General features: G+C 41.5%; 2 protein-coding genes across 2 annotated transcripts; one reads left to right on the forward strand and one right to left on the reverse strand.

Moving 5' to 3' along the window:
* Positions 1–1,156: 1,156 nt before the first annotated feature.
* TMEM255B (transmembrane protein 255B) lies at positions 1,157–62,372 on the reverse strand. The gene is made up of 9 exons (XM_056482436.1): positions 62,243–62,372; positions 55,335–55,477; positions 51,363–51,425; positions 36,219–36,308; positions 17,413–17,493; positions 13,533–13,618; positions 10,946–11,105; positions 4,553–4,696; positions 1,157–1,877 (listed from the first exon to the last, which is right to left on the reverse strand). Exons 1-9 carry the CDS (start codon positions 62,301–62,303, stop codon positions 1,710–1,712), a joined length of 996 nt encoding a protein of 331 aa, XP_056338411.1. The 5' UTR covers positions 62,304–62,372; the 3' UTR covers positions 1,157–1,709.
* A 28,050-nt stretch (positions 62,373–90,422) lies between these two features.
* On the forward strand, positions 90,423–96,208 carry ATP4B (ATPase H+/K+ transporting subunit beta). The gene is made up of 7 exons (XM_056482449.1): positions 90,423–90,534; positions 91,924–92,052; positions 93,183–93,296; positions 94,082–94,281; positions 95,123–95,179; positions 95,698–95,790; positions 95,950–96,208. The coding sequence occupies exons 1-7, from the start codon at positions 90,423–90,425 to the stop codon at positions 96,109–96,111; spliced, it is 867 nt and encodes a 288-aa protein (XP_056338424.1). The 3' UTR covers positions 96,112–96,208.
* Positions 96,209–104,709: the final 8,501 nt, after the last annotated feature.

Genomic DNA, 104,709 nt, shown 5'->3' on the forward strand with positions numbered 1-104,709 from the left:
TCATAGTGACTGTGATCTTCACAGCATGTATTTGCACAAGCACTAAGCATTTTGGGTGCATTAAATTAATGTTTAAAACAAAACCAATGGTCTCTTCTCTGACTTTTGTTTCTCTCAGCCACTTTCAAATAACTCACCTTGTCAGCAATACACATAAGGCCCCTGCTCACTGGCCTAAAACTTTGCATCTCAGAAAAACCTTAATTGAAAAAAGGTGGTTTTTATTGTCCATATAAATTAATGTATCTTCTTACGTGTATCAGTACTGAATCTGCTTTTTATACATAGAGGTATAACACATGAATTAACAGGTATTTTTTTGGAAGTTGCAAAGTATGCAAAAGGATAATGGCTCTTTTCTGTTTTAAGCAGTTCTGATGGTGTCACTTCCTTTCAAAGGAAACTGTCAAGTAAGCTGGTTTTGTTTATATAGTTTTTTTCAATATCTTCATAATACAGAGCAGCTGCTTAAAATGTTAGTGAGAAATACCTTCCGTTCCCTGTTTTACTCTTTGGCATTTCAGGAAATTTCTAGAGCTTCATTGCTGTCTAGACTGTAAGACCTATGGAGCAAGCAGCACCAACACCCTTCCTGCAGGAGCAAAATGCAGTGAAGGGATGCAGCATTTTGATGGGTTTTCAAGCTGGTTGTAAGTACTGTCCCAAAATAGGGCAGGTTTGTGCCAAAAGGAATCCCAACTAATGTGATGCACAGTGAGGAGGCAGGGTGCAGGCTACAGGGACATGGCTTCTTTCCTGTCAAAAGCACTGCCAGAGCTATTGTTCCTTAGCCTTTGAAGAAAATAAACAAACAAATAAATAAATCAATCAGTCCTCTTCATTCACTGTGTTTCACTCATTGTAAAATGCCTGCATCAGGTCTTGGATTAATCTAAAAATAAACAAGGGATGTTTAACCTAAAATGGTCTTGGTTGTGGTGTTCTTTTTGACAAGAAAGGAATTAATTTGGACACTAAAGTGTTGCCTAAAATACACATCTGGAAATGGTATTTTTAGTGCATTAACGTGACATTTGACTATGCAGACTAGACTGGCACAAAGTTCAGATAAAACAGTCCCAATAGAATTAGCCTTTCTATCTGAAACTTGAAAAGGGAAACTATTTGGTAGGGTACTTCTTCCTCTGCTCTTTTGTTTTCCTTTCCTTCCCAATATGCACAGCCTTAGGTATAGTATAAATATACACACTGAACTTTATTGTAAAATAATTGCCACACTTTATTAGTACAACACTTTCACCAGAAGAGTTATTAAATACTACAAGCAAACAAACTCTTGCTACCCAAAATTATTGACTCTGAGAGCTCCTGACTACCCACTCAGACAACACAGGCTAAAACCCCTCCATACTGATTGATGAAAGCAGAACACACATCTGGAGTGTTTTCTTCATTTTTCCTCTTGAAGAAAATCTATTCTGCAGTGGACTGAGAAGGGAACACCTCATGCTTACAGCAGCCAGAAAGTTCTACTACATCTGAGTCAAGGCAAACTGAGTGGTGGTGTGCCTGCCCCTACAGCTCCAGGGCTCTGCCCAGCTCACAGGGAGATGTGGTGAAAGCAGACTGGCAGGAACACACTCTGTGCTGGGCTCCTTTGGCAACTCTAGTACCTGCACAGCACAGTTTCCAGAGGTTTCTGTAAAACAAAATAAAAGCCTACCAGCTACTAAAATAAATTCTTTGTTCTATGGTGCATATGGTGGAGGCTTTTCTCCAGGCAAGCAGTAAGTTGGAGTATAGAGGGCTGGAGCATTCGGGGGAAGACCATAGCTGGAGCTGGACTGAGATGGAGGCTGAGTTTCTTCTGATAAAGAAATGTCAGTAGATGATGTTCCTGGAAAATTGCTGGCAGGCTGTATCAGACAAAGAAAAATAACTCCTTCAGTAAAGGATTACAACCCCATTGCAGTTTTGTGTTGTTTGCCATGTGTTGCATAATGAGCCCCATGATTAAATTTCTGATGCATTGCAGCACAACATTAACTTTAGTCCTAAAGCACCTGCTTAAGTGTAGCAATGATGGTGTCTAGTGAAACAAGGCAGATCCCACCTGTAACCCAAGTCATTTTTAATAGACATTGTGCAGACAGCTAGGCAATAGAGCAGAACAGGAATTTCTGCAGGAAAAGATGCTTGGCTTCCTGGGTGAGGCACAGCACCTGACTGATTAGGTTACGTGTAGCTGCTCGTTTCCAGGCATCACTGTGAAATTTAAATTACCTCAGAGGCAATTAATCTCAGCTATAATTCTTGCATAAATGCAAGGTCTTATTCCTTTGCCAAATGCAGATTCATCTTAAGAGAAAATTTTACAGGTAGGCACGTGTCTCCCTCTTTGGCTGTCAGCTATGATGGGGCTTTGGCTGAAAAAGGCACAAAAAATAAAGAGAGCTTGAGAAGTAGCCCATCTTGAGGAACAAGCAAGGTTCATTAAAACAAAAGAATGCATATAGGGAATAATATTCAGGATAAAATCCTACTACTGCTTTAAACCAAGTTTTGTCACTAATTTCAAGAGGGTGAGGATTTTACTATCTTCTCACACACCAGCATGGGCCAGTCTGTGGGCTTCAACTGAAGACTTGGGCTCAGCTCCCCTCAGCTTCAGCCTTTAAGTGAACTTAAAGTGCCTGGAATTTAAAAGCAAGATAAAGTAATCATGGATCTTTTTCAAGGGAAATGAAAAATCAGGGCAAGTGGTGTTCTCTGCTGCTAAAAAAAATTAATAGTCACAATCTAGAAGACCAGGGCCAGGGCTAGCCCCTGGACAATGGCATCTCAGAGCTGTCCAGGGCTGGCTGACCCCATGCCAAGGTGTTTGCTCCTCCATGAGGCCCCATGAGAGCAGGGGCTGCTGTCCTGGGACAAACCCTCCTGGCAAGGACCATGTTGTCCTGCATTTGTACCACATGGTGACCTAGTGAGTGAGAATGGGGACATCCCTACAGAAAGGCTCATTTATGCCCTTTAACTCTGAGGCAGTGCAGGTGTACTGACATCTGCTAGACACATCAGCTCCAAACCTGGTTGGTGTGGGTTTGGGTTGGCTTGGGGCTTTATTAATTCTGGAGTTGTTGCTTCCCTCCCCTCTCACACTGCAACCACTGCTTCCATCTGTTTGTCTGGAATTGTTTCTGCAGTGAGTTCTTCTCTAGCAGGAATAACTGGCACAACCCATAACTGCTGTTATCATCACCAGTCCCTGCCCAGTAATCAGGACCATTACTGTCACAGTAAACAAAAGAAATGCTGGTTACATCCTTTCAAAATGCATTCCTGCTATCACCCTTTCTTTTTGGCTGATTTATTTTATAGACTTTGCTTCTCTGACAAGAATTTATTCAGTGAGATACTGGATTCAGCAGAGGACCAGGAATTAATGTCATATACCTTTAGCCTGAAATAATCCACTGGTGACTCTAAAGGATAGACCAGCTCAGACAGGGTCTTCTACTCTGTGGACAGTTAAAACTTAATTTAGTTTCCCACACCTAAGTGTCCAGCCCTTCTGGGATGCCATGGGATATCCCAGATATGGGATATGTGACCAGGGGACAATGGGACCTGAACTTCTCAGAGTAGCAGCAAGGGACAGGTGGCCACTTGATCTCATTATCAGGAAGTACCAGATTCCTACATGCCACCAGCCCCTGTGTTCAGTCAGATGAATCCCAGGCCCAGACTGGGATTTAGGACTACAACCATCTGATCAGGGCTTGTGAAGGTCTGAATCCAGCAGCTTGAGGCACTTAGATGGAACATGAAGACCTCAGACTTCCAGCCACATGAATTCATCCTACAGCTCTCAAGCAATGGAGACAGATGACAGTTAAGTTTCTGGCTGCTCCTAATCATTCCTGCTTCCATCATTCATGATTTGTGCCTTTGAATAAGTTTATTATGATTTTTAAAATTCATATATTGATGCAGAAATTACTTCTTTCCAAACTGCAACATAATGAGTTCATACATACAGGGAGGTGGCTTTTATTTTTTTTCCCAGGAACAAAGTTAAATTTTCCCATTGTTTCTTACTAACCATCCCAGTGTTTCTTACTAACCTCTTCTGACAGCTGGTGGTGTCTGCCTCTGAATGTTATGAAGGGGAAGGAAGATAAATGAATACACTTATTTGAAAAAGTAGAAATCTAGGGAAATAACTGTGTTTATTTTGGAGTGCAGATAAGAACTTGGGGTAAATGCAATGGATTTCTGTTTCTCAGTGGACACAGGACTGAACAGTCACAGTGGATCCTCATGACTACTTAAATGAATCTTTTCAGCCTAATTTCATGTGTTTCTATCCCCTTCCCTCTCTGCTCTTGGCTACTTTTACCTCATCAGCAGGACAAACAGAGAAAGCCTGAGGTCTGAGAACAGACTATAAATCTAGGCACAGACTAAGTCATCCCACAGACAGACCTGGGAGCTGGGATCCAGCTAAGACCTACCTCTGCAAGGTTTGTACTGAGTAGCAGCTGACACTTTTCTGGAGGTGTTTTTGCTGAGGGTGTGTTTTGTACTGTACCTGAAGGGGTAGGGGGTAGGACGGATACGTAGAAATCGCTGCTGCAGAAGGACAGAACCCGGCGTATGTCAGGATCTGCTGGGCAGGGTTGTACAGGATCTGAGGAGGAGGAGCAGCACTGAAAGCAATTTGGGACAGAGGTACCTGTTGAGCACAGAAGACAACAATATATCAGTACAATGCTGTCTTAGGTTGCAATACAGGATGTGACCAAAAGTATCTATTCTATAATCATCTGCTGAAACCAGGTGGGACAGTGATCATTATCTCCTTGGGAGATATCCTCTGCTAATGGGCCAGCTGTTAAAAAACAGGTGGAGCAAGGTTCTTTATCTTTTCTACAACCTATCCTTCCTCCAGGAAGATCATCTGCTAATGGGCCATCAAGTCCTACTGCATGACTGACAAAATCGCATCATCCCATTTTGAGATTGCCCACCCAGGGGGAGGAGCCAAGCCTTTCCTACCTAGATAAAAAAACTGAAATTTGGAACACCAAAGCAGCCTTTTTTCCACTGGATTCCAGAGGAAAGCTGGACCTTTCCACATCATCTCTGGACCTTCAGAGGAAAGCTGCACCTTCTACAGGAGCACTGCTTCAGCTGGACCACATCTGCCACTGCAGGGGGATTAAGCCACCATTTAATGGGACTGCTACCAACACCCTGACTGATTGACAGGGTGTCAGGTTGTAGTCTGACTGTGTCAGGGTTGGGATTGTTCTTTGTAATACTGTATTTCTATTTTAATTTTCCTATTAAAGAACTGTTACTCCTATTTCCCATATCTTTGCCTGAGAGCCCCTTAATTTCAAAATTAAAAAAATTAAGGGAGAGGGTTTACAATCTCAATTTCAAAGAGAGGCTCCTGCCTTTCTTACCAGACACCTGTCCTCCAAACCAGGACAAATGTACAGAGGGCTGGAGCAGGAACTGCTCCTAACACAAGCAACAAGAGAATTTAACAACTTTCTACTTAACAACACAACACCAGCAGTACAAAAACCAAAGAGCAGAGAGAATGAGTGGAGGGTGTATCCAGAATGAATTTTCTGAGTAAAAATACATAGCTATTTTAATCTTCTTTCCTTGGAAAAAGGCTGCTGGTGCTTCCCTAGCAACAGTTACAGAAGCACTGGCAGGACTGAGACACCCTGAAGATCACAGCATACAGCTTTGGCTGCCTCTTCTTATTCATCCAGCACCAAACACCAAGTCCTTCACCATTTGCTGCAGACTCCTTCCAGTAGCAACTCCCTGATCCCCTCAAGTCTTTTTTCTCTGCTTTCCTACACAGATTTACCTAGATCTCCCCTTCAGACCAGTTGCTCCTCTTTCACAGCTCACTCTCACTTGGGAAATGGAGTTTGCTGCTGGCTCTCCAGCATCACTCTCAATGTGCTTACCCCATTCCTATTGCAAAAAAATCCTTCTCTCATGGCATTATTGGCATATCTTTTAATTACAATGCAAAATGAAGTTTGCAGGAAGAAGTAATAGCTTACATTAAACCAGCTAAAAAATCTTGGTCAGGAAAAAAGAATAAAAGCTAAATATGAAAGAGGGTTTGTGTTAAACCCCAAAACCCTGTGCTATATAACAATTTGTGAAGGATAACAGAGCAACAGAGCTTTGTGAAATATTTTCATGAGATAAATCCTGTGGTTTCTTTTATTTCCTTTGTTTTTGTTAGCAGATTTCTCCACATGAGAGCATGGAATTTTCTCTTCATTTAAATAATAAAATATGGTAGTTGCCAGACAAATGCTGAAAGCAGCAGCCAGGATTTTTTTTTTCTTTCTATTTTATCAGTGGGAGATATAAACCACTGCATCCTCTGGAGACAGTGTGAGATCTCTCTGTGATTGAGAAAGAGGTACATTAATTGTGTTTGCACGTGGAAAACATCATCTGGGTCACTGATGTACCACATAAGGTTATTGAAAAGTCTAGGCCTTAGTTTCCTGGACAAATTTGGCATTTCAGGAGCTGGCATGGAGAAAGGCTGGGATCAAAGGCAGACAGCTTATTTCATGGGAGAAAGCAAGTCTTCAAGGCACCCACTCAAAACACTCTCACCTACAAGGTACCTACCTTTCTACCTGCCCTGCTGGGTGGATATGGTGGGGAGAGATGAAAAGACACTGCCCAGGAGTAAGGAGGAGGAGCAGGTAACCTGCCTGCTTCAGACCCAAAGGTTTGGGACCAGTGCCACAGCCCCACAGTGCACCCTTCCTCCCTCAGAGGAGGGACAAAATCAGATCCCTCTGACATAAATGAGTCAAGAAACACTTGCTTTACCCACAAATGTGAAATACAGATGCCTGCTCTGCATCTGTCACCAACTTTCTGGTGTGGGTCTCTTGGGTGCTGCTGTTTGACCCCCTCTGGCTTCTTCTTTAGGAACCTCTCTCAGTGCTCTCACATTCCATCCACCCACAGAGCAAAGCTCTCTAATTGCTAAGGATGAACATCTCAACAGTCCTAGAAGACAAATTTGGGGAATCATCCATGCCACGTCTACAAATCACAGCACCTTATTACCATGCTGTCTGGTCTCAGCCCAGGGCCAGCAACAATTTGGGGTTACTGAAGCTGGTTGGATGCTTTTATCAAGTATTCCAGTAACTACTCTGTGTTAAATTACTCACCTAAAATACATGAGTAGGTTGAGACATTCTGAACTGCACCAACACCCAAGTCAAAGAGATAAGGAGCAATGAACTAGCCAGGGAGTGCCAACAGTGTCAGCTCGCTGGCCTCACACAGACCTGCCAGAGCATTTGTGTCTGACCTCCAGATAATTTTCACATCAGACTGCACCTTTGGCTGCACGAGTCTGAGACATAAACCCATGACAAGTAGCTCAGTAATTAGGGGTTAGTTTTGCTTTCATTTTTAGAGCAGGATGAAGGAAGAGGAGAGGGGATAAAGCAATGCTATTTAATCTGTCAGATTCCTCTGAGGACTGCAAGGAGACTAATTAAAAAGAAATTTAAAAGGCATCCTCTTCCCACCCCCCCATCCTCCCCTCAGGACTATTAGTAGCTCAGATTAATGCAGCCCTAAAGTCAGGGCAAGCAGATTCCTTGTCAAGGTGTGTCAGAAAAACATCCAGAAGTCATCAAATGAATACCAGGACAGGGAAGGGAATTTCTAGATTAAGTCAGTATCATGTAATTCTTTACCTGTAACTTCTGTAAGAAACAATCACAGTGTGTTATCATTTTGGGTACTTTGGCTACATCTATTGATGTAGTATCTTAATCTCCTTTTTGTTAGAGGTAACTTTAAGGTAACCACCTCCATGTGCTATGTCCCAGCATGCTGTAGATCTGAAAAGGAGGATTCCTGCTGCAAGCACTGCAGCTCCCCCAGCACCCTGCAGATCACAGAGAGCAGCCCCACGAGTGACACAGCAGCCACAGAGCTGACACCTGGGGGTCAGGAGAAAATGAAATGTTCTCACTGAGCCAGCACAGCCCTCAGGCAGGCAGCAAAGCCACAGGGAGCGTGCCAGGCTCTGCAGGGAATTTGTCACAAGAAAGAAAAGCTGAAACAACCAAAACACTTTTTTTTCTGTCCAGGAAATATGATGGGTTTAAATGAAAGGGCACTGTTTTGCAAACTCTCCCCTTTGTAGCATGGTTTGGCTGCCAGCATTCCCCAGAGATAAACATGATGTTTTTTGTGTGACTAGTCAGCCTGGCCTTGTGTTTTCTGGAAGTCAACCCCAAAGCAATGCTGTGAGGCATTTCAGGGGGCTTTGCAGTTCTCCCTGCAAAATGCCAGTGAGCATTTATGTGAGAAGGTGATATCTTAAAACAAAATAAATAGTTCTCTCACATATTTTTTTTTCCTCTTTTTATTTCAGTTCCTTGCCCCTTTTTTTTCCTCTTTTGCTTGATGTTTTCTTGGCCCTTGTCTTCCCTTAGCTTAGGTTAGAGCAAGACAGGTTAGGTGGGCTCAGGCTGGCTCTCTGCACACTTCCCACAGCTGCACTCACACCCATCTGCTAGGCAGGAGAAAACATTTAGTGGCACTAAGTTGCAGTGCTCTCCCAAAAACTTACTAGGGGTGATGGCTGCCTTCACTCCACATGCAAGCTGCTCTTCCCCTCATTTCCCACTGTGGTTGTTTGCTCCCCTTCTGCTCCTCTCACAGGGAGGGGTTGAATTAAGATGGGAAAGCTGCTTTTACTCCCTTTGGGCAGCTGAAACTCTTTAGTAGGTGCCTCCAATCTGTTATCAATTCCTTGCAGGAGTCCCCTACATAAAGGAAAGCTCAGCTGCACATTTCTTACACATGATAGCACAGTGTGCTTGTTTGGCTTAAGCTAGACAGAGGAATATTTCCAGGAAATGTTGCAACTCTTAGCAAAAGTGAATTTCAAACAATTCATATAGCCCTGCTCTAGTTTAAACATGGTTTCAAGCACTTGTAGATAGCCTGGGCATGCTTGCTAAGGAATGCTGGTGGTCAAAGCTGGGCCTGGATGGTCTCCAGTCTGACTGGGTCTTTGGCTCACTGGGTACCAGCTCTGAGCAGCCCCTCCCTGCCAGTTCTGCCCCTCCTGTCCTGATGTACATCTTAGCTATCTCTCTTGCCTTCTCTTTCCTTCTCTCTCTTTTTTTCTATTTCACCCATCTTTCTATTGAGTTTTCTCCTCTGCAGTAGTCACCAGACACACCATGGATCTCAAATGGATCTCTGTGCCACTATCACACCTCCCTCTGGTTCCTGCATTCCATCTCCATCTCCATCTGCATGCCTCTGCCCATTTAGTTCTACTGCTCTCCTGAGAGCCTAGTAAATCATGAGCCTCTTGCTTGGTCTTTAGGCATTGCTTGAGCAAACATGGCCACTGACAGGGATAACCCCAGGAACAGCAACTTCACCCTTTAACGTGTCAGTAAGTCCAGGCAAACGAGGGACTTTCCTGGAGAGCCCCTCCCACCACGGGGTCTCTTCTGAATGCTGTGGTGCACAGCAGCAAACCACGGTGGCGTGGCACAGGGAGTACTTACAAGGCTGCACTCCTCAGAGAAACAAAAGAGGATGTTGGAGTGTCCTGAGCACACAACTGTTTAAATAAAAACTTGACTGGTACTTCAGAATTCATCCCCATTTTTAGGGAAAATAACTACACAAGGCTGAGCAGTCACAGGTAGGACTTGACTTTTACACGTTAGCTATCAACTAGCATACTCAGATTCTGTGCTGACCCACAACTTCAGTGATGAATTAGAAGGAAAAAAACATGCCACTAAGTGAATTGCCAGCATTTGTTCACATGGTTGTAGTTTTTTTCTTCAATTAATGCATTTGTCCAGGCTTGACCCACTTAGCTGTGAACAGCTGGCAACAGCCTCGCCTAAAGGTATAAATCCATGAGAGAGGATGAATTGTTAAGGAACAATTACTCAAAACATTCCCCCATTTGTTGAGACACCAAGGTGCTCAGCTGAGGTGGAGGAAGTGAACTTTTGGCTAAACCTCTGATCTGATACGGCACAGAGTGAACGATGGGCTGTGAGTGAGATAGGAGCTGGATCCTGTGGAGAGGACTGTGCCCCTTGTCATGCTAAGCTGTGCTCCCTTGCACAAACCCCTGGGCTGTGGGGGTCCCCCTCCTCACCCTAGGGAAGTACAGGGATGTACTGTGGCCTCAGCATCTTTATCTTTGCTGAAGGGACATAACTGACTCAACTGCTGCTAGGATGTGTTTTCTTAGAAGGTGTCAAGGGCTCCCAAAGCATCCCATAATTCACATTATTATATCGAGCTCCCTATCTAGTGGGAAGTACCTGAGCATTCCCACCTGAACCAGAGTGAATATAGACCCAATAGATGTTGTGCTCTGGGGATTTCTCTCCACCACCAGATAGATGTGTCAGTGACCACCACTTTGACCATGGCTGTGCAGCAACCAAGCCTTGTGGGTGATGAGATCCTCACACTCCTGTCTTTTCTCTCTCTCTTTCTTTTTTTCCCCTTGTGTGTGTACTTGGATGATGAACTTCCATACTGCAATGCTTTCATGTGGTATCACTATAGATATTAACCACCAAAACAGCTCCATACCTGTTTTCCTTTGCAACCAACTTGTTCCATAATAAACCCTGGATTGTTTATTTTAAAGCAGCGACATACAGTGTTTCATTCTAATCTGCCCCAAGGGAGCTATTAACAAGAACCTGGGTTACATTCTTGGTGCCTTCTGCGGTGGCTCATAACATTCCAGACTCCCACAACACCCAGGAAACACATTTAAAGCATTTCCTTTGTACATTTATACTTCCTTGGTTTTATCTAATTTGATAATGCCAACAAGCAGAAAGCCTTCACATAAGGCAAAAAAAAAAAAAAAAAAAAAAAAGGCTGTGAGCCTTACCATGTCTTTAAATGCCCCAAGAATGGCTGCTGTGATAATCCCCAGAAACAAGCCGATGATGTTGAGGACTGTGGAGGACCACAACAGTCTGTACAGGTGAAGCACATCCTGACAGCTGCTCACACCCAGAAATTCATAGTAGCTGGAGGACTGGTCTGAACTGAAAGGGAATGCAGACAATGTCACTGCAGCAGGAATGGTTTTGCACATAATGCAGAGCACTGCAGGATCCCACTCCTTCCTGCTTGCTTTCCTCTTTGGCAAAGTACTACATCCATGCTCCCACCAAAAACTGCTCAGAAGAACTGGAGAAAGCCCTGCTGAAAAACTGGCTCTGCTAAGGCCAGCTTCAAATATAATCCAACTAATACCAATCCTAGTTTGGCTGATTGGTGGACCCTCCTTTAGTTTTTGTTCTGTGTCTCTATACAGACACATAATCTTGGTATATGAATGCTGCCCTTGTCATTTAGCTACCAGATACAGCTTGTTTAGCTTTGCTTTTTTTCCCAGCTCACCTAGAAATCTGCTGGCATCTAGAAATTGGGGACGACAAGTTGCTGAAGCATTAACTACAGGAAGGGAGATATTGCCAACTGGCTGCATTTGTTTATGGTGTCTGTGGTTCCAAATTAATGCAACAGAGTACAGTATAAAGATGTCTTTACACTCTGGATTGTACTATCCAGAAATCTTTGTTCATATTTCCACACCACACTGGTTATTGTAAATCAGGCATGTGGTGAAGTTACACCTCATTGTCTTGCCACAAGCCAGAAATATCTTACTGCAAAATTTGAAACCACGGGTTCCTGCAGTTCTTTCCAGTACCTGCCTTAATTTGAGCCCACTAATGAGCTCCTAGGGCAGCTATTTGAGTTGAAAAGATTTTTTTAAATGCCAAGCCTGTTTTTCCATTGTTAGGAAATGGACAAATTGCCATCAGACTTACAATCCTGCCCTCACATCAGCCTACTCTATGGCTGACAACAAATCCCTTTGTGGGCTTCTGCCTCTCCTACTTCTCCCTAGCCATCCTGTGAACTGGAATTGCCAAGTCTCCAGAGCAGCATGATTGCTTATTTACCCTGGATTTGCCATGGCAGTGCCATAAGGTCTTGCTGTCCACTGTAGAATGTTGACAATAGCAGAACACACCCATTTAATTAAATCACTGGAAAATGTCACAGCAGTGATCAATCCCAAGTGTTTCAAACAAACTCAATGCTTTAGAAAAATGGCACTGAGGATCTCCATCTGAAAGGGAAATATGCCTGATCTCTCCTTGTGGTTACTTTATCCTTTAAGTAACAGTTTCCATCGCTTTTTTTGACAACTTTCATCCCTTTAACACCCCTGTTCTTTTCTGTGTTGAGTTGGGCTCTTTGGTTCAGTGTTAACATGCAGGCATTAGCTGTGCACCACAGAATGAAGCATCCTCACTATATACATACTGTGTTGCAAATATGATGTACCATCTTCTGTCTGTCAGAAAAAGTACCAAAGCTGAGCATTCTCTACCTTTTTTGTTATTTCTTTTGTATACCTCCATCATGTCCAGATTTAACATTTCTTACAAAAGCAAAAGACTCTACACTGGATTTTAATCCATCTGATAGACCTTCATTCATTTTGTGTCTCCCATCTGCATAAGAAATATGGATGCATAAATCACTTCCCTCTAGTCCCAAATGTCATTTTACTTCTCTAGCTGAGATGTCATCTGGCTAAGAGCTACTTTTTCATGCAGAAGCTTTGTGTACAAGCTTGATTGTTCCCTATGCCAAAATGTTTATGCCTGGCACCACACTACCAAGTCTTACAGAGGACTGGGGTTATTCAGGGCTGCTAGCATGTGAAGAAGAGGTAGAACCAAAATAAAATAGATGTAGGAAGGAAGAAAGATGAGAAATACACAGGGGGAAAGAAGGAAAACTGACTGTGGCTGAACTGTAGAGGTTGCATGAGAGTGCATGGTAAGAGGATATACAAGGGCAGGGAGAGATAAGACAAGGGAGAATGGTTTTAAACAAAAACAGGGAAGATTTAGATATTAGGAAGAAATTCCTCACTGTGAGGTGTAAGACACTGGAACAGATTGCCCAGAGAAGTTGTGGATGTTCCATTAGTGGAAGGGTTCAAGACCAGGTTGGATGAGGCTCTGAGCAGCCTGGTCCAGTGGAGGGTGTCCCAGCCCATGGCAGGGGACTTGGATGGTCTTGAAGGTCCCTTCCAGCCCAAACCATTCTGTGACTATGACAGTGAGATGTGCAAAGCATGAGCCAAGCAGAAGGTTCAGTAAATCTAATGGGAAAAATGCATTGCCAGACCAACAGTACATCTGAACAGGGATGATCAGTTTTGATCACACAGCAAAAAGCTTATGGACATATTTAAAGAAACTGAAATAATGCCAACACTAATGAGCAACTCCTGACCTTTGTGCTGCTATCAGGACTTCAGTTGCAGAGGAACTGGATTTCTCAGCATACAAGCTCCCTGTTACTTCTGCAGGCCCTACCATTTACAAGCAAGGACAACCAACCAAGAACTTCTCAGAGACCATGGAATGCACACAGGTACTTACTTCTCACAGTTGTACAGATCACAGCAATAACACGTGTTACTCTTCACTTTCAGCTGGCACTTGCTGTTTAAGGTATGACACGTAACCTGGCAAAAAAATAGAAACATACTTTTATCCTTAATGTTTCAGTATTGTGTGAATCATCCTACAGCACTGACCACAAAAAAAACCCCCATAAAACAAAAAACAAACAACCTAGCTACTACAGCATTGTCAAGTTGTATTACCCATTGTGCAGAAAGGTCCTGAGATCCCAAAGCTCATGACTGGAAGCCAGAAGGACATCCCTGAGCTCACAGGAGTTTTAACCAGGACAACCCAGAGCTCCCAGGACCAGCCTGCAGCCAGGGCTGACAGATTTCAAGCACTTTGCTGCACTGCCTGGTGCTATTCTGCAGCCAGGAGACTCAGACCTCTACAGCTGTGACAAACTGACAGTGGGTCTGGAGAGACACACTGCAGCAAACACTGAGATGGATAAGAGAACCAGTCTGTTAGAGTGGGGAAATAGCAGGGGAGACAATCTATCTGAACAGCTTCCAGTAAATGGGAGCTCTCCCCTTTCAGTGAAACCCTCCTGAAGAAGGAAGTAATTATGAACAACAGCAAGAACAGTCTTGAAGAAATCTGCAAACAGAAGAATTCAGAAAAGATCCAAGCACTTCAGCAAATAAGTACCATTTATTGCAGGCTCTTGAATACAAAACTGAAAAGGTTTATTTATGTGAGGAGGAATTGCAGGGATGGACAGATGTTGGAACAATAAAGGCAGGCAAACGTAAGCCACTCTCCATACAGACACAAAATCATTTTAATGACTCCTTAAGTGTGGTAAGTATTAATCACTTCTATTTGGCACTAGAGACCAATTGAAATACTTTATATGTAAGGTTTTTTTTTTTTTCCCTGAGAGTTTTAGCTTATTGACTTTGAAATTGACTGGAGAGCTGTCAGGTTTTAAAAGCTAGCAGTCAGAAAATATATTCTTTCTATAACTTTTATTTGATAGGAAAAAAAATATCTGTAACCACTGAGAACTCTTTTGTTCACAAAATGTAATTAAAATATATTATTAAATGGATAAATACATGCCTGATTTTGACAAGTTTATCAGACAGCTCTGGCTTAGCCACAAATGTGTTTCTCTATGGAACAGTGTCCACAAGAGATGTTAAACCAGATGTTTCTCACTTCCTAAGCCCTGGATCTGTATATCCTTCAGTATGAAAGCTGTCACTGTTGGTGAGTCTGTACTCCTCACATCTTGCTCCCAGCAAAAAGGAAAGCCTTTAACATACACACCCAGAGGAAGCTCATCTCACAACTGGTCTCCAAATTTCCACACTTGTCCTTAGCAGGATTTGATTGAGCAGTGGAAGATGGGTGACAAAACTAATGTTACAAGGAGATTAAAATTATTCCATGGGATTGCTTTGCTGCTCAGGACAAGGCTGTACCTGTGGCTAGTGTTTCATACAAACCAGCTCTTCAATCCCAAAATGGTAGGTTAGGGAAGGACTAGGCTGCAATCTGGAAATGGAGCTCACAGTTTGATACAGACACATCCCACTTGTCACAAGGACATCTCACCCTGAGACAGGACCTTGTTTCATCACCTTGTGTCTGAACTCCTTGGAGTGTAACCTAAGGGCTTTGTAGGCCTGAAGTCTCATCCAGCTGCAGCTGTCAGCCTGAGCTGCAGGTTCCTGCAGAAGAGGAGCACGTACTGTCACTGACTGCATCAGCTTAATGAGGCAGAGACTGAACCATCCCACATGCCTACTTCTCAAAGCAGGCTGAAAACCAACCCTGGAGCACAGTGGGCTACCTCAGCCATTCTGTGGGATGCCCTATGCTTTTGCATTCAGTGGATCTTCAGACTTTGGTTTTGACCTCCTGTATGCAGTGAAAATGGCCTGGGACCTGCAGAGTTAAAATACCCTAAATAAATATAAAAAATAAAAATACCCTAAATAAAATACACAGGCATGATTGGGATAGGAGGGCTTTATAAGATGGAATGGGCTGCTAAAAAGTGGTTTGTTCTGATACATGGTTTGGGGACCACTTCTGAAAGGAAATAAAAGTAGCTTTTGCCTCTCCAAGCAATAATAAGGCCAGTATGCCTCTTTAAATGGAGAAGGCTAGAAGTACAAAACAGGGAGATCAGCATGATCTTAAACATGTTTTTGGCTGCTTCTACACTATGAGACACATATTACTGGCCAAGGAAGTTACTGTAGTTATCTATTTTTATCACTGCATTTTAAAAACATGCATAGAACAAGACACTCCTTTTTAGAGGAACAGTGAATAAACCAAAATAAACAAATTTGTGTGTGGTGTGAGCAAGGGTGGTGGAAACAGGCCATTTGTGGGTGTTCTGCATGTCAAGATCTATTATTTCATTTCAGTGACCAGACAGGCAGCTTTTTCATGTCCTGGACATTTGTGATTTATTATGGCCTCAGCACCAATTGAAATGTTCTCTCATAGTAATTGCAAGAAAATCAAAATTTTTCTGCTTTGAGCAAAGAGAGCTGAAACAGGCAGACCAAACGAGCTGGACACCACTTACAGGTGAGAGATGTCAATCAAAAGGAAACTTGCAGTCAGTAAACAATCTGCTTTTCTAGTTAAGTGTTTGCCTGACATGCAGAGCATGTCCCCTGCTCACTACCTGGCTTCCTCTGGAAAAGCAAAAGCCAAGTAAAAATGCTATAGATCTTTAACTCTGAATTAGCATACACTGACTGTAAATCAGTGAACAACCAGGCAAGAATGTTATTAGAAACTACCTACACTTCTAAAAGATATGGGGCTTGTTTTTTTTCCCAGAATAGAGGAAGGAGCTCTGGGTGGCCCAAGTTCAGACATTCCCAGAATCAGCAGAGCTGTGGAAAACTGTCTGGCCAGAAGCCTGGGGTCACCTGCAAGGAGCTGTGGTCAGTGTGACACCAACCACACACTTATTAAAGGAATCAGAAGAATTTCTCAGGCCATGTCTGAGTCTGAGTGTGCATGCACACTCTAGAAGAGGAAGAAGTAAATCTTACAGGAAAGGGTGTTGTCACACTTCAGAAGTTTGTCTGGGTTGGTCTTTACATGAGGAGATCAGTGAAATACCTTTGTCACACATTTTCTGGAATTAACAATGGGATGCCCTAGCAGCAAGATTTAAGGAGCTGCTTAACCTGGTAGTATACTTGACTAAGCTTTCTAGAACTATTAGTGGTAACATTCCCCATGCACCTTTTCCTAGCCATGGCAGGAATGGTGATGAAGAACAACTGGCTTCTTGAAAGTTGCACCACTGTTCAGCTGTTCTCCATTTTGCTTTTCTATTCACTCCCACCAATTTACCACAATAATAAAATAGGAAAAGAAACTAAATCTGGACTTCCCAGGAAGTTAGGCATTTGGATATGGGCACTTTTCTGACCAGGTTAATGTCACTGAGATAATGAAAATGCTGCATTCAAACCACTGATGTTCTTGGCCTGTGCTGGATAAATACAGAGATTTGAAGTCTTCTGGATGAGACAAATGGATTACTTTAGATATTTCCTATTCCACTTGGAGTCTACATAAGCCTTCTTAGAGGAGTTGAGACAGTTATTCTACAGCATAGATGGACTAGGAATCATTCCAGCCCCAGAGTAATGTGCTGGATACAAACCCTGATGATGACTCAAAACCTCAAAACTGACTGTAGTGATCTGCAACCATCAGAGGCTTGGACAAGCAGGGAGTCACTCGTGGGAGAAGAAGTGGGATTTCTATCTACCCATGACCTATGTGCACAGACATGCTGTCAAACATCTCCCCCACTCCTCCCCAGCACAGCAGAATGAAGACATGATAAGGCCAGTTTGTTTACCTCAGTCTGGTAGGCATCATATAGGAATCCTATTCCACTTGAATAAAACTGGCATCTTTTGTTATACAGAGGTCTGGGTTCCTGTAAAGAGAAAAACAGCCAAAAAAGTGATTGGTTTGGAGGAAGTGAAAGGCACCATGTCCCATGTCCCCATGTGGATGCTTACAGCTCTGTGGAGCTGAAGTGATGCAGTCACTTGGGTAAACAGCTCACACACCCTATGCTGGCTTTCCTTCTGGAATGGCTCTCTTCAGGTTTCCATTTTCTATCTTCACCCCACCACTAGGCTGTGTGAGTATCATCTGTTTTTCTCTAAAAGATACCACCTCTGGCATTTAACCACTTGATGTCATTTTACCACACTTAATGTCAAATAGTACTGCTCTGAGAATGGTCCAATCACTCTTTTTTTCTGGTACAGCTTCTTACCTAAGAACCAAGATGTATTTTGCAGGTTTTTTTCAAGATATGGAACTTTCTTTTTAAAGAATTTCAGCAATGTCCATGGTAAGAACAAAGTAAAATAGATAATAGTTTGAGTATTCCACTTATAACACAGACTTCAAACCCCAGAAGTAAAACAAAGAATAATGAAGAAATAAAGGCATAAAGAGAAAGCAATTTACATTGTTTGGTTTTGCCTTATTTTCCATTTATGCTATTACAAAAGATGCAATCACTGCTCATATTTCATATTTTGCTTGTAACAGTTCCCACAAACTGATATAAAGGAAGAACACAATGAAATACCCTTGGCCAGATGGAAAATGTGTTCTTCTGACCTTGGCAAACAGCCACTTTGAAGGCTGCAGGGTGCATACCTCAGTCAGTTTCAGGACTAGACTATATTTGTTTTGGGAGGATTTGACAATTTGAGTCCTCTGTGAACCAATGTCTATCCCAAAGCAGTGTTGGAATTATTTATGTTTGTGGAAAAAAAAAACCAAACAAACATCTTTTTCAACTTTCCATCACTTATCTAGTCCTGATCTGAGCCTTCAACAACGTGAAGAGCTGGGAGTATGTGTCAATATGTTGGAAGATAGGAGGGCCCTGCAGAGACCTGGAATGGTTGGATGGATGGGCAGAGTCCAGTGGGATGAAGTTTAGTAAATCCAAGTGCAGAGTCCTGCATTTTGGCCACAGTGACCCCCTGCAGTGTTACAGGCTGGGGATGGTGTGTCTGGACAGTGCCCAGGCAGAAAGGGACCTGGGGGTGCTGGTGCAGCTGAACATGAGCCAGCTGTGCCCTGGTGGCCAAGGAGGCCAATGGCCCCTGGCCTGTGTCAGTGTGGCCAGCAGGAACTGGGAGCTCATTCTGCCCCTGCACCCAGCACTGGTGAGGCCACACCCTGAGTGCTGTGTCCAGTTCTGTCCCCTCAGTCTGGGAAGGACATTGAGACCCTTGAGACATCCAGAGGATGGAGGGGCTGGAACACAAACCCTGTGAGGAAGGGCTGAGGGATCTGGGGGTGTTCAGCCCAGAGAAAAGGAGACTCAGAGGTGACCTCATCCCTCTCTACAACTCCCTGAAATGTGTTTGTAGCCAGGTGGGGTTGGTCTCTTTCTCCAGGCAGCAGCTGGCAGAACAAGAGGACACAGTCTTAAGCTGTGCCAAGGGAAATACAGGTTGGAAATTAGGAAAAAGTTTCTTACAGAAAGAGTGATAAAGTACTGGAATGGTCTGCCCCAAGGAGGTGGTGGAGTCACCATCCCTGGACGTGTTTAAAAAAGGACTGGATGTGGTACTTGGTGCTATGGTTTAGTTGAGGTATTAGGGCATGGGTTGGACTTGAGGATCTTGATGGTCTCTTCCAACCCAGTGATTCTGTGATTCTGTGATTCTGTGATTCTGTGATTCTGTGATTCTGTGATTCTGTGATTCTGTGATTGTGTTAAGCACTCAAGTACTCATTGCTCCTCAGTATATCAGTTAGAACAGATCCAAGACAGAAGACACAAACCCACTACCTGCATCCCCTCTTTCTATGCCTTTACAAACAAAGGACTATTTAAGTTGTTAGCAGAAATCTTCACTGATTAATTTTCACTGCATTTTAAACTTTAAGATCCATTTAGGAATAACTCAGATTTTGCAGAAAGATCTGCACTACTTCAGATCACAAGCAGAGTATTCTCTGCTTGCTGGATAATGAAGTGTGAACTGTATAAATCTGCTGATCCCAAATACATAATTGGTTAAAATGCAGAGCTAGGCAGGAATGCAGACAGATCAATGACTAAAGCTCCTCCATCAGCTTGTTTGCCTTTCTGATTACTCTAGCAAACTTAAGCAAGTTTGGACACCAACTCTCAAGGGTTACAGAAAGGTTAGCTTCCTGCATCCAAAAATATTTATTTGTACTACACAAGTGTAAGAAAAAATGCTTCAGTAACTCTTTTTCTCTAGAGGAAAAGCAAATACCACACGAACAGCATGCCATGTCTTGAACTAGGTCAACATTCTTCTACAGTCCTGGGAAAGAATTAGCCTTTAGCCATGACTTCCAGGGACAGATCTGGTTGGGAGGTCTAAGAGGATTGTAGTTTCTCTGCCAGAACAAGGAGCTGACAAGGAGGAGAGCTCTGCTGGACTTCACAGTTACAAACTAGGAAAGATTGCTCAGGGATGTGAAGGTCAGGGGCAGCCTTGCCATGAATGATCTGGTGGGGTTCAGAATCTGGAGAGGGTGGAGCAGGATCCCAACTCTGGACTTGAAGAAAGGAGACTTTGGCTTATTCAGTGATAAGTTTGGAATAATCCCATGGGATACAGTCCTTGGAAAGCAATGAGGTGCAGGAAAGTGGGTTGATATTCAAGGTACATCTCCTCCAAATTGATAAACAGTTCTTCCCATTAAGCAGAAGTCAAGCAAAGGCAGCATGAGGCCTGTGTGGATAAACAAGGAGCTCCAGATGTAAATCAGGCATGAAAAGGAAGTCTATGAGAAGCACAATAAAGGGGAAATCACCAGGGAGGAAAATAGAAAAATTATATGAGCATGCATGGATAGGAGTCCAGCAGGGGCTGCAAAGGGCAGGAAGGAGGGCTTCTGTTTGGTATATTAGAGCAAAAGAGAAATCAGGAAAATACGTGCACATTACTGAATAATTCAGGCAACACAACACAAAGACATGGTAAAGATCAAAGTATTCAGTGCCTTTTTTGCAGGATATGACTGGCTTGGTGCATGAGTGGAGCTTCTTGCTCACCTGCTTCTGGATCTTTATCTTCACAAATCCCTCTGTCAGTCTCTCATTCTCACAGACAAGCTGATGAAATACGGGCTAAATAAATGGAGAGTGAGGTGGACTGAAAGCTGGCAGAACTGCTGAGGTCATAGTCTTGGGAGCAGTGACATGAAGTCCAGCTGGAGGTGACTTAATAGTTGTCTGCCCCAGGGGTCAATACTAGAACAATATTGTGTAACATCTCAATTACTGAACTGGATGAGGGGTAGAGTGCACCCTCTGCTAGCTAGCAGATGATACAAAACTGGGATGAGTGGCTGAAACAGCACAGGACCATGTCATTGTTCAGAAAGACCTGGGCTGGAGTGCTGGGCTCCCCAGAAGGAGATAGACCATGGACAGGCTGGAATATCTGTCGTAAGAGAAGCAGAGCTGGGACTGTTCAGCCTAGACAAGAGAAGGTTTCCATGTACCTTATCAATATGGATCAGTACTTGATGGGGAAGTGAAGAAGATGGAGCCATATTTATCTGACAAGATGCAGTGGGCACAAACTGAAATGTGGGAAAATCCACTTAAACATAAGTAGAAACCTTTTTTATTCTATGGGTGATTAAACACTGGAACAGGTTTCCCAGAGTGGTTGTAGAGTCTCCATCCTTGGAGAAACTCAGACTGGACACTCAAAATGGGAACAGTTCTGAGCCACCTGTGCCAGCTGACACTGCTCTAAGCACAGGTAATTGGATTAGGCTCTTAAAAAATAAATTGGTCCTTTTATTGGTTTGGTCTTTGATGAAGAAGACAAGCACACTTTTCATCCAAGTGTGCTTGTGACTGGAAGCAGCACTGTTCTCTGAGGAAAGAGGTGATTGATTAATCCATACCAGCTATTATGGCTTGGTATTGCTGTGCAGCAAAAGGGTCAGAGCTGTGACTTGGCAGTGACCACAATGAATTCAGTTATTACATTTGCATGCACAGTCGTGGCAAATGAGTACCCTCCTTCATGCACCTGATTTTGAACAGCAAGCCTGCTGCATTCAGTCTGTTCTCTAAATGCATCCCTATGTGCAATCAAATAAATGAGTGATGATCAAGTGTACAAAAATAACAAAGATTAGATAACATTGGCCTTGTCCAGACACCTACAGAATATAACACCTAAAGCACACAGCTTTTAAGTAAAGGTACATTAGGGATGCCAAAAGGTTGCATTGGTAAAATCTTCCATTTTCATGCCACTGAGGTGTTGTGGTCTGTCTGTCTGCTAAGGTGTTTATATGAATAAAGCACAACACAGATATTAAAAAGTGTTTAAAAATTATCCAACAGTATGTCACTCCACATAAGCACCCACTAGACTTTATAGGAGTGTCTTTTACCTAAGGCAAGTGAGACATACTTTAAAGCTATAAAAGTATTCCTGACAGGCTTAAAATAATTCACATTGCTCACAACAGATTGTGTATGAATATAATATATATCTACCAGTCCTTGATTCTTCTTGATTCTACTGTTTATAGCAATAGTGGTTGAGACTGAGTTATTTTAAAACATTATATATGTGTGTGTATCTATATATATACTTTTCATCTACTAAGAGTAACTCTAAAGTATATGGCAACAATATTCTTTTTAACTGACTCAGTATCATTTGAACTTCCTCAACCACTATGATTGAAACAGAGCTATGCAATACCTCCCACTAAAGTGTAATATAATAAACAATGCATTCCCTTTCTCTGCTTCTTTGAGTAAGTCCCTTTAAGTGGGAATGGGCAGGTGGGAAAGTTCTGCTGGTTAAAGCTCTGCTGATACATGCAGAGGACAAAATATGTAGGCTGGTAAAAAGAGGAAGAATTCTCTATAAAAAATGCAAAGGAAAAATGGACAGGTTCTATTCAATTCTGAGCACTGGAAAGGATGATTTCTTAGCTAACTATATTTGAGTGTGTTTGTGTATACTGAGCAGGTACAGTCACCATCAAGATAAGTTTAAAAAAATTTCAGATGTCAAAAAAAAAAACCCCAAAACCTAGGACACCCAGTACTTCCCTTTAATTTCAGACAAATCAGAACTGCTCAGCCTTGAACCCTACAAGGCAAACTATAGCTTTCCCTCTTCTTGAATTTTTTATTTCAATACTTTTCTAGTATGTGTATTAAAACCTGAGAGTGACAGATGCATAAGAGGGAAGGCTTTATGCCAAGGAAGAGAAGATTTGATACAAATATAGAGAGTTTTGGTTTGGCTGATTGCTTCATTTTAAGAGCATACAATAGAAACCTCACATTCTGTTTGATGGTGGGAGCATTGCAGTATGTTTTTAAGAAAAGTACTCTTTTAACAGTATCTTTGGTGGATTTGATAAAATGTCTGTGGGGAGGTTGAAGGGCTCTTAGCTGAGGTATGGAAAGAAGTTCTCTCTATGCCAGTTTTTGTTTCCTTGGAGAACAGATATATTTTGGATAACATAGGGAAAATTCCATCTCCCTTATGTGTAAGCTCACTTTCAGAAAATGGAGATATAGCTTAAACTGTATTAACTGAAATGTATGCCATACTTTACAAAACATAGCTAATAATTTATTGAAATAATTATACAGTGAGGGCTATTTTTTTCCAATTGCAGTATTTATTTAGTCTTAGCTTCCATAGCTGCATTGAGAGAGGTGTAGATTAATCAGTGCCAGGGAATGTTCCCAGGGCTGAAACTCGAGCATCAAGCCCATTAAATTGTTAGAACTCTGCTGGTGATGGCTTTGGCCTGGGCAAACTATCACCCTTCCAAAATAATTTCTGGGCATGGTTTGTAAATTAGTATGGGCCAAGAACCATTCCCAGCAAGTATCTTGGACATTGCCATTTACATTCCAAGAGACTTTGAGAGTGAGGACGTGGGCTTCACCCTGCCAGTTGGCCTGGGGAGCAAGGAACCATCCTGGTCACATGTAAAAGATGAATATAGATAAAACTGAGGAGTCCAAAACCAGAATCATGTTTTCAGTGTCTCATTAGCGTCAAGTTTTAATTTTCTGTTTTCGGTTGTTTTCATCTACATCAAAGCTAGCAATGAATAGGAGAGGGATAGCTGCCAAGATTTTTCAAGTTTAATCCTAAAAACAAACTGAAACATCACCCTTCAATGCCAGCTCAGCTTTGTGCCAACAGCTGAGTGTTCTGGAGATTATAATTCCCTTCAAGATCACACTCTCTGTTAACTTTCTGAAAACAGGCATGGAAACATGAACAACTAGATGTTATTAGCAATTAGCTTTTATGCTCCTCTGGAGGGGTAATGGAGCACAGGTATCTGTGTGTGCCCCACACTGGCCCAGAGCACATGGCACATGGGAGCACACAAACCTGGGGGCTTTCAGAGCAAAGATAAAAGGAGCTCCTAAAAGAAGGGACAGCATGTTAGGAGCCTGGGAAAGCAGGCTGGATCACTGTCTAGGGGCCCAAACTGGAGCTGGCTGGATCCAACCCTGTACAAACAATGAGAGGAAATGCTACAGGTCTTTTGTAATTCCTGTCTCTCTCTGACCAAGGGCTGTTTCTCCATCTTTTACAACAGCTTTCCCAATGAGAAGGGTTTCTCCTGGGGAAGACTGCTGGCAAATCCTAGGGATTCACAAGATAAATTAATACAAAAATCTTTGTGCTTTCAATCATAAACAAATTAAATGTGTTCATTTAAGAAACTTTTATGAACAGTTTCCATATTGACTCTGGCCAGTTTGATATTAGAACTTTTGAGTCCAAGGCTAGTATCATCAATACTGCAGTGAGAGGGCATCAGCTTTGAAGAACAAAACATTTATACCTCAGTTTGCTGCCCAGCCTTGCAACCCCCACATAGAACTTATGACCATACCCCTCTAGAATCAGAAACAAGGTTGGATTTTTTTGAGAAGTGTTTTGGGCTTTTACTCACTGGCAGATAAACCTGCAATTCAGTTTTCAGTTTGTAATTTCTGAAGCAGAAATGGCTTTCAGAAAACAATTTATCTTGCAGAATTTCACTGTTATATGGAAAAAGAAGAAATAATACCCCCTGAAATCTCCAAGCCTGTATTTCCAATTATTGAGCCCACATCAACTGCCAGAAAACTAACTGATTAAAATAACAATTTCATAACAGCTAGTTTCCTAAAGACCTGTATCTTCTCTAGTGTTAAAAAATCTTTAACTTCCTGATAGTCCAACAGAATGCCTTATAATTCATGAGATATCAAATTTTCACCACCACCATGAGGCACAGTGGGCTTCTCTCCCCTCTCTTCAATATCTGGGACAGCCCTTATGGATTGCCAGGCATCAGCTCCTGCCCTTTGCCAGGATGTGCTCTTTCAGTCAGTGCCAGGGATTCTGAAGAGGCTGCCATTGCATCTCCATCTCTCTTATTCACAAGGAAATTGAACCCACATAAATTGGCTGTAAGCATTTGGCTGGCAGCTATCTGGAATGCTGTGGTTGCTACAAAACCTCAGGTTTAAAAACCACTGTGACCCTGAAAGGAAGTCCAGGTGCTAGAAAATAAAGCCATGGACATTATGGAAAGCTGATTGAAAGAGAGAAATTGTAAAACAGAAACAAACAAATTTTTTTTTTTTTTTTTTTTTTTTTTTTAATTTAAGGAATTTGGGAAAGTACAGTTATGGTCAGAAAACTGAATGCACTATTGGCAGTGTTAAGTTTATATTGAACTTGATAATCTTAAAGGTCTTTTCCAACCTAAATAATTCTACGCTTCTATGATAATCCCTTCCTTTTTCACCTTTTAACCTTTAACCAAGACATGAATTCTAGAATTATTAACAACTTTTATCCAATAGCCACCAAGGTCATAATCAGCTGTTGAATCCAAATGTGTCAGTTCAGTTTCACTTCATCAAGTGGCCTCCAGGCTTTTCCACATCTGCATTTCAGCTGTTTTCCTCCTCTGTGATAATAGCGATTGTTTCTACGTTTTCTGATGCTTTGCCCTTTTGCTAGCATCACCTTGACTATTGACATGGCAAGTTCTAGGCTGTCAGGGTGTGCATAGCACATGCTGGGTGGGGTTTGGAAGGGGGTGTGCTATAAAAGAAGTGAGCCATTTCTGGACTCCCACAGTCCTGTGTGAGTGCAGCAGCCCAGCCCCAAGGTCATGGCACTGCCAAGGGCTGAAGTGAACCAGATAGTCAGAAACAGAATGTTTTCCATTTTTTTAGGTTTTTTTTATTCAAAATTTATATTAAGAAACTTTAAGCCCTAAAATTGGGTTTTCAAGTGCTCTTTTTACCTAAGCTGCAGCCATGGCTAGTGTGTGTTAATTCAGTTTCTACACTTACTGCCCATTCCTTAGGAGTCAAGGGTTCCCAAATGCACAGTTGATGAAGCCCTTCAAAGAGATGCAGAGACAGAGACATGCTTCTGTCCATGCCATACTGCTACTGTAACTACAGCACATTAGTGATCCCCTGGTGCAAATAATACATTCCCAGTGTTGTTTAAGCACTTCAGGGGCAGCCACCACGGTATCTGGTTACATTCTTGGGGTGAAGTCATGCCATGAGAGCAATTCCACTGCAGACTGCAGACAGCACTTACCCTTTCCTGCACTTCTACATCTGCCTTGCATGAATTCAAGAGCTAATCTTCTTCAGAGACCCTGCCTATTTTGTCTGCTATGCTGAAACAATCCAACTTCAGCACTGAAAATAGGAAGAGCAGCTGGTGGGGCTTAAACTTTACTTTCACATACCAGATATACTTCACATTGTGCTTTCCTGGGGTTCTTTTTAGTATTTCTATTTAATCAGAAAGACTGGATCCTACAGAATCCTCTTAATACTTGGCAGTACAAATTAATTTCAGGTCTTTCAAACCAGTAAATATTCAGAATACCTGTACACTGTCATGGCTGAAAAACACACATATATGGTTCTGTCTCACTTTATATTTTCTCACTGATTTTTATTTTATGTAAATACTTTTCAGTGACAGCCTTAGCCTTATTCTTTGTTTTGGTGAGGTTAGTGCTCCTGTAGTACTGCTACAGTCCAATGAAAGCCTTCAGGTGCTGGAGCTGCCTCATTGTTGGACAATGGGAACAGACAGAATGGACTGACAGCAAATCCATGCCTGGCTCAGGAACAAGTCTGCTTTTCTTCAGTCAAGTCTTGCTAGCCAGTGTGTCTCAGGATGAGGCTATATACCTTCCCATAACACCTGTAACAGCTATGTTGTGCAATTAAAAACTCAGACTTACAACTGGCTTTTATACAAGTTTCTAATGGTGCAATTAGCTGATACTATTCAAGGCTGTAATTTTAGTTATTGCTTGATGCAGTTAGGTATTTAATTGCTTATTATAGTTGATTACTTACATTGATTACATTACTTTGATTATAGGGTTTGTTATATGAACTGATTGCTGTGTCTTGATTGTAATGATGTTGTGCCGTGTGAGTAATTAACGTTTCCACAAGAATGCAAGAACTGTTTATTCTGTTTCTTGTAATGTAACTCAAATACATGAAAAACTGCTCCATCTCCTTCCTATTGCCTTAATGCTATCAGAATATGCAAGAAATCACTGAACCACAGAATATTCTGAATTGAAAGGGACCCACAAGGATCATCAAGTCCAACTCTTAAGTGAATGGAATGATCCCACACAGGGATCAAATCCTCAACCTTGGCATTATGAGCACCATGCTTTAACCAACTGCACTGATCTCATATAAATCTCTTAGTATACCACTGTAAGAAATGCCATTTTGGAAGACATTTAGGCATCTGACATACTGAATATCCTGCTGACTGAAATATACAGGGGTTAAATTTATAAGGCTCCTTTGAATTTATTTTATAGCAAAGGGATGGAAAAGAGGCTGCACTAAATACACCTAATTGAGCAATATATCAATATATTGAATATCTACATCTACAAATAAAATACTGGAGGCGTAATTAACACTGCAGTGTTGATTTTAATTTTCAGAGCATGGCACAACATATTCCTATTACAATTTAATTAATGTAATAACAACTTTTTTCATGACATTTTTATGTACTGAGCAGAAACCAGACAGTTTGTGCCCAGCAATTTGCCATCAAAGCTCCCTATCATTCCTGTAACAGGGCAACCTCCACTGATACATATCAGCCAGGCTGACAGGCCTCATCCAAATGGGAGGAACTCCAGGATTGGCACCCAAAATGTTAGAGAGGAATATGTCCATGAGAGAAATTCAAGAGGAATGAAAAGACATGAGTTTTAGAAGTAAAATAGTCTAAACAATTAGTGAACTGGTTCATGAATGCCCAGACTGCTCAGGTACAATTTGCTTTTCCACATCTCCACTGGCTTGTTATTTTGAAGCTCACATGCATTTCAGAAGATCAGAAATGCTGAAATACCTGGTGCTCAGTGCTACAGAGGTGAAGAAGTCACTGGGTATTCTGATGGTGGGAATGTGGAGAGAACTGTGCTGAGCCATACAAGAAAATTCTAGGCAGATTTGGTAAAAGAAATTTCTTAAGTATATTACCTTCTTGGTATTTATCATAAAGGACTAAATAAATAAATTACAAGCATGAAGTTCCATAATCTAGCAGCAGTGATGCAACATTTTAATAAGCTCTTAACAGAGCTATCAATAATCATTGATCAAAACTTTGTTGAATACCTGGGAACCTACTTTTCTGGAAATTATATGCAACTGAATAATCATCCACCCACAGAGAGAGAAATTCCTACTCCATTATATGATTATTCATACTAATCATGGTTTCTTCTTAAAGGTGAAGCAAATAAAACCTAAATGCAAGGGCAAATTGCAGCATACTAAAATATTTACTTCAATAATACTTTAATTTTTACTCTAGTAGAATGTAAGAACTTCAGATCCATGTGAATAAACAATGCCTTTTCCTTTTTTTTTTTTTATCACTCCACTAGTTCCTACACTGGGCAAAGAAAGCTATATTTTTCCTTTGAGAAATGATGAAAATATTATGAAGTATTTTCAGTGAAGTCTGAAGGTGGTTACTTTCTCTCCCTCTATATGTCTATGTAGAAGCTTTGAATTTTTTTTCATAGAAAAGAAACATCTGTTGTTAGTCTAGAAACATTTCTGAGAACAGGAAACACTAAAGAAAATTATCTTCTGCTGGCAGCACATCAGAGCGGAGTAGATTATGCCTTTCAGAACAGACTGCCAGACCTTTGCCCCAGTCACCCACCTTTCTGAGGATTAAAGTGTAATTGACTTGCTTTGTATGCTTTGCAGAAATTCCATCATGGCCTGTGCTTTGTACAGCACTGAAGATGGAAGTAGACAACAGAGCTCCCCTGACCCAGGCTGCTGTTCTGCACTGCTGAACAAGTTCTGCTGTCTCTCCCACTCACCTGATTTTTGGATCTGCAGAAACCACACAGATGCAGAAGCCAATAATCTATGTACAAATGCAGAAGACTATAACCTAAAATCCCAGTGTAATTTTAAACTTGGATCAAATCCTTCTCACTTTCTCACATCTCATATTATTTCTTGCATTAATAATATTATTATTAATATCAGTAAAATGTGTAGAATTTCCCTGTCCTATTTCCTTATTTCTGGAGCTGTTTTACAAAATACTCAATGGAATCCATGCCTATCTAGGTACACTAGAAGCAAAGCTAAAAGAAAATAATTTAATTTTCAAAGCCAAAGAAATAAGAAATGCCAGATTTGCTACTACCCCAATGCACTGAAAATTCTGCCCAGTTGTACACTACATTGTGGTCTCTGCAACAGGATCATGCAATTAAATGGCAGTGGCATTTAACGATTAGCTTTCAAATATTGAAACATGTGGGTCATTCCCTTAACATTTTCCCACAGTACAGACTCCCAACTTAAAATAAAAGAGTAGTCTTCCTCCCTCCCTATTACATGTAATTTTAGTAGGATGGTTGTGCTGCATCTTCACACAACTCCTCCCTCAAAGCTGCTTTGCTGAATGACCAAAGCAATGACATTAGTGAGAGATCTCAGTTTGGGCTGTTACATCTCAGAGAGGGAAACTAATGACCAGTGCTTATGCCAGGGATCTAGGAAATTCTGGAGCAACCCTTGGTTTTGTCAGCAGTGAAAGCATTTGTCCTACACAGTGGGGCAGACGGGAAAGGAGCTTGAACCTCTATTTTCCCTTCTCATCAGCAAGTTAATTCCTCTTTGATATCCAAACACAGTGTGTGTGCTGCCTAATGGTTTGGACATTTCTGTTTGGTTGGCACAATAACAGCCCTTTTCCCTCAGGAGAACAAGTCACAGCAGGAAAGGGGAAAAAAAAAGATTTTAAAGAACTTGCAATTTGGCTAAACCTGAAAGGAATTTCAGGGAAAAAAGAAAAAAGAGAAGAGAAAAAAAAAAAAAAAAAAAAAAAAGAAAGAAAAAAAAGAAGAGGTGTGTAAACTGGGGCTTTGTCCCTGACAGTGTGAGAGGCTCTGCAAATTCAAGGGGGAATCATAAGAGGTTCTCCAAAAAACAGGGTTGCCATTATTTTTCTTACTGCAAAATACCTGGCAACCAAATTAATGCTAAGTGCTAGCTCCTCTGTCATGTCAGTATATTCAGGCTGTACGTGTAATGCTTGCCTGTCTGGAGACAGATAAATATCAGATTGCAGATTTGTGGGTACAAAAACCCTGTATCTGTGCTCTAGACCAGAAAACATTAGCAAGATGGCAGTTTTGCTGACAAGTCCCTGGAGGCATCCAATATATTCCATACATATGTACTCATATATATATTAGTATATTGAATTTTTTCATCATTGGGTTGTCTTGTGTGTTATCCAGTGTGTGAGGAATAGAGGTTTTAGTAGAAATATTATATAGTTATGGTAATGTTAAAGATTGCATTTCTGCTTTTAATTTGAAGACCATCAAACCTAGATCAGAAATCTTGATAAATGGTTTTCAAATGTTTTTAATCTATCAAATCCTAAACATTTTCCAGCAGAGAACAGGTCCTGGTACCACACAAACAGGTTTTACAAGAGGTAATAGAGTTTCTACCTGACTATAAAAATAGTTCATGGGAGCCTTTCTTGAAGACCCTGCTCTAGAATGACTCTTGAATAACAAAGGCTAAATAAGTTCATCCCAAGCCATATGCTTCAATCTCTCAACCTCTGGATATGCTTCATAAGATTACAAAAAAAGAAGCTTGGGATTAAAATATTTCAGTGATGGATAATTATCCATAACCTTGGCAAAGCTGCTTCCATAATTCATTATTGTCAAAACCTCATCTTCTCCATGGTTTGAATCTCTTTAGCATTGACTTCAACTCACTGCATTTCTTCTGTTTTTGTGTGAGAGACTAAAAGCCCTCTGCTATCAGATAACCTTTGGCTACACAGATACCTTAGAAAGGCCATGATCAATTTACCTGTCAGCCTTTTCTATGTTAAATTAAATAAATCAAACTTCTCAGTACTTTTTCTTAAAGCTACCACTTCGGATTTCAGATTTTTCTTCTCCAAACTCTTTCCAAGTCAATAAGGTCTTTGGCAAAGCCCCAAGAAACACCAGAGCTTGAATCAGTAATCTAGCTGTGGTCCCACAGGCTATTCCTGTATAGCCAAATAAAAGCCAAACTCCACAGGGTCCCACCACTTTGCTCACACCAACACAGCTTAGCATTACATGTCTAGCTCAGATCTGGTTTCAAAATAGCTTGTGGGGGTGGTCTGACACTCTTCTGTAATGTCAGTGCCTTCTCTTCTACTAGATTTCCTTCTGATTTCTGTTGTGGAGCTTTTGACTTACGTACTTCTGATTAATTTACCTTTCACAGGACTGGGCACTCCCAAGCTGTAATGTGCTTCACAGGGAAAATATATCAGACTAATGGGAACAAAAATGATAGTACAACATGCTCCAAGCTTTTCAAGCCCTCCAAGAAAATTCTTTTTCAAAATATTTGCCCTTTGATTTAAAGTATAGTCAACTGCATTTGGATGGGTGAATGGGGTTGTCTTGCAGTACAAATGAGAAATCTTGGCAGATGGGCTTAAGCTGGTTGCAAAATCCTCCTTCACTCCAACCCTTAACTATGTTCATAAAAAATAATTAATCCCACCCTGTAAATGGCTGGTAGTCTAGGAATGCAATCTGTGCTTCCCATCTCAGTGTCAGGTGAAGGTCTAATTCTAGAATTAATACAGTGGGAGAATTGACCATTGGCATCAAAATGAACTGGTTGCAAACTTAAGCAGTCTGCAATTAAGAAGTTTGCCAATTAAACTATTTTACCCCAGTGGACCATCAGCATAAAAATCACTACTGAGCTAGTGCTAGTTTTCAGTTATAAATGTTTAGTACTCACCCTAATAACAAAAAGAAAAATACAACTGCAAAGCCTTTAAAAGAATCACAGCATAGTTTGGGTTGGAAGAGACCTTTAAAACACATCTAATAGCAATGAACATCTTCAGCTAGACCAGGCTGGTCAGAGTCCTGCCCAACCTGATCTTGAATGTTTCCAGGGATGGGGCACCTACCACCTCTCTGGGCAATCTGTTTCAGTGTTTTACTACCCTTGTAAAAAATTTCTTCCTTATATCTAATCTAAATCGACCTTCTTTTGGTTTGAAACCATGACCCCTTGTCTTATCACAACAGGCCCTGCTACAAATTTTGTCTCTATCTTTCTCATAGGCCCCTTTAGGTAGAGGATGGCCCCAGTCCCATTTCCATGGAGCCTTCTCCTCCCCAGGCTAAACAACCCCAGCAATCTCAGCCTGCCTTCATAGGAATGCTGCTCCATGTCTCTCATCATCTCTGTGGCCCTCCTCTGGGATCCCTCCAAGGGATCCAGGTTCTTTCTCTGCTGATGAGGACTCCAGAGCTGGATGCAGCACCCCAGTGGGGTCCCACCAGAGCAGAGCAGAGGGGCAGATCACCTCCCCTGACCTACTGGACAAGCTGCCTTTGATGCTTTTTATGGTACATGCTATGCCATGCTATTATATTAATGAGTCATGCAGGATGGAAATGGAATTAAAAGTAATTAGGTGTAATTTTGTCTCATGTGGCAACATGGAGAACATAAAATGCATTTAGTGTTGCACTCCAGAGAATCCACCTAACTTAATTCCAGTGAGAAATAATTCTTTGAGTTGTGTTTTCTACCACCAGTTGTCAAGGTAACAACTTTGTTAGACATGGAACACAACTATTTGTTTTTTTCTTCAATGGGAAAGCCAGCAGGCTTGCTTAGAACATTTTCAAATGGCTTTTTAGGGCATCTGGCCTGTAGTGTTGCATCTCACAATGGATAAGCAACTCTGCCTTCCACTGCACCCAGCTTTTCCTTCACAGAATCACAGAATCAACTCAGTTGGAAAAGGCAATTTCCTCACTTCATACCTGGATTTCTTGCTGTTGGCTATTTTAGGTTCTTCCTGGGGGACAACAAAGCTAAAGATCATGTGGAATGGTCAAGGCTTGCAGTCATGAATAGGAGACCATAGCTACTGCAGAGAATGTGTGCCTGGGGTGGGACAGGGCATCTCCCTGTGTGGTGGGAGGAGGATGTTGAATGATCTCCAACAGAACAATTGGACTATTCTCATCTGCTAAAAAACAAATGTCTCAAGCAAACACAAATGCACAAATTCCTTTAATCACCGTATTTTACCAAAATAACATCACTGCACTTTAATTTCAGCTTTTATTTATTTCACTTGATTCTCATTTGGTTGTTGCTTCTTTTTTAAGGTGAATTATATCTGCATTATATTTTAAATAAGCTACAGTTATTTTAAATCAAGCTACATTTTCTTCAGTGTTTTTAATTTTATAAATGGTGCGATACAGAGCCTTCTATAAAGCAAAGTAAGTCTTAAATAATTTAAGTATCTCTTTTCTGAAAAACATCCATTTCCTGGAAGAATTTTTGCCAATTTCATGCCTTCTTGGGAAGGAAATAAAACAGAGGAAAGTATTTTATCATTCTATTCACAGTTTCATAAGAAGGAGAAAATGTGCAACAATAATTGTCTCCATTTCACTGCAGGCACATACTAAGAAAAATCTGTAATTATGTGATTTATCCTCTTCACATCCTTCCCAGCTCAAATGAAGCTAAAAACAAAATGAAAAAGGGGACACATTTCTTATTCCAAATAGATGTGAAAGATGTTGTATTTGTAGTCAGTCTGCAGACAGCTACCATTTCTCACAAAAAGTTTATGGCTTTAGTGTAGACTAGGCACCTGCTCTGACATGGCAGGAATTTGTCCTTTCCCTGACTGAAGGACAGTTTAGTCCAACTCTTCAGCAGTTAGACCCCAAAGGCAGTGGACAAAATGGAAACAGCACAACCCAGGTCTGAAAAAGGCTGGTACTGCCTGGAGGGAGCAGAGTGAACGTGGTGTTGCTGCTCTTCCTGGAGGAAATGAGCTGTGATGAAAAGAGGACATAACACAGAGCAGTGACACACAGTCTGCATGGCACATGCTCTTTTGATAAGCACCACCATTTCTGTAAATTAAATTGGGAGCACACTCACACTATCATCCCTACAGACTTTCCCAGGTGTGTTAGTCAGAGAAAATTGGTAAGGTACACCTTTACTTCAGCTGATCCTGCCAAGTGTGATCATGCAGATATGCAAATTAGTTTCCCAACAAATGGTTCTAGTTAGTACTTCTTTGCCCTGTAATAGGTGAAGGAGACAGCAAGACACAGATGTGACAAACAGAACTAAGCCCAAATGTGAGCACCTGGTCATGGGTTTCCATGGAGCCTGCCATGCTGTGACTGAAGCAGGATCATGTTATTGGGCTGTACACCTCCAGCACTCCAGGGAGTGGCTGGATGGTGATCTGCCCCTTCCAGTCTCCAGCTCTGCACAGGGATGCAGTCATATCCAGCCACTGACTTAACCAGATATAGAACTGCACACCACATTGTGAGATGCTTTTTCTTGGGTGACTTTGTGCCCTGATGTTCTTCTACTGAAAACACCTAGAAGGGTGTGAGGAGTGATGCCTGTGTCTGTGCTTGAGACTGTCACACTGCCCCCTGGCTCAGCACCTCACCTCAGGGAAGCTGTGTCCACCCTCAGCACTGGGGGCTGTGGCTGCACTGATGCACTGCAGTTACAGGGTGCAAGTCTGTACAAGTGCCATCTGAACACTTCCTAATCATCACATTAAAGCAGCACAGACATAAGTCAGGTTCCTGGGAAATTACAGAATCACAGAATCATCAAGGCTGGAAGAGACTTTCAGGATCATCCAGTCCAACCATCAACCCTAAATCACCTCTACACCATATCCCTAAGTGACACATTCAGATGTCTCCTGAACACTTCCAGAAATGGTGAACTTTCTCCAATGCTTAGCCACTCTCTCAGTATCCCATCTGAACCTCCCCTGGCTCAGCTTTAGGCCACTTCTTCTCACACTTTCAACTGGGACACAGCAGAAGAGACTGACCTTCACTGCACTATCACCTCCTTTCAGATAAATAACCTCTGCTTGTCCAGACTAAACAACCCCAGTTCCCTCAGCTGCTCAGGACAGATACAAAAATTCAGTAAGTGACAGTGGTTTTCCAGGTCACAACCACTGAATTTTCTGGAGTAAGGAATCTAAATAGGAATTTGCTCTCCTCCTCTTTCAAGCAGCTTCCATGGAAAGGCTCTCTGGGCCTATGTTAGTCAGAGGCAGGCAAACCAGCTGTCATCCAGACCAACTACAAGGTAAATCCAAGAAAAAGCAGGCCACTTTGGCATCCTGCAGGGTCTGCACAGCACAAAACATGACTACAACCCAGAGCATTTATCCATGCTCACATTACACACTTCAGTTCTTTATACCAATAGATGTCTTGTCTTGTGAAATGAACACAAGGCTCTGAAACCCACATTTGGTTTAAAGCCCTCTTCAGTAACAGTAAAATATCCAAGTGATCTAAAGCCTAATTATTCTGAGGTATTTGCTAACAGAAATTCAAGCAGGGTCTCACTGATGCCAGTGGAGTTATGCAGCCCCTCAATGAACATAAGCAGAAAGATGAGCAGGTCGATGGCATTTCACAGCACAGAGAGGCTCATATACCATCACACTTGCTGGATTATTTAGCATACTACATCTGACCTCTAATGTCTGCTAGCATATATGACTACTTACTCCCTGATGATTTTGGAAATCAAAGCTCAGTTAAAAGCCAGGGTTTAGATTGGGGTTTTTTTAGGTATTCTATCACAAAAGATAGAACAGCAAAGAATACATTTCTAACATATAAACTAGCATATTCAAATCCCATTACATCTTCTGGTGCTCACACTGGGTGCATTCCAAATCCTTACCATGCCTACAAAGCCTTTCTGGAAACAAAGGTGGTGGTGGTTGAAATGTCTCCATTTTCTATGCAGATACACATTTTAGCATGCCTTTCATGACATCATTTTATATGACCTCTCTATTTGGAATCTCCACCAAGAACTATCAAAAACCCTAATATACAGCTAAACATAAACCAAAAGAAAATATGGAAAATATGGAAATGCCATAAATGATCAAAACTGAAAGATGACAAAATCCCTGTACTTACTATGTGTCGTGCTGCGAACACTCCATCAACTATTGCACAACAGAAGGCTGCCACAACACCAAAGCTGATAAACACAATGGAGGCCACCAGCTGAGAAGAGAAAAACAGACTGAGCAATCTTTTCAGTATAATTCTTTAAGTAAAACAATTACACTAGTTTTTCTAGCATTCATCAGTTAAGAATGTGGAACCTTTTTGTTATTTGCTAGTCATTAAGTGCTCCTTTACAACATGCATTCCTGAAATGCTCAGGTACAGATTACCAAAATTATATCCATACAGTTCACATATCCTTTTGCTTATACAAAATCTGCTTTAGATGTACATTTTCACAAATTTGTAAGGCATCACTAACTCACTTGAAAAATGGACTCTAGCTTGTGTTAGGTTAAGAACAGTACAATGTCAATAGTGCTTCCAGGGGTTGCAGCACTGGTGATTTTCTAAAAAATATTTATATTGGGCAAGTAAGAAACTACAACCATATAAACCCACAGCTTTAATGCATAGGTCAAAGGAATATCATCCACTTGGATGTAAGAGCTCTTAGAGAACTGGCAAAAAGGACAACTCACAAGCAGAAGAACCCCAATGCTTTCTGACACACTCCTTTAATCTCCCCTTAGCTCATGTCTCATGCAATCAGAAGTGAGTCAGCACTGCCATAGGGACTGCTGTGGAATTGGAATCCTCAGCATGGGGATAAAATGCGGCTGAGGCTGATGGTACTGGCTGATCTGGGAACCTGCTGCCTTCCCCCTGCAGCCAGCTCCATCTTGTGAAACCCTAGGAAAACACTGTTGGCTGCATCACCCTTCAACCTCTACTATCCTGTGGCTCTCCAGTGTGGAAAGTCATGTCTCATGTCTCATGGATCTGGCTGTCTAAAGATCTTGGCATGCAATTCATCTGGTTGAGAAGGCTGTGGACTCCTATCACTGTGCTGCCCTGTGGCAGCTGTATGCACTACAGATCCTGATCTCTCTATTTGAAAAAGCAGCAGCGTTTAAAAGTTCTGATTAATTCATTATTGTCTGATAACTCTATCTTGTTTTTCAAGTCATAGTGATCAATCAAATAATTAGTGGACTAAGCCAGGTGTTTCCAAATTGCCTGAACTCAAGATGAATCTACTGGAAGCTGACCTCAAGGTGGCTTTTCATTTCACACATGAACAATTTATTGATGATCTACAATCCCCAAACCAACATTTTCCTCTCATTGAGATAGGTTAAATCACCTAATGAGTGTGCTGGCCTTTCAGTTTCACCTATAGCCTTAGGAGACCACATTTAAAGGTGCAGTAAATCACAGTACAGAGAGGAACTATGGAATTTGCTTTGCACTCCTCAGTCATGTTGGAGATCACCTGTCCTTCCAAGGAGCTGTGTGCAGGTCAAGGTTTACAGCCAGAGCCTGCTGCTCTTATCCATGACTACTAGCAACTACTTCAGTGAGCAGACCCTTTAGAATAATTCACTGACTGAAGTAATATTTATCATGGTGCCAAAGTGGCAGAACATGACAGTGAGAACTCTTCATGACTTAAATTGCCTTATATATATTTGAACGACAAGAAAAAAGTAGTAATACAAGAGCACCACTAAAAAAGATCCTTAAAATAAAGTTACAGATTTATATGTTCTCTCAAACCTCTCATTGCTTATTAAGAATGTGAGAAACATGAAAAACCAAGTACAAAATTTATTACTTCTGAAAATTGCCAAGACAACCAAATGAAGAGGTGTCATAAATTCAAAAGCTAATTTTCCCAAGTAGCAGGTAGAGTTCACAAGCCTAGGACTGTCTAGAAGGAGAAGCAATGCAGTTTATTTAAAGATAGAGAATATTTGCTGATAGGTAAACAAGAAAGAGCACTTAAAAAAATACTGATCCATCACATCATCTTGTCTCTATTTTCAACATCATTATGTGTCATCAGGAAAATTATTCATTATTTATAGCAATACATTTGAACAGTTATTCAATAAACAGTTTTGCTCTTGCTATGCCATTGGTGTGCAGCCAGGCTTCTCTACAGCTGTTGCCATCAGAACATGTTTTCTCCTGGTTCTTGTATAGAATAAAGAATTTGGTTATTTACAAGGGAGCCATAAAACCAGGTATTAAACACTGAAAACTGTACTGTGTGGGCCTAACAATCAAACTCAACCCCTTAACAGAGGGGTTTTAGCAAACAGGAGAGAAGGAATCAGAATTACCCTGATGGATGTAAGTTGAGAGCCATTGTCACTCAATATTTTTTGCTCTAGAAAGTTAAGTGTTCACAAAAAGGTATGTAAATGTTATGCCACAGGTTTGTAAAGTCCTTTTTTATTCCCACACAGGTTCAAGTATTTAGAAAAGAAATGCAAGAAATGCACGGGGCAGTTTGTTGTAGGCTGCCCCTAACATTATAATTCTGTGGGCCTTTTTACTGGCTTGATTTCCCCATGTCCACAAGGTCATAATTATAGGCTTAAATAAATCTGCTAAAATAAATAAATAAATAATAAAATACATACATTATATTAAATAAATAAATAAATATTAAATAAATCAATAAATAAATTGCACTTTTTCAATGGGGATGATGATGATGTAAGAGTAGAAGTTTACAAAAAACTCTTATCACAAGTCCAAAACAGAGACTGATTTTCTACCCTGGTGGAACCAGGGAGCTGGAACAACCAATCTCAGCCAGAAGCTGCGTCTGTTACCATGGTACCTCAGTGGGTCTATAGATTAATAGCCCACAAAATTAAGACAATTAAACTCATTGCATTGCATTGTGTTTAAAATGCTGCTGTCAACTAAGCACTGCCTGTCTTGTGAAATTGGCCTGTATATAAGTACTTTAATTGTGAGTTAATTTTCTCTAATTTGGAATGCCCTCTCTTGTGTGGCCCCTTCTCACACAACAGCCATTTCTTCCCCCTGCCCTTGGGACAGGTGTTTTGCTGCTGTGATGAAAATGAAGCATAGGCAAGACTCCTACAGTTTTCACAACTGAGCTAATTAGGAGGTTTCTCACTACACCAGGTAATATGCTCCACAATTTATGGCCTGACAGCATATGCTTTCCATAGGCTGGTTCTTAAATAATGGCCTGGCTGTAATTGAGGCTCTGCTGGAGGGTTGTCACACCACAGGAGATGGAATTACATCATGTTTTTTATTCATTAATGCCAACTCCACTCACAGCTGTGCACTGGTTACAATGACAGGAATTCATGATGGTGAAAGACTTTCATGACTGCCCAAACCATGCATTCCAGTTCCTAAAGGAACCCTACAAAAAACTGGAGAGGGACTTTTCATAAGGGCATGTAGTGAGAGGACAAGGGGGAATTACTTCAAATTAGAAGAGGGAAAATTTAGGTTAGTTCTTAGGAAGAAATTCGTTACTATGAAGGTGGTGAGGGACTGGAACAGGTTGTCCAGAGAACCTGTGGTTGTCACATCCCTGAAACTGTCCAAGGCCAGGTTGGATGGGGTTTGAGCAGCCTGGCCTAGCTGAAGGTATCCCTGTCCATGACAGGGGGGATGGAACTGGGTGATCTTCTCTTTAAGGTCCTTCTCAATCTAATCCATCCTGTGATTCCATGATTCTGTGTTGTCAGGTGTTTAGGTTAAGCCCCATCCTTAGATCAAATTACCAAGTTAGAAAACTATGGCCTTTTCACAGTATAATCACTGTTGAATTCAGCAAGGCCAGTCATATGTGGTTCATATTATCAGCAAAACCAAAGATCTTTGATTCAGATTTCCTTCCCCTTCTCTGTTGTTAATAGCACCTCAGGGCATTGACCTGAGCCTGTGTGATTGCTCACTGCCAACTCAAAGGATATCTTTTTCTCTAATCCTTAGTTTGGTTCCCTGCTGTCCAGCCCCTTCCCCTGCTCTCTGTCCCAAAGGGCTGCATCCCTTCATCCCAGCTCCTCTGCTGACCCAAACACACAGGAAGCCAGTGGAATTCACTCCATAGGCAGAAACTATCTATTCCCTCAAATAAGTTAAATCAGAAGGCTGCAGAGAGAGATGAGATTTGCACTAGATTCAGTGCAAATGAGAAGGTGACACCATGTAGCCATGGCAGAAGGGAAGGAGGCAGAAGTGCTGACAGCAACTAATAGATTGTTTCACCTGTTCCACGTAATTTACAGTCCTAGGGATTATCAAAGTAAAAGCTAGGTTTTAGAGTAATGAATAAATCATAAGGACTGGGGTGATTTTGTTGTTTGTGGTCAAGGAGACTTTTGTTTTACTGCCTGTGAAGAAGTCTGCTGTTTCCCAGTATCATGTCAGGGATAATTAGGAAAAACAGCAACATGAAAAGGCCAGTTGGTGTAACAGAGGCAGGATAGAAGTCCCATGAGAAATTTAAGCAACCTTACATGCATAAAAAGGTCGAATTAATTAGATAAACAAAGGGGAAAGAATACAGAAACCACATGAGAGGTATAAATTATTATGCCAAAGAGAAAAAACAAGATCAAAATCCACTTTCAAAATCAATGTAGCATTTTCATTTGGAAAATTTATCTTTTTTCCTTGCCCCACATCCTGAAGGGCAAAATTGTGAAAGGCAGGATTTACAACATCTTTTGTTACACCTTAGGTACTCACAATTAATTTTTATCAAATGTAGGCATCAGTAAATTGCTTTCTCTTTTTGTCCTCCAGAGGTATTGCTGCTCAACTTTTGTAGTTAATTCATCATTTAGGCTGCACACAACAGCAAGGGTGCTGCAGAAGTATCCAAGGATGGGAAATCTGCAACAGGGTAACTCAGTGGTCCTGGCTCTCCCCCAGCCCAAGAAGGTTTATGCAGCACAGTTGAGTAAGAAAAGAAAGGGAGCACAGGTTCTGAGTCTGCTTACTCCAGCTCCTAAAGGCACACACAGACAGATCTTTAGGACAGACACTACTTCTTTACTGATCAGATGAACAGATTCCTGGACCTGCTGGGAATTTTCCTTGTGCCATTTGCTGTGGAGATGGGGGAATTCAGCATCTGACCATCCTGACTGTCTTAGGCTTCAATACAAGATGTAACCAAAAGTATGTATTCTATTACCATCTGTTGATACCAGGTGGAGCAGGGATCCTCATCTCCGTGGGAGATATCCTCTGCTAATGGGCCAGCTGTTAAACCAGATGGGACAATCATCTTTATCTTTTCCTCAACCCATCCTTCCTCCACAAAAATATCGTCTGCTAATGGCCCATTGAGTCCCAGTGTATGACTGATGAAATTACATCATCCCATTGGAAGATGCTCTAGCCAGGGGGAGGAACCAAGCCTTTCCTACCTAAATAAAAACTGAGATTTGGAACACCAAAGCAGCCTTTTCCGCTGGATTCCAGAGGAAAGCTGGACCTTTCCACATCATCCCTGGACCTTCAGAGGAAAACTGCACCTTCTACAGGAGCACTGCTCCAGCTGAACCACATCTGCCACTGCAGGGGGATGCAGCCACCATTTAATGGGACTGCTACCAACACCCTGACTGACAGGGTGTCAGGCTGTGTTCTGACTGTCAGTGTTTTGGGATTGTTCTTTGTAATACTGTATTTCTATTTTAATTTTCCTGGTAAAAAACTGTTATTCCTATTCCCATATCTTTGCCTGAGAGCTCCTTAATCTCAAAATTATAACTATTTAGAGGGAGGAGACTTACATTTTCCCTCTCAAAGAGAGGCTCCTGCCTTAGCAGACATCTGTCTTTCAAACCAAGACACTGGCACATGCCCAGGGCTGTGATGGCTGTGCTGAGCCCCAGGGCAGCAGGACTCACACTCTTGCTCTCTCTTTGCTTGCTATTTCCCTTTAGGGCATGAAAGCCCAGAGTTCAAAACTGTCCCTACAAAAGTAGCATGGAAACGTTTTGCCTTAACATTGTACTGCCCAAATAAAACCTTATATGCTGACTCTCACAGTTTCCTGGTCTAGGTCTCTCTGTTGTTTTCACCCTCTAGAAACGTTGCCTTGAGCATTAATCCTTAGCTCATATCAAGGCACTTGCTTCACTTTTTCTGTAATTCGTATTGTCTTTTGTTTCTAACTTGAAAAAACACAGGAAGATACAGTTTCTGTGAAATATGTTATGTGAAATAAAGACAAATTTTCCTCAATTTTTATCTTCATGCAATGGAAGATTGGTGGTTATTAAATCAATAGCCATTATAAAACATGAAACAAAATTACTGGGAAAGGTTACCTGATTAATACATTCTTTCTTCTCTCATAATCTAATACCAGCGACAAAACCAGACTTAGAATAGCTAGGAAATTATTTCAAATTGTTTTACAAGCAAATCTTTACTAGAATGACCAATCTACAGAATAAAAAACCTGTATCAAGCAATTTCTGTGCACTTAAGACTTTGAAACTGGAGTCACCATTACATTGCAATCAGAGAATGAATATGATATATGTGTAAATGAACACATATTAAATTCAAGATAATTCATTCACTGATTAGTAAAATGCTTGTCTTGATTCAGTTAAAAATGCCGCCAGTGATGCAGCACTATCAAGTCTCCTGAGATTTTGGTAGAATCTGAGACTTCACTGTAGTCCAACAGATATTATTAAAATGATTTTTTTAAAAAATGAGATTGAACTGTACTTGGTTTACATTTTCTAAGACAAAAACCAGAAGGAAACAAAAAAAAGGTATTTTTTTTTCCTTGTGTAGGGTTGGCTTTATTAACAATGCTCTTTTAAGCCTCCACAACATCTAAGAACCCCAGATCATCCCAGTAACCATTGCTGCAGTCACTGATTTCCTTCCAGCAGCAGCATATCACAGCTTTACTGAGCTTATTCAAACAGCTCTGCTGTATTTTGTCCCAAGTCTGAAATCATCCAAGCACTCTTCAAGGAGGTGCAGTGCATGTGCACCTGTGTTTTCACTCCTTCTGGAGAGATGTTGTTTTTTTTAAATAAATGCTCTACTTTTCTTCCATCCATTAAATTAGGTGCTGAGTGTATGATCAACCCCCTTCCCTCTGGTTCAGACTCTTACTATCAAGTAGGGCAGCACTGGGGCTTCTCAGGGCAGCTCAGTCTAGTGTGCTTTTCCAGATAGTGCCACCCTCTGGCCACCTTTACCCAGAAAAGAGAAAAAAAATCATCTGGATCTCACAGCTGGAGAAATGCTAATGGTTTTAGAACCTGCTTAATCAAGTCTTTGTCCAATAGGCACTTCAAACCGGTAAGAATTCCACTTTGCAAACACCAACAAAAACACTTACATAAGAACAGTTAAAAATTATGACACATTTAAGGATATCAAATTCAGTCTAGAAGAAAAAGCTAAACACAGCATAGAAGGAAAGGGAACAAAAATGAAATGAATTACGATTCACTGATCAACAGTGCTGACTGTTAGGAATTCATCATGTATTTCCTTTCATGGATGCTCTTTTATTGCTTAAGCTGGAACAAGGTAATTTCATCACTTAAACAGCTGTTCAGAGAAGTATGAGAACAATAAACCCAAAAATGCACATAACATACCATGTGCCATAAAAATTTATGCTTCCTGGTAAAAAATGGTGGAATTTACACAGACAAAGACTGTGCTGACTGTTTTAGCAGCAAGAACTGTTTTTACATCAAAGTCTGTATTTTCACAAATTCTCTTTCCCTATACAGTGACTGTGTTGGTTTCTCAAGAACACACACACACACACTCCTTATAGAAATGCATAAATTACAAGTTTTCATCTAGTGAAATTCTACCTGCAGAGTTTGGAAGATTGTATCTGTCCATCAGGGATGTTCAGCTATTTAATTTGAGTTAATTCTTCAACAAGAGGTTCAGGAACTGCCTGTCTTTTTCATAGGGCACACCCACCTCACCTTCTTCACCTTGCACACACCAGAACTTTTATCAGATTCCTTCCTAAGTGTTTCTATCCTGGGCTCTTGCTTGCTAGGAAGAGTAATTGATATCTTTATTGTTCCACAAACACATTTCATGGATCTTAAGGTTTACTTTTATTTTCAACTGTGTGACAGAAAGACTTTCATTACATAAACAGCACAAGAAAACAAACTGGCAGTAAAAAGTGTCCTATTATGCATTTAATCTCATGTGCTGCTCCCAAGCAAGATCTGAAAGGAACCACATCCCAAAAGACTGCCACTTAATAAGACAGAGAACTTAAACTGACTTTGTGGCTTGAGTCTCTGGCTCAAAAGAATGGTGACTGCAGCCTTTAATGACTGCAATATTGAAAATAAGCTCTGGTGGCAGAGACATATTTTCATTCATATAGACATGCATCTTCTTTATGTTTCTAAAGAATTTAAGCTTCCAGAAGCAAACTAAAGTAACTCTGGTTGCCAAGGGAGCTCTCCAAATAGAAACCAAAGAATCTCTTTCAAAATTTCTCCTCTTTGTAACCAATATCCCATTTCTTTCTTCCAGTGAGGTGAGAAACCTGAGGTGGGCAAGACCTGGGACTGGTACAACCAGAGGACCAGCACAGGGCTGTGTGGGAGGGAGGGAACAGTGCTAGGCTGCAGGTGGAGGTACTTGGTGGCACCTCTCTAGCTATGTCAGACAGACACAGCCCTGATGATGGAGCCCAAAGATTGCTACAGACCTGACTGTGCTTCCCACCACAGCTTTACCAGCTGAAACAATCTGGCACACACATCTGAGAAGAGTGGAAAAGGCATTTTACACAATAAAGACATACTGTCAGTGGCAAAGACTTCTTTGTCATCATTATAGGTATTTGCCAGGTCATGACAGCTGTAAATACATGCATGCACATGTGTGAGCATATATTACAGGTTATGTATTATATGGTTATGATGTCATATGTAATATAATATCTCATTTTTATAATATAATATTTACATATAAATAAATATTTGTATGTCTAGCTGATGAAACTGTGCTGGTAAAATCTGAAAGCTTACACCTATAGACATATAATATCCATAAGGAACAAAATCAGGGAAGAGCTGAAACATCTCCCACACTTCCTTTGGTAATTCACATAGTGAAAGCGTCTATTTTTGTCTTTGAGTCCTTGAACTTCAAAATTCTCAAACACTGTTGGGTAATTTATGCTATCTTAAAGCATTTAACTCACTGACAACACTAGGAGGATGGTTTCACACCATAGTGAGTTGATATAACAGATTATTCCTAGCAGAAGAGACAAGTCTTGTTCCCTCCTTCCACAGATTCCTCTCTACCCTTACCCATGCAGCCCCACCAGTTAAATTCTGCTATGTTGGATGCTCACTTGGCTGGGAACCTTTTTACTCACTTAACCAGTGGAGAGTATTTTTAGCCAGGGCTAAAAGGGAAGAGGAGCAGAAGGAGTCAGCAAGATAGAGGAGGGAAGAGAAAAGAGCTCTTTGTGTCATTGAGTATTTACATTTATCATAAATTGGAAATCCTCACATTAAGAGCACAAAGTCAAAGAACTGCATAAAGAAATTAAAAGTATTTTACTTAGTCTTTATTCATGGAATATATAACACTAATAACAGCAAAATGTCTCTCATAGTATTATACTATTATAAACATCTTTTCCACTTATTTACATTTTACTTGCCCACAGAACTTTCTTCTTTTAATTTTACTTGTCTTAATTTTGGATGGTGCTTTCATATCCACCAATATACCACCTATCCTCCTTCTCACAGGTGAAATAACCTGGTCTTCAAAACATCTCCAGTTATTCATCTCACTTCTACTCCTGTTTTTATGGAATGTTCTCCTGCACTACCAGGAATAACACAGATTTCCCAGACCTACCATGGATAGACCACATTCCAAATCCCTTCCAAGAAGGGGTAAAAAGGGGTCTCAAAGCTGATTCCTGCAAAATAAGGCAGATTATACCTGAGACTACACCATGCTTATGGGTTATCTGTACATGGGCTGCTCTGCTCTCAACTCAAAACCAGACAGAATTATAATATGATATCTTTTGTAATATCCTCAATATTATAGAAGAGAAATATGATTGTCACTTACCACAGATTTCTCTTACCACACTTTAGCTAACTGAAACTGCAGAATCTAGTTTAAACAATCCTTCAAGGTCTCTTCCAGAAGCTAAGGAGAGAACAAGATGCCTCTGAAGAGCACCTCATTATAGTCTTGAAGAGCTAGTCATGAGAGCAGGAAGACATTCTCAAAGAATAAGCTGCTTGAACTTAACAGCTAATAAGATGCTGTCATATTTTGAAAAAATGCAGGTAGATAAAGGGGAGCCACTTGAGCTCATCCAAGTGTCAGTGTCAACCTATTCTGATAATCTTTATATAAATCTTGTCTGTTTCTGAAATGTGCAGTTAGATCACAGCACAAAGCCTAGCACACATTTATGCCTGAAAAGGTATTAGGTCTTTTCAGTTTCAATCATTTCAAAGGTGCTAAACAAGAGAAGGATGATTACTAATTTCTTCCATTATTAACGTTTTTGCCTCAGCATTAATTGTTTTTCTCTGAACTGTATGAAATATAAGCATACAGAAAATCAACACTGAAAGAAAGAAGTGTTGTTAACTTTGTCAGAAACTTGAGTTTAGGAGAGAAATAATACCTTGCTAATTACAAAGATTGCCTTTACATTTTCTGCATTTCCCCTGCAACAGTAAAGGCTTCTTCCATTTATTTGCACAGGAACATCAAAGATAGTCTCAGGGGATCTACAGAATTTCAGGGGTCTTTCTTTATTAAAACAAGCTGCTTTAATTAGCCTAATATGTGATATGAAATCAATCAGTAATTAGTATCTTTGATCAAAGTCTGCACTAAAGCTAATTTCTTCCAGAATGTTTGATTTGCAGACAGAAAATGAAACAGAATGTGTTTGAACAGAGAAAATTAGGTGTATATATAGGAGTATTTTTTGGAGGGTGTTTATATTAATAACCATCACCTTTACATAAAATGCCCAGTGGGCATTTTCAGATGGACTAATTTACAAGACATATTGGTATTGAAAAAAGGGAGACAGGTTTGGCTCTTCTGAAAGCTGGCTCACACATGTAACTGCTTCAAAAAATCCTTTATATCTGAAACAGATATAAAGTCTGGTATCAAGAAAATAATCAGAGATGATATTAAAATACTACCTCACACAATGTCAGTGCAGGACAGGGATGTTTGCATTGTCAGGGAAGTTTATCAACTGAAAACAGAAAAGAAAATCATTCCTTTGTTTCTCCAACTTCAGTTATAGGTCTTTTCAACACTTCATTTGAAATCTAACTCTTGTTGACAGAGGTTGGGCAGCAAGCATATTAAGGGACCTAAACTTTGTATCCCTTGAGAAGCCTGAATAAATAGCTTTGCCTTTTCTGTCTGTGTGCAGAGCCCCATATTTGTACCTTCCTCAAGTTTTCAAATTCTGCTTTGTTGTAAGCATTGCCTCCATCTCTCTGAAGAAGTCAAGGACCAGGCTGAGCACTAGGTTTATATCTGAGTATATCCTAGACACGCCAGTGAGAAAATTAAATGTTTTTAGCATGAAGAAAACATGAGGAAGACTCAGCAGTGGATGATTTTGGGTGTCAGATGTGCTGCACACAACTGCTTCCATCCCAAGTACCAAGGTTTGTGCTTACTCACCATCTCATGAGGGGTCACTCCTGCTCCAGTGACCCCTCCCCATCCTCCCTGTGTCCTTTTTTTCTGCTGTGCCTTCTCCCATGCCTTCCTGCCAGCTCTCTGCCGTCCCTGTAGCTCCCACAGCCCTAGTGAGGGCTCTTGCAGGCAGCACTGTGATACTGCAAACATTCAAAATCCAGGCAGCTATTCTGCTGCCCTTGCAAGCAACACAGCTTCAGGGTGCTCCTTTTCAGCCTTGCAAACAGTGTGGCTTGGTGAGGCTGGCATTGGAGAGAGGTGTGAGTGCAAACTGTGAGCCACGGCTCGTTTATCCACTGGGTTAGCTAAAACTACATGCACGGTGTCATGTTGACATGGCACACTTAGGGAGGATTCATTCCTGGCTGCAAGCTCGAGACACCTGCACATATTTTCTGAGGAGAAGCCTGGTGCAGCACTCCCTCAGCACTCCTCACTGCTCTCAGCTCAAGTGTGCTGCACACCCAGCCTTCCCCACTCCTGCATGTAATTCCAGCATCTCATTTCCTAACTGCAAACACTTTGTACTGTATGGGAGGAGATGGCAAGCAAGCAAACAAGTGAGAAGGCTTCATGTCTTACAGTCAAATCCATTTGGTTTGAGCAGTATCATATTTTTCACCCATCTGGGTGGGCTGTATGTGCCTTTGGAATGAAACAACACCAGCTATGCACTGCTCCTCAATCCATGACTGCTCTGCAGAGTGCAAGAGAGGCAAAAAGGCACAGTGACACATTATGCCTGAAATGCCTTCTGTTTGCCAGTTAGAAACATCCCAAATCAGTGCAAATCTTTAGTCAAAGGGAAATTTTGTTCTGCTGGTGCCAAGCTTTGCGTATCAGAGCCAAGCACAAATGGTAAGAGCTGAAGTGAAATCATGCTGCTCAATGAGGCAGAGCCTGCTTCTTCAAGCAGCAGTTCCTTTGAATTAAGGGTTATACCTTGGTCAGCACATTGAACTCCCACTGCAGGCTCTGGGATGCCAAGAAGGAGGTCAAAGAAGTGCAGCATTATTAATGTCATGTTTTAAGAACAAACCATTGTCCACTCTGCCTAACTGTGCTTTTGTTCTTTCTCAAACTCCACACTCATCAATTACTGAGTGCTGGGGTTTTGCTGTACTGGTTCTGCTAATCACTATATATTTTCTATTGCATTTAGCATTTCATCAACCATGAAAGAACCTGGACTCAAAATTGATGGGTCACAGTGAAATAGAACTTCAAGACAAAAAGAGAAATAGATTTAAGTAGAATGGTCAATGTGAAATAGACTTTTTTCCCCTAGTGCAATCGAATTTTCATTCATTTTCAATTTAAATAACAAATAAAAAATGAAGTATTGAGTCATTACAGGGGCCAGATAATTGTCAGAGCTATATTGGGTTAAATTTAAATTATACAGCATAAACTGCTCAAAGTTAGTCTAGTTAAAATAGAAGCAACTGAGTAAGCAATTTCTTTTCCTTTCCACTCCCTTTTGTCCTGCTGCAATGCTTATAAATTTTAGGTACAGGAATATAATATTTATGCTACAAGTCTCTGCCTATATAAGTCTTTACAATCTTGTTGATTGCTACAAATTTGTTAAAACTGCCCTAAACCCTTCCAATCAAATATACTCAGTTATGTCCCAGGGAATAACTACCACCTTCCATTGTAAACCCTTTCAATCTCATTTCCACAACTTTTAAAACCATCAGCTCAGTCTCAGCAAAGACAGTGTTAAAAGACCCACTGTGGATGGTTCTTAAGGCAAGAAGCATAATTAAACTTTCTAGTTATTCTCTTAGTTTTCTCCCCAGAAACCCAATCTTCCATCAGCCAAATCATCTGTAATTGTTAAAGGCAGAAAGCAGTTTTCCTTGTTCCATGCTGGGAAATGCAAGCAGGCACTAATCCCAAGTAAACTGGACACTTGTATCTCCGGTTCTTGTGTAAATGACACAACATGTCAAGGAATACATACTTTAACTGCTGCTTACTCACCCTATGGTTTTTTCAGATATTTTAGTTTTGCTATGGACAGAAGCATAGAAAACCTTGAGGCAGATTAGAAGAAAAGTGAAAAATCAAACAACTCTAAATGTTACACCTGTTAGTAAAGTAGCATGAATGCTGTGGAAGATAAAGCTATTTTCATCTGCCCAGCACTGAGCCTGCAGCTTGGAACCTGCTGTTCATCCTGGTCTCTGATGCAGAAATCAGGAGCAATAGTTCTTAATTAGGCTGTGTTGTTAGTAGCAAAATTAATGACACCTGACCTACTGCAGATTTTTCTCTCACGGGTCATGTCCCATTTGGATTCTCTATTTTTAAATAGTGGCAAGATGACATTGCAGCCTTTACCACTATGGGGGAACTAAGCTGTAATTCTCTCCTCTACCCACCTGTGAATTTTCATGAAACTTGATGGAATTGCACACTAATTCCTCCAATACCTCCCTCCTGAATTTGCCTGAAATTGGTCTACATATTCAAAAAATGGAATAGAGAACAGAAAAACACAGAGACATATATGACAGCTTTATAAATCTTTGTGAAACCCAGCAAGAAACAGAAGTTAAAAGCAAGGGAATTCTTGCAAATACACTACTGACACTTAGAGACATTGCAAAAAAAAAAAAAGAGTGATACTACAGAGCAGCGATATTATGACTGCTTGTTAGTGAAGTAGCTACTTGTTAGTAAAATGCAAGCTAAATTCATCAGTTCCTCCTCTGAGCTTCACACCATTCTTGATTTATACCAGTAAAAGCTCTGCATTATGAAATGAATCATATTTCATGATGTTTGGCTATAATCAGTCTACTGTGAAGTGCCCATTGGACATGCTGTTATTCAACCAAAACTGTTACTTTTTGCAAAGAGAGGAAGGAAATTGTTGAGAATTTCTACAAATTCCTTCCTCCTTCTTACTCCTTCCTTTACCCAGATGCCCCAACGACTTTCTATGACTTTCTCACATAAATAGAAGCAAAGGTTTTGGGAAGCCAAGCTAAATCTACAAACAAATCACACAGTATCTCAGATCCTGTCTGACATAGCCAGGCAATCTCAACAGCAAGAGCTCTGGATTTTTTCCTTCTGTTTTACATATATAGTTTCAGGAAAGTGTTCCTGATTTAAACTTCTCTGAGATCATCTGCTAGGGTGGAGCTAATCATGTAGCTTGTTGCTGCCCAAACTTCTAATTTGCTCTGCTCCCATCCTTTTCCCAGTTACATGGTCCTGGCCAAGCTTAAGTGATTCTGCCCTCAGTCAACTCAACTCACTAAACCAGCAGGAAAGTAAATTCAGTAAAACAAGGTAAGCTGCTTTTGTTTTGCCTTGTACAAAGGAACTTACTGGCTCATTCAAGCTTCTCTAAAACTTCTCAGAAGTGGTGAAACAAATGACTAACATTTTGAGGCAGATGAAGCAGTTTTAAAACAACAGTTTTAAGAAATCTCTGCTTTTCATATTTAATACAGTCTGATAAAAAAAATTAAAAAGGCTGTTACTTACTATTTGTCTTCTGTTTTCCACCAGGTAGATGCCAACAATCCCTAGGAAAGATCCAAAGCCAAGCTAAGGCAAAGAACAAAACCAACAGAAATGCATGAGGTCAGCTTATCTGGACAACACACCAACACATACAGTGATATCTGAGCTAATGGGCTAAATGGGGCAGGTCAAGGGAAAATGTGGAAGTTACTGTTGGACATAAATCATATAATGTAATGGGAAATGGCCAGGACTGCAGCTCTTTGGTTGTTCAGTGCAAAAAAAATGTGATAAACTTAAGTCTGTATAGACATATCTATAACCTGACTACAGTTACCACTGTCATGTATAGTTTTGCACACTGCAAAGCAAAAACTAAGTAAAGTAGGGGAAAAAAACACTCACATTCAGTCCACATCATAATTTTTGAAAATTGAAAAGCTTTAGGCAATTGCAGACAGTTTTTTCTCAAAACATTGATGTGTTCCCCAAAGTTCAAACACTTAGAGTTAAGCTTGTTTGATTTTAATGATTAGACACTATCACACAACCCAGAGGGAGAGGGGAGGGACACTGAAGTAAGCTGGCCTTAATGTTCCAGTGTTGCTACAACATTGGGATGGTAGGAAAAGCCTCCTCCTTATGATGAGCCCATGAAGGTTTGGAGCAGTAGAAACTCCTTGGATCCACAGTTCCAGCCCCTCTCTGTAATGAGGCCTCTGAACTGAGCTCAGAGCCTCTCCTCCAAGCACAAGTTAAGTTTTTAAGGACTCCATGTCCCAGCCAAGGGCTTAAGCATTGCCCGTAAATTCCTCGCTGTTCCGCGCAGCTGCTCAGGGCAGAAAGCAAATCCCTGCAGGCACTTCACTCGCTCAGCATCACAGGAGGAATCCGTCACCCGCCCTCAACAAAGCCACTGCAGGGAGAGGAGATTTGCTCTTGAGTGCTTTGGGAAAATTTATGTGAAAGGGAGGCACAAGGACTAAAAGCAAAGACTTGGAAAGAGCGGGCAAGTGCACCCATGCTGAGAGCTAAATAGTAGAGATACTTGGAACTGTGAGCAAGGACACTCTGTTCAGGGGACAGCAACTTTGTAAATTAAGATAACTACATCAAAATGACATCTGGTTCCAAGCCCCATTTTTCATTCCAACAGGAACAATCCATAAAGCCTCATTTATGGCTGATGCAGGGAACACAAAATGAGTAATATCCATGTGAATAATAAGAATGACCACACACAGAACAATAACAATTAAATCAGAAGGAGCAGAACCATAGAGATCATGATGAAAGCTACAGCATTACTGAGATTGTTTTAGGGTTGTATGAGCTAGTTTTTTGTCTCTTTAGACAACAGCCTATTTGGGAGCTCTGGGAGTCCAGGTCAGTGCGGTGCTGGGGACTCTGCTGAAAGAGTATAAAAATAGCAAACAAAAATAATACTTTAAGTAGTCACAGAGAAGGGACATTAAATATTTAAGTATAAACAATATTAAAAGGAAATTAGGCTGAAGCACTTCCAACTCTGTCTTTACAGACCATTCTAAAAACACAGTCCAAACAGATGCTCAAGCAGTAATCTACTAAATGCAGACACCTTCTAAAGCATAACACTATATTAACTCTTCTACACAAAGAAATATTTTATATTCAATTACTCCAGATGCATAAGTTCAGGCAATACCTAGCACTATAAAGATGTATTTAGAAAAAAGATTTTTTCAAAACAAATTACAAATGACCACATACACAGGGAAATTAAAGCACTTAACTCTTCTTGAAGCCAGTGGGAACTGGCAGAAGCCAAAGTGTATTGCAGATCTAACCCTAAAGACTGTTCTGTAAATACTTCTAGAAACAAGTAAATCTATGCCAGTGGATAGTGTTATTCATCTTCATAGGTGTCTTCAAGGCAGGGTTAATTCTGCATGGTTTCTAAGACCAAAACTGCTTACTTAAGGTCAGTGGAGGTTTCATCTCATCTACCAGGTGTGAAATTAATTAATTTTACTACTGAACTCTATGAGAATGAGACCTTATTTTTAATTGAAATTAACGCTGTCTGCCCTCACATTCTTGCTTTTCTCTGAGCACAGCAGATAAATATGTAGTGACAAATTCACCTCCCTGGTTTAGGTACCTAGGAGTCTGGGATCAGGGCTGTGCTGGTTTTCTAAGCTCCCTCTACTGCCAGCAGAGAAGAGAAGCAGCTTTTGAGGGCTGTTCAGTACACTAGGAAAGAGGTGATGGTGAGAGGGGGGGGATTCTGCCTCTCTACTCTGCTCTGTGAGACCCCACCAGAGTGCTGCCTTCAGTGGGGTGCTCAGCGTTGCAAGGACATGGACATGCTGCAGTGAGTTGAGAGCAGGGCCACAAAGATCAGAGGGCTGGAGCACCTCTCCTTTGAGGGCATTTTATGAAAATTATTTGGCTCCAATAATATTTTGAAAGGGAAGATTATTAATAAAAAGTTTTGTTTTCAAAGTATTCTAATAAATTCTTGCTTTTCTAGGTGGTTATTAATGAAAACAAGACTTTCAAAAAATATTTTAGCAGGTGATATTCTTCAGATGAGTGAGCAGACCTGTTATTCCTACAAGAAACTAAATGCTGAAATACTTGTTTTGTGCACATGGGTTTATTACTTGTTACACTTGTTAAAACCAGCAGTTTAAAAATGAACTTCTTTCTAGGGATGAATGCAGATAATGTGGTCTTACAAAAGATTTTATGTCAAATTTTGGAAGAAGAAGAGACCTTTATCAGTATTAATCTATCTATTTCAGGTTAATGAAAGGGAAAATCATTCTTTAAGGTCTTATTCTTAGAACTGCTTTTTGTTCTATTTTTAAAACACTACTCCTCATGGATCATTATCCTAAAATTATCTTTCTGAAAGTCCTGTTCTCAACATAAGACTAAGATGTAAGAGGAACTTTAGGAGGAACAGTTCTAACTCACAAATTATTAATGGTGTATGCACAGTATTAGAAGATGCATATCCCTCTTCACTGGGCATTTCATTCCATAGAGAGCAAGAAATGATGGTACCTTACAACACACTTTGGCAGTAGTGGAGCCACACACCTAAGCAGTGTCTAACTAAACATGTGAATTTCTTTCTTCACCTTGCAGCCCCCACCTCCCCTTGGCTGACTCAGCCCTTCTCTATTTGCTGCCCATACTCCTCTTATTTAAAACTCAGCCCAGGTATTTTTTTTTTAAATTTTTTTTTTTTCACTTCAGGTGTTTACACACTTTGGGATATAACCAATCCCTTCTCCTGAGATCAAAAAGGGCCTGGGGGATGAACCAGCACAGGGCTGGCAGGGTTACTCCTCCCCAGAGGTCACAGAGGCACCACAGGGCAGAGCAGGCAGAGCTCAAATCTTGGGCCCACTGCAGGAATGCTTTTAAGGCAAGAACAAGACTAAGATTTTGGAAACAGCATCTTGTATGAGACAACTGACAGCAAGTCTGCACAAAAGGATATTAGGGAGAAGCCTCCAACTGCAGGGCTTTCCCTGCCATGGACACAGCAGAATTCCTGGCACACAGACACAAGAGCAGAGTGGCTCTTCCTTCCATCAAAGCAGTAAACTTCTAAAAGGTTGTTCAAATCTACCCCATGGCTCCTGTCCAGTCACACAGACACCCACCTCTAATGGAGATCAGCAAGAGTCCAGCACAGGTTTGCACAGTTCCCTGAGCCCAGCACTGTGCAGAGCAACCTCGACCTCCTTCTGCCCCCTAACAGCCTCCCCTTTGGGGCACTTCAGAAAAACAACTTCCCTCCTGCTTTACAACACATAGAACTAGATCAAAACAAAGCAGCATCTCTCTGCTGTGAAACTGTGCATCTCTCTCCTGTGAGACACAAGACTAATGGTCTTTTTTTTCTGTTTTTTCAATCTATCAGAGCTTCCCATTTACAGCAAATAATAATTTATTTGGATGTACCAAATATTCTAAAATGGGTTTTTTACTTACAACAATGCCTGGGTAGTAGCCTCCCACAGTAACATTTTCTGTTCGTGTGGTAGCTGCCAGACCTATGGTCAGGATGAAAACAGACACCACCAGCAGTGCCACTGTGAACCAAAGTGAAGTCTTCTTCCTTTTTGCAAACTGTCCTGTAGAGAGCGGAGGGGGAGAGGGAAAAAAACAAAACAAAACAAAACAAAACAAAACAAACAAAAAAAACAAAAAAAAACCAGGTTTTCATTGCAATCATGGCAGAACAAATACAAAATGATGAAAGATTTTCTTCTGCTAATCATTTCTGTAGATAACCCTCTGTTGTTCTCCCACTAAGGAAAATTGCTGCCAACAACAGAAGGAATTAAAACCTGCAGGGTTAGCTAGAGTATAGCTTAATGCACACACAGTGGGTACAGGCATGAGATGAGTTTTTATTAAATTGAACTGTAAGGCACTGACAATGATAATTATGCCTTGTCTTCAGTAACATAATTGTTGTTCACATTGGTAAGTGAGATCCTGCAGGCCTTAAATTCTTACCTGTGTGAAGTGCCAATTTGACTCTATCTGGCCTGAACATAAAAATGAATATTTTTCACAAGATTAGCAGGCACTCTGCATGCTATCATGAAAATGAATGTGCTCTTCATATTTACTGGGGCGAGAAATCTGTATCCTTGAAGCAAAGCTGTAATAGAGTTTATCAGGTAATGATACATGAGACTTTTCCAGCAGTGACTGCTCAGTGAAAGCCTTTCAGTCTTACTGGGATTTGGACCCAGATACCCAAAGGGAAAACCAGCACACTCACCTCCAGCTTGCAGCCTGCTCCAAGGCCCTTAACCTTGTTATCCAGTGGCAGATCTGAGCTGTAGCCAGAGGTTACCCACACCAGGGCCCCAGCCCACAGCACAGACTCGTGTAAGACTGATTTTAAAAAGCCATTAAAACATGACTCTAACAAACAAAAGACACCCAAGTGCATCAAGCTGTGGTCCCCATTTCTGGTGTTCTCACTTTGAAAGGCAAGGCAGTGTGCAGGGTCACCCTGTAGCACTGGGTACCACAGACTGCCCTGGGAGGGATGGAGCTCCTGAGAAAGCACAGCTGGCCACAGCAGGGCCAGGCTCTCCCTCTGTGCCCCAGGAACTGCCTGGGTGCCCATCCCCAGGAGAAGGCAGAGACTGGGATGCTGCACTGAAGGCTGGAGGCAGCAGGGAGGAGGAGGTGAGAGGGGAAGGCAGATGTGGGTCAGGCTCTGTGGGCACTGCTGGAAGCAAAAGCAGGGGAAATGCAGGAAAGACAAAACACAAGCAGAAGCTGTTTGCAATGAGTCACTTGAGTTTTGTGGCCATTTTAAAGTCATGTAACTCAGTTAAATGTTTATAGTTCAAAAGCCAGACTAGATTAGTGATATTTGCAAATCCAGTCAAATAATTTCAATCAGTAATAAAATGAATTTATAGTAACAAGCTGTGTTTGCTGACATTTATTTAATAGAACAACCAGTCAAAATTATTTCAGTCTTTTAGTATGAAGTAGAAGCAACTTTTCTAAAGACAAATACCATCTATTGAGCTTACACAAGTCTCTTTCACCTGCATGTACAAAGCCTTCCTGCTAAAGATAAAGAAATAATTCCTAAGACTCAGCAAACACCTCTTCTCCAGCCTGTGTCTCTGCTGCCTTCCTCTGGGAACTCCCTATTAATCCATGGAGGGTCACTGGGCACATGGAAGCAGAGAGGTTCCTTGTTAGCAACCAGTTTTTCACCAAGTGTGTGGAGTTGAAGACAGTTCTTTCAGTGAAGCCAGTTCACTTGGCCAAGAGGGAAAGCTAGATTTCAGATGTGCAGCTCCACAAATCAGCTCTCATTCCAACAAAATAAAATCCAATAAAATCCAATAAAATTCAATAAAATTCAATAAAATTCAATAAAATTCAATAAAATTCAATAGATCTGCCAGATTGTAAATAATATGTGATGTCCTTACCATACCTTATCATCTTTGAAAAGTCATGGAGATTAAGGAATCCCCAAAACTGAAGAAAGGCAATTGCTCCATCTGTTTTTAATAAAAAAGTCAAAATTAAAATTCAGGGAATTATAAACCAACCTCACTCTGGTTCCTAGGATGCCGGGACCAAAAAGGTGGAGTAACTCCTCTTTTAAAACATTTCTGGGCACAGAAGGAAAAAGTGATTGGTGAAAGGATGGATTTACCAGAGCCAAGTCATGTCTGACCAGCCCAGGTGCTGGCTATGGCAAAAAGATTGGACTTGAGGAGCATTGGATGTCTTTTGCCTTAATTCTAGCAAGGTTTTTAACATGATGGCAAGTCCTGAGCAAAGGAAGGAACAATGCATTGCAATGGTACAGGTAAGGGACTGCCTCTGCTGGGAAGGACATGGGGTATTGATAGATGCTGAGCTGATCACGAGCAGTGTGCCCCAGCAACTGGGCTGTACTAACAGGAGCATCATTAGCAGATCAGAGAAGCAACTACATCTGTATATCCAGCACTTTTTAGACCACACAATATTACCCTCAGTTTTGGGCCCTCAGTATAGGGAAATACATAAATTAACTGCAGTGAATTCAACAGAGGACTGCAAAGAAGGTCAGGGGCTGGTACTCTGTATGAGAAGAGGCTGAGGGAACAGGGCTTGCTCAGCCTGGAGATGAGATGACTTTTGGCAGGGCTAGTTGAAGTCTTCCAATTCCTTTCAGTGGTTGTCAAGAGAACAGACTCAGGCTTTTCATAATGGTGCACAGCAGGAGGAAAAGACAGCAGACAAACTGAAATACAAAAAAGTGTTTCAGACTGGGCATAAAAAGGAAAAAAAAAATCAACATTAGGCCAGTCAAACATTGGAACAGGTTGCCCAAAGAACTTGTACCCTCTCCAACTTTGGAGGTTTTCAAGATTCAAGCAGAAAAAGAACCAAGCAACCTGGCCTGACCTCAAAGTTAACCCAGCTCTGAGCAGGAGCTTGGAATTGCAACTGAGGTACCTTCCTACCTGAATTCTTCTATGGTTTTATGACAGTCAAGACAGCTGGACTAAAAGTGGGTTGGGTTTGTGTGCTCATATCCACTGATATGAAACTGCAGCTGCAGTGCAGACATACTCTAAAGGGACAAAGGAACACAGACATCCCTAAAGCCAGTGGGAGCATGATCCTCAGCCAAGAGTTCCTGAAACCACTGGAAAGTGCCTGAGGAGCCAAGCCTCCACATCCTCCTCAGAGCAGCACCTGTAGTGGCAAAGGTTGGTGAGACTGGATGGAGATGAACTATGGGTCCAACCCACCCTCGTGAGCTCTGATTATGAATAATGAAAGACATGAGCTTGATTGCCCTGAGCTTGCTGGAAAATGTCTCAGGAAAAGCATGCTCTTATTTGTAATTGGAGTTAATCTGATGTAGATTGAGTGAAACATAATAGAAAAATATGTCATTATTTGTAGAGACATTTTTTGGTATGAACTACATTTTGGCATTGAAATTTACACATGCCAGAAGAAATTTATGAATGCAATACCCTTCCACCCTCATTTTTATTGATCTTTTACCACTTGCATCTCAAAATAGAGGCAAATATCCAATTGTGTCTCCTCTTTTTCATGGCCCAGTTTGGAAACTCTGATAAATAACCATGTTATTTATGAATATGAACTCCACCCTTAGGAGAGATGACTTATGTGCAGAGCACAGAAAGGCCCTTTCTGGAGAAGAGGCTGACACATGCAAGGACTTATTCTCAAAGACTTCCACATGCTCAGACAAGATGGGTAGGAATCAGGCCTAAATTGTTTTTTATCATGGCTGCTTGGCTTTCCTTAGTCACAACAATAAAAATCTTTGCTGTATCAAATTATGTGTAATTACATGCATATAAGTCACCAGCTTACTGGGAGGCCTATGTAACATTTGCAAAGAAGCTAAATATCTTCAGAAGTTACAGCTGCACTATTAGCTTCCTTTTGCAATTTTACTCATGGTGGGTCCCAAGAACTTTCAAGCCTTTGTTTACTGCTGTTTGTAGCAGTTGCCATGCAGTTTATTTGGATCTGGTTTTAATGTACCTGCCAGCCAAAACCCCATGCCAGCCTCAGAATCCCTGTCTCCAGCTCAGGCAGTGTGCCTGGCCCAGCCTTCTCCCCTGACATTGTGGCAAGGCTTGCACTGAAGGCTGCCTGGCCACAGACAAGAATAGCAGTTAAATTAAGAGCAGAGGAAACATTGCAGTCAATATTTGTAGCCTGAATTTTCTTCCAACATTAATGTTCCTGGAGTGCAGGAAACAGTTAATGGAGGCTATTCACTTTCCAATTTTTTAGTACTGAAGTAACTCTCAGAATAATTTTGGCATTTATTACCTTCAACTTCTTTAATAATGATTTGGTATGAATGTTATTAAACTCCTAGTCTGGACCTTAATGCAATTTATTATAACTTAAAATTCTTATATTTAGCATACCAAAAACCAAGCTTGTAGGAAGAAACCTTGTCATATTCTTATTAGCATTAGCTTGAGGCTAGGGTCAATAGAGGGTGTGAATATGTTATTAACATCTATTGGCAATATTCTTCAGCAGTTTTGGCCAGTGAAGTATTGACTGAGTCTCGGGCACTGAGTTTTTTGCAGTATTAATTGTATTACAATGCTCTGTTTGTAATGGATGGGGGTTAAATTAAATTTGTAGGAAGACTATGGAAAAATGAATGGTTTTCTGGGAGGGTATGTATGAGATTGCAAAGTGGTGGGTCTAGTGATGAATAGTAGGGACTGGATTTGAACAAAGCAGAGTTTAAAAGGAGACTTAACTAATTAATGATGCAACATGTCCATGGCACAGAATGTGTCCAGGGGCCAAGGGAGAGAAAGAATAGAATGAAACAGCATCTCTCCACCTTGGAAAACCTCCATACAATCTGCAACTGAACTGAAAAACGTCTGCATTTAGACCAAAGGAACTATACTTTGCTAACTTCACTACTTCTTTTAAAATCTATCTTCAGACATCATAAAGTTAAAAAGTGTGGCACAATTTTTGATGAGGAAAAAAGTTGCTGTAGGATGTAGCAGTTAGCTGGGATACAATCACATTTGCAGAATATTAGCACTACATAATTCCATACCTTCTTCTTTGATCTACTTATGGTTATCAAAATGGAAACACTCCTTTCAAATAATGCCCCAGCCTGATGTTTATTAGCATCTTACTATGAGAAAAAGAAGGAAACTTTTGTAACAGGAAAGAAAATAGTGCATTTTTATTATGTAATGGATACCACTACAAATTGTGACGTGTTTCAGAGAGTGCCATTAAGCACACAGAATAAGGTAATTTAAGTGGAAATTCACCATAGACAAACTTAGTATCAAAGATAACCACTGTTTTGCTGTTACTGAGAAAATTTTTAGGAGATTTTTGGAGATAGATATTTAATTACTGCAATGCTCACTTCTGTACAATCTCTCAACTACAGTTTTATGTATTTTAAAAACTGTTTCATGCCAGTGAAATTGAATTAATCCTACATTGCCTCCCAAAATTAAATGTGACGGATTGAGATGCTTAAAAGAGATACTCACACCTGCTGTTGGTGATTACTTTCCCTTTTCTGATTAAATGCTTGACTTGTCCAGAGTGCTGAACTAATTAAACCAGATGCAACAGCGTACGTTTCAAGCCACAAGACTGCAGCTTTTATCAGGCCTATCTCTTACCCTTATTATTAATTTGTGGAGTAAGATTCTATGAGTGTGCTATATATTCAAGACCATGGGAAACAGTTTACAATTTAACTACAAAATATCCATGCTGAACAAAATGAAAAAGTAAACCCACAAGCCCTGATATACTATGCAGTATGGCTATAGTAAGCGATCCCATGCAGTATCACCATGACCTCATTGTTTTGGCAGCAATTGTTTCACCAATAAATAATTTAATGAGCAGCTAATCGCTAGTTTAAAGCTGGCATACAGATCCTTCTTTTTCTGATGACTACCTGAAAATGTTTTTAAGTTAGAACACATCTTTCACGTCCACATTTTCAACACCAACATAATTTTCCTTCCAAGTTTAAGACAAAAATGAAGATCTTATACATTTTTCACCCAGCTGTTAGGATCCTTGAGTGCATAGCAAAGTCTCTGCTCATCCTTTCAAACGCGACACAGAGTAATTCCCAGCAGTAAGTTCTGTATTTTCTAACTTCAACAAATTTCGCTGGAATAAGGAAATACTTGACCTGTCTTTTGCCTATGTGCATTTCGGGATGCACGGTGTAAATACAAGCCATTCGACTGGGAGAAGCAGGAGGAAGGACACTGACCCGACACCTGCCGCAGCGCGCCCGCACCTGCGGGCCCCCGGCCCGCTCCACGCCGCGCTCTTCCATTTAACAATTGCCTATCCGCGTCCCGTACCGAGCTACTCCTCCGGCCGTCAAACCTCCGGCACAGGCATTCACCAAGCGCAGCTGAGAGCTCGGAAGAAGAACCGGCGTTTTTGAACGCCTCGGCGAGCGAGGGGATGGATGAGCGGCAGCGATCGCGGGCTCAGCCCCGCAGAGTGGCGGCGCGGGGGGCTCAGCGGGGCACGGTCCCCGAGCTCAGCCTGGGCACTATTCCCGGACTCAGCCTGGGCACAGCCCCTGGGCTAAGCCTGGGCACAGCCCTTGGGCTCAGCCGGACACAGTCCCTGGGCTCAGCCCGAGCACGGTCCCCGAGCACAGTCCGGGCACGGTCCCCGAGCACAGCCCGGGCACGGTCCCCGAGCACAGCCCCCGGACAGAACCCCCGCCCCGCCGGCTGCAGCCCGTCCAGCCCGCCCGTGCAGCCCCGGCTCTCCCCGCCGCAGCCCGGGGCTCTCGCACTCGGCGGGGCAGGTGCCGGGCTCACCTGTGGCGTCCAGCACGGCCAGCGGGCCCGACACGGCGGGGCCGGGCGGCGGGGCCATCATCTCGCACTCGGCTCGGCTCCGCTCCGCTCGGTGCCGGCGCTGCCCGGCCCGGCGGGTCCGCTCCGGTTCCGCCCCGGGGCGCGGCGGGGCCGGGGCGGGGCGAGCGGCGCTGCCCGGGGCGGGCGGACCGGCCCCGCTCCCGGTGCGGTCCTGCTGCTCTCGGGGATGCCCGGAACACGGATTGCCTTGTGCACCCGACAGCTGCTTGTCTCCTTACGTGTCCGATCCGTGTCTCAGCCTTGGCGTCACTTCTGGATTTCTTCTTGGCCAGTTTGACACCTGGTGGAGATCAGAATTGGCCCAAACTTTTCTTTCAGCTTTCTTCTTCCCTTAAACATATATATATATATATATATATATATATAACCAAAATATGAATTAAATTACAAAAGCTGGCTTCTCAGAAACACAGGTTAAGGCAGGTGTAGGCTAAGATAGGAAATGTTAATAGTCAGGAGATGCTGCAGGGCTGTTCTTTTTCTTACATGGTGCCTATCAATTTCTCAAATTCACTGTCTCGGTTTTTATTCCTGTGCAAATTCTGACTCTTGTCCTGCTGCTTCCCAGGAACTGCCAGCTGTTGCTTCTAGTGCTGCTGACTGCAGAGTTGTGTGACTTCTGCCTGTGACAGTCTGGCAGCAACTGACAAGAAATTGCCAAAGGCACTGTGCTGTTTTGGTGTCTGCTGTTCCTTTTGCCTGGCTGCCCTATAACAGAGAACTTTTTTTTTTTTTTTTTTTTTTTTTTGTGAAAAAAATTGTTTTCACAAATTGTGAAAAATGTTTTCGATAGGCTGCCAAGTGCTTTGCTTATGTTGTGTTCTCCCACTTGCAAAAAGCACAACTCTACTTAACATTCTTGTTTTTCTTCTGTTCCATCCTCTAAATGTATATGTATATATGTATGTAAGTTCTTCAGTCTTTGGCAGATTTCCCCAGGAAATGGTTAGATGGAAAGAGACAACTTTCTCAGGTACCACCCCTGTATTCTATGAAGATAAGTAAGCCAGCAGCTGAGGCCAAACACAAATCCACTTTTTTCTCTTTGCATCCTCTAACATGAAGAGGTAGAAGAAAGGATAAAAATAGGGTAGAGATAGTATTTGTACTATTAATTACTATTTTAATAGAAATTAATTAAGTAATAGACTGAGAAAACAGAGATGGTGATGGTACAAATAAGAAATTTGTTTGAAAGTGACAGTGGATAAGATACAAATGCCCCAAAATCTGGTAAAGACTTTCGGGTTTGGGAATGGCTATGAATAGAAGTTTTCATCAACAGTAAATAACAGCAAGGTTGGGGAAGATTTCAATTCCCTGAACAGCTGCAAGACAAAGACCATACACAGCATGGATTATTTGGTCTGATGGGCAATAAACCTTTTATATACCAGCAGTTACTGATCAGACTCAACAGCATAAAGGGAAGTTGTTCTATAATTCTTTTCAGTAAAATACAAGGATATTATAAATCCTTTAAAAATAATTTGATTATAGAAAAATAACCTTTGATGAATGACTAACACTATTTACTGCAAATTTCTTGAGAACCAAGAATAGATCTACAACAATATCCTGCAGTCCTAGATATCAGAGGGCAAACATTAAGAAGCTATGACAAATTGTTGGTGAGGCTGCAGGACCTAGAATTTGAGTGTGGAAGAATCATGGACTTACTTTAAATCCAAAATGGAAACTCCTGTATAGCACTTACATCCCATAAAAGAGGTTGGAATAGATCAAGAATAATTGTGGAGCTAGTGGATAGTTAACTACCTGAAAATGAATGAACCTACAAGAAATGGGAGAAGTACAGTTTGCTGAGTTGGAAACTGCAGGGTCAGAGAAAAAGAATGGATAAAAATCTAGCTGAACCAGATGTTGTAAAGAAAAGGATAACAAATAACAAAGAATTCTTCAACTGCATAAATAGAAGTGATTCAAAGAAGCAAGATATGTGGTGGCTAAATGCCAGGGATGAGATGAAGGCTGTTCAAAGTATTGAATAAATATATTGCCTCAGTTTTCAGTGAAAAGGAAAAATTAAGGTGAGGGTATTTACAGAGAGAAAGTAAGCAAGACAATATAAAAGATGATACTAGCAGATGTGAAGGGGAAGCATAAGTTAGGCTGTTTCTTGTGACAGGTCCTGGAAAATTTGTCAAGTCTTGAGCAACACTTTTGATAAATCAGTGAAGTTGGGGTTGAAGAACTGTTATTGGAGACTGTTGGAGAACAGGAAACCTGTCTTATAAAAAGCCAAGCAACTCCATGCCCTGTTAATTTGACTGAGAAAATTCTTAGAGGTAAGTGAAAAATGGAACTTACATACTATCAGTGGGAGCTTTTACTGTGATTTTGGAGTCCCACCACTCCAGTGAAATTGAGGAAGGATCTATGTATCACTACTTGATACCAATGAGAATACTGCTCAACATTGTGTTCTGGATGCATTATGTAATCACTGTTAATTAATTCAATCCATTGTGTGATAGTACTTATTTTTATATTTATGTTGCTAAATGTCTCCAAAGCCCAAAATTTGTGGGTTTTTTCACCCTTTTGATGTGTAACTTGGATCTGAATTTTCTTAATTAGTATTCCTAAGATCTTGGTTTCTCAGATGCCTGCCTCATGTATCTTGTTCAAATGTCAAAATTAAACAATTTGCTAGATTTGTGCCCAAAAGGAGTTCCCACACTCCACGGTTAGGCTGGCAAAGGCTGTTAAGAGTTCTTGTAATATGTGTCTTTCTGGCAGATAATGTTTGCATTCTCACCCAAAAAGTACCATGTCAGCACTAAGCCTGAAGGCCTCCATCATGTCCTTGATTTCTTCTCCTCCTTTACTGTGGCACACTGCAGGTTTGAGGGATTTTTGCCTTTTTTTCCTATAGGTTATCACTATGGTAGTGCATTCTTTGGAACTGAGGTTGGTCACTTGTGAGATTTTGATCCTGTGTGTTCCTGACATATTTTCTTCTTTATTTTGGACACGATCAATCTGTTTGGTCTTTCTTTTCAGGTCATGTTTTCTAAGCTACCAGACATTCTCTTTGCTTTCCTCTAGCCTCTGTGTCATCACACTCTTTGTGGGCCACATCTTTCTTCAAGGGTGATGCACAATGACTGGGCAATATTCACAGAATCACAGGTTGGAAGGGACCACAGGGGGTCACCTGGTCCAACCTCCCTGTTCAAGCAGGGTCATTCTAGAACACATTGCTCAGGATCCAAACAGTTCTTGAATATCTCCAGTGTGGGTGATTCTGCAACCAAAACAATGATTTTTCAAAATAATTTTGAATTATAAGTCTGTCTAACAGCATAATCCCTCCAAAACACTCAACAGTTTCTCCCAACTTTATATTCTCTGCAAATTTACTGTACTTTATATCCAAGACCATCAGTGACCATACTGAACAATACCAGACAGTACCTCAACTCTTTACATCTTCCAGCACCATTGATAGGTATGACTCTCCAGCTACTTATTTCATATCTTCTGTACTATTGTTATTTACAGTGTTTTTCTAGAAAGAGTCTGGTACAGGCTCAGAATCAGTCACAGAGACTACTAAGTGTGAAGCAGCTTAAATGGCCCCAATGCACTTAACTTTGTCCAATACTTGGACTACTACTGTATTCCTCAAAAAGTCTGGGAACTGTCTCCTCCTCTCATTATTTGAGTGCCCAGCAGAAAGGTAAGCCAGTCATTGCTGAGGAGAAATTCAGGATGCTTAGTAAGCTGCCTTGCCCAGTCACACAGGGTCATGGCAGCAGGCAAGTAAATTCCCTTGGTTCATGTTATATAAATAGTATTTATTGGCTTGGTTATTGGTACAATCCCTTGAGAAGTGCATTATCTTAGTTCAGCTGAGCAGTATAAGGGAATAATGGAGGAAGTGAAAGGATCAACAGAACTAGCATTGAGGTTGAGATAAATGGCCACTGAATACTTGACTAAAATATGGCCGTTGAAAGACAATTTCTGGGCAATTCTCTTCAAAAATTCTGCTTCCTGGTGCTAGTCAGTATCCCAGGTGCATTCTAGCACAAGATTTAAAAGATTCTGCCTGACTTCTCTAAAAGGGACTTGAAAAAGTAAAGCTGTTTACAGCATTGTTCAGAGGCATTGGTAATAAGTGAATCACACATTCATTCGTGGTATATGTTTGTCAAAAACAGGTTTAAATTCTTTAATTGCCTTCAGTACACTTTTTAGCCACAAATTTGTGCAGTCAGTTTTTGAATTCTGTAAACTTTTAACGTTCACAAAACGCTGTGACAAGGAGCTCCATGTGTGCTGTGTGAAGACATGGGATACCCCAATGGGAGCAAGAGGCAGACTGAAAAGAGCAAGATAAAAGTCAAGTTAAATGTCAGGTATATTTAAAGTCATAGGAGAATATACCTGAGGACAGATACATGGCCCTTACAAAAACACTCCAACAAAACAATAAGCAAACAATTACTACATGATCCCAAAAGTCATTGTGTTATTTATTTGTTAATAAAGCTAGATAATGAAAACTGTGGATAATATAGTGGAGACCATTCTTGTGCTGTAGCTCATAACCGTATCAAGACAACAAATCTCTGAAAACTGAAGTAAAGAAAAGGTTTTCAGAGAAGAACCTGTTTTTGAAATGTTGTCATACTGATAGAGCCTAAGTTTATATAATCTGTATATGTACCTCTGCAATATGATTAATAAAGCATATTTGAAAGGTACCAACAATAACACATCAGAAGCATGACTGAAGAAAAAAACAACAAAAAAAGACCCTTGGTTGCTATTGTGAATAGTTACATTAATCTGTATGTGGGTAAAAATGTCTACACAGAGGTATTTATACCAGTCCAAACTGGAACAGATCATCAGTTTTTGGAATGCATAAGGAAGCTCCTCAGGTAAATGCCTCTTGAATTTCAAAACTATGCCATCACCAAAAGAATAAATCAATCTGGAAAGCAGATATAGTAATGAAATTTTTATAACAGGCATCATTTCAATTACACTTCTAAATACTTAACATAAAGCTTGATTAATTATTTTTCCTAGCTCAAAGCATCTTTAAAAATTCCTTTGACAACATAGTGAATTATATTATCCCTTCAAATTAAGTTTTTTGGAGCCCAGAAGTGAGTGAGACACCCTGCACATTTTCTCATGTCAGTTGGTGCCTTATTTAGTCCAGTGCCCTCCATCCATGTGTGCTGCAGTGACACAAAGTCCAGGACAATGTGTAGTACAGTTTCAGTGAGGGAAGAGAGCTCCTTGTGCCTCACTTGTCCCATCCAGGCAAAGTTGTGTCCTCCATATATTCTGAGCAGCTTTGCTTGGTTGAGTTTTAAGTCTCACTTACGAAGTTCTCCCTTCCCTTGACAGGCAGTTTTACAAGTTTAATGGAAAATGAGGAGAGTCAAGAGCCAAGTTCCACACTGACAACCCCTCAAGAGCTGTAATGTACAGCAACATTTGTCAAACTGATCTCCTAATTGTTTTACTGATGTACTCCTTTAACTTCAGGAACTCACTGTACTCTTCATAAACTCTGGACAATGAAATGTGGAATTAGAGCCATGTTCTGACATGCACTGCAGTTTCCTCTGAATCAAAAATGTCTTGGAAAGGAGAACAGTGAAATCTGTAGAATGTGGTAGGGTGGCTCAGCTGGGAAGAGAGAGAAGAGGCAGAGGGTGAGCAGAGACAGGTGGGTCAACCTTTGAGGCTGTTCTAGAAGAAAATCCACAAGGCATGGAGAGATATCCCAGTAATGTTGAGTGAGTCTCTTCCTCTCCAAAGATCTTTAGAGAGGAATAAGACGGCAGGCTCTTACTGCAGTCCAGTGTTCCAGTGTTTCATTTTCACAGCACTCACATCCATTGAAAAGATCATAACTGCATAACTTCTTTCACATATGAGAGAAGCAGCTTGCCAATTCTTATAATTGTGCTTGTGTTTAGGATTTAATGTAGATAAATAAACAGAAGAAATAACATAAAACCTGACTTGGGGGCTGGGCTCTCCTGCAGGACATTGTGTGATGCTGGGAGGTGAGGATTCCAGGCTACTCAACAGAATAAGGCAGTGAATGAGATGAATCACTGGAATTTAGGAGGAGACAGTACAGGACATGCAAACAGCAGTGGGTTCTGAGTGTCAGATCCAAGGCTGTTCAGCTAGAGCAGTGATGTACAGCGGCCACTGCTTTAGCTCAGCTGCACCTTCAGCCCTGTAAGGGTCACCTCTACACCATCCACTTGTGGCTGTACCCATGCTGGCTCAAAAACAGCTGAGGAACTTGGCTTTTACTTTTAAAGGGGAGGATGATTCCCTGTTGATACTTCTGTGGGAAAGAAGTTCTTCCATTAAAAGTTAAAATGTCAGCACTCTGTCTTCCCAATGCCTAGCTTGGTTCATTATGGCAGCACAAAGGAAGGGCTACAGCCTTGTTTATTTCTTCTGCTTGATTTGAAAGTACCAGAATTAATGGTGCATATGGTGACATGGGCTGCTTGTGGAGATAAAGAGGAAATGTAGGGTTGAAATTTAAAAAGGTGACAGGTTTTAAAATGCATTCTCTACCATCAGGGCTAAGACACTTTCAGCAGCAGTTCAGTCTTACATGTACTTTGTTTTGTAAAATGATATGTTATCAGTAAACAAAAAAGAGTTAAAAGTAGCTGGTGGACCATGACTTGCTGCCAGGGAGGTTTAACTGTCCAGGATATGGACTCTGGTTTGCTGCCAATGGATGTTTAGACATGCAAGAAGAAGACAAAAGATGTAGAGCCAATGCAGCCCAATGTGCTTCACAAAGGAGAAAACCATAGCAGAAAATTTTATTTGGAGTTTTTTAATAGGGTTCTCCTTCCCTGGCCCTTCCCCATCCTTTTTTTTTACAGCTCAGAGGCCCTCATATTCCAAGTGGTTAAGTGGAACATGTTACATGTCTTCCTCTATTTCCTTTTGACCTCATTGTGCAAAGTATTCTGTGAAATTACCCCATTTTGATGCTAATAATAGAAATCAACTCAGTCTAGGAAGCACTTGTCAGTTCTATGTTTCTTCTACCCCTAATTTTTTTTTTCATTTGGGTGTCAGTCACAGACACTTCTCCTGACACAGAGCTGTCACTTCAGCAGCAGAGTCCCTGTGCCCTGTGTGGTTAGACCACCAAACCAGCACAGGACAGCCCACACAAGAAACCAAGAGAAGCCTCTCTCAGCTGAGAATATCTAAGCCATGAGTAGATATTGAGACTGGATTAAAATGACCAGGAGTTAGGCTGGTATTTGCAAGGCTTGCATCCCCAGTAATAAGACCCTTTTCCTGTCCGTGCACCCCCAGAGATGGAGCCCTCAATCACCAGATGTATTTTGTGCAGAGGTGAAGAGAAGCAGGACAAAATCAAAGCTCTTCAGTCTTACTTGGTCTCCATGGAGAACTTTCTGCTACCCTGGAATAAAGCTCTGCACAGGGGAGTGGGAAGGTCAGCTCAAAATGTGACAAAATGCCTTGGCATAGGAGAAGTTTTGTGTGCAGCCACTGAAGGGAGTTCCCTTTTAGTTCTATTCCTGTTCTATTCCTCCTCAGCAAACTACAGCACTGAGTAGCAAAACAAGAGATATGAATGTATGGAAGCAGATACATAAGGGGAATAGAATGAGAGAAGGAAATCAGTCTCCCTATTATGTTTTTTCAGTGTCAGAGAAAAAAAGTCACTGAAATATGGGTGAGGAAAAAGTAGAGTGAGAGGTGAAACTGTATGGGCTGGATACACTTAAACACCTAATAACCACCTGCTAAATGGGCAAATGGAGCCCAGATTCATGCTTGCTGTCATAGACTTCACAGGAAAAAATAGACTGTATTTTGAGATGAGGTGACTGTAGTAAACAGATACTGTGATAAATGGGACATTCCTTTTGCCTCACAGACCATGTATGTGGTTTATATCTAATAGTAGATTAATTTTGTCCACTCTCATCACAGTTCATTCAAACAAGTGAGGAATAAAGTGGTAAGTAGCCATTACTTGGGTTCACCTCCAAGGTCTCTTACAGCTCCTTCCAAGATTTTGATCAAGACATCATTTCCCAGGCTGATTCCCTTAGACACTGCATCTGCTTGGTTCCAGCATAAATGCAAAAGTAACTGATGATTCACAGGTTTCTGGCCCTTTTTTTGAGCATCTACAAGACCATGATTGTTTATCTGTGAATTGAGATTTTGTCTATGTTGATGAGGAATATAAAGCTGCAATATACCTAATTGTTTTTATAAGTAATCTTCAAACATATTTTCTTTTTTTTTTTTCCTAGTGGATTTGTTGTGCAAATAATGCAAGGAACTTTTAGGAAAAGATGCTGGCTTCTTTCAGTTGAATACAACACTGAATATTTATTTATGCTAATATTTACATATCTTACTCTTTCCAAGAGCAACATGGATATTATCCAGTTTTCATAAATCACTGTCATGCCATGTCAGTAGTATGTCTTTATTATTAAGATCTGCTGTGTCTTTCCATCTTCTGTGAAACTCTGAGTTGATAAAACAGAGAATATCTCTTATTAGTTCTGTAGCATCTTGATTTCCTATATACATTTTTCAGGTCACATCTGAAAGTGTTATTTTTTAAAATTATTTTTGTTATCAATGAAGCCATTGAGATAGATACTGAAAACTCTTGATACAGCCACCTACTAGATATTTGCTTAATATCCTGCCCTACAATTCATCCCTTTGACTTCCATGGACATCTCCCCAGCAGCTCTACTGTACTGTGAGGAAAGCAGATCCCTCAAATCAAGTGGCAAATTCTTCTGACTTCAAGCTGGCCAGTGGGCTTCAGAAGGAATGTAAAATATATAAATGCCCCTTGAACACAGCTCAGTGCAGAACTGGGTCCTCTAATCTTATAAGCTTTTTATTTTCACAATCTATACAGAAAGGACTGTTTGAAGTGAAGTAATAAAGTTTTATTAGTGTGACTGGGCAAATGCCTGAGCCTCTGGTCTGTGGCCAAGGTCTGGAGGCATCCAGACAGAGCATCCAGAGCATGTACCATCTCCCAGGAGTATCTAAGGGAATAGCAGATGGTGGTAGGAAAAGGTACTTCTTTGCAAAGATATTTAAACTATGCTAAGGACAGCTTCCACTGCCTTACTGCAGAGCCATCTCCATGGCTGCTGTTCCATCAGCAGCAGTACCTTGGTGTTGGGAGCTGTGCCATCTGTCAGAAGATCAGCTGTAAAGGTGGGAATCTTCATCTCCACTTGCACAGAGCCTTCAGTCCTGGCTTTGCAGCATGCTGTGATTCCAAGGACAGGATACTGTGCTGCCTTGCTGCCTGAATCACTGTCAGGGATGGGGAATGTTGTGAGGACAGGCAGAAAAGCTTTGAGGAGATGGAGCCAGTGAAAAATCTGTCTTTGGAAAGGGAACATTTGCTGTGAGCTCATGGTAATGGGAGGGCTTTTCTTGTTCAGCCTCTATGGCGGCAGCAGTTTGTAAGTGTCAGGAGTTTACAGTGTCCACACTAGACCCTGATGATCCTGATAAGTGGGACAGGGTGCAGATGAGGCTGCAGAAATGCCTAGTGAATGAAATGTAACTTCCCACAGCTAAAACTGTCACACTGCCATAACTCCCTTATATAGGCATATCTATTTCTATTTAAATATGTGTACAGGCATGCTCACATGTCCCATTAAACTGTGCTGCTGGATTCATAAAAACATGAGACATACCATAAGTCCTTAGCTGGCCTCTGAGCAATTTCCTCTAACTGTAAAACTTTGAATTTACTTTAATTTTTTTCTTTATTAATTGATCCTAGGTTCTACATATATGTTTATTACCATAATTAATCCCAAGGATACAATTTAATATGAGAAATAACCTGATGACTCCCAAGGTTTCAGCCTACATTGCACAAACATACCTGCTCCTGCCCCTGTGCCTCTGGCCCTTGCCCAGGAAAATAAAAATTGAACACTAATTCAAATAACAGTTGGACATACTCATTTTGCTATTGTTTTCTCATCAATATAAATGTTCATTCAGAGAATAGGCATTTTTTGAGCACCTGTGCAAACCAAAACCTCACCCACACAAAAGTTATGAACATGTAACAGAAGATACATGTTGAGCAGCTAAGAACAAGAAGAACAAACCAAATCTTGAACCTGGAACCTTGCTGTAATCCTGAATTAGAATCACAGAATCATTTAGGTTGGAAAAGACCACTAGGATCATTGAGTTCAACTGAATTTCCTCAATCTTTACAAAAAAAGAGCTCTGATTTTGGGGAAGGGTGCAGTTTTGTGGTTCTCTGTATCTGTTGGGCTGCACAAGACAGAAAAGGGACTAAACCTAGTTTAAAATAGCTGCTTTCTGCATTTGAATAGCCAGATTTCAAACATGCTATGTTTGACCTTCATTTTAAATAATACTTACACAAAGGTCCAAATTAATCAGTAGATGTGATCACATATATTTTAGATGTGATCATGTATACACTGGATATACTAGTATATATTGACACACAGTAGATGAGTCAATATATACTAGCTTATTTCTAGTGCAACAGGTTCTTACTGCTTTGTCCTTCCATAAAACTTTCAAAAGGACCTTCACTTCACTGTTACCTTTAGATTTAGGTTCTTTCAAGTTAAAGATGTTCTTCTCTCAGCACAACCAAGTTTACTGATTCACTTGGCTCTTGTCCCTGGAGGGATTCCTGATCATAGGTTGAAGATGCACATTTCCAATTTTACTTTTTAGTGACACAAGAGCATTTGTGTCCTAAACCAAGTCTGCTTTTATTTTTAATTTCCTTTGCATCCAAATTCCTGCTAAGTGTGATGGCAGGCATCAGGGAAGTGGCTTCAGCTCCAAGGGCTCTCTTAGGATAATTCAAGATTTTGATTCTGGCCCTTTCTCTGCACTAGAGCTTTGACACATGATGTCAGGTTTTGGCACACTTCAGATTAACAAAATGAAATGAGGTAAGCCTAAAGCTTTGGAAACCAGAACTCCACACAGGTCAGAACAAAACAAGGGAGGTATTGATGGTGTTCAGGGCTCAGACTGAACACAATCCCTGAACACACTCAGAGACAGCTAGGCTGGAGCAGCAACAGAAGTCACTCATAAACTGTGGTATTAATGGGAAAGTTATTTAATATCAGCACATGGGAAAACCTTTCTGCAAGTTGCTGGCAATTATTTCCTCAAATCTTATACTTACCTTGTTATGAGCAGATATCTGAGAGTAAGAGGAGAATGGTTTGTACTCACCATTAACAGCAGGCACATGTTGGTTCAGGTCCCCAGTAAACCTTGGCTGTGGTGAGATACAGAAATACAAGAGCTTCTCTCTCCTGGATGCCTTTGGAACACATCTCTGGCACAAGCCTCTGTGGGCAGAAACTCAGCCCCATTCTCATCCATTTGTAGTACAAGAGAGGAGAAATACTAGAGTATGTCCAGAGGAGGGTGACCAAGGTGAACAGCCTTGAGTGCCAGACTCAGGAGGAGTAGCTGAGGTCACTTGGTTTGATCACAGTCCAAAGCTTCCTCAAGGGCATCAGCAGAGGAGGTGCTGATCTCCTCTCTTGTTCAGCTGTAGGAGACAAGGAAATGGAATGAAGCTGTTGGGGACATTCAGGTTAGGAGAAGGTTCTTCTCTGAGAGAGTGGTCAGGCCCTGGATCAGGCTCCCCAATAGCTGGAGCAGCAAGCCTGCCAAAGGTCAGGCAACATCTGTTCTTGGCCATATGGCCTGGTTTTGGGTAGTCCTGCAAGGAGCAGGGAGCTGCACTTGGTGACCCTTATGGATCCCTTCCAGTTTGAGATGTTTCTATTTTACATCTGAGATGGTGACTGCAAAATCCAACCTGCAAAGACAAATTCCTTCTGTTCCTTTGGCCATTTTAAGCTGGTCTTGAGTACTCAGTATGAAATGCCATAGTCTTTTAGGGTGAGGATAATCATCTTAAGGATTGGAATTGAAGCTTCATTGGGGGGTATAAACCACTCTACATGGTCCCTCCTCAGTGTGCTGAACATTTGAAATGGTGTGAGCAAAGGCATAACTCCATATACTCTGCATAATAGTTCCTGGATTGTCTCTCTTTCAGAGTCTGAATTAAATTTGGGCAGAATTTGAAGGCTCTTCAGCTGATGGGGAAACATCTGTTTTACTGTGGTTTGGACTAGAGTTTAAATTTTATGTGTACATCAGGTTCCTGACTTGCTCATGTATGCAGTTTTTATCTAAGATAAACTCAAGGCCTTTCCAGCTCACTGGGGAAAAAACATTTAATTTGAAAAATTACATCAAAGCAGTATGATTTATAGGAATAAAACAAGAGATGAGACCAAGCTTCCTGCTATAATGCAAACAGCTTTTGGAAGATGTCAAATAAAAATACAAAACATTCAGATTTATTTATATAGTTCTTTCTGATCATAACATTCAATACTTTTAATTACTACAGAATCCTTATAAATCTAGAGGACTTCCCTACATTTGAAAAAAACTATCTTCATCAGTCTGGAAGATTATGACCACCTGTTGTCAGCAAAGCTCAATCTAACCCAGCCTTCAGAGACTTTAAATTCTCCATGTGCACACATTTGGGTGTTCAGCTCTGCTTTGGACATCTATGTCTTCCTTTTTATTGCCCTTTCAGCCATAGTGGACCTAAGTAAAAGCATGGAGAATTTAACATGAAAAATTTTCTTCCTAGAATATTTTGTTACATTTTTTACTTCTTGCTTAGATTTTAGAGTTTTAACTAGAAGCTGCTTATTCATTTATATGACATGATTTTCTAATTCCATTAAAAATATTCTACTACACAGAATCCTATATTTCCCCTACCAAGCAAGGATGCCAGATCTTTAAATATTACCCCTTCATCTATTTATATATGGCAGCTCTTTGTGGAAACTTCTTTTCACATAGAATTTGTCTGCTGCTTTTTTGCTGTACATGCAGTACCCAACATGTACTGATTTCTCATGTGAGGATAAAAGGACCAGAGTCTGCTTTAGAAAACCTAAACCCAAGGAGAAACACAAATGGAAAGAAAGGAAATGGGACATGAAAATCTTAACTTGGTGCTTCTTACTCAAGAGGTTCCAATTTTGATTTTTTCATCTGGAAATGTGGCTGAAACAGTCATGCTGCCTGTGAGTGTCTTCTGGGAGGTGTTTCACTAAAATTTTTTGAACTCTGGCTAAAGAGAGATAACACAAGTGCTCTGAGATGTTTAGGGACATGTGTGAGGGCAGGCACAGACATGAGGGACCAGGTGTCATATGGGACAAGAGGCCCAGACAAGACCTTGACAGGGAAGGAGAATGCTAGAGGAATGATTTAGGAAGAGGCAGGTGGCAGACAGGTAATAAATGCTCTGCTGTTTAAACTCCTCAAACAGCACCTGTGCTTTCAGCAAGACATAAATTGACCCCATTCTTATAGTGACTTCACAAATAAATCATAGCTTTTTAATTAATTGCACATTGAATAGGAGAGAAATAACACTTCTTTCTATAATGATGGTGTGTATTTGGTAGTGCTCTCCTGCTGCCTAAATAAAGGGAGGGCAGACTGGTGTGGTGCTCTGGCAGTGATACTGGAATTGGATTATCTCCCTTCCTCCACTTGGCACCACAGAACAGTCACTCTTAATTGTTCCTGCTATCTGATTATTAGCCACTGCTTCTGATCACGCCCCAGCTCTTCCCTTATTTACTTTGCATCTTCTGCATTGCTTCTCTGTAATTGCAACTGACCTTCCCCAAGGCCACAAATTATTTTCTCATGCCTTGGACTGCAACTGATTGTTTGGGGGACTTTGGTGTCTCCACTCATCACAGTGCTGCTCACCTCTTTCCTGGAACTGACTTTGTTGCAATGCAGCCTGGCCAAGAGCAGAAGCAGCTCCTACAGGCACTGGTGACAGTGGATGGAGTTTCTGAGCCAGCACAACCTTCTTGTGGTGGCAGTCTTCAAACAGCTGGGCAGCCCAACAGCAAAGCTACTGTGAGCTGCAAAATGGGAGTCATTGCCCTGCCTGTCCTCAGCAGGGCAAATACAAAATGCAGTGGTGGCTGCCAGCCCACAGATATTAGGTGAATGATTCAATGATTTTTGAATCGTGTTCCAGAGGCTCTGGCATAGTGTGAGCAGTGCCTGCCACAGGCTGTGAAATGCACTCTTAAGAAATGCTTCATATATGCAGAGATTGTCTTCTAAAAACCCTCACATCAACCCTCCACACAGCCAGACAGGAATCACCTTTAAGTCATTGAAATAAATACATTTCTCTTTTAAAATCCTAGGAGACAGACAGCTCCTCTTGCCAGGAAAATCATTAGGCCATCACTTGGAGTCTGGAGCAGAGCAAAGAAATAAATGAAAGAGATAATAAATCCCTCTATTCATATTACAGATCATGAAAAGAGAAAAACTGGCAAGCATCTGCCATGTAAGAAAGTGGTCTGGAAGTTGGGAAACAAGCAAGACTGGAGCAAGACTTCTCCAGAGGAGCAAAAATACCTCAAATCCCTAAGTACTGCAAGTATCCTACACAAATAGATAGCAAATACTCAATGAAAATAAAATTAATATTGCTTATTAGATCACTAAATACCCTGTGGCAGCCACCTTTGAGTTGCAGTGCTGAGCAATGCCAGAACTTTCAGACAGAGAAACTGAATACCAAGTCTGTATTGCTGCTATCAATTACTTTACTTTCATTTATAAATAATGCTGGCTTGCTTAGGTTGCCAGTTAGGAGCTCTAAGGCTATCTGGGGTGATATCTCATTCTTTAGAAAACCTTAATTTAATACATTATGTGCTCTAAAGGGCATCACTGAAGAAAGAGGCTCTAAGGCCTCAAAGAAAGAATCAGTTGAATGGAAAAAATTAGTCTTCATGCTGTGTCAGAAGAAATCTGAGATCTTGTGCCCTGTTTCCTGGGTGAAAACAGAGATACCTGCCTCCCAGAATGTCAGTCACCAGGAAGTTGAGCTCACCTGTGGAAATGCTCTGGTCTTTTGGACCCTGGTTTCAGACTCACATTCACTGACCTGAGAAAACAAACCCCTGCATTGTGAGGAGATCTGACATCCCCTGAGAGGGGTTAGCTCCTGGCAGAAGTAAACCAGAGTTTACATCTCTGGTGCATTGGCATCTGCACAGGCACACCCACACCGTGCAGGGCTGGTGGGCTTGGGTTGGGTAAGATAAATAAAGTACAGGGATTTGTGTGTGCAGAATGAAATAAATTAAACTCCTCCATGCTGATCTGCCTGTTGGAACCTGTGAGAAATTTGGCCCCTTTGAAATTGAGGTCCCATTAAGTGATATGCCTACTATTCTTCTGCACTCCAAAATAGACCTCAGAGGCACCAAACATGTTTTCTTAGAGTTTCTATGTTATGAATAATTTTTAGGCCCTTTTCTTTTGCAGGTTATGAGCTGGTACACAGATAATATATCTGTTCATACAACATCTGAAGGTCTAGCCTCGTGTGATAACTCTGCCTGCAATGCAGAGATGTTCTTCCTCTTCTTTAGGTGGAATTTGCCTGGAAAGGCTCTGATTTTAACCACTGAAGGCATAGATGCTTCTTAAAAGAGGTTATTTTTCTGCTTTTTGCTCTCTCTGGAGGATTTTTATCCTTGTTTCTCCTGAAGCTGGGACTTATGCAATTGTGCTGCCTGTCAATTCCCTATAACAACACAGTTACAGAGAATTGACTTGAACCCAGTGGCCACACTTTGCAGGGGGCTGGCAATCTCAAGGATAACTTATCTGGGGAAAAAAGCAACTGGACAATAAAGGGAGAGGGAGTAAATGCATTCTCTGGGTTTCAGGAAGAGGTCAATCACAAGCACCAGAGATGTCCTGCAGAGAGAGAAACACAGGAAACAGGCTCTGCTGACTCTGCTCATCATGGAGCAGCTTGTCTGAGGAGTGTTAGCTTCAAAAACCCAGATGGACCATTCACACAGACAGCATCAAGTCTGCACGTAATGAACTTCCTTTCCAGCTTTCCAACAGGTTCACAAACAGATGGGTGTGCTGGAGCAGTTCAGTCCAGCTCAGTTTTCTTTTATCTACAAAATCAGTGTTGATCTTCTGTGAATAACTTTAATAGATGATGTTCAGGAGGCAACCCTGGCACTGATCCCTGCAAGAATCAGCTGCTGAGGTCTTACAGTCAAGCACTTCCAGAAAAAAGATATCTAGTAAAAACTAAGTCAGTTTCCTTCCTCTCTTGTCATGGATTGTGTTTCTCAGTTTATCCCACTATACAGAAGAGGATGAATTTTCTTTTCTACACAGTCTATACAACATATGTTGAGGAAAAGTGGTGGCATAATGGGTGGTTTCCTGAAAAGAAAGCAAATATGCTGATTTGTGTCACAATAGTTCATCAATGTCCTGAAAAAATCGAAACTCATCTGAAGAAATTATGGAGGTACAGGAAGGGAAGGCGAAGTTTCCCATCAGAAGCCAGCAGAGTGGCACACAGCAGCTGGTGGTACCTCCCAGGCAGGTCAGTGCTGCTTGCAGGGGGACCTTCTCCCAGCAGGAGAGAAGGCTTTACACTCCTCCATAATGAAAGGACATCTGATAGCCCAAATTGCTCTGCTGGGCAATGTATCATTTATTTATTGGGATTTAATGGGATTGAATATCTGTCTGCCCCTCCTGGATGCATCCTGCTTTCTGCTCTGAACATCACTGATAGGCACCAGTAATACTGCAGTGAACAGACAACACATTGATTTTAGGAGCAGATCTTTCTTAAGTTGGATATTGTGTGCTTCTCCCCACATCCAGAAAGCTACAGCAGAACTGGGAAAGATGTGAAGATGCTCCTGATGCACTAGTGCATCATCAGTGAGGATAATAAAAGGTACTGAAAGGCTTCTGCATCAGAAATCAATAAATCCAAGAGGGCTCTTCTGTTTGAAGAGGAGAGGGGATGGCTTGAGGGAGATCAATAAGAGCAGGAATGGCAGTAAGAAAGCCAGCAGGGAACAGTTGCCAGCTCTCTCTTCTAATCCAAGCAGCACAGCTCAGCAAGTGATCCTGTCAGGCAGAAGCTTCAAAGGATAGAAAAATACCTATACACACAATATGAAGATAATTTTTGGACTGCCTTGGCAGAGACCTTTAGTTTGTAGGCTCCAAGGTCACCTGGGCTCAGAAAGACACAGACCTGTTGAAAAGAGGGTCATCACCACTGGTACAGATGATAAAAGTGTCTGCCTGTCTGCTTATTTCTTGGAGTCATTTGGGGACACATCTTATCCCAGACATGCTGCCTCTCACCCCCAGCCCAGCCTGTGGTGGCTGCTTGACCATAGGGATTGAGCAACCAGCTCCAGGGCTTCCAACCCCATGGCACAGAGTGGGGCTTGATGAGGCCAGAGGGGTCCCCTCTTGTTTCTTGCTGGGAGAGTGGTCTCAGGGTGCAGAGCAGCTCCCTGTCTGGCTGGTGTTACAGCAAGAATCCCCACAGGGCTCAGCTGCTGGAGCTGGGGAAAAATCCTCATTGCTGCTATGAGATTGGTACAAAAAAATCCCAAAATGTAATTTATATGCAAAGTATGTGTGCTGGGGACAATGTCCCTTCATCCCAGCCTCCAGGGCCTGCTCCTGGGACCCAAAGGACACATGATCATGTTCAGCTCATTTGGCATCCCATACCTGCACTGGTGACACTTTATATGCCCTGCTCAGGTTACTCCTCAAATAATCAGGTTGACATTATTTACTGACTGTATTGGTTTGGTTTGGAACAGGAAAGTCTGTTCAAGATCAGCCCTGAGAGCCAGAATGGAGGGCTGCTGAGAGGCTGTGCTTTCAGTAGTGCCCCTGAAAAGCTCTTCCATATGGCTTCACACTGCTGTAGGAGGCTGGAGAAAGACACCCTGGTTGCCCCTATTCCTTCCCATACAACACACACCAAGAAACTCTACCCAGTTTTTGTATAGGAGCTCATAGCTTACAGTTTCAGTAGCTGTTAATAACTAAATGGAAAAAGTTCTATAAAGTTCTCAAGGAGGGCAGAAGCACATAAAAGGCTGATACTCAGTACTTCACACCTAGCTCCAGAGAAATTGAATTTTCCTACCTTTAAGACAGTAAAGTCCCCTAAGTAGCAGTAAAAGTAGCTTCAATGAAAAAAGGGCTGTGCAATTTTTAATAAGAATATAGATTTTTTTCTATTAATCATGTCCTTTCTGCGAGGTGACCAGTAATTAAGGGTCAAACACACCAGTACCAAAAAGCTGTTTTACTTCTCCCTGCTCTGTGCTGAGGTCACCTGTACAGGCAGGTCCTCACCTCCAGAAGCAGGTTTTTGCTGATTTTACTGGTGGGTCCTCCCACTGCAGCTATTACTCCCATGTTGAATAAAACTGATGGGTTTCTCCATCTGCTGTTCTTCACCCTGAACCTTCTCACTAATGCTGTTGGTCTGGAAGTACAATGCCAGGTAACAGATGTGATAGTAGGTTACAACCTGCTATCTCATCCATTCTCACTGTCTGGAAGGAAGGTATGGATTCACCAAGTTATCCCTTAATCCTGCAGATCAGTGCAATTGCACATGTGCATCCTTAAAACATACAGCTTGAAAGACAGCTTCTAACAGCTACCACATGCTCAGCTTTTAGTCCCTATTGTGCAGGTATGAGGGGGATCAATGCTGCTCAGGATACTGAGTGACAGTGGATATTGATCCTCCTGGCTGGCTGGCTGAAATGACATTGATTTATAAATGTACTTGCAGAAATGTTTAGGAAGGTCCAGACACATGTGCATGCATTCTTTGTGGACATAAATAGAGAAGTGATGTCAGCCAAAATCCATAATCCCCCTCCCATACCTCCAGCAATACAGGACCCAAACAGCCAGACTTTGGGCATTTCAATGGAATGACACCACTCAGGAATCAGCAGTGGGTGTGTATGTGCACACAGCCACCCTGCTTCTGTCCAGTGTGTCTGGGGAGAGCAGCAGCCCTGCATGAGTGTTGGTATCTCTGAGTGAGTCCTGCAGTGCACAGTTGGGGATGTAAATGGATATTCAACTAGGAACATTCTGGATACTTCCAAAAATTCTTTTAGATTATTTTCTAAATAAGACAAAGTTTTAGTGAGCCCACATTTTTCAGGCACTTAGACAGCAAACACTTTCCATCATAAGCATAGCAAGTGTTTTTCTCACTTGCTGAGCACAAGCACATCCTCTATGCAGGGTTTTGGGTGGCAGCTTCTGGGGAACACTGCCACTGAGCACAGGCAATGCACTTTGCCCTGTGGTCTGGGCTCTGACTGCCCCTGGAACAGTCAATATGACTGAGATGGAAATCCCCAAAACCAGAAGCAGAAACAATGTGTGATGTGAAGATGTTGCTGTGTCCAGGAACAAGGCCAGGTGCCCCATCAGAAGCACCCACAAGACACAGCTGGAAGCTGGCACAGACCAGTGGGGTATGAGGTGGGAGAGAACACTGAACGAGCAGCAGGATCTCTGAGCAGCTGTAAAAGCAGCAGAGAGAGGCAAGGAAGTGGAAGATGAAATGCAGGAGAGAAACAGAGCAGTAGAAAGAGAAGTGAGGAGAAAGCATGAGCAACTTCAGGCAGCAAACCTGCATTCTTTGCTATCAAGGGGCATTGAAAGTTTTCCTTTCTCTTTCAAAACTCATCAGCTTCATCCAGGTCTCAGTGCCAGAGCTCTGGGTCCCTGAGGATGTGTGTGAAATCAGAAATAACCCACATTTCCCCAGTTTTTGGCCACATGGGTGTAATGTGATCATTGTAATCAGGGTGCCTCTTCCTGCAAGGGGCCCTGGGGAAGTGTCCCTGTGGCTTTGCCCTGCCTGAAGAGCAGGCATGAGAGGAAATGCTGCAGCCCCAGCACTGCCCCTACAGCTCCAGGCAGGGCTGCAGGCCAGGCTGCTGCCCCAAAGGTGCAGGGAACATTCTCTCCATCTGCTCAGCAGTGGCCAGACACTGCCTCCCCAAGTCCAGCAGCAGAAACACCTCTAGGGAAGCAATCCAAGGCTAGAAAAAGTGGCAATTAAGTGCATTGAGGTAAACGAGGTCACTGGGACATAAGAGGGCTTGGAAACAGTCTCAGGTGCAGTAATTCTGTGAGACTGGAGGGGAGCAGCAAAATATTGTGGAGCTTTAGACTCCAGCAGGAGTAGCTGACAGCCTTTGCAGCCACCCAGCTGCATCCCACACCAGCTCTGGAGCCCAGCAGGCAACCACAGTGCTGTGTGTCCCCCAGAGAGCCTGGCCTCAGCTCAGGTCCTGTGTCCTCCTACTGAAAGTCTCCCTATCATGTTACCCATCCTCAGAGCCACCTGCTAATGATTCATATATCCATAACTGCATTTTGCAATATTGGCATCTACAGTGACTTTACTGAGTCAAGAAAAAGCAGCTGTTTGCAGGGGCACAGAAATCAAAGATCATCAGTGAGACCTTCTGCTCTGTAACCCCCACTCAAGAGGGTGCTGCTGTCCTGGGGCCATGGGAAGGAATAGCCTGCTCAGCTCTGCTGTCCTGGTGCACTGAATGATGCTGTTGTCACAGCTGAAGAAGGGACATTGGAACTGAATTTTAGAACATTATGAAAATCTGGCTAGGGAGGAAAATAAAAATATCAGATAAAATATATTTCTGTGTGGTTTAGGGCTGGAAAAAGCCTTTCTAGAATTATCAAACATGGCCATATCCAAAGTAAGTTTTTGATGAGTCTCAATGAATGCCCACTGTGACTGTGTCCCCCCACCCACCCCATAAACCTCCCACTTCTCCTTGTGCCTCTGTTGATTGCCATTTGTATAAACTACTTTTAAAAATAAATTAGGCTTCTTTGTTTAAAATGATGCCAATGAACAATTCCATGATCTCTCCCTTTCCTTCCATTTGTTGTTTTTGCCCCTGATAACAGCAGTTCTGTCAGTATACAGATGTTTCTCACTGAATTCCCTCTGCAAGAAGAGTCCTGCACAGCAGAAGGGGAGGATGGGTGTTGTGGGGAGTGGGATTTTTATTGAACTCTGTGTCATGAGTCTCAAACAGGGTCTTTGAAGTCTTTGGGGTAGACTGAAGGCTGAATCAGTTGTTTTCTCCCTTTGGTTGAGGGTTCCAGGTTGAGGCTTCCTGGCAGTGCTGTATGTGTCAGATCAGGAGCAGGTTCATTGCTTTGTGAGGTGGTGGGTGATCTTTGCCATGCACCCTGCCAAATCCACCAACCTTAATACTGATTTCTAGGAAGGAATAAATCTAGCTACACATTCACAGCAACTTACAAATGCAGCAAATACATCTTTGAGCCAGTACTATAGCTTAGGAACAGAACAAATTCTTTATAACAACGGGAACATCTTTTGAGACCCAGGCCTGGCATTCACAAGTATCTCCACAATTTCTGCTTATAGCAGTAGTAAATTCTAAATAGTGGTTTTTTGTAACAGTGCCTTGGGATCATAAGCTTCATTATCCATTATGGATGCTGATCCCAGGCACTCAGATCAATATAAAAATGTACTGATACTGAAATTCTAATGCATAGCCATATCCTGAAACATTCCAGTCCCAGCAGGATGACAGCTAAACATAAAAGTGCTATAAATGCTCCTAAACTGTTTTAGTGATTATAGTAAATTTTCTATAATTTCTGTATAATTTTTCTAATTTCTGGCCTTCCTTTGAAATGTTGATTCAGACATTTGAATTAATAGTATCTCCATTAAAACTGTTTACTTTATCTGTCTGAAGACTCAGTTTTTAAGTCCTGTAGCTAAGTAGCCAAAAGTAGAACTATTTCATATTTAACTGTGTACCAGGTTGCTAAAGATAAGATTTTCTCAGAAGACAGTGTAGCTTAGGCTGGTGGTTTAATGGCTGTACAAGTAGGTACAACACAGAGATAATTTGATACTAAAATCAGCCTGTTCTCAGCCCCTGTCCTCAAATTTCTCTCACTTCCTTTTCTCTTGAGGATCTCAGCACTTACAGTCACTCTATCAGGAAAAGTCTCCATCATCTCTTCCCACTTAACAACATTTACTGGAACAAGAGAAATATTTCTGCCCCTGGATGAAGACTGGGTGCATTATTTTTGCTGTTTCCTGAGTCATTTAGACACCATTTAAAAGTGTCCCCTAGCACAACCTGATGTGGAGATGTGCAGTGAGGTCTCTAGATCTGTGCAGGGCTGAGCAGGTCACAGTGAGGACACCCTCATGGGCAGCCCCAGAGGATGCTGTGGTGGCTGCCCATGCCAGCATCCCCTGCTGCTGCTTGCATGTGTCAGGACAGCACCACACAGCCCCACTGTCACCCTGCTGTGGTGAGGGGTGGTGAGAGCTGAGTCTTAGGGGAAAAATGAGTTTGGGGTCCTTTATATCATAGCACCATTCCATATGCTTTTCAGTAGCTCAGAATAATTTATTCAACCAAGTATCTTTTTATGCAGTGACAGGAGCCCCATCAATAAAAAGAGCATTGGTTTGTTGTAACAAAGCCAGGAGGACAGCTGAGCAGCTCCAGAGGGACAAGGATTGCAAAAGGATGTCTGCATGCTAAAGTGAGCTCATTAACAGCTGAACTGTGATTGTACTGCAGGATAATTCTACACTTTCTAGTCCTTGCTTCCTGATATCAGACTGGGGGAGAAAAAAAGAATATATATATATATACACATATATATATATGTATTTTTTTAAATTTCTGTTAAATATTTATATTTATATACTTAATTGTTCTGTGTAGGGGAAATAAGGCCTGTGGGGATTTAGCTCTTAACAAATATGGTATTAATCAGATTGACATCAATGGAGGAATCAGCCATGCATAAATGAGGGAAATTTTCAATAAAGAGAGGCATCTGTAAAAGCAGATTTTACCAGTGGCATTTTAACACCCACAGCTTGAGACAATGCTTTCCACTGGTATTGATTTCTCACCTGGTTGGAGCTGACCTTTCCCTGCACAGTCTGATGCAGAACTAAGGTCCAAACCAACACAGCCAAAGGCTTTTCAGACCTGCTGTGTGCAGGAAAACCCTGACAGCTCCAGGCTTCCTTACCTTAGTTGGGTTCTCTGTGTGTTGGGTGGGGCAGGAGATTTCTGCTCTGCTGGGGACCAGATTCTGGATATGTGACAAAAAAACCCAGTCATTTTCTCATCAGGGTCTGGCAAGGCTCCACTATGATCAGGGAGTGTCCACTTTGGCTGACACTGGGTTGTATCCTCCAAATACATGTGAATTTGCAGCTTAATAGGGTTATGTAAAAAAAAAAAAAAAAAAAAAAAAAAAAAAAAAAAAAAAAATCCATGTGTAATTTTGAGTGGCTCTTGCTGAGACATCATGCTACCAAGCTGACAAAGCAGTATTCCTCTCTTTAGGCCAGATACCAAAGTAAACTTAAGCCAGCAGGCACATTGCCATGGATTTTAGAGGATCTGAGGCTGGTGAGGCCACATCTTGAACACCATTCAATTTTGGAAACCTTATTACCCCCAAGCCACTGACAAGCTGGGAGGAGTTCAAAAGAAAATCACAGTAACAGAGTTTAAGGCAACTGGCTTAGGAAGTAAGAGTGAAGAGATATTAAATTATTAATAGCTTGTCTAAGCAGTATCTCAACAGTCTTTGAGGTAGGGAGGTGTAAAGGAAGGAGCTAAAGGTAGAGGGGAGCAATATCTCACAGCAGCCATGGTGAGGTTGGGCTGGGAGAAGCCCAGGATTGAAGGCTGAGCCAGTTGAGGGATGTCTCTGCATGTCCCTGCCTCTGGCTGTCCCTGCCACACACAGTGCCCCACCACCTTAGGATCCCAAGGAGCAATGGACAGGGGAATGCAAAAGCAAGAAAAAATGCAGAGGCTGAAAATGTGTTTATGGTTTTTACTGCATTATTCTTTCCTGGAACAGATAGATTTCGAGTGAAAATGATTAGATTCTTAAAATTTCATTTATGTTATCAATAAATTCTTGGCTTTACTAGATGAGCATCCCTTTTGTCCACAAACAAGATTTTGAGTGTAATGAGAGCTAGGATGCAGCTTTGCAGATGGGCATTCAGATGGGCATGTGATTATTTTCTTGCAACATCACCTGAAACTTCATGGCCTGTGATAGCCTGTGCAGACAGAGATACCCCTTCAGTGGATGTGATGAGGTGGAGCTGCTGGAGATGTTTCATGGGATGTTTAATGTTCCCAAGGACCCTGTCATTTGCCATCATCTGAAATACATCACAAGCAGCAGTAAGTTGTCCCAAAACAGCAGGCTTTGGCACTAAACCATGTCTGAGAGAAACACCACTGGGCTTTGCTAGGTTTATTTTTGCATTCAGTTTAGCAGTTTTTCATAGTAGCAATTTCCTTTGGATTCCCAGGAGGCAGAGGGGGAGTAGAGGGATCTGGCTAGGCTCATGGTGGGGTCTGCAGCCCCTGGCAAACAAGAGCAGGACAGAAAAGCTGAGACCAGCCAAGCCCTAAGGAGAGGCTGCTTTGCCTTTTCCACTGCTGTGCTATCACAAACCCAGCACAGCACTTCTGCCAATGCCCTTCCTTGCTCTTATTGCTTTCCCTGAGGCTGAAAACAGTGGGAGCATCAGTTCAGTTCAACTCCAAGATGTTTCCCCTGTTTTGCTTCCTGAATTGCTCAGGCTGCAGATCAGATGTCTTTATTTCAAATACAGAATAACTGTGCTCCCTAGCTTGAAAAAATGCCAGTGTGTTTTCTTCTGTCAAACTGCAAAATACAGGAGAGAGGCAAATGAGAGGGATTATTAGTGAAACACAACGCAGCAAAGGAAAAAATTACACACAAAAGAAAATCATATCTCAAACTCTGAAACTAGATAGAAAGCTGGGTGCAGTGTTCCTTCACTGTGCCACACCATCTGAGGGACTGGGATTCTCTTACATACTAAATTTTTAATTTCAGAAAACTTCCAGGAGAAATTTTTGCCGTCTCCGTGAGAAAGGCTGAGAAAACCTGACGTGTCCAGTCATCTTCTGACATTTTAATACAGAAGACAGACATGGGCCAAAGGCAAAGACAGAATCCTCATTTCTACCATGGAAGGAAGATGAACTTCTGATGCCAACCTAATGTACAACCCCCAGGGAGGGAGGGAGCCCATGGGATCCTCCCCTACATGCTGCTATATCAGGATGGATTTTCCTCCCAGCTGGTGCAGTCTGTGCTGCACCCTGGGGAGTCACCAAGGCATCATGGAATGAACACCTCCTGCAGGACCTGGCTGAAATCCTGGAGCTGGGAGAGGCAGCATGGTGGAAGCAGCCAGCAGGCTGAGCCCCATCACAGTGCTGGCAGCACAGCTCCAGGCAGTGACCTGTCCCTCCTGGTATTCCCCACCACCACCACCTCCAGCACTGCCTCCACAAGAGGGAGGGATCTGTAAGTGCCCTTATCATGAGTAAACAAATTAATGTTTTATTAACATTGACACCAAGTTCCCAGTCAGATCTGGGTGAACTTAGAGCAGTTTGAGCTGGTGTGGCATGTAAGGAGCCTGGGATAAAGCCAGGCCTGGTGTGCCAAGGAGTGCTGGCACATAGGTCTGCTCAGGACAACATCTCCAAGGGATAATGTCTCAGCCTGCATCTAACTTTTTAGGCACAGTGCTGCAAAAGTGGCCTTCAAGCTTATTACTCAAGTTGCTAATTGTGCAAACCACGGAAAGAGGAAGGGGCTTCACCTCCTTGTTTGTACATATCATTCAGCTACCTCTGGTCACAGGAGTGTGACCCCTGCAAACACATTCTCCTTTGGTTTCTTTTGGTTTCTCTTTTTGGTTTCTCTTGTCTCCCTGAGCCCAGGCTTTGTCTTGCTGGTGCCTTGGTCAGCAAGAGAGAAAAAGTGCAATGGATCCTGCCTAGCCCTGCCCACCACCGTGCCTGGGCTGTGCTGTGCAGGACAGGTCTCACCTCCAGCCTTGTGCCACCCCGTGTTCCTGAGCAACCCTCCCTCTCTCCTGTGTGACCTTGCCTCTGTCCTTCCCTTCGGTGGCCAGCCCAAGGTCAGTGGTGCAGGCATTAAAACCAGCCAAGGAAAGCAAACATTAGTCCCTCTTCGAGCAGTTTGGGGTACATTAAACACAACAAAAGCTCTGGGTCAAGGGATTGGCACTGCAATGGGACCAGGGCTGGCTGCAGTGGCCACAATGCCAGGACACTGTGGCAGGGGTGGATGCTGATGGGCAGCACTGCAGGGGCAGGTGAGGAAAAGAGGCACTGGATGAATCCTAATGGACTAAAAAGCCGGAATGAGCTTAGACCATCCTCCTGTGGGGCCATGAAGGGCTGCCCAGTGGTCAGTAGCAAGTGTTCTGACAAATTACTGCAGTGTCCAGGAGCCCTTCAACAGAGCAATTGCTCCATCCTACCTTGATAAACCACTTCAGGCAGGCAGTGTTCATTTTCACTCCTGCACTAACTTTCCAGGAGAATCCCAGATTTGCCACAGCTGCACATGGATGCTGCCCATGGCTCAGCCATGCCAAACATCTGGCAATTCACCAGGTTCCAAGTCAGCTTGTTTGTCAGGTGGTGGAAAATCCCCATGTTCCCAGTGGGAAACTTCCACACTCAGAGCTGTTGTACTTACAAAGGTTCTGCTTTTGATGGCCCTTCTCTCTTCATGGTCTCTGTTGCTGCAAAACAGAGGAGGGACAGGGGACAAGTCCATGAAGGTGGCATGGCTTGGAAGCAGGCTGTCCACATACACAGCCCAGTTTCCCTTCTGAGCCCCTCATGCTGCCACTTGGATCTCACTGAAGACATAATTGATATTTTTGCATGCATTCCCAGGACTGGGTCTTGGAAGAGGGGAGGGCAGCCCATCAGGGATTTTGTGATAGGAAACAGGGGAGACCTATTGCATGCTCAGGGACAAGGGCCTTAAGCTGAAGGAGAGCAGTTGTAGATCAGATGTTAGGAAGAACTTAATTGCTGTGAAGGTGATGAGACAATGAAACTGATTACCCAGAGAAGCTGTGCATGTCCCATCCCTGGAAGTGTTCAGGGCCAGGTTGGTTGGAACTCTGAGCAAGCTGCTCTAGTGGAAAGTGTCCCTGTCCATGGCAGGGGGGGTGGAATTAATCTTTATGGTCCCTTCCTACCCAAAGCATTCTGTGATTCTATGATTCTGGCTTGACTGAGCAGGGCTGTGTCCCAGTATCAGCACTGGCCTCAGGGTCACCACTCCATACTGGTTGCAGCTGGATGTCCAGAGCTGAGTGCTGCTCTGTGTCCCAGCTGTCACCCAGCTGCCACCTATCCCCTGGCCCTTCCCAAGCCAAATCTGGGAACTCCCCCCCAAAGCTCCCCACCTGGCTGCTGAGTCACCAGCTCTGCTGATGTCAAACTGGGTGATGGAATTGGAAAGCCTCCATGTTTGCTGGCCAGTCCACTTGTCTCACAGACTGGTGGATGTGGTGCACCCTTAATAAATCCCAACCACCTTCTTGTCTTCCATCTGCTTGCAAATAGCTTCCAAAAGGAATTGCACATTTAAGAAGTAATTACTTATTTTCTAACCATGCACCCTGCAATACCCTATGTCCCAACAAATGACTACACACTGTAGTTGGAGAACTGTATCTACTACTTGCAGGTTACCTGGAAAAAAAAAAGAAAAAAAAAAAAAAGGAAACCCAGAGAGAAGCAAGTTCTCCATTGCTTTATCTGCTCTGATAACAGCTATCACACCGAGCCTATCACAAACCCTCCTGGCACTTTGCAAAATGCGTAACTCTGCTGACCTGCTCAGGCAGGCAAGAGAAAGGGGAAGGGCATTTGATAGGAACAAACTTTCCCTTGCCAGCATTATCAACAGTCTTTATAAAGGTTGATAGTGGTGAGCAGTGGCTTTCATTGGCACAGGAAGCAGTCTTGGTGACCTTCAGTAGAGAAGAAGGTATAAAACCCAAAGTCTTTCTTGGTCGACTGTTTGGGCACCAGTTGAATTTCTCAGTTTCCAAGGAGGACACATTTTTGGGAACTTTTCTGAGAAAATGGCAACTTTAAATGAAAAGAAGACCTGCAGCGAGCGCATGGCAGATTTCCGTCGTTTTGTCTGGAATCCAGAAACAAAGCTCTTCCTGGGGAGGTCCTTAATTAACTGGGGTAGGTTTCCACCTTCCTTCTGGTGTGCTTAAAAACTGTGGGGAGGGGATGTTGTCCTGGTGAGTGGAACACAATGTAGATGTGTTGAAGCCAGCAGTTCTCATATGTGCCTCTAAGCCATTTTTGGGCAGTTCTCTGAGCTGGATCGAGTAGATCAAAACATTGATCCATGTAGTCCCTGCAAATGTATGACTTCAAAGTGGTTTTGAACCAAATACTTCAAAAGGAGAAAAATTAACACATTAACAGGAAACTTATTATTAGCTAGGGGTGATGGTTTCAGTGTGGTTTTGACATTATTAATTAAAAGGGGGTTCACATACATGGAGAAATTTGCTTAATTGGTGACTTTTTCCAATTCTTTGGAAACAAGGTCTTTTTTTCTGAAATTCCTTTCTGAATTATTGTCTGCTCAGTAGATCTTTTTCTTATCACTGCATGCTAGCATGTATTTCATACTAATATGTATTTCATACTAGCAGGTATTTCATACCAGCATGTATTTTATACTAGCAAGTATTTCAGCTGAGCCTCCCTCCCCACAGCCAGACTTGTGTCTACAATGATGATCTGTACTATGATCCACATTCTGGGAAGGGCAGCCAGGACCATTGTAAGGAAGATCCACACTCTTCCCATAGACTGTAGGAGTAGCTGCAAGTTTCCAGGTGATTTTTTTCCTGCCTGTGCATGTAGTTTATTGGCTACTCCTAAATCCAGAATTTTACAGATGATGCAAGTGAAATGTGAGCCTTTCCAGCTGGTAGAGAAGAAGGTGCTACAAGGCACCAAGATTACAAGTAGAGGTTTCTAATAGCACCCCTCCAAAACAACCACTGGCTGCAGCACCAGCCATGTGTAAGGCACTTTATGCACATACAGACAGAAACACAGCTTTAATCATGCATCATCTCACAGCAGAATAAAGCAGCAAGATGGCACATTTTGTTGGTGGTGAGTTCAGCTGTATAAGGCAGTGAAATACTATGGGTCTAAAACCAACATGCCTTGAAGTATTGTCATCTGTCATCCAAATAACACAAGGTGTCAAAAAACACCCCATCATCTGTGTTGCTTAGTCCATGTGTAATAAGTAGAGAAATGGTTTTAATATGTGAAATTACTTGAAGATGCCACATAACCTTTAAGCTTTAAATAATCTAAGCTCAGCACCAACTCCTTCAAAAATCCTTGTAGAACTGTACAATTTTTTTCTATAAGAATATTTTTGAGTGTAAATTCTCCAAAGCAGCTGTCCCTTTACAGGGAGAACTTCCTGGGGACAAGGGTGGAAAGGAGACAGCTGCTGCCAGGATCATCCTGGCTTCAGAGAGAGCACTGCACAGCCTTGCTCAGAATTTGAAATTCTGCCCTTGTTCTTTTCCACAGTGTGGATCAGCCTCTATTACCTGGCTTTCTACGTGGTGATGTCGGGGCTGTTTGCACTCTCCATTTACTGTTTAATGAGGACAATTAATCCCTACGAGCCGGATTACCAAGACCAGCTGAAATCCCCAGGTACTGCCAGGGTCCCACAGCAGCTGTGTAGGGCTGGGCTGGGCTGAGAGGCATGGGCAGAGCCAGGGCTGAGGGGAGACCAACGTGGAGTAAATCAGGTCAATCCTGCCCAGACAATCCCTGCAAAGTTTAACCTCTAAAAGTTAAGTCTTTCAGGCTTAAAAAAAAATCTGGCATACTAATTTACGTATTAACATATGAATATGCTTATATATCCATATATTTATGAATATATAATACAAAAATTAGTATCTATATATTAGTTTATTTCATCTTGCTGATGAAATATGATGATCAATGCCTGCCTGTCACCTTCTCTCCCCATGGACAGAGTCAGTTCCTGGGGAAATCCCAGGTTCTACCCCAAACCCCCAAGCACCACAGAGGGCTTTGAGGTGCCCAGCAAGATGTAGTGGTGAAGGGGTGAGCAGCCTGGGGTGGGTATTTCCATGCTTCACCATGGGAAGTCCCTGGGAAAGCAGGAATACCTTGCCAGCAGGATGTGCTGTGCCAGTAGTCAAGGAAGTAAAAATAAGACAACAATATGGGATTAGGAATACAGATATTTACAGATATGAGATGCTCAGGGACTATCAGTGCACTGCTAAAACTTCACACTCCAATGGCTGGTTTCTACAATGGGAGGGAAAAGAAACAGCCCTGAAAATTATTCTGTCAGATGGTTTTGTGTTTTGAAGTTTCCACTGCCAGTATTTCATCAAGTTTGGTGTTTGCTGGGAAAATACTTCCTGTGACATATTATGTGTGGCTTTTTCAAAAGTTGTTTCTCATGCTGACATATGATCTGCTTCTTTAACCCAATATCTCTGTTTCTGCTAACAAGTCCTGGGGAAACCCAGTGCAATTGCTGGGGTGATTTTACCAGCTGTTCTTGTAACAGCATGGATATATGTGAAAGGACAATAATTCAGCAGCAGCAAAGGCTTTAGGGTTTTGATGGAACAGCTCACAGCTGAGGTGGTTTCTGTTAACATGGTTAACATGGTTAAATCCTCCCCAAAAAGGCTGGAGGGTCTTGATGCAGCATAATTGCTACTGTCAATTTAAATAAACAAATCTGTGCCTGGCACCTCTCCTGGGCTTTGTCTTCCCCTTTCCTCCTCCTGAAGGTGTGACCATACGACCTGATGTTTATGGGGATAGAGGACTACAAATTTATTACAACGTATCTGACAACAAAACCTGGGAAGGCTTAGTGACAACTCTTCACACTTTTCTGACAGGTAAAAATGAAGTTTCTTGCTTAATCCTGAAACAAGGTGCTGCCTTATCTCCCATACTAGGTCGGAGAACCTTAGGTCAGGGCTTCCATTTTACATTTGTCCTTCTCAAATCACAGATTTTGAGTGGAATGTGCACCTTCTGAAAGGGATGAGCAAATCATCTAATGAATCTGTAAATCAAATGTAGGTACACATCTATAAAAATCCAGGCTCTGCTTCAGGGTTTTTACTTGGTTTAATCCTAAACAGCTTTAAAAAAACAGACCAATAGAAAGTCTGAAGAGAGGACAAAAAGTCTTCAAAAATAGTCTCATCTAAATTAATCTAATTAATTTGTCTGTGACTGCAAACATCAAAGTGCCATAATAAATCTCATAAAGCATGGTGTCTTCAGGGAATAAAGTCAAAGTAGGTTATGTGCTCCATTTGTCTGTTCATGTCTTAGCACATTCATATTCCTATTGAGCCTCAATATTGCAATTCTTCATGTTTCTCACACACATATTGAGAAAAATTATATTTGAAATTGACTTTATATGGAGCTATCAACACAAGCTGTCTTAATTTGATCTCTTTTCTTTTGCTTTGTTTTGATAAAAAAAAAAAACCACAACAAAACTGAAGCAAACCCCTATACAGTTTAAACTTTCCTTGTTCCATCTAAGCCAAACTTCACTTGAAGTATAGTCTCCCATGATAGAATCTCCAGCCTGGTGTTGGGATGTATAATTTGCATATGAAAAGCTTCAGAGAGGATTTTTTTCTTTCTTCCTTCGCACATCTAGCATATACACCAGCTGCTCAGCATCTGAACATCAACTGCACCAATAATACATACTTCATCCAGGACACCTTTGATGGCCCAAATAAAACAAAACTATCCTGCAAATTTACCTCAGACATGCTTCAAAACTGCTCTGGCATCACAGACCCAACTTTTGGATACCCAGAAGGAAAACCCTGCTTTATTATAAAAATGAACAGGGTAAGTACAAGTTCAAGGTGCTGAGCAGAAAAAATAAAGAGTAGCTTGAGTCTCCACTGGGGAGTTGCTGTGTCTCTGCTGCCATGGGGTCTAAACTCTGCTTTCTACTGGGAATCAAAAATCATGTGTCAGACAGAGCTCTAGAGTTACCAGGGAAATCCTGAGACTTTTTTATTATGCAGACAAAACCACTGCATTTGTTTTTTGGCTTGCACCTTAGGCATTCCCAAATTCCTCCTAACCGAGAGGGGAGCTGTGCCCCTGATTCTGGCTGGTGAAACAAGCTTTTTCCAAAAATGCCTTCCTTAGCAAGACTGGGGGCCATCCCCAGCAGGGAAAAAGATGTGGATAGTGACCAGAGGGCTTTACCTCCTTTCACTTTTGCCTCTACAGGATGCAACCCCACTAGTTTTGTAGGATCAAACCAACCCAAGGGTTTTTCTGCCAAAACCAAGGTTTTCTAAGAAGGATAAGATCAAAAGCATGGATATTCAGCTTTTCCTTCACTGACACACAATTAACAGCTTTAAGAGACCCCTGGCTGCCTGGGCATCAGCAAGGGCAGGTGGTATGGGTGGGTAAATGAGCTGGACTCAGAGGTGCAGTGCTACTTGCTCTGGCCAGAGACTATCAGCAGTGCTCATCCCAAGTAATGCCAAGTCCTGCTTCCTAAATATCCAGCCACTACAGTTTTCCACCTACATAAATGTGATGATTTGTTTGAGAGAGTCGTACACAGGAACATATTAAGCCTCCTTTGAAGCTCAGCTCTTAAAATATTGATTGCCCAGCTTTATCTCAGAACAATTTCCAAGATGACCAAATGTGCTTTCTCTTTCAGATTATCAAGTTTTACCCCGGCAGGGGCACTGCACCAAGGGTGAACTGCACATACGTGGTAAGGGTATGAGGTGGGGGTCTCACACATTTCAAGGACTGCAGCTCTGAGAGCACGAAAATGCAGTGGTGACCAGAAAAAATACCCCAGCAGCTCTGAAAATCAGATCCCAAATGCTTGGAATATTCTCAGTTCTGTGCAAGTTCTTGCACCAGCTGACACGCTAAGGGAAAAAACCTCCAAGTTTGCTTTATTTTAAATCACCTGTAAATGTGCATTTTCGGGCTGCAGAGAACATTTACTGTTTGCTTTCAGCTCCCTGCAGTGACTTTCAGAGCTCAGTGCAGCTCCCTCAGGCTCTCAGCAGGTCCAACTCACCGAATGCCCAGCTGCCATCAGAGGACACTCTTGGCAATAGTAACAGCGGGAGATTCCCACTTTTATTTGAAAAATAAGACTGGTGCTAAACAGCCTGCTGAACCTGAGCTTTAACACGCACTCAGCAGCCCTGGAACACTTGCCTGGGGCTGGTCGATGGTTTCTCACCAACAGAGCTTCTTCCTCTCTCGCACAAACAGGGAGAGGAGTCCCGCCCGCTGGAGGTGGATTACTACCCCGTGAATGGCACCTTCAACCTGCACTACTTCCCCTACTACGGGAAAAAGGCTCAGGTGGGTGCCTCCGTTTTTAATTTTTCTTTCTCTTTATGCAACGTGAAACATACAGAGCATCTTTGCAATCCTATGAGAACTGGAGAGGCTACTTTCAACACCTCATTTTTAAGCTGGTAGTGTAAAATCTAAGTATATTTTTTTCATTTCTCCTCCTAGCCCAGCTACAGCAATCCCCTGGTAGCTGTGAAATTTCTCAACATTACGAGGAATGTAGAAGTTAAAATAGTGTGCAAAATCATTGGAGCTGGAATTACCTTTGACAATGTTTACGATCCGTACGAAGGAAAAGTGGAATTTAAACTGAAAATAGAAGACTGAGCAGCAACAGAGACACTCCTGAAAAATGTATGAAGAGTAAACTTAACTATTATCACATTCATCTATATTTATTTTTTCACTATGCTTCCCATATAAATTACAGTGCAAAGAGACATTTTCTACTGAAGCTGGCCTATAGAGCTAAAAATCAAGATCCTACTCTCAGTATGGAAAGATGAAGATTATCTCAATGTACATAGCTTAATATTTCATGGCTACAGGATGCTGCTGCCTTCATGCAAATATTTGTACAAAACAAGTTTCCCCCAAAGGGTGCAGCTGTGCCTTCAAAGAACATAAGTATAGACTCAAACAATCATTTTCAATCACTTTTCAAACCATAATAAATAATTGATGTATGATACTAAATCTTGGTTATTGAGAAATCAGATAGCTTGAAATCAATACTCTGAAATACTAGTGAGTAATTAAATTTTCCATGTCTCTTGCATAGGATGTAGAAAAATGTATTAAAATTATCTCTATCCCAATGCATTGGCTTTTTTGCACTAGTCAGCTGAGTCAGAATTTTTTAGTTGACAAATTAATGGCTTCAAAAGAAGTGAACTTGAAATCTGTCCTCCAGCTCACAGATTTCACTGTACCACTTACCTCTATGTATATAACCTAATAAAAATGACTGATAAGACTTTAACATCCAGTTACCTCCAGGAAACTGCTCATTTAACTAGAGGCTGCAATTTGTTTGGAGCTTTTGTTTGTTTGTTTTGTTGCTGTTTTGTGTCTGTTGTTTTTGTGATGGTTTTATTTGTTTTATCCAGTAGAATAGCCCTGTATTGCAATGATGAGTTTTAGGTTACTTGGAGTAATCTGGAAGATGCTAAAATAACACTAAATCTTTAAATGAATTTAAACTTTAAGAAGTCTGACTGTAGCACATATAATACAAAGAGACAGGATTGCTGTGTCTGTATAGTATGTTTATGTTACCTGAAGTATAGGATGCTCCAGCCAGAGAATAAACACTGCACCCAAAAAAAAAAAAAAAAAAAAAATTTCAAGAGCAGATATAATTTTACAGCTTCACTGCCTGGACATTTCAGAAAGCAAGAAGATGTAACAGATCACCTGCTGTACTACAGCAACATTCAGCCAGCCACCCAGCCAGTAGACAGAATCCAGTTGGAGGGGAATGTTTATCTTCAAAGCAACAATTATATTTGAGCCTTTCTTAGAAAAATTCTGCATTTCAAAAACAGTAAGAAAATGCTTCCTCATATCAAAACTTTTTTTTTCCCCTGGCCTTTCCTGTTTCAATTTTTACAGCAAGGCTTTGCCTTTCTTCTAAGAGACAATGAAAATCAATTTGACATCCTTTTTAGAACACAGGTCTCACCCTGTGCATCCTTCCAAAATAACATGGAAAACAATAAAATACTTTTGATAACAAAACAGTAACTCGTGTTCAAGATTGGTTAAATGATGTCTACAAACAGAATATTTAAACATTTCCAAGAAAACCCAGAACTCTTTGCTTGGTGCTCCAGCAAGGGCAGACTCTGCCTGACTGTATCTGGTATCTCCAGCTTGCACTGAGCTGGGCAATGCAGTGGCCAGTCATCATGATGTGTTCTGACATCAAAAAAGATCCACCAAATCTGGTTCTCTACCTACAAAGATTGCCATCCTGAAGTTAAATGTTTCTTGAACTTCTAGCCATCTGAGATTATTCTCTTTCTTTACTGAAATCAGAAATAATAACAACAAAGAGCAAGGTTTGTGGCTAGTGAAGTAGAAAAGTGTAGTTAATATTAGCCTGCCCAAACCCCAAATGCAAGCACACTTAAATAGCAGAATGCCCATCATGCAAATACACTGAAATACTGATTACTGCATGCACAGCCCAACACTACTACAAGCATGTCATCTAGTGAGCACAGCTGCACTTTGGAGGCATACAAATGACAGAAGCTACAAGATACAGACCAAAATAAGAATGGGAAGGAAAACAGGCAGGGCATCCTGCCCAAGGCCCAACAAGCACGACTGGCAAAAGCTAAACAAGCTAAAAGGAGCTGAATCCAGGGGAAGGAGGCCAAGAAGCAGGAAACACCAGCAATGAGAGGGAAGAAATGAAGAGAGGTATTTCCTCTAAGACATCTCCAGCCTCATCACCTTCACCTGGAGACTGCTGTACAGTGCCAGCTGTGCAGCAGCAGCTGCAAGTTACTGTGTAGTCACAGTAAATTGAGACTGACAAGCATTATAGACTAGGAGCTAACATTAGCACAAGGTGTGTCAAAGAATTAATTTAAAAGCCTTGTTTTCAAATTTGAAACCACACATTTCTCAGTCTTCTGAGCACTTTCACTGCAAGAGTCCAATTCACTGAGAGAGATACACACACATTCAAGAATAAATATAAACTTATGTGTATCTAGGTATATCTAGATATAATCATATACACTGATTATACACAAATTTAGCTGTAATAGTAGCAGTATTTGATTAGATCAATCAATATAAAGGGGGAAAGAGCCCATCAAGCTGCATGGGAAACTGAAACAACAGATTTAAGAACGAATTGCAAGCAAATGCAAATTCCTGAGTTTAGTGAGCTGCAGATCACCTAGGATGGGGGTGGTGTAGTCCTTGCCTCTGGAGCAGTGGAGGGGCCAGGAAGGCAGTGTCAGACACCACAGTGGCTCTCAGTGCCAGACTCTGCCCTGTTTCCTACCAGCTGTGCAACAGCAAGATTAGCCAGGGGAAAAGGCACAGGCAAGGCAAAATGGGCCATGAAACCAGTATATTAACACCATGAATTTTTATATCCAATAAATTTTAGTTTCCAGACTCATCTGCTAAAGGTGTTAAATAAAACTCTTGAAGAGCAGTGCAGAGAACACAGCAGTTGCTTTGAGATGCACTTTCCACACCTCCTTATCAGTATGCACGTCAGTGGCAAAGTCCTAATGTATGTTATTAAAATAATACAGTGCAGAAAAACACTGAATACAAGCACCTTGATGCTTAAAGTACTTTGTGCTATGGCTATGAGACTACAGCAAGTTCAAAGCCTCCTCTACCTTTCAGAATTGCCAAGTCCTAGATATTAATAATTGAGTCTTTGCTTAATGGTCTCATATGAAGTCATTGTTATTGCACTTGGGAATTCCTCCCACCATTTCATAGAGCTGTTTTTAATCTCTTACCTGTAATAAAAGTCAAGGAGAAATTGATTCTGCAACAAATAAAGCTGTCTAACCATGTGCTACTTTCAGTAATTGGATGTAAAGTAACAGCTACATCAATAATGTTTGCAGAAATTATTTTCTGCTGTGCACATAAGCTCCCTTCACTAGCTTTATTTCTTTCAGGCACAAAACCTTAAGCTCAAACAAGATTATTTTGTTTATAGTAAAATAAATATATGCATGAAAGAACAGGTGCCCTTTTCTTCAATTTGATTTGAAAGACTCTTCTCACTGGGGAAGAAGATGTTTCACTTTTCTTCCAATTGTTTTTACCAGAGCAGTAACAATGAATGTGCCGAGTTTCTCATTCTTTTAAGAGCAGAAATTGGGCTGAAAATTCCCTTTTTAGGATCCTGCTACACCTCTGAGAAAGAACTAAATTCTGGAGAAACACTATTTGTCTGTAGTCCTATTATTACCAGGGTGGGAATGTCATCATTCAAACAAAAATATGTTCCAGGGGTTTATTACTATCACCAACTAGGTAACTCATTTTAATTACTCCGATTTCAAGTTCCAGTTCTTAAATTTTTGTCAACTTTTCCCCAGATATTGATGAGCCTGTTGAAATGGTATCTTTTGTGTGACCTGACACAATACAGTAATTTCTCCATTTTCTTTCTTTTTATTAAACAAGCCAAAATAAGACCTCCTTAAGTCTCACAGTAATAGATCTTGACCTTAGGAATCAAATAACTGGGGGAAGGGCTTTTTTTCTCAGTGTTTCCTTGTTTTTCCAACATCCTTCTGAGATGATGATGATGCTAACAAGTATGCAGCTGCTCACTACTGGTCTCACTGAATGTATCTGGATGTAACACCATTTTCCAATCCATTATTAGTTTTACCTACACATCCAAACTCAGATTAGCAAATTCCTCATGAAATAGTGTAGGAGACATATGGAGTTATAATCTACCTTGCTGCCCTGGATCATTTTTCAGGATCCCACATTTCCAGCAGTCTTTGCTCCCATTAGTGTACCTTGAATTCTTTCTTCACAAGATGTGGAGTTTAACCATAACGTTTTTGGACATGATCTGCTTGCCAAACAATTCACATTAATCTCTCCTCTTCATTGTTTACTTCTTTTTTAAGCAGTACTACTTCTGAGTATTTTTAGATTTTCTTCTGGGTTATTGAAGAAATTGTCAAACAGAAGTACAATCTTACTTGATGAACTGTTCAGTCAGTGATAATGCCACAAAACTGATTCAGCAGTAAATAGTTCATAACCTCTTAGCATACAATCTGGAGATACTGAAAAACGTATTTTAAATGCAATGAATGCAGTGAAATAAGAATGGTTTAAATATGCTGAAGCATAGACCTGTTTCCTTAATCAGCTAAACATTTGCAATCTCCTCCCATATTCATTTAAGACCTATTCTGTACTTTGTCATTAACAATTAATCTTCCAGGCTTCTAATTTTCTTCTAGCTGTTTCTTTCAACACTTTTTCTAATACAAGATTCAGGGCTGATCTCTAGACCACACACATTTGGACAGGACTTCCTCACATCTTTGACACTTTTTACTTTTTCACACTTCAAACACTGGCACTCAAGCATTATTTTAGTCTGTAAGAACTATTCTAAGGTTCATTAAAAATCAGCATCAGAAGTTGCCCAACATTAATTACTGGAATTGCCTGTTTTAAGAGTATGTGCTTCATATTCTGCTTTATTTTTAATAACTTCTCTCAAGTTTACATGAATAAAGAACAGGAATCTTGCCTGTAGTCTGCAATGTTGCTGTCTTTTTAACATGCTACAATTCTTATCCTCTGACCAAGTAGGGCTGATGAAATGGCACTATTTATAGCAATGTACCATGATGTGTACACAGCAACATGATAAAGGAAGATCAAATTTTTCAGCCTAAGTTTGGATTTCAACATGTTGAAAACATCCAAAAATTTAACAAAAAGGTCATGGCAGAACAAAGAAAAGCACTTGCAATGGCATTACATGGGTGACTTTCAGTTAACACCAGCCTCCCTTCTGTGTTCTCTTCCATATCAGAACATTGTGTCTTTACCACAGCTAAGCTGTGCATCAATAATCATCATGATTTTTCCCAACTGTTGGTTCACAGAGTGCTGATGTTTAAAAAATGTGAGGAGAGCAGGTCCCAGCTGAGGGAGAGGCAGATGGTGCTAGGTCAGAACCATCATCACACCAGACAGGAACTTCCAGTGTGACCAAGTGCTTGAAGTCAGAAACATCCATGTATTGCTGCTTGTTGCCCTTCTTCATCCTGCTTGCAGCATCAGTCTGCTTCTTAGAAACCTCATCTTGAAGACAGTCTTCACTTCTACCCACTCATTTAATCACCCTTTCCATCATTTAGTACCTTTTGACAGCTTCCCATGATGAGCTGAGTTTCCATTCATTTTCTGACTAGTCTGGCAAGCCAGATGACCCACTTGTTAGTCTGTTCCCAACACTGACGTCTTCTAACATGTTTTTTCTTTACTTTCTCTCTCTTCTACAGGATCCATATGGTAATTCCAGCTGGAAGGCATCTCCCATCGTCTCCTGTCCAATCTCTGCTCAAAGCATGCTCAGCTGTGAGGTCAGACTCTACATTGCTTAGGGCTTTTCTCCTGTCTGGTCTTGAAAACCCTAAGGATTGTCAGCACAAGCTCTCTGAGCAGCCTGCTCCACAGTGTGACCATCCCAAACTGTTGCTCATATTCAGCTGGAAACTCTCCCATTTCAGCCTGTGTGTGCTGTCTCTCCATCCTCCCATCACACACCACTGTGCACTGGCTCCACCTTGGAATAACCTTCCTGCAGCACTGGAAGGGTGGCCTTAGGTCTCTTGAGGCTCCTCTTCTCCAGGCTGAACAAGCCAGCCTCTCCTCATACAGCAGCTGCCCCAGCTCACTGAGCATTTTGGTAACCCACCAGAATCCATGGAAGCTCAAGGACAAACCAAAGGTCAGGAAAAATCCTAAATTTAGGAAAAAGCAACATGAAAAGGCTGCTTTCATTTCATTTCATCTTTGCTTTTCCTGATAAATGAATGACAAGGCTTCAACAAACAGCAGCCTCATCCTTTCTGGAAGTAGACAGTGCTGAGAAGTGATGACAAGTGATTAACTCAATGTAGTCATAAAGACAAATGGCCTACTACACTTCTCATAAGCAGGTAAGAGAAAGGAAATCCCTACAGTAAATCTATCTGGAAAAAACTGTATATGCTGTCCTTTGTACTGGTGATCATTCCAGTAGCGTTACATCATGTTGGCTAGTTTAGTTTTTTTGGGTTTTTTGAACTTTTGCCCTTTCTATATTAAAGCAGCATCCCATTTTCAGATTTCTCATTAATATGAAGATTTTACAACCTGTGTATTCATTGCTTAAGAAATGAGATTTGTGACAGTACATCCTTTCAATAAAGGTTCATCCTTTCATTCAAATAAATAAATGGGCATCAGTCAAGGGTCAATACTCTATCATCTACACTTATTTTTTTTCTATGCAACACTTGTCACCTTTCATTGAAGGAAGGCTAAAAAAACCCCAAAAACATAAGTTTCTGAAGTCATAGCTGCTTCTCTTTGGTTAAGACAAATTCCTATGGGAAAAGCAACAGAGATTATTTGTGAAACAGTTAACTTGTTACACATGTCAAAATACAGTCTTTCAAAGCTCAGCAACACTTCAGAAAGCACAAAAGACACACACTGCTCCCAGGATTTATCTGCAGGACCATTTCAGAGGCATAAATACACACTTTGAAACTCTCTTTTCCTCTTCTTCACATCACAAAAAAGTGCTGGCTAAGTAAAGAAATTAAAAGTACATTCCTTTCCTGCCACGTTTTACCCCAAACTGAGCCCTTATAACAATTCTCCTTCTCTTTATCACCATTTTATCCTTCTTAAACTGAATTCTAGTTTTTATCTTCTTACAGTATTTTATTCCACAGATTTCCTCAACAATTTCCTGTCACAATTTCCTGTTACGTTCTGTTCATGCTCTTAATCTTCATTTTCCATCTGTACATATGCAACCACATTTTTCAGATTGGAACCACACAGTTTAAAGTTATCTTTCACTTTTCAGTTCCTTTCATGCTACACCTGACATTATTAAATATGTATTTCTCTACCTTTCTTTTTTTAAAACAGTTTCTACTGCTGCTCTTTCTTATAGTCTTTGACTCGTCTTCTCCTTTTTTCCTCATTCTTTCCAAATTACACCTTCTCTTTTTATGTTCCTTTGCAAAGACCCTGCTATAATCTGTTCTTTATTACTTCCCTCCATCTACTTCTTCATATTTCCTCTCCTCATCTCAATCTGGTCCCTCACCATTGGTCTCTTTTGTCTTTTTTTTCTCTGCTTTCACCTGAACACTGTAACCAAGTGACCGCTTGAAATCAAGCAACTATTAAAAAAGTCTATAGACTTTCTCTTGTTATTGATTGCTACCTTTACTAGAAAGCTCTCCCAAAACAAAGGTTATACAGAATCATAGAACTGTTTAGAAAAAGATCTTTAAGATCATCAAGTTCAGCGACAAATATAATAAAAAATAATTCTTCCAAAACCACACCAATGTTTAAATTATCAAATTCCAGTTCAGATTCATCACTAAGAAAAAGAGAAAAACAAACATCTTAAGAATATTTGTTTTGTCACATTTTCAGCCCCACTGTGACCTTGTCTTGCCTGAGAACTATTCTGCCAGTAAGAACCAAAAGAAAACTGCCAGATTCTTTCAGCCTTCCATCCCTAACAACCCTCTACTCACTCTTTGCAGGTAAACCTTGGATCATATACTGGAGAATGCAAGGGAAAACTGGAATAATCTAAGATCCTCTGCAAACTGAACTGCTATTCAACATCAAAGACAATTTGAATCAACTGTCTCACCCACAAGAACCCTGTGTTCAGCATTATCACTGCAGAGAATGGTCTCTTCACTGAGAAGGAAAACATTCCATTAGCCTCCTCTTCCCCCAGATTTTTCCCCAGTCCCACCAACTAATTTGCTTGGTTCACTCATGTTACAAAGTCTGATACAATTTGAAAACCTTCAGCGTGTATTAGCTGTTCTATGTTCATCACCCATATCCCCACCTTCCCACAGCACATTTGTCTATGCATAATCCCTTCAAGAAATAAAAGCAAGTAACACACTTCACATTTACCACAGGGTTTAAATCCATCCAGGAGCCCTTACCACAGTCAGCACATGCAATAAAACTTTTCAGGGACTCCATGGACTTTGAGAAAGCATCAAATCCTGAATGTAGCCTGCAGTGACAGAGCCAGTTCAATACATTCTTACAGGTAGAGCAGAGGATGTGATCTAACAAAATGGTTTAAGGAGGAAGAATATGGGAAGCAGATTTTTTGAGGACATAGGA

Source organism: Oenanthe melanoleuca, chromosome 1, assembly GCF_029582105.1.
Source record: "Oenanthe melanoleuca isolate GR-GAL-2019-014 chromosome 1, OMel1.0, whole genome shotgun sequence".
Classification (NCBI taxonomy): Eukaryota; Metazoa; Chordata; class Aves; order Passeriformes; family Muscicapidae; genus Oenanthe; species Oenanthe melanoleuca.

Coding starts and splice junctions, on each gene's coding strand:
- TMEM255B (XM_056482436.1), bottom strand. CDS start 62,303: ATGATGGCCCCGCCGCCCGGCCCCGCCGTGTCGGGCCCGCTGGCCGTG. Junction 36,309..51,362: donor TGGAAAACAGAAGACAAATA/GTAAGTAACAGC, acceptor TTCTCTTCTCAG/CTGGTGGCCTCCATTGTGTT. Junction 4,697..10,945: donor TTGGGGCATTTAAAGACATG/GTAAGGCTCACA, acceptor TGTGCTCAACAG/GTACCTCTGTCCCAAATTGC.
- ATP4B (XM_056482449.1), top strand. CDS start 90,423: ATGGCAACTTTAAATGAAAAGAAGACCTGCAGCGAGCGCATGGCAGAT. Junction 90,535..91,923: donor GAGGTCCTTAATTAACTGGG/GTAGGTTTCCAC, acceptor TCTTTTCCACAG/TGTGGATCAGCCTCTATTAC. Junction 95,791..95,949: donor ACTACGGGAAAAAGGCTCAG/GTGGGTGCCTCC, acceptor TTCTCCTCCTAG/CCCAGCTACAGCAATCCCCT.